The sequence below is a fragment of the Lissotriton helveticus genome, chromosome 9 (genome assembly GCF_964261635.1).
Source record: "Lissotriton helveticus chromosome 9, aLisHel1.1, whole genome shotgun sequence".
In the NCBI taxonomy this organism is placed as follows: domain Eukaryota; kingdom Metazoa; phylum Chordata; class Amphibia; order Caudata; family Salamandridae; genus Lissotriton; species Lissotriton helveticus.
In genome coordinates this window covers 1,021,564,977-1,021,709,155 of record NC_136070.1, presented here as the reverse complement: position 1 = coordinate 1,021,709,155, position 144,179 = coordinate 1,021,564,977, and positions in this window count along the sequence as shown.

The following is a 144,179-nucleotide window of genomic DNA, read 5'->3' as shown; positions in this document are numbered from 1 at the left end:
TAACAAAACAGTGATACACCAACCGAAGTGCCCGATCTTATCGCCTGCCCAACCTTTGATCTGATCATCCCCTCCTGCCCTCGTGTCCTGTAGGAATGTCCGGTTGAGAGATCACAATCTCTTGTTACATTCAGGAGGGGAGGATGACATCTGAGCGACTGGTATGGGAATAGGCCTGAAGCTGGGATTCCAAGCATGCCTTTTCCTACTTCAAAGCGTCTTTATTGCAATAAGGAATGTTTTGTGCATCATAAACATGTGTATAAAAGACGAAGCCTCAGAGAAACTTGTTAGAGCACCTCCTGAAGACACTATGCGGGTGTCCTTAATGACAGGCTCTCCTCATGAGAAATAAAACTCTATTCTTGTTTTCCTGCTTCCAGCGCCCGTCTCTTTATTTGGTAATTGTTCAAGATGGGAACTAAGAGGCATCCTGCGCCAGCAGCCTGGGCATCAGGTGTGATATGGGCTGACTTTTCCACATTTGTACCCTGATGAGAACGTAAGGGATTTTGCTCCACTAACACACACAGGATCCATGTGCCATCTACAATAGAGAGTCAATTTATATACAAAGCACAACATTTGCTTTAAAGCAGAATAGATCAGGAGGTGCCCCTGAACCCAACGGAATTCCCAGCTCATTGCTAAAAGCCAACTTGGATTCATCTGCAATCTTGTTAACGCCTTTGTATAGCAAATCTTTCAATTATCCTCTGTCATAGACTCTTGGTGAGGATCCATTCTCTATCCTCTCTTTGAAAAAGGCAACCGATCTGATTCAACTTGCTACTGTCTTATAGCACTATTGGATGCAGAAGCCAAGCAAGAATTTTAATAAAAGAATTAGAAGCATGGATCAAGCAAAAGCAAATATTTCCATCTCATCAAACAGAATTCATGTCGGAACGTTGCACAGTAGATTAGTATTGCGATAGTTTAATTCTTGGCACACCAATTACGCTGCAAATTCACCGCTTTTGCTTGCTTTTTTGACAACTCAGCAGCCTTTGATAAGGTTGACAGACATACTTTATGAAAAAAATGACAGTCATGGGGAAGTCCAACAGCCATATTGAGGGTTCTTTTATGGCTGTACTGCGACACTTGGGTATAAATTCAAATTCAAATTGGAAGAGGACATGGGGTCTCAAAGAGAAAACCCACAAACAGAGGTCTAATGCAGGGGAGTGTCCTGGCTCCAGGCACTTTCATCCTTTCACAGCCAATATCAGAGGCGTTAGGCAAATTAAGATCATTTTCACTGATAATCCAGAACCCTTGTTTTCAATTCCTGCAGTACTGTGGTGGCATCGTATTACAGGCCCAAACCTACATTGTGCTACAAAGAGCCCTAAATAGTTCCACAAGCGAAATTTCGCCAACAAGCTAACGCATAAATATATATATACGGTAATGATTGTTGAGAAACATGCAAAAAATACTGTTAAAAAAATGGCACTCCAGCAACTTTGTGCTACACTGCAGCTTACAACTACCTTGGTGTTTGGTTACCGGAAAAAGGGTCCGCAAGACTTCACCTAGCAAATATAAGACATAGAGGAGCCAGTCTTCCCTTCGGACTATGTTAACTTCACACAAACTACATATCCAATGTCCAAAGGTAACTGTAACAAGAGCGAAACTCTTCCTAGCATTGACCTACACCCACCAAGGTTTTCTGTGTTTTATTGAACCTACACTGAATCTGAGTCAATGCAACAACTACAGAAAATTGTTCCACCTGCCAAATAGTACATCTAGGGTACAGCAGCGATTTGTATTAGCCCTACTTAGACCGGGCACCATAACCAAAGCAGATTTTCTAAAATATTGACACCTAGACAACACCTAGACCCGCAGCTTGAAAGACACAATTCGCCTATTCTTTGAAGGAAGAAACAACATCAACATTTGGTACCGATATTTTATGGAGATGATACAAGCCCTTGAAATTGACGGTATATGGGAAAATAAACCATCTTACTTACTTACTTTATTATACAGTTAATAAAAACCGTAATATACAAACATAACAATGCATGATAAAATAAAACGTTAAAATGTATAACATCGTGATCAGATTCTTGGTGCTAAGCGTTATGCAGTGCGGTTAAAATAATGTTAACAAACTTCCCAGCTCTTGCTAGGGCCTGGGCTGAATTGTTACTAAAACACAAAGCCGATGCTTCCCTACAGTGTCTCAGTGACTGTTCCCGGAAGACAGGAATCAGTAAGCGGCGTCGGTCGGTAGCAAAGAATGGGCAGCAGCATAACAGGTGGAGCCAGGACTCGTGTTTGTAATTGCAAAGCGTGCAAGTGGGCTGCTCATTCCACCAGGCCCCCTGCGGGTTAAAATCAAAGATTGAATAAACCAACCAGACTGGCCCTCAAATCTGTACTCAAGTCCCAAACATTTTTGTTAAGTCAAGTGGAAGATACCTTGGAGCCCACAAAGAACAGATCATCATTTCTATTCACAGAATCCTACTATTCGTTGAATGCTCAGTACTATTAATGGAACACATACACAAATCAGCACAGCAGAAAACCCTGAGAATGAGATTCATGCGGTTCCAAATAAAATAATTCAGGTTATCATGGGCTTCTGAAACCTACAAAAATACAAGGTGAGGCTTAGTGATTATAAACACGAGTTGTTCATTCAGGGCCGGTCCTAGCCATGGGCGGTATGGGCAGCTGCCCAGGGCCTCAGGCTCAGGGGGGCCCCGCCGCCGGCCCCGCAGTTGCTGGAATAATAAATGATGATCATGGCCTGGGGAAAAGCGCTGCGCAGACTAGTAGTGAGCACAGCACAGTGCATTCTTCCGTCCAAATTAATATCGAGTGTGTGTCATGTGTGTGTTTATTTTGCAGTTACCAGCCAGGCCTCGTTCTCCACACTCTGTTGTGTTGCACGTACCTAACCGTACAATCGGCATTCGGCATTTCTGTGGTGTCTGCGCAAACCTACAAATGCAACTTCATGTTGGCTAGAGATTGAATCCTAATAGTGCTACACATAGAGTGTTACACATATGATGAGTTTGGAGGCCTTTGCAGCTCTTTGGGGCACTGCGTATAATGTCCCAACCAAGAGGTACGCGTTAGGATACAACAGCACAAATCCAGAATTAAAAACAATGTTGCCAACGCTCCCTTGGTTAACCATTGGAAAGAGAAGAATCACCAAGAAAGCGAAATGACTTGGACAGTTATTTCCAAAGTGGAAAATGACTTAAGAGGAGGCGACCTGGATGCTAAATTAATTAAAAGAGAGGCAATGCTTATTGTCAAATTCAACACCGTGTTTTCAGGATTGAATGAACTGACGGAAATCTTTAAACTGTAGGTTCACGAACATTCACTCCAACATATGAAGCCATTTTTTAACACCCACCATTAAAACCATTGCTTACGAACAATTATTCAAACACTTGAAGCTATTTTAATAGCTGCCTTCAAAACCAGTGCAACCGTGCAGCAATTGCAAATGTACCGTTCCAGGCAACAAACCTCGCTGAATAAAGTCATTTTACATCAGAAAGAGACTGAAAATACAATAAAGTTTGTTCATTCAACACATGATAAACTACTTAAAAGTTGAAGACTACATTTCCCATCATCCAATGCGAACTAGGAAGTGCTAACAACCAGTGCAGCGTTTGGATGGCCGCGGAGAAAGACGTCAAGTAAATACGATCCTCCAAGTAAGTTTATTTCCCCAGCTTCAACCCTCACGATCGCCGCATGAGCAACTGATACATTGAAGGCAACACGCTAAGACACCGTGTTTGTTTCTTCCCAACAGAAAATTAACCGGCAACACTAATTCCTCCAAAACAATACAATGTGCCTGACTTGCCTGCAGAGGTAAGCGGCGCATTTTTTATCTCGATGTTTAACCCAAGCAAACACATGGGGCTGCCAGTAATTGCAGACATGCATTTGTGCCCTTTTGTATTTAGATAGGCGAGCCGGGCAGAATCCAAACGCCACGGAACACCTACAAGTAAGTGAGGCACGCGAATGGTGTGGCATGGTTGTTTGTATGTTTGAAATGTTCAACCCCTGATTGCGATTTTCTTGATACATTCTTATAGACTGGGAGTTCAGCAACCTTTCCAGCTTGTGCAGCCGAGTGCGAGGTAGGTGAGGTGACTTGAGTTTTGGGGACAGGCAGTGTAGAGACGAATCCCCCCTCAAAAAATTCTCTGTTCTTCTATTACAGATTGGTCCTGATGAGAACTACGCAACAATGGTAGTTCGAAACGCGTAGACCTTCTAGTGGCCAAATATATTCAAAAATGAATAACTGACGCAGAAATATTTGTTTATATTCAATTTATTGTGAAGAAAACATTGGCTTTAGTTGCTGTTTATCTTATGTTGACAGCATTTATCGAATCATTCACGTTTTGTTGTGAGTTGTTGTGGTTTGTAGTGGGATGAGTGATGTATGAATGATGACTGAATGGTGAATAGGTTGTGTCATTTATATACAAACAATGAGTTTGTAAGCACTGTAAATAATAATTGTTGTGCACACCAGGTTTTTTAATATTTGTATAAGATTTGTGAAAATCACTATCTAAATAGAAGTGGAAAAATTGAAAATATAAAGAAATTAAAAATCAGTTGAATTTATTCAATAAACACATTGTTTCACTCGTATGTTTATACAACAAATGGTTAATTTTGAAATTTGCGGCATTTGCACTGTTTTTGTTCATTACATGCTTGTGTCAAGCTATGCCGGTGGGAGCCCATACCCAGTGGTTTTGTTTTCAGGAATTAGTAAGCGGCGTCGGTCGGTAGCAAAGAATGGGCAGCAGCATAACAGGTGGAGCCAGGACTCGTGTTTGTAATTGCAAAGCGTGCAAGTGGGCTGCTCATTCCACCAGGCCCACTGCGGGTTAAAATCAAAGATTGAATAAACCAACCAGACTGGCCCTCAAATCTGTACTCAAGTCCCAAACATTTTTGTTAAGTCAAGTGGAAGATACCTTGGAGCCCACAAAGAACAGATCATCATTTCTATTCACAGAATCCTACTATTCGTTGAATGCTCAGTACTATTAATGGAACACATACACAAATCAGCACAGCAGAAAACCCTGAGAATGAGATTCATGCGGTTCCAAATAAAATAATTCAGGTTATCATGGGCTTCTGAAACCTACAAAAATACAAGGTGAGGCTTAGTGATTATAAACACGAGTTGTTCATTCAGGGCCGGTCCTAGCCATGGGCGGTATGGGCAGCTGCCCAGGGCCTCAGGCTCAGGGGGGCCCCGCCGCCGGCCCCGCAGTTGCTGGAATAATAAATGATGATCATGGCCTGGGGAAAAGCGCTGCGCAGACTAGTAGTGAGCACAGCACAGTGCATTCTTCCGTCCAAATTAATATCGAGTGTGTGTCATGTGTGTGTTTATTTTGCAGTTACCAGCCAGGCCTCGTTCTCCACACTCTGTTGTGTTGCACGTACCTAACCGTACAATCGGCAATCGGCATTTCTGTGGTGTCTGCGCAAACCTACAAATGCAACTTCATGTTGGCTAGAGATTGAATCCTAATAGTGCTACACATAGAGTGTTACACATATGATGAGTTTGGAGGCCTTTGCAGCTCTTTGGGGCACTGCGTATAATGTCCCGTGCTGTCTGTAATGGCAGTCTGTTCTTTTCACTTCATTTACTTAATATTCCAGAAACGCTGAGAAGCAATTTCCGGTCATACAGATTTAGTTTCACAAAAGTTACGTACATTAATGAAGGGTAATCCATCTAAAATATTTCGATAGGCAACTTTCTGAAACCTTTATATTAATTTGAGTGCAGAGTGCAGTGCATACTGCATGGCGTTTAGGTAATGTACCAGTATCCTAGGGGAAGGGCTTTACAGATTCCAGAAATATCAAATTCTGGAATATTGTATAAACATACTCCACTTGGGTGCTCTGTACATACTTTCTTCTGGGCACAGGCCTATTTTCTGTGAATTCCAGGTTTTACTCTGATGGTGATTGCTCTTGCTGGCATCGCTCAGCAGAAGGCTTTGCAGGGTCATGAAAATAGAGAGCAGAGCTGAAGCATCTTCATTAAACATACTTTCTTGGTCTTGCTTGCCTTACTGTTTGGTTGTGAATACCTAATGTGGGCTTACAAGGAACGATCGTTGCGAGAAGCAGAAGTGTTTGGTTGGGGACGGGCGGATCTGCTTTAGGGCAGGGGAGGAGTGGCTTGTCCACTGCTAAGGGCGCTGACTGTTTGGTCGGCCTACCGGGGCCAACCAAACCGGTCATGAGCACTCTGGCCTTTCTACATGTAGACTGCAATGCACCCTACATGGAGAAAATGCCTCCCCATAGGCGCCTGGCTTATCGGCGTACCGACCAATCACAATACTGCCATTGCAGCCTTGTGATTGGCTTAGGGGAGGGAGGCTGCCTGCTTCCTGTTCCTGCAAGAGGCAGGAAAGCAGGAGAGCAGGTCAGGAGCAGAGACGACGTGAAGCCTGGGAAGGTAAGCTTATTTTTTTTAATTACCCGCCCGCGAACCCCCACGAGACCCCCCACCCGCGCATCATGCCGGCCGCGACTGGATGTTACATGCAAATTAGGGGGGCCTCACATCTCCCCTTTTGCCCGGGGCCCCAGAAGTTCTAGGACCGGCCCTGTGTTCATTCACCTTGTAAGCTGCTGTCAGACGGTGAACTCAGAGCGGAAAATTTGCTTAAAGCAGATCATGCTTACAAATAATCTGACAAGCTGTAATGAGGCAGAAAGACATTGCCCTGAACACAAAGAGCATATCTGAACGTTGTCGTTATGTGACATATTTACACATCGTTTTTAAAAGTCTTTCTTACCCTTTTTTATTGTTTGTTCGTTCTGCTTCTTGTTTTAACCTTTTAGTGGTTTTAACACTCATTTAAATAATAGGATGGTATAGAGCAATGTTTTGAATTGGTCCTAGTTTTTTGTAATGATCTGAATTAGTCAAATTTAATAAAATTTGACATATGTGTTTACCATAGTAGGTATGTAGATAGGAATGGTAAGAGAGTTATGGTAAGTTGATAGTTATGCTAGGTTAGGTTTGGTGTGCTTTCTGCGTGCAATGCATGCATGAAGTAAAGAATTAAGGGGCAGATTTATGAAGACCTTGCGCCGCCGGTGCGTCACTTTTTCCCATGTTAAAAATGACGCACCGGCGGCGCAAGGCCTTCATAAATCTGCCCCTAAATATGTGATGGCAGTGTGACTATTTCTGAAGTAAAATAGTCCCTCATGCATTGCAATGGAAGGTAGAAGGACAGAGCCAAATAGTTAATAGCATGAAGTGGGAGTGATTCTTTTCTGAGCACACAGACAGGATGAAAGAGAATACTTGCGAAAATACATTCTGCATGTAGAAATTGCACCAGATTTACAGTGTTTTTTAATTAAATATTTCAGGAGACAGAACAAGCCCCAGAAACCTTCAACGTACCATTTCTTGGAGCAGGCCCCCTAAAATAGATGTTCCTGGGTACGGGCCTGTGGTTGCAGATGAGATCAGGGTAAAATGTGTGTTATGCCAGCATAATTACCGTAATTTTAGTAATTGCGCTTTACTCTTGCTACACGAGCTCTCAAAATTATATCATCACACCACACCGCGTAATTATGCACTCTTCATCATAAAAATGCACTGCAAATGCACAGGAGCAAGCATGAACAACAGAGCATGAGCCGCTGTCGTTCGTGTGCCCTTGTCTTTTTGCACTTTTTCAGCTTAAAATATACCCTTGCCGCCAAAATAAATGCTAGTACGCATATTTGCAGTAAAACACACTGCCAAACAGCAGTTTTGCATTTGGTGTAAATTTGTGCATTTTTTCCAATATTTCAAATAATATGGCAAGAGGAAATTACTCAAATCTTACCCACTCTTAATGTCCGATTATGATATCTGGTGGTTAGACTGACGCGCGCTGTTGCGGCAGTCAAAAGACCGCCCAACAAGCAGTTGGCAGTCCGACTGCCCAATTACAATATGACCGCTGTGATGGCGGTCGGGAAGTGCTCATTTACACTGCGGCTTGCACTGCTGCCCTTGAAAAGCGCTGCAGCACAAGCCACAGTGTAAATGCGCACTTCGTGCACATCCATGCATGGGTGCCAAGCACCATGTGGTGCATGGCACACGGTGCATGGATGTGCATTGGGGCACTACATATGCCCCCTGTGCCACTTTGCAGTAGCACTCGAGAGACGGGGCCCTGTTTGGGGCTCCCAAAGTCCCTTCCTGACAGCCTTTTCATGATGGTGGGACTGCCATGAAAGACTGTTGGAAAGGCACAACGTAATTCTGATGGTGGTGCCTGCCTCTGCACAACCTCTTGCCGTGACTACGATTCCGATTGCTGCACCATCAGGATCAGATGATCCTGTCGGCGGAAGCAGTCTTTCACTCAACTTGTGTGGTCCCACCGCCTGCATTATAATGTAAATGTAAATGTAAAGGTACTTATATAGCGCACGACTCCCCGGAGGCCGAGAGGCGCTTGTACGAATACCGCTTAGGAACCCTTCCTGGCCTTTCCCTGTGAAATGCCCACTCCTGGGCACCCCCAAGGTGAAGCCAGGCATCCTAGTGTTGTTGGGGCCGTTGTGGAGATTACGCAAGCTGTTGCCCAGAGTTGCAGAGTGGGACTTTTGATTAGAATAGGTACCGAGGTGAGAATTATCAGGTCAGAGGAAATTGAGCCCAAGAGCCGCTGAGGCGGGAATTGAACCCTGGTCCCGGGTCAGACTCTGCATCAGGGTCTGCTGCGCTAACCATTGAGCCACACTTCTCCACTGCAGCTGGACCGCTACTGAAGGCCTGTTGGTGGAGTACTGCCCAACAACGTAATCAGGCCCTTAGTGAATAATTACTGCTTTGTGGAATTCACAAATATCTAATAGAATTAGCATGTAAAGCAGTGGCCGGTGCCGGTTATAATGAAGATTCCATGGAAATCTCGGGATTTTAAACTGTTGTTTCACTTCTCCCTTTTGGGTGTTCTCCAAGTCTCAGAACTCAGAACAAGGAGAGTGGATTCCCTTGTGCAAATGTACTTCTTTTTCTTCTCACTGGGAAAATATTTTTCCTCATGGTGAAAGCTCCTTTCCTACACCCTGACCAAATATCTGTGTGATCTGTTCAACTTACCATCATGGTTGGAGAGTTATGCCAGCCCTGTACTAAATTAATTCCCATAATCTGTCGGCAGCACCCCACTGTACACTTAGGTTTCCACTTAATATGCATTGAAGAGTTGTATCCTTGAAGTTAAGTGTTCACTTTGCATGCACCCTAAAACCATGTGCACCTGAGTCATATTGCTGCTCCTCTCCTATGTGAAAATATTTGCAAGCCACGTGGCACGCTTCATAGACATTCCTATTAAAATAATATAGCCTTATAACCCGCCGTAGCAGGCTGGACCTGCCATTAAAGGCCTGCTCCATCGTTAAAGGCCTGAGCCAAAGGTGAGGGTCTTTAACAAGGGAGCAGGATTTTAATGGCCGGTATAGAGTGCAGAATGTTCTAACTAATAAAACAAAGACCTCTCGGAGCCAGAGGGGGGTTAAATCCCCTCAGGCTGCGAGAGGCCTTTGTTCACAGCAACATCATTGTTATTTATTTTCTCGTGGCAAATGAAGTATCGCGATTAGAGGACCAGAATACAAATGTGAAGCTTGCTTAAGTTGTAGACACTTGAAAGTTATCTTATTCATTCAAAATTTGGAAATCATGTGCCTTTGTTAGCAAAAGAATGAGAGGAAAATATCCATGTACTGTATTCCAGGAAGACATAATTTGGAAAAAGTTACAGCTGGAGACATTTTCTATTATGTTGTATGCAATATTCCGATTTTATGTGAATTACAGAAAAGTATCTCTTTGTTAAATTCTGAAAATTGTATAGTTTTTAGAACCAGATAATTTTCTAGGGACCCTTATTGTCCTGACTTTATCAAAGAGAGAAAGGCACAGACAAACCCTCGTTAAGAAAGACATTGACCACCGGGTATAAGAATTCAAGACATAGTTGTGAACAACTTTTATAGTTATTCTACTCACCCTGTTTATTAGAATTCACAAGATACCCAATTTAGAAATATAAATCTCTCATCAAAAGCAGCTATAAAACAGGTGCTTACAACCCTTTATTGAAAACAAAAAACACACATTTTGCCAATTATTGCAGTTTTTTGAGAACTAGTCACGAGATTGACGCTGATCAGAGGTACCTATTGAATCTGGAAATTATTCTGAAAAAAAGGCTTGGAAATGTGTCTGTGTACTGAACACAAATATGGTTTACTGATGCCTGGGTGAGTATATTAAAAAAACAAGTAAAACACCAATGTAGGTTACATCATTTTGAGGATTGTATTATGGAATATTGAGGCTCAGAATATCGACATACACTATTATAGTGGACCCAATAGTTAGGGACTAAGGGGCTTATTTACAAGGCCCTTGCGCCACTTTTGCGGCATTTTTAACATGGGAAAAGTGACGCAAAAGTGGTGCAAGTGGCTTGTAAATCTGCCCCAAAATATTGAAAGGTAAGTGCATATAGGGCAGGTATAGATTTACTATTATTAACCAGCATCTATGAATCTTAAAGACATTCATATCATCAAGGCACATCATGGTGGAGATAGGTATAGAAAATGTATACTTATCCTTTTGAACATGTTGCCCTTCAATAGTGTGTCCACGATATTTGCTGCCTTGGAGATCCCTACCATGATGTTCCAGGGGCAGACCTATTTTGAGAGAAGTTACTCCCCAGGGGATTAAATGTTGTCTCTTATATGAACACACATAGAACTACTTATGCCCAGCTCATAAAAATAAACATTCCGATCCCATTTCTGTGTTTTTTTCAGCTAGACTAAAACCTTGTAATTGGAGACATATCTTGAAGCCTTCCTTTAGCTAACACCCAATGTTCCCTTCTTTTTATGACTAATACTATTTTTGTTCTAAAGAAGTGATTTCAAAAGATGGTTGGTTAAGGAGTTCCGCCAAATGTTTACCTTTCCCTACCCTGTTAATCCTGAGCTTCAGCAAAAGTGCACATCACTCTTTTTATCCTTGGAAGGTAGGAGTGAGCATTAAGCTATTTCATATTTGTCCTGCAGGGTTAAATACAAACATATTGCCCCTTTACCTCATATCATTTTGGAACAATCGTGCTCTCTCTCTCAGAAATGATCCCTTCCGGATTCTTCCATTGTTCGGCACACAGGACCCGATTCACAGAACTAACTTAAGACAAAATCCTAAACTTACTACCATTTTGGTTTTCACAGAAGGTACTTACTCATTTTGGTATTCACAGAAGGCACTTACTCATTTCGGTATTTACAGAAGTTAGGAGTCCTAGCTTTAGGACTCCTAAATGCCTTCTGTGAATACCGAAAGTCTTAAAATTAGGATTTTTCTCAGTTTAGGAGTAGTAAAGTTAGAACTCCTAACTTTACGACTCCTAAATGCCTAAATTACTTATTTATTTAATTTCCTCTGTCAAAAACACTTCAACCTGCTAGTGTCCTTAAATATTTTAAGATCAGTTCATAAAATTGTATCCCATTTTACCCCACATTCAGAAGTCATCCATGAGCAATCCATTTCCTAAGACATATTGGTAATTTTTCACAGAAGGAGCTACAACAGCGTCAAGAGAGTAAAAAGGCTCTTGATAATGTCTCTCCTTACCTTGCAACTTGATGCATAATTTGCAAACACACCTCAGGTAAAACATGTATTCCTCAATGCTCAGCATTTTTATTCCCTTGAAATAATGGATTACAAGTAGAACTGGCAGCATATTGTCCATACAGGAACCAAATAGGGATAAGTAACATTTTGATACACAATGCATTAAATTGTATATTAATATGTACCATCTTACATGTTCTAACTGATTGATCGTTAAACTGTTCATCAGTTTTACAAATCACGTAAAATATGTATTGAATTTGCGTCCTCTAATACAGGAACACTGATGACAGAACACTCGTTTACCGACAGAATACCGGAATCACAAATATAATGCGTACATAACATCATGTCAATAATATCGAGGACCAAAATTATCAGCAAAGTGCAAAAAAGGTAAGTATAGATTTACTGTTCTTAACTCCACATCATCAAGGGACATATATGTGGAGTTATATATAGTAAAACTTTACTTACCTATTGAAACTTAAATATATTTTTTGGGTTCCAATATTCTGTGTAAACACATAGAATCCTTACTTTCACTCCTGATGAGGGCATGGAGCCAAACTTCCATTGGCGGACATCATTGATGGCAACATAACATAGCAAGGGATATATAGAGGGATGCTGGCCTAGACTGCATGAATAATTAGCTTGGATCAAAATATGTGGAAAAGCACTATGTGTAATAAACATATTCTGCTGTGGCTATTTTGTGACAACTCCTCTTTTTCACCATCATACTTCACCGAACATGGTCCATTTGTTTCATTTGGTAGTGCTGGGAAATGACATTTTTTGCGTGGTGTTCCCCCAGATTTATACCTACACTGTTTTTGTTGGCTTTAAGACTCTTTATTCATGCTAAACAGTAGTAAAGTGCTGTGCTCGCTATCTAAAATGCGCTAAAATTCGAATTCACCGGATTGGGACATTTAATCTACTTAGAAGTCCCTAGTCTATGGTACTACATGTACCCAGGGCCTGTAAATTAAATACTTCTAGTGGGCTCCAACACTTATTGTGCCACCCACTACAGTAGCAGGTTAAACTGCCAGTTTAACCTTTCACCCTTTTGACATGCCTAAATCTTCATTTTAAATATTTATAAGTCATCAACAAGGTAGGCCATATTGCCTAATAAGGCAGAGTGCACGTATCCTAACAGCGAAAAGGCCCCGGAAGCCCTAGTCACCGAGACAAGGTTAGTTACCCCATAAGAAAACACTGGATTACATTAAAACATCTTATAATGATAATTTGGGTTGAAAGCAGCTAAACATTTAATTCAAGGTCTCATTTGAATATTTATTCAAAATCCCATTTAATGGTAAAATCGAACTTTAACTTTGTTGGAAAAGGTACTTTTAGATAAATGACCTCATCCTGCCTAAATCTATGGGGGCGTTGCTGCCAGTATTCAACTATTACAAGACTGCTGATAGCTCCACTGTAGTGAGATGTGTGTTGCTCCAAGACATATAACAAAGGGCTTGGGTGTAGGGGGATGATGGCCTTCCCTTGAAAGGATTGTCTGGGGATTGTGCCAAGGGACCAGTTACACTTCAAGGGGGCCTCTCCTATCACAAGCAGATAAACCAGACAGCAGGTCTATGCCGTTTCACCTTGCCCTCATAGCCAGCCCGGTTCCAAACTAGTGGGAGGGGGAGCTACCTCAGAACTGGTTTGAAGTGACCACAACGGATGATTTGCTCATTATCATAGCCACACCTTAGGGAGTACCCAAGGAGCTCTGACTAAAGGAAGAAAGATATTGCTCATCTTGAATTTAGGTAGAGAGGGGCACTGTGGGATAGTTTACAATACAACACCCTGCAATAGTGTGAAGAATCACCTCAAGGAACTTTTACCTCATTGGCTAGGGCGTGGTCAATGTTTGCACCCACCCACAGATTGGATATTGGACATACATTTGGCATCCCCAGTACCCTCCTGGGGACACTCCTGGATCTGAGAATAATAGGAAGAAGAACTGCCCTGCTGTCTGAAGAACTTCAAGGAAAACTGTACGTGCTTGCTCTGAACCCAGGACCCCAGAAGTGACTCCTCGGTTCAGTTGGCTGACCTCCTGTTTTAGCTAGGGTGGCACAAGATGGTTTCAAAGGCCTTTTCCTGCTTTGCAGCTGACCAGTCCCAATTGAACTTGATCTGGTCCTCTATGCTGACTTCTGTCGGAGTAAGTCCTGACACCAAGTGCTGTTTCCATGGCGCAGGACCCTTGACTGTTGGCAGAGTGTACTCCTCCCTGCCTAACTGAAAGCTTCACCAGACTCAACATCGAGCATTGATGCCAACAATTTTTGTTTATGGCTTCACTGGACTTGACACCAAGCAACTACTGATTGACAGCTTCATTGCCTCAGCACTAAACAATTTCCCAACAATGCTGAGAACCCTCTTCGACAGCTTCTTCTGATTCGGCACTGAGCAGCACCGGATTGATGGCTTTCCCGGACTCAGAGCCGAGCAGCACCTGATTGACGGATTTGAGAGTGAGCAGCGCCCGATTGACTGCTTTACCAGACTTGCCACTGAGCGAAATCCAAGCATTGCAAACAACCTTCATCAATGACTCCATGGAAGCCGGCACGGAGCAGCCTCTAACACATTAAAACTCCTGTTCTGCAATAGGATTTTTTTTTTTTTTTGCATATTTTATTGTCAAATTGCACAAGCGTTGCAGGGCTCTGAACCCCAGAGACAACTGCAGTATCAAACTTTACATTAGCAAGGAAGGATGCTCGGCTCACTGGTTGCGTGCTTCCCTGGGCTGCTCTCTCCATCACCGCTAACAAGCAGCGGCTCTCTTTCCCGCCTGTAACCCAATGAGGAGCCCGAATTCCAGGCTTGAGTGGAGGTCTGCCAGGAACACCTATTGAAGCGGAGTGCTGGGTCGGTCGCACAGCTCGCTGCCAGTTTTTGCCCGAGCATAAGGCGGCCACTGAGACCAGTGGAGATTACTTTGCTGGGTCATTCAAAATGGTGGACAACATAGCGCCATCCAGGCCACTTCACATTCCAAATATAGGGGTTGCGATCTTGAGTCATCCCCTCCGGTATCCTCGGAGGAAAGGAGAGTGTGGCAGTGTTCCACGGAGCCGGAATCAAGATGGACCTTACCTGATGGAATTTTGATGGAACTTCTGATGGACCTTTGATGACGACCCCATGGCAGATACCAAAACTGTTAGTACTCATCTCGATGAACGAGTTACCTTGGCCGATGCCCGGTGGAGCTGTCATATGCAGCTAATGAGGAGTCTGGCCCTGGTTTCACCCCTTCGGCCATCACCTACCCAGCCGGACACCTGACATTGTTTTCCTCATTTTCCCTGTTGTGTTTTACTTTCTTTCCCCCTCCTCCTCCCCCTGTGACTCTTGGGTTTAATTGATGTAACTTTGTAACTTGTAACTCGCTGTAACTCATGTAAAGCACTCAGATACCTCCCTGTCTAGCCAGCGCTATATAAAACTTTTCCAAAAAGGAAGCAATCAACTTTTTAGAGTAACACCTAAAATACATGGCGAAAGTATACAACTAATACTAAACCCCCCCAATCCCTCCCTCCCTCTCCCCCCCAGAGTTGCACAACATCCATAGAATCCAGTCCACGATTGTTATACAGAACAGAAGAGCCTTAGCATAATTACACAAACCCCCCAGACCCTCCCCTAACCTGCACCAGCACGAGCCCACGTGTCCCAGCAATTACCCCAATGGAAGATCTACCACAACAATTGGAGGCTCCAGCCACAGACCCCGATAGTCCACCCATCATTCCATATTTTGTAATGCTTACGTGGGCATCCCCTGGCTAAAACAATTGGCTGTTCGAGCCCCAGCCGAAAGTCCAGGCCATTTTTTCATGCTGTCACCGAGGGGGCACGTGGATCCTTCCACGCCTTGGCTATATCACATTTCGCCAATGTGTGGCCCAGTTGCATAAGGTGGCGTTTATAAACATTACCCCTTATTCCTTCCATGACGCGGAGCAGGGCGAACTGTGGTGTACGTGGGAGTTCCCACCCCAAGACCTACGACAGGCAGGAAAACATCCCCCTCCAAAATCGGTCCAGCGATAGACACTGCCAGACAGTATGCATAAAAATGCCCTTCTCCTGGCCACATCGCAGATACTCCGGGGAGGCAATCGATCCCGCCCGCCACAGTCGAACCCGGGTAAAGTAGGTCCTGTGTAGGTATTTAAATTGGATGAGGTGGAGACGCATCGCTATGGCTGCCCCCAGTGGGGCAGCCAGGGCCTCCCTCCAATCCTCCTCCTCCAGCGTGCCCACATCCTCCTCCCAATCCCCCCCAAGCCTCTGAAGTGTAGGGGAGCAATGAGTAACCAGGGAATGATCAATCAAGGAGATCTTCTTTGTCACCAGATCCCATATGAAAACCTTTGATTCCGACGGGCTAAATTCAGGGAGAGATTCCAGGCTCTCTAGACTAGGGGACAGTGCATGGCGGAAGTGAAGGTAACGATAGAACTGGGACCGGGGCATACAGAATTCCTCCTGCAAATCGTGAAAGGACTTGAGTGTTGTGTCCCTCGTAACATCACCCAGTGTTGAGATACCTATATCATCCCAGCCCCTTATGCCTTGCAGGGCCGCCAGGTTGGGCAGGTGCCTATTATGCCATAGGGGGTTTCACGGGTCAAGGTATTCCACAATCTCATGCACCGCAATGCCTGCCTCCAAATTTGGAACACTACCCGCGTTGGTGATGGCAACGTGCCTCGCAACGGCGCCGAGTAAAGAATAGTATGTAGCGTGTGGGGCCCCATAAGTCGACGTTCCAACGCATATGCCGGGTCTCCCCTGTCACCATACCACCACTGATTAAGGACCAATAAATGCGAGGCCTGGTAATACGAGAGAATGCCTGAGGTCGCGAGTCCTCAACAATAGATGGATAGAAAGCATATGCGCAGTGCTACACGCACTGTTCCCCCCTCCTACAGGAACTGCCCAAGCACAGAATTCACCAGCCGGAACCATCTGGGTGAGATCAGGTACAGGTGATTCTGTAGCTGGTATAGCAACCGAGGAAGCGCTACCATCTTCAATATTGCTGATCTACCATACAGTGTCAAAGGCATGCGCGATCAGGTTTTAATATCTGCACAGACTCGCTCCCATATTGGTGCCAGGTTCCGCTCCCAGAAGATGGCCAGCACATCTGAGAGGAACACTCCCAGGTATTTTAGGCCCCCCACTGCCACCTGAATTATGGACACCCACGCGTGCCCACTCTCGCCAGATTCCCCAGAACCCACAGTGTGGATTTGCGGGGGGTCATGTAAAATACTGACATTTCCCCAAAGATCCATGGCCCCGTTCTGTCCAAAGCTGTGAGGAAAAAGAGGAAATCGTCGGCATAGAGTGTGATCCTGTCAGACAGATCCGGAGCCCACTCAAAGTCCCTGATCTGTGTGTCAATGCGCACCCACGCCGCCAGCGGCTCCATAGCCAGGGCGAATAAATACGGTGACAGAGGGCATCCCTGCCGGGTGCCCAGTCTGATAGAGAAGCTGGAAGAGACTGCTCCTGCCACCCGCACCAACGCGTCTGATCTGTATATAGGAGCATTAAGTACGAAATGAAACGTGGGCCAAAGTTAAGTCTGTGCAGTAGTGCGAACAAATACACCCAACTTAGGGAATCAAACGCCCTGTCCATGTCAGCCAAAAGGAGTGCCGCTGGCTCCCCCGTCTGTCGGATAGCTGCCATCGCCACATGCGCCCGCCTAATGTTATGCCTGGTTGCCCCCTGGGGCATAAACCCGGCCTGATCCGGGTGTATAAGTGCCGAGATGTGAGGTAGGAGGCGGTTAGCCAATACTTTGGCCAGGATTTTAGCTTCCACGTTCAATAGAGAAATAGGGCAATAGGAGGCGTGCTGCTCTGGGGGCCGGCCGGGCTTATGGAACACTACCAGCTCTGCATGCCTCCAGTACGGGGGGAGCCGTCCCTCCTCCCAGGCCTCTTCCAAGGCCGCCCAATAATAAGGGGCCAGCTGTAAATTGTATTGTTTGAAAAACTCGCTTGGGAACCCATTGGGTCCAGGAGCCTTCCCAGAGTTTAGCTCACCCAGGGCCATGCCTAGTTCCTCATCCATCAGAGGTAGCTCCAGCCGATCACGTACCTCATCCGACACCGCTTTGGGTGGCAGGTCTGCTATGAATTTGTCTACAGTAGGCTCCAGCAAACACTCCTGGGGGGCATAGAGATCCGCATAGTATGTAGCGAAACTCTCTGCTATGGTGATCGGGTCCGTAATCTATGCCCCCGCCTCGTCCAGTACACCCAGGAGGGCCTGGGAGTGAACGGTCGCAGTTGCGCTGTGCGCATGACGGAGCGGTTCCGTCACGGCCCCGCCCGCTCAATGGAACGCTCAGCACAGGCGCGGAATCCGCGCCACGCAGGAGTGCCGAGCGGGCCGTGACGGAACTGCTCCGTCATCAGTACAGCGCGACCGCAGCTGATGACGGAGTGGTTCCGTCACCAGAAGGGGAGGGGTTAAGGCTGGTTGCTCTATACCATAAGGGTTTGAGCCCGGGTTTACTTAGTTACTTTTGTGGTTCACCCTGCCAAGGATTGTGGTTTTTTTATTTGAGGAGGGTTCTCATCCCCTCAGCTAATACTTCAATGTTACACATGCCGCACGCCCAGTCACACAGAGGCCCTAAAACTACTGATATACTTTTATGAACTGCGGCATTCCTTGTGTCACATATTAAAACCTGACTAACATTAATGAAGATTTGTCGTTAATATTTGTCAGACTCTTTTCCTAACCTGTTGGTTGTTGCCAGCACCTAGCAGTTTCTAAGGTGAAACATCATATTTCCCTGCTGGCTCTGAATTCTGGAGACTAAGCCTTCACTGTTAAACAGACTCCTTTGTTCACTTGCCTTTCCAGTGGTAGCTGAGTTGATAAGAAAAGCCTAACTCACAGGAGTTATGAGTACAAAATGGTGTAAGAGATCATTACCCAGGCTAGTGTTAGGGCACATGGCACAATGCTAGGCCACTGTTGCAATGCTCTACAAAACTATTAGAATCAAAGCTATTAGCTACTAGAAGGTATTCCTATGAAAACCTGCATTCTTTAAATCGTACAGTCTAAAGTTTTATTCCAGAACAAGCTTTACACAAAGGTGGGAGCTGCCACCCCCTACTGAAAACAATAGGGCATGGTTAACCTTTTGGGGGGTTTTATGAACTTTTTCAGAGACACGTCAACAGCATTTGTAAAGCGTTAATAAGCAATGATCGAGTGTTACTTGCAGGGATGTGAGGGATGCTACAAAAATGCTTACATTTAGTACAAAGTGCAACATAGTTCCTTTTAGTAAAGTCCTGAGTGAAACAAAGCACACTTGGCTTTAAAAAAAATAAGGTGAAACTGTTGCGTTGTATATTTTAGTGGATTTCTTTCATTGCAAGTGAGTGTTTCTGATGCAACCATGCTCCCTGACCCAGACTTGCTTGTGGATATGATTAAAATTATAGTACAACTGCAGTGGGCCAGTATCTGCGACTCTATCAGTCATGAGCAAGATGTTCCAGTTTTCCTGGCCAGATTATAAAGTTTGCCACTACCTGGCCATGTTAGGGTGCACAAGGCAACTAAAATCACCAGCCCATCAGGGTGTACCAAGCACATTAGGCTCTTTTTCAGTTTATCCAATTCTAAGCTTCACTACCTCGTGATTAATGTTTGAGACCCTTAGGAAGATGTACCAGTAGTCTGTCTTGGTCTCTCCTGCTGCTGCAACCTCCCAACTAATCATGGGCTGCACCAAAGCCGGTAACTTCTAAAGTACTCTTACTGATGACAACTTCTCTCAGGCTAAAAGAGAGATAGGCATGGGGTGGACTTCAAACATGGGTAGGTATTTAATTCTGTCATATAGAAGAGGGGTAGAGTATTCTTGGGCACCAGTGTAAGGCCTGCCTAGGTTAAACTGACCGGTCGAACAAGGGAATATTGGCATGTGGAGGTATGCTTTCAGCGGAAAGCTCTTAAGGAGTGTCTGTTACAAGTTGACTTTCAAGGGTTGCTCAAGTGGGTGTGTCTGCCTATCTTCGTCACCACTCACACATCTAACCTGGTTTTGCAGTTTTTTAGCCAGGACATGGCGATCTGTCTACAGCCTAGACCTGTAGAGTCCTGTAGACTGCCTTTCACCTTGAAGTTGCTAGTTCCTTTTACTGGAGGAGTGCTTTGAAGGAACCAGGAGGCAGGTAGTTGTGGTGGAAACTTTGGGCCTCATTTATGAGGTTTTGACGTAGGGCAGCATCGCAAGGAATCTTGCGGCACGGCCCTATGTGAAAGCCAAATGGCAGGAGTGTGCCGTATTTATGAGATACGGTGCATGCCTGTCCTTCTCCCCTGCGCTGGCGCACAGGCTGCCATGCGCCAACCTAGGCATCCCTGCACCATGGTGCAAGGGAGCCTGTGTTGGGGGGCTGATTGAGTTAGGGTCACCTTCCTGCACAAAATCAATCAATTGAGGTGATTTCCTCTGCAGCACACATAGAAAAAGGAAAAAAAAGAGGAGAAATTAAAACATTTCTCCTCGTAAATCTGGGAATGCTTCAGATTCCATGGGTGTTGCGTGGGAACACTCACAGCAACACCCATGGAACTCCCCTTTCATGCAGTGTTCTGCGTGAAAGGGGCACATATTTACAAGGCCATGAAAAGCCACGTATAGTTGCTTTACGTTGCTTAGTAAATATACTGGGGCACATTGCACCACTGGAACGTCAAAAAAGTGATGATCCAGGGGCGCACAAATTGTTGTCCGTCGTGATCCTAGCTAGAAGGGGAATGGGTTTAAGCTGTCTCCTATGAAAGAATAGAGGAATTCCACAGAAGAGCTCAGGATGTTTCAAAGGACTTGCATGAGGGGTGGAGCATTAATCTACAGTTTCTGGCCTAGAAGGAGCGCTGTTTTAAATCACAGTTCATTGGCTAGTCAGAGTGGAATGTATTTTCTGTGTCTCTTACCAGGGAAAACTTGCTGCAGTTGGTTTGAAGATCTGTGTGTCCCAGCCTTTTCTCATACAAAGAGAAAAATTACTCTGTCGAAGGACATGCATATCCTTACTGGGTTGTTGCTCAAAGGCAAATAGGCCATACATGACTGCCCCCTCATTGATCAGCACTAATACTAGAGGCATGCAGCCCTTGAACAGCGATCTCAGACATTGACCACATCAATGTTTATCTGACACTTATTAGGAAAGAGAGGCTCTGGTGTGGGAGAATTTGCGAAATTAACAGATGGGGCTGTGAGCAGTATGCCTCTCCTCCAAACTGCAGTAAAAAGGGTGCACCCCTAGGGTTGATACACTGCAGGCAGCCAGGTAGTCACTCCAAACCCAGGTTAGGATGTTCACTTACTTAAGGAGAAACCCGTGGAGCGCTCAGGTGACTTCTACTACTGGGAGCGATAAAAATTACACTCGGCTAGTAATAAGTGGTACAAATCAAAGGATAAAAATTTGAAAAAGTGATTTTGCAGAGAAAAGGCGACAAAAAGTATGATTGGATAGTTTCTGCTTTCATTATTTTTCTCTTACTCTTGAAGCCATCTTATCCTTGGACAAACGAGATATGTATTATCATCTGTCTACTTTACTCAGTTTACTGTTCTTGCACATGAAACAAATAAAGATCTCCACTTTCCCTATGTGGCAATACTCTGTCTCTATTGCTGAAATCATTCATGTTGATTAGTGTGTGATTACACTTTCTGCTTCCTTTATGGTTTAGCAGAATTTGCATCCTTCCAAGGCACCCTTTATTTAATGAGAAAGAAAACGTGGAGCTGATGTAAAACAGAACAGCAATAACGAAATATACTTGGAAGTCTATATTTTTTAAGGTATGTGTAGTACGTGTATGTGTAGCCGCAAACACTTCACTCCCGCCGAGAGCACCACATCTTTGGGGTACTTGGAGTCCCAGCAGCCCCCGATCCTCCACACTCCACCAGACGCCACGAGTCCCTGGGCAGCGTCCCCACAAACACTTCACTCCTGCCTGGAGCACTGCATCTTCGGGGGACTTGGAGTCCCAGCATCCCCCGCGCCTCTAGACTCCAACAGACGCCGCACATAAAGGGCCCCACGAGTCCCACAGCACGGGGCGCGTGTGGGGATGCACCCAGGCAAATCCTGGACCAAGGGCGAGCCAGTCCACGCCTGTCATCGCCCGGAAGAGGCTGGGCTGGGCCACCCCTGTTTCCTCTGGTGTTTGGGGTGAGATCAAGTACGGGTCATGAGCAAGAGAAAAACAAGGTCTGCAGCAACGTCAGGAGAGACCATAAATAACTTGTACTCCTTCCTGATTAGAGCGGCAGACGCCCTGTCCAAGGAAATCGAAGTCACAGAGTGACGCCTCTCGTAGGAAGCGGTAAGACTCCCTCTAAATACAATTATAGAAGATATAAGAGAAAGGGACCGTCATGTTGTGTCGGGGGCCCTAGGCCCACATGCTGTTAATGATTGCGACACGGACACAGAGCTTATGGTGGGTTAATGAGCCATGAGCATGTGCGCTCGGCTCTATTTATTGACTGTGTCACGTGACTCGTGACACAGTGGTGGGTGGGTGTTTAGTGTAGGTCATATCCGGCAAACAACTAGAATGTGTCCAGCAGGACACAACATTCCTCCCAAAATTTGATAAAAATTAAGGAAAGACAAAAGTCCGAACCTGTGGGAGGAAAGACATGAATATACAATAATTACAAATTTACATTGAGTCTCTTCAGGTGCTTGCTTGATGACGATGATGCAAATTGCTGCTGAAATATTTATTCTTCTTGGCTCGACGTCCTGGTTCTTGGTGGGCGTGCTCTTCTGGACTTGCGCCTTGGAGGTGTGTTGGTCAGTCCACTGAGATCTTGCTTTTGAGGGTGACGCCAAAGAGGATGACCAGATGTTAGAATTGAAGGATGTTGTCTTCTACTGGTCCGTCGGTTTCTTCACTGTAGGCAGCTTGGCTTTACATTACAAAGGATGGAGTGTTTGAAGGACATTCTTCTCACTAGGACGCCCCTCTCTCAGGTGTTCTCCTGCCACGAGATGTCCCGAAGGCCCTTTTCATCAGGTTTCCACTGGGCCGGGTATTCTTCCACAGCGTTGCTCCAACTCCACAGTCTGCGTGTGAATGGAGGAGACGATGAGGGTACTACCTCACAAAGTCCGTAGCTCCACCTGAAGGGTAGTTGTTGACTCCTGCCTTTGCGCACAAGTTCCTCTTCTTCCTGGGACGTGCAGGTTAGACGGCGATGGATCCATCTCTCGTGTCGGGACCCTCTGCCACCAGTGTCCCTGAGGCCTTTGCCCCTTGGATCTCAACGGGCTGGTGTGGATTGATCAGTTCTCCTTGTTCAGGCCATCTGAGCTCCCTCCGCATCCAGGTTTCCGCTCGATCCCAAAGGTGGGTGTTGCCAATTGTCCTGCCTGTGCTCTCCTACCGTCCACGGGTCGTCGGGGTCTTGTGCATAGGTGCCTGTTCTGTTCTTGGTGCTATCAGTGTTCTCCTTGACGTGTGGGTCACTGTACACGATGTTGTGGTGTGTGTCACCTCTTCTTCTTGTAGGTGTGTGAACGTGTCACACCTCTCTTCACCTTTTCCAGATGTTGTTCTTGGCGTCGTGCCACATGACTTCTTTCTTCATTTTCCTTTTCACGACACGGTGCTGTCACCTTTCTGTATTTGTCTTCCTGACCAGGCTTCTTCAAGCACCGTGCACTCTGCCTGTTTCCCTCTGGTCTTGTCCTGACTTTAGGACACTGTCTTCTCTCCACTCTTCTGTGACTGGACCAGTCGTTACAATCTTTTCTCTTGCCTCCTGTTGCTTCCAATTCTTGTAGGTGTTGCGTCCGTCTCTCCGGGTCTTCTTCCGGACATTCTCCTGATCTCTCAGTGCACGGACGTCTTACGGCAGGACATCTTCATCCTGACTTCTTGGCAGAATACCTTCGCTGCGCCTTTATGGCGGGTCAGCATTCCGGCGACCTGTTGACAGGTCGGTTTTCTCTTATACTTTTTGGGCAACCATCTGACTGGTCGGCTTTTTCTGTGTGTGCGCATCTGGCTGGTCGGATCATCCTTTTATTCTTAGGCGATCTTTCCTGCTACCAGATGGGGTGGACAGCTTCCTCTTCATGAGTCTTCTCGCTATCCGCGATCGTTGGGATCGCTATTTGCTTCTGCTGCAGTGCTTTTGCGTTGGCGCAGTTTCATCTGCGCTCTTCGTGTGCTCTGCTGTTTCCGGAGGGTTACTTCACCGCTCCATGGACCTTCTCCGGTGGGTGCACTTCTCGTGCGCGCTGCCGGTGAGGCTCTTTAGCTTCTTGGCGTGGTGATCTTCCGTCACTCTTTCAATGCACGTCATTGTGCATGGCAGTTGCAAGTTTGTGCTTCACTTCGTACCGTTGTGGTACATCTTCAGTGTCGCTTTGTTCCTTGCTCTTCTTTAGCTTTTGTGGCGTCTTCGCTCTTTTCCACGTGCATGCTGCACTTCTGCTTCTTCACACTTGGGTACTTGCCGTGCACATCTTCTCGTGCTTCGGGTGTGGCTTCCTTACTGTCAGGCGCTGTCCTGTACTGTCCGCGTCCGGGGTACACTTGTGCTCTTCAATCGGATGCCTTTGAATCTTGCTGCTTGTGGTGGACGGTCTTGACTCTCCCTCGCTGTCCAGCGTGGTGATGTTGTCTCTCCTGCAGTTGCGGTGAGCACTTGTGGCCACAGGCGTCACTTCAGCAGTGATGATGGATCTCCGTCTTCGTCCTCGTCGCTGCAGGCTTGCTTTACCTCTGTAGGCTTTCCCTTGTGCTGTCTTGTGCTTGTTTGCTTCTTTGTGCTTCTTTTGGTGCAACACCACCTAGTGACCACTAGATGGCAATGTAGGTTGGATTCCCTTCAGCAGCAGCTTCCTCCTCTTGGTGACTTTTCTTTCCTGTTGTTTCTCTTTTCTCTATGCTTAGAGTCCCGGGCTTGCAGGACCTGCTGTTGTCCAGGAGTGTTCAGGACAGGAGGGGGGCTAGAGTCACTGCTGGCCACAGGTAAGTCACCATTCCTTTCCTCTTTTGTTCTAGGAGGCAGTGGGGCTGCAGTGCATGCGGGCTTTCCTTGCTGCGGGTTGCACAAGGGGGGGGGGGGGAATGCTGGTAATTCTCTCCTCAGCCTGTAGATTGTTTAGGGTTTCTGTGGGGGTGAGATTAGGGCGTGTTTCACTCTGCTGCCCCTCACCATGTACTTCGGAGGCTCTGGTCGGCTGGAGTAGCTCCTCTTCTGCTGCGGGCCTCCCTGGGATGTCTCTTCACTTTCACAGCCTTTCTGCTGCTCGCGTTTGGGGGCACACGTAGTCAGGCACCGCTCCGCCTTGGAACCGGCGAGCCCCTTCCACAAATGCTGCCATGCTCGCGGTCTTCTTTTCCTTCTCTCTGCCTCTCCTCCGCCCGGCCTCGGTTCCTCACACAGCACGGGACGGAGGAGAAGGTAGCCGGCCGCGCGCTACCTCTTGTCTCCCTACCGCAGCCTCACTTGCGGTGCAGCGGGGGAGTCGACGCTGTCCTCGTGAGCCTGGTGCTTCACTTGCACCGGTGGGTCAGGCTCCGCTTCAGAGGGGGTATCGGGGTCCGAGGGCAGCGTCTCCTCCTTCACTTTAGGCAGCGCCTCCAGCGGGTGAGCTCCGCTTTCTCTTTAGAGTTTATTCCCCCGCCGCTGCAGCCTCACTTCCCCACGCTGCGCGGCGGGGACGGGGGACACTGCAGGCAGGCTGCGGGTGGGCTCCGCTGGCGCTGCCTTAATTCAATGTCTATAGTGTTCACTTTGAGCGGGTGGGCTCCGCTTGTGTGCAGTCGATAGGGGGGTCGCTCCTGGCATGCGCGACCCCCGGGGCCACTCTCAGCACCCGGGCTCACCTCCGGCCCACGGGCCTCTTCAGCCACGCGGGTGGGCTCTGCGTTGGCTCTTCACTATGGAGGCCACGTGCTTGCGGCCGGCGCAGGTGGGTTCTGCCCGGTCCGCTTTCTCCTTCGTGGTGCTCCCACGGCAGGCAGCACTCTGCAGGGCCCCAGAGGTGCGGGGTGGGCTCCCGGTCACCCTCTCCTTGACGTCTGGGCCCGGGGCAGGGCACACGCCCCGCGGGACATCTCGGCGGCCGGCGCTGCCTCCTCTGGGGGTGTCCTTCCCTCGGGCAGGATTCTCTCCCCCTTTTTCTTGTTGTTTCTGCTCTTGGGGTCACAGCACCCTTGTCGCCAAATGTTATGTCGGGGGCCCTAGGCCCACATGCTGTTAATGATTGCGACACGGACATAGAGCTTATGGTGGGTTAATGAGCCACGAGCACGTGCGCTCGGCTCTATTTATTGACTGTGTCACGTGACTCGTGACACAGTGGTGGGTGGGTGTTTAGTGTAGGTCATATCTGGCAAACAACTAGAATGTGTCCAGCAGGACACAACACGTCGGTCTACCAGCAAAAGGGTCTTCAGTGAGGGAACCGCCTAAGGCCACTAATGTGTCTTGGACAGATTCCAGCCCCCCAAACGAACCACCTGGTAAACGGAAGAGAGGAAGGGCCAAGCTAGGTCCCAGTAACTCTAACAACAATGCGGGAAAGACCCCCAAATCACGCAAAAATATTGCAATGGGGGCAACTTAAGAGAGAAGGGATGATACAACTACCTTTACTTTTACAGAAATTGGATCTTACTCCACACACTTTGCTACAGCTGATCACAGATAGACTAAAAAGGATAGAAGATGGCCTCTGGTCACTCTTGAGAGATACTGAAAGGCTCCCCCTGCAGATAACAGAACACAGGCCTGTCCTGGGAAATGCGAGTAGTGCTGCTCAAGGTAATATTGTAAATATAGACACTCCTCCTAGACAGCTACAGCCCTGTAGAAAGCTAAAAGGACCTCAATTGGATGACCCACCTCTGAACCTCTATCAACATGGTGTTCCCATAAGTGGTAATACTCATTTGAATGCATTATCAGGACTAGGGAGACAGCAACAGGATAGGTTGGGCTTTGTCCATGAGGATCAAAGGGAAACCTGTAAAGACACAAGGGGCGTCATGCAGGGGAACGGATTCAGAGCAATGGAGGGAGCACAGCCTACATCACGCAATAAACAATTGGACATGCCTCCAGATGCATACCTGTATGTTATTATCTTAGCCAATACACCTGAACTTCAAAAACATCAGCATGAGACAACATCAAAGCTGATGGACAAAGCATTAGATTGGCTCTCTAAATTCAGTAAGGGGGACTTCAGGCTGTATAACCACATCATAATGGTAAGGAGGGTTAAATGGGTAGGCACAGGCAAAAAATCTATTTGGGGGTATTGTGTTGTCCTAAACTTCAATACTTTTTGGCTTGTAGAGCACTTACTGAATGTATTACCAAATGCGCCCAGCCATGAAACACAGATTATTGCATTACCTCTCGGCTACTTTTATAAACCCTCTGAGCTCCCAAGGTATACTAACAATCACTGTGGATGGTCCTTACCCATACCCCCCAGAAACAGCCTCTGAAAACCTGGTCATCAGTCCCATTGAAAAATAGATATGAGACCTAAGGTGAGGTAAAAGGCGTGTGACTGACTTATAAGCCAAACTGAAACACCATCCACAACTCTTTCTCCCCATGTAAAGCCATTTCGACCCTGGTACCTGATGAGTACAACCTGTCTCTTATCTCGTGGAATATAGCGGGCTTTAGGACGAACTCACAGGATCGTGACTGGTCACGAATAGTTTCTAAATTTGACATAGTGTGTCTCCAAGAAACTTGGGAGGAGAAAATGATCAATATAGACGGGTATAGAACCTATCAGACTTTGGCAGTAGCATCACATACAGGTCATGAAAAAAAGGGGCTGGTTCGTCTGGTAGCCTGTAATAGTGGGATCACGGTAAAAAGGTTTATAAATACGATGATATACTATCACATTCTTTTATGTGAGGGGAGGCAAGGAGGGGATTGGATCCTAATTATTATGTACAATAATAACTTTTCTGGTGATATGGCGGGGGTAATAGAAGAAATGGATAAAGACATAGACAAACTACAAGAAAACAATCCTAGCCCAGTAGATATTCTTTGGATGGGGGACTTTAATATTCACCCGTGTGATAGGTCACACCTCCCCATTTGTGGTATCACAGATGTTCATGGGGACCCGATCTGCCACTTCATTCATAATGGTTAAAGCACTTTCCTAAATAGACTACTACTGATCCATAATTTGGAGATAATAAATAAGTAGATAGCAACTCATGCCTATTAGAACATACTTTTTTTGCCCGTTCCTGTAAATCTACAATAGATTTTATCTTGCCCTCTGAAAATGTAAGATTTCATGTGTCCTCTATTAAGACGACAGTCTATCCTTTTAGTGATCACGCTGCAATTTGTTGACAAACACCACGGGGTAGGAAGACCCCTAATTCAGGTGAACAAGTCCCCAAACCTCTTATTGCAAGAAAAAATACTAAAGTGGGAGAAAGTGGATATACCAAATTTTACTCACGGTATAGTTACTACCATGGCTCAGGAAATCACAACTTGTCTAGATCCACTCCCATGTTCAGAGTAATTAGCAAAAGCCTTTGAGTGAATTTTAACAAAAATCAATGGCACCCTATTCTGTCCCCTTAGTAGCACAAACAGGGGTTCAGTGCGCTTTTTTAATAACCACTGCACTAAAGCTCTCAAAAACCTTCATGCACCTCTGCGTGCAAATCCAAGGGATATTCTGTTGGTAAAATCCCTACGTCTTACTTATAAAATAGAAAGGGAGAATAGATTAAGGGAGCTAAAAGAAGAGGCATGGGACAAATTACTTAAAGCATCCATTTTAAAAAATAGCAGGGATTTCTGGCATGTAATTAATGCCCCCTTTTTAGGAGAAGACTCTGATCCATCTACAGACCAACATGTAATGGAGAAAGATTGGGTAAGACACTTCTTGGGAGTCTTTGGTGGCGAACATGAAGACTCCTTAGAGGACTTTCAGTGTCAGCTCCATTGGAGGGCTATTACTTATTTTTAAATTTAGATGAAATAAAAGTGGTACTGAACCAATGTAGTACACTGAGGGCAGCAGTCCCGACAGGGTTCCCATTGACTTCTTTTTAAACAACCAGGAGCTTTGGGCACCCCTGCTCACCAATGTGTATAATGCAGTTTTTAAAACTCACCCACTTGATTCATGGAAAAGGTCCACCATTGTACCCATTTTTCAGAAGGGGGACAAAGCGCTAGCAAAAAACTACCGCCCTATCTCGATGTTAGACAGCACTGCAAAATTAGTGGGACGACTCCTGCTGAACAGGTTAGAGTTATGGGCAGAGTAGAATAGCATATTAATCCAATCACAAAATGGGTTCAGAAAGCAGAAAGGGACAGTGTATCAATGCCTCAATTTAAATTTGTTGATAGGTAAATATATGCAGGCCTAAACAGGTCAACTGTACATGGCCTTCATGGACCTGTCAGCCGTTTTTGACTGAGTGTCCCATTCGAAGCTCTGGTGCATAATGGGCAAAATGGGGAGAGGCAAAACAATAATAATCTTTATCCGCAAATTGTATTCCTCAGCAGAGGCTAGCGTTCATATGGGGAGAGATGGGGAGAGCTCCCACTGCATCACTTTAGCTCGCGGTGTAAGGCAGGGATGGGTATTTGCGCCCTTCCTATGATGCAGTTCTGTTGGCTCAAACAGGGAAGGCACTGCAGAGGCTAATAGACACTTATGTTAACTGTTGGGATAGCTTAGATCTGAAAGTCAACAAAATGAAGTCTTTTGTTCTCATAGCTGGACCCAGACCAAAAATGTTAATGACGTGGTATGCTGAAGGTAGAAAATTGGAAGTAGTCGAATCATTCACTTATTTGGGAGTAATGTTCGACACCAAAAACATATGGAGCAATATGTTAGAAAACCAAGCTCTTATGATGGAGAGAAGCATACAGGGCATCTTTAGCTTCATTAAGAAATTAGGGCCTAAGCCCATAGAAACTATAAAAAAGATATATAAAGCGAAAACAATTGCAGTTGCAATCTATGGTGCAGCAGTGTGGGGAGTTACTCTGACATGCAGACTTCAACTAAAAGCTAACACATTTCTGAAACGTATATTAGGTTTCCTCCTCTCTTGTCCTGTTATTAACTGCCACCCAGAACAGGATATCCTCTTGTTTTCTGATCAGATCATCGCCGCTCCCACTCTCCTTTGGCATTTGATATGGAGGAGGGACACGCTAAATTCAACACAAGATATCCCATTAGACTGTTTAAAATTAGAGGGGTACAGCAGAATAAAATGGCTGCAATTCATCAAGAACGCCTTATACAGTATTGGGCTTCCAAATCTATTTGATGATCCATCGCCTTGTTCTTCCATTTCAAGGGCAAAGTTGAAAAAACTCATTATTGAAAAGCAGGTGGAGGAGAGATGGGAAATAAATCAACTGAATCCAAGGGTGAGACAATATCATTCTGAACCCAAAATAAACCCTTTGGGTTTTAATGATTTAACGTTTGTGACTAATCAGCACCACAGATTTTTGTTGATAAGATTTTGCTTGAATTACATCCCATTGATGCTTGGATACCCCGCCAACACTCATTCATTGAATAATTTAATTCATTGCCCTTGTGACTCCTCATCCACTCAATATGATCTCCATTTTTGCCCATTATAGCGAGAGGAGAGGAAAAGATTTCTCTGTCCCATCTCACGTAAGTCAGGGCTGAGACAATGTTAACAAGCACTTTGTCTCCTAAAACAAATTCCTGACCCGTATATATCTGTTATTGTGTAGCCAGGTTTTTACAAAGTGCCTTAAAGACCTGCAAAAGTCAATCATGAAGACAATTTGATACAATGTATAACAGTTTATATAATTTTAACCATTTTACAGACTTGATTGTAATTGTTAAGAATTTTTAAATGTATTTCTGATTTTATGTGCTAATGGAACACTTTTTATGCTGTTTTCTATAACTAGGGAAATAAAGTATTCTTGACTGACTGATGTGCAGTACGTGTAAAACTAGTTATCTGAAATAAGTTATTAATATAGTATCACAACCCAAACGATAGCAGACATTGCCATAAGGTGAGTTTGCCTCAACTGCTTTTCTTGGTACACATTTTGTTTTCCGCTTCTGTGCATGCAGTCATAGGAAGTCAATATATGTGCTTCTAATGCATAAATGTGTCCACCTGTATGGGACTGTATGTTCGATGGGCCACACGTTTGCAAGCAATTGCCCAGTGTGTTGTCCAAATGCACACAAATTCCCTACATTTAAATGTGTTGGTTGTTTGTGATTATCTAAACATGCTGGTTTCTGATACAGATTAATCCTGCAGTCTACACTTTTGACTTGTCAATTTAGGTTTTTCTGCTAAAGCAGGGGTGAAGGACAGAAGGAATAATAAAGTTATAGTGGACATTTGAGGTGAACGTGCGCTTACATTATGTTATGTTATATAATTTTCCAGCGGGACAATTGAGGAATAACATATGGTAACAACATTGCACTTTTTTTAACATGTTTACCCTGTGCAATTCTTAATCATGGTAACATGATAAAGAATTATCATACACAGGTGGAATATAGTTTCAGAACCAATCACTGCAAGGATTCTGCCCTCAAGCCACGTGGGATGACATCTGCAAGACTCCGGACAGAGGAGACATGGTGGCCCTCATCTTCCTGACCTCTCTGCAGTGTTTGAGATGGTCTCCCACCCTATACTCATCCAGCGCCTACACGACATTGGAATCCAAGGACACGGACTCCGATGGATCTTCTCCTTCCTGACTGGAAGGACTCAGACAGCCTGGTTTCGTGCATCTGAGGAGTTCCGCAAGGATCCTCTGTGAGCCCGACTTTCTTCAACGCATACATGATCCCTCTAGCTTGCATCATCCGTGCTCAGAACATCAACGTCCTCTCCTGCACCAGTGTCATGCAACTCTCTCTCAAGGATAACACACCCAGTACCCAGATTAAGTTCAATGTCTTAACGACTGAATCACCCTTTGGGTAAATACCAATTGTCGGTAGCTGAAAACTGAACACTGACAAGTTCAAAATCGTGACCTTCGGGAAGAGCCCTTCACCATGGGACTCCACCTGGTTGCCAAAAGAGCTATGACTGACACCCACCATCTATGTCAAGAACAGCAAACGCAACATGACTACCCAAGTCAATGTTGTCACCACCTTATGCTTCAATACCCTGAAGATGCTGAAGAAGATTTTCAAATAGCTCCCAATCAGCCTCTGGAAAACTGCCCTCCACGCCCTCATTGCAAGCAAGCTGGACTTCGGGAACACCTTCTATGCCAGAATCAACAAAAAACTCACCAAAATGCTGCAGACCATTCAGAATTTGGCAGCCAGAATCACTTTCACCTCCCATGCCACACTCACATCACACCACTCCCGAAGAAGCTCCACTGGCTCCCTATACACAATCAGGCACATTTCAGCCTGCTCACCAACATTCTCAAGGCGCTAGAGAACACTGGCCCAGCATACCTCAACAATTGAGTCTGCTTGCATAAACCTTCCAGACACCTCCACTTATCTGAACTCGTACTTGCACACAACCCACGAATAGGGAAAACTGGATCCTGCCATCGAGCATTCTCCGATATCACTCCTAAAACACCTCTAGTTTATATGAATGCTAACAAGAACAGTTGTCAATACTTAGGTTATCACATATTTTTCCTGTCCAATTAGATTTCTGTGCTAACCTAAATAACCTGAAAATGCAGCACCCCCTACTATTGTCCATCCTCTCAAATGCAGAAGTCTGTTCACTGTACTTCCTGTGTAACCCACGTATCAGCTGCAGGAACTGTGAGTGATAAGATAAAGACCAGAAATGTCTTTTCCTTATTTAAATACAGTTCCTTTGTAAACCTGGATGTAAATAACTCAGTGGATGTAAAGATGGATAAATTATACAGCAACACAGGATGTACCCTGATTGTTGCATTAATCCAAGACATGTACAATAAGCACTGTGTGGCAAACAGAATTACAGGTATCCTTCCATCACACTACGCACCTGGGTTCTTCACTAAATTAACTATTATTGTGTGTTCCTCACATATCCGTAGTCATAATTCGATGTTTCTAGCATGTGCCTTCCCTTTCATAGTCATCAGATTATATGAGGTGGCCTGAGACATACCAACATAGCAGTGCTTTCATACAGAGGCATGTATTAAACTTTCAATTCGAGTTTTTAAAATACATTTGTAATGCATCACCATAAATATCATAGTGTGTGTATATTTGGAAACGTGAACAAATGACATGTACAAAACAAGAGTACTTTGTGAACATTTAATTAGAAAGTATCCAATGTGGCAAATCTACATTTTGATTTTACTACAAAGGAATAGCAAATAACTGGTGCATATTGTTAAAATACCATTTGCTTCTGAAACTATAAACTCCTCTCTCAATATATGTACATAATTCAATGGGGCACATTTATAAGCCCCTTCCATCCCCAGTGCGTCACTTTTAACTAGGGGTGGGTGGAATTTGCCTAGTTGTGCTACGCAAAGCGTAGCGAAACGCAAAAAAATCTCTGCAAGCACGCAAAAGTTCAGCGAACACTCGGAATTGCTTGTTAAGCCCGTTCGCAATGCTTTTTTCCTCTTCGCAAACGCGGTTTCAGTGCTCGGGGAGAAATATCTCACAAACACGCATTTGGAACGCACGAACAAGCAAAAAATTCCACCAACCCGTCGATCGCGGAATTTTTGGCAATTCCGTGTTGTCCGCGGAATGCAAAATTACGCAAATTCCACGAGCGGAACGGAATTTACCACCAGGCCTACTTTTAACATGGGTAAAAGTGACGTAGGGGCGGCGCAAGGGGCTTGTATATAGGCCCCATAGTCCTTAAATCAACAATTCACTGACTTCACACTTCCTGCCTAGCTTGGCAAGTAGGTGTCCTTCCTCAGAAGAAAAAAACATTAATCACTTCAGTGCCTTTCGGGTTTCAACTGATTTATGTGAATAGTAAAACCTTTCCTTTTAGGGATGCACTTGGATCTTTAATGCATCAAGATATCCCGCTCCAGTTGTGCTAAGTCCCTGGACTTTGACAACACATGATTTTTTTCTGGGTCAGTATATTCATTGCACATTCAAACACAGACATGCCGCGAAAAATACACCACAAGTGCATTGAATGAATTCATGATAAACAACAACAAAAAACTTTCTTCAGTTGTATTTTTTCTCTATGAAGGAATTTCAAGCCTTCACCATCAGCTTTTGAACTTTGCTGCTGTCTTTGATTTGGGCTATAAATCCTAGCAGCTTCCCCACTAAAAGTAATGTGAGCTACTTTTGATCTCTCTGGAACATGAAAACTTCAGTGGAAAGGCATAACTCTCAAGTGTCATGGAGAAAAGCTTTGTTTGAACACACAGCTCTGCTTCCAACAAAAGCTTATTTCTACCAATCAGCTCTCTTCCCCGAACTAGAAGTCTTTTTAACACAGTTGCCCAGCCCTGCCACCTCACCTTTTTCAAAACATAAATAGTGTTTGTCAGGCTGTGCAAAGTCAGCCTGACAGACACTCTTTATGTTTCAGTCAGGCAGTCAGGCACTGTACTTGCATTAAATACGCAGGTGTCTGGTTGCCTGAGCTGAACTTAGACAGTCTGAAGATGCCACAGCCCTGTTTTTTGTGACCTCTTCAGCCCAGCAAAGCACTAGGTGGTCCTCTCTCTCATGATGAGGTTGAATGTCACTGATAGCCTCGAACCTGAGCACTTCAGTTTTAAGCCCTGATGTTCCCAGGGTTCACTGTATATCTTTGGCACTTGTAACAAAGTGTGGTGGGGTCAGCAGTCTTGCTGACACCATCCCGCTCTTTGGCCTGTGGGGACTGCCACCTCTTCTCATTGACTGACTCGTAACAAGGTACTCAAGGTCAGTCATTGAGAGGAGGCAGTTGTCCCAGTCATCAGAAACTCTTACCCCACCCGATGTCACTGCCATGGGCCCGGTAAGTTTGTTTTTCATGTTTCGTGCATGTGTATGTATGAATGTATGTGCATTTGTGAGTGCATGTTGTGAATATATGTGTGTGTGTGGCCCACCTGCACCGCATAGCCAAATTTCCAGCGCCACTGCAGGGCGGAACAGTAAAATTCATGTGATTTGTAATGTTGAAGTTTTAAGAAAGAGAAAACAGAAAGTGATGGGTAGAAGGCTTGAAATAATTTCCACTACCGGTAAACATTCAGGGATGCATTTAATCTTTGGGGGCTTATTTACAAGACCCTGGCACCATCAGTAGGTCACTTTTTCTCATATTAAAAGTGGCGTACCGGTTGTGTAAGGGGCTTGTAAGTAAGCCCCTTTGTTTTTAGCTCACATGTGCAATCATAGACATGGACAACTATATGCCAATCAGTCTCCGGCCATCCCAAAATTGACAGCCAAGACTAAACTGGTAGGCCATATCCCCTCTGAATGTTTTCACAACTTCAGGCCCCTCAGATCTGTTTTGACATAGTTGGTCCTCATACTTGAGAAGACTTGCAGAGATCCCACAGAAAGCGAATTATTGCCAGACTGTAGTAATCACTCTGGGCCACATACTAACCACATCATTTTACCTCATATATACACTTACAGATAAAGGCCACCACATGTAATTTTTACAATTCCATCAGGCATACCCAATATTTGCACAAATCTAGCCCCATTTACGTATGTGGACAATATACCTATTTGTTTACAATGCAAACCATACATAATAAATTGCATTTTGCCTTGTAACGTGGCTGGATACATGGATGTTACACTCACATCTTCCTGTGCACCTAAGATCCGGCTTGTACACAGTTAAGACTTTGTAACTCAAAGGCGCAAGTATTGTTGACATATATAATTTAATATAGCACTATTCTTATTATTATAAACTTATGGTTCCATCTTATCTCTGGTTCAGACACACACAACAAAAAGAAAAATACTTAAACACATAAATAATCACAGTATTTGGCCAATCTAATATTCTGAACTGCCATACATGGACAAAACGTTGTGGGCCTCAATTAAAAGGAGGCTTGAGAATTCTGGAAATTGGAATGTACTGGAAAAAAGAGTCTCACTAACTGTATTGGAAAATGTATCACTTGGACATCATGTTTAACATTTACTTTTACTGATTCATACTTTGGAGAAAGATGGCCCCTTTCAGTGTTGCACCCTTTCCCTCCACTCAGGTGTCAGATGGAGAGAATAAATAATTGACTTTAACCTATATCCTGAAAAGCAGTGGAATACCGGGCCAAATTCAAATGAGCAAACAAATGTCCGATTGTTTGTATTTCTGTAAGTGCACATGTCTAAGAGTGTACTCGTGTTTATCCGCAAACACGCCAGGGACCCAAAAACTCAACTGAACAGAAAAAAATGACTGATATAACTGTCTTCACCTCACTTTGTGGTTGCCAGATTCCAGATATGAATCCCCAAATTAAAAACACCAGGCCAGGGGAGGGGAGCGCTGAGTATTCCTTCCTTGCCCCCAACCCCTATATGTTTTTTTTAACCTTTTTTCAGGACAGGGGATTGAGTCCCCAAGTCCTAAAATGGCTGCTGTCTCATTCTTGTTGATGGGATTGCAGCCAATCAGATCATATCTGCAGATCACGCATATTTTGAACTTTCATTTCTCAAAAACATCTGAATGGATTTACACCTAATCACAAAAAGCACACTTTGTCGACCAAGCCTTAGCTTTCTGCTAAATTGGTGTAAATCTGTTCAGACATTGGGGTGTTAGTTGTTTATAATTTCCTACGAGAAAATGAATGGAGAAAATGCGTTTTGGACCCATGCTTTTTTCTCTGCACCCGCTTGACAGATCCCTCCAAAACTTTCAAAGAGGTGGAAGTACATTTGATTTTGGAATGTTTTTTGAAGATGCACATGCAAACCAAAAAAATGTGTTTCCTATGGAAATACAATCCTAACAATAACTACCCAGTGGCAACAGTAATACATGCACATAACTATATGCATATATAATATATGTGTGTGTGTGTTTTTGTGTATATGTATAGGTATTTTTTTCTTGTCAGGTGTGCACACATTGATCACATCCAAACTTCCTGTAAGAAAAAGAACATTGGAGCACCTATGTGCTATTAAGAACCACCATTTCTCTTACCCAACCACTGGCAAGTCATTTTGCAGAACAATACAAGAGTAAAGCTGAATGTCTTAAATTTTATGGAATTGTTGGGCTCTCCGAAGGACTCAGGTGGATTTGTGGAGATTGGAATCCCACAAGATCTTACAGCTGGACTGGATACATCCCTAAGGTTTCAATAGGGATGAGGAACTATCAGTGCATACAGGGTAGTCCGGCTACTATGTCTTTGGACCTTTTGTCAGGGGCTTGATTGCAGCGGATGCGTACGAAACCCTTGATGTCATGAAGTGGGTGTAATATATGATTACATTACATTAGACTTCATAGCAATCTATGATGTTCACTCTTTATGATGATTCAGTTTTGCTCATGTTACTTTCCATGTGCTTTTTTCCCTTTTCTTTTCCATCTACGAGTAGGAAAAATGGATGGTAGTGTTTTCTGTTATGGTTACACATGGTTAGTTGTGTGGCATAATGCCAGTAACAATATGTGTTGAACACATCTGCTGTCCAGGGGGGCAAGTGTGGTACTGGAGCTGGTAATAATTAGATCTGGGGCACAGGTCCGTTGAATATGGGCAGTATTTTTATAACTATTATTTGCTCATTTTACTCATCACTATGCCCTCATATTATGTGTTCTATATGATTGATGCTTCATTGGGCACAGGAAGCAATCAATCTTTAGATTGTACCATAGTCATTTCTGATGATAGGCCCTTCAAGGGTTTTCACACTATGTTCTTTGTGTATATATCAGCAATTCATATAGTGGCTTATATTCTTTAGCATACCTTCAGTAAACTTTTCCGGAAGTACATTTTATATATTCACAACTTCTCTTTTGATAAATGTGAATTAAGGGATTTGTATTTCCCTTTATGTACATACAGGGCCAGACACAATAGTTTCTATAGGTATGGTCTGAGAGGGCGGTAGGCATTCGACATAATATAATTTCAATTAGAGTGCATACTTTATGCTTTTCTGCCTATGGTATATAGTTAATTTAGGATTAGGAATAATGAACTATGGGGCAGGTTTACGAGCTTTACTTTACAAAGTACCACTTTTGCGTCACTTTTCCCATGTTATAAATGACGCAAAAGTGGCACATGGGCCTTGTAAATAAGCCCCTATATGTATCTTCATCGTTGTCACTTAAAGATATTTCCAAGATCCTGTACCCTAAAGTAACTATAACTTGCACACTCCCATATTATATCCCTCATACCAATGTTCAATGTCATCATTGATAACATGACTGCAACATCTGAAATGACATCATTGATGATAACACTGTGCATGGTGGGGGCGTGAGTTATAGTTACTTTAGGGCACATATGTTGCTGCACCAGTAGCCCTCATTTTCTTTCTTGCAATGATGTTGCCACTCATATTTTTCCATTATGCTTTTCTTCGAGGTTGGGTCCATCACCCTTTCTTGCTTTGGGTGAAAGTGAAGATTTATCATTGGATATATGGGATGCTTACACTTTTCTTGGGTTGCTGGTTGTACCGACCAGGGTTTGTTAGTTGGGGTTTGGATTAAACCCCCCTGTGTCAGTCAAGGGTGAGTGAACTGGGAAAGCCTAAAGTCATTGTATGTGGAACTGTTCCTTGAGACCTGGCTGAGTGATAGGTCTAAGTCAGTCATCATTGAGAAATTATGAGTGAAGGTCCCTATTTACAATCTTTTCCACATGGGTTGATGATCCAACAGTGATCAGCCATCTTCTGTCCACATACGGTTCCCAAGAGTCTGGTGGTTCCCAGTCGCAGTAACTCCTCTCCACCTCCAGACTTGCTTTCAGCTGCCGAATTGGTTAGATATTTAAAGGTCACGGGGGAAGCAAGATGATGGTAGCTTAGGTAATTTACTTCAACTTAATCATGTGCTGTCATTCTAACCATATTCTGCACTGGCTTATGCAGTGAGTGCTTCTCTCTACTCTGCATATAATGACTTCCGTTGTCATTGTGTCTTAAATTTTAATATGGTGTTCTCTGTAATCATTTTTCAATTGTTCAATTCAGCCTGGACTCCTCTATAATGCATGTTCCATGTTCTGGAATGCAGGGTGGTTGAATTGGAACTCTGGGCAGTTGAGGCCATGCTCTGGCTAGGGTTGGAATACATCTACTTTTCTTTCCATCTAACTTGCGTTGAGAGGATTTTTGAATGCAGACGCGGGCTGGCAGATATGTTATAACCCCAACACCTGCAGTTTCAAAATAGTTGTTTACTCACCTGTCCAGATGCTTTCCTGCAAAGGCCGGTGCACTGTAGTTTCCTGCAAAACTGCTGCTCTCCCAGAGTGGGGTGGGGTACACTATTGGGTTTTGGTAACCACCTAGGAGTCCAATTGAGAAAGTTACTGTTGGATAGCAAGACTGATCCCATGAAATGTGTCTGTGTCCCCCTAATGTGATTTGTGGTAAATTCTAGGTTGCAAAGTTGAAGAAGGTTCCCTTGACGTGGAGTGAGTGGTCAAACAGCCTGGCCTAATCGCTCTGTAAAGTCATTTCTGTGGATTAAGGCCTATTTCTTGGTTAAATAGACATCAAGCCATCATGTCTGTGTGGGGACCATTTTGTTTCTTTGCGCTGTTCTCAGTTGTTGGGGTGGAAAACTCCCTCACATGGTGACAGACATGCATCCCAGCCTTGAGTGCCCAGATGCAATGATATCTGGATCCCTGGTGCTGATTTTGTAAGCCATATACAAACAAAGATCATGCATACGCACCATGACAGAGGCCTGTCTCACGAATTGTGGTTTTGTTGGACTGGAAGGGGCACCCAATGTGCTACCCTCATGGTGGTGAAAGGCAACTGCATTTACCAGGAGTTAGGTCGCATGAGCACAGCAGTGGCAGCATACCATGTAGTGATCAGTAGAAGTGAACTGACCTGAGGCCTATAGCCCCACTCATATAAAGTTGCACTTTTGTGTGCATAACTCACCCTTGACCTCCATCAGGTTTTCATGCAGCGCTGTGTAGCGTACGCATGGTTGCTTGCATATGCTGGTTGAATGTGCGCCTGTGAATGGTACAATCCATGGGAGGCCCTGGGTTCAATTTTGATAGACCAAGGGCTGACCAGAGGAACATGGAGGAGGTAGAGGATTCCCCACAGTCAGATATGTTGATTGCTGCATTCCTGAGAGCTGGGTGGGACACACAATATAAGAAGGAAGAGCCAGGTTCTTCTGTACACTTCAAAGTGTGCTCTTTGATTCTGAGAAAGGTTACTGGAAATAGGCCTAGGCACATCTTGTGAAGGAGATGGAGCTGATAAGAGAATCATAAAGAGTAGGATTGGGGACTTTTGATACACATATCAAGCCGGAGTGCAGAGAGGAAACCTCCTTTAATATTTCACTTGCTAGGGGCTGAAGGGTATGGTGTTTTGAAAACCCTGCATGAATTGAGCCAGGTAGAGGGGCAAGGTTTGAATGAGTTTGAAAAGGAAGGTCCTTTTAGGGACTTTGCTATAGATGTGGCCAGGTGGGGCATATGTCCAGCTTCAAGAAGTGCCAAGCAATTAGTGCAACAAGTGTGATCTGAAGGTGCATTTCCAGAAAAGTTGCAAGGACGTAGGTAAAACATCTAAGGAGGAACTGTGAGGAAGTACTGAACGAATTGTCTCTGATGTGGGTTTGGTGAATGACAATTATGTGCAAATACTTTTGAATTCTATTCTAGGTTGAGTATAATCTCAGAAGAGGTCTTTAAAACTTGTCTCTAGAAGAAGGTGAAGCCTCAGGACATGTTTTTCTGACCTGGGGGCAGATGTACTAACAGTTTGTACTAGGTTAGTATCACAAAAGTGACACTAACCGGCACAAAATGTTTTTTGTCTAATTTACTTTCCAGTGCGGACCTTGTTTTGCACTGGAAAGTACCCAGAAAGTAACGCAAAGCAGCATAAAGCACTGCTTTGCGCTACTTGGAGAAGTGGAGAAGTGTGGCTCACTGGTTAGAGGAGGCAGACCTGGAAGCAGAGGTCAGCCCGGGACCAGGGTTCAATTCCCGGCTCGGCGGGGTCTTGAGTCCTAAAATGTCCATGGACTTGACAATTCTCGCTCCGGTGCCTACTCGATTCACGGGTTCACACTCTGCGACTCTGGGCAATAGCTTGCTTAATCTCCACAACGGCCCCTCGCGGCGGGATGCCTGGCTTTCACCTTGTGGATACCCTGCCGGGCTTATCTCACAGGGGAATACCAGGACGGGTTCCCTAAGCAAGCGCTTAGAAACCGCTCGGTGATTTGCGCTATATAAATTCCTGTACATTTACATTTACATTACTTAGCGCCAAGAGGGCCTTACATGGGCATTCTTGTGCTACCACCCATGCATTTTGATTTAAAGCCCTATTTACAAACAAAAGTAGAAAGGGTTTAGTGCCAAAAGTTAATGTCATTTCAAAGGAGGCATTAAGAGGAGATGTGTTTTTATTTCTACTTTCTTTTCTGACTTTGCATGGATGCTGCACTGTGCAGCACACATGCAAAGTAGGAAAGGTTTTGAAGTGCCTCTTCATATAGTATTTTGTACCACAAGTGTACCCTTCCAGTACAAATCATATAGCAGACTCAGGCACGCCCACTAGCACTATGGCGCTAAGGTATGTGCCTGGCTCACAGAAGCTAAAATCATCGCTGGTGCTACGGAGCGGGGAGAAGAGAGCTATATCTCTGTAGATATGGTGTTCTCCTGCCCCTGCCCTGTCACACAAAACAGCACAGCATTTTTTACTGCTGCTCTGCGTTCCATGATTTTTTTGTAAATCTGGCTCCTGGTGTCTGTGGTGGGCTGGAGATAGAGATGAGTGGTTATGTTGTGGAAATAATTGAATACTGCAAAAATATAATACCAGGAAAGATTTATATAACAGTTCACACGAACTGCCTGCGGAGTTGGCCCCATCAAAGACAATTCTGGATGTTCCTGGATCCCAATGAAAGGCAGCAGTTGTGTGTGTGCCAGATGTCTTACAGATGTGAGAACTTTACAAGCATATTTCCAAAAGTGCTTGTGGGAAATATAGGTAATGTGAATAAGTATATTCATGATATCAGACTCAGAATGTGTGTGTGCCCCATGGTGTCTAGGATTCAAAGAATTCCTTTGGGGGTACTGGATGATGTGCCTAAAAAGTTGAAGAGGTTGGAGGCAATGGAAGTGAATAAACTGATGCAGGTCGCAGAATAGTTGGCCCATGTATGGGACAGCAGAAGACAACAGCAAGATTCCCAATGGTTACACATTCATAGCCTGCTGACTCCAAACAAGTAGGCAGAATTTTGGTCATACAGAAATAGGCTCTCATGGCAAGGCCATGATAGGGGCAATGTGGTTACCAGCGACTTATGGATTGCCCATGTGGCTACATAGTATTCTTGCATGCCAAGTCAAGCTCAACTGCATCAGCAATATCTTCCTTTTACCGATGACTCACAAAATACCCTCCCTCCACCCATCGAAGACACAGCCGTACCTCTGGTAATAGGGAAGCTCCCGTCTACCGAGGAAACATCAGAACACCAGGTTGAAGTGAACCGTATGACACTAATCCTAAAAAACATCAGAAAGGATGGGCACTAGGTCCCAATGGCTTAACAGGACACCTCTTCAAAGAAGATTGCGATTTCTGGGGCACCCTACTTATGCCACTTTATCAGTACTGCCTGGCTAACTCAATAGGCTCGGAGACTTGGAAAGTTTCCATGCTGCAACCCATTCATAAAAAGGGAGACACCGGGGACCCATCGAATTATATGTTGATTGCTCTCCTGGATATCGAGGCAAAAGGATATGCAAGCTTTCTTCTGCAGGATCTGCAGGAATGGGCTATCGACAATGAAATCCTACCAGCCTATCAATCCGGTTTTAGGCCTGGAGCATCAACAATGGATAATACCTTAGCCCTAGCTTACTTAGTAGAATAGTCAACTCAGAAAAAGCAGCTTCCACTCTTTGCATGTTTTGTGGACTACTCCGCGGCATTTGACGGTGTAGCAGAAACTGCAGAACTGGGGGATACCACCGATGCTGCTAAAAGCAATAATCAGTCTTTACACCGGAACCTGGGTTTGGGTGAAACTCACGACAAATGCAGCTACTAAAAAGATCTTAAGAGACCGAGGGCTGAAATAAGGCTGCGTACTGGTGCCCCACCTTTTTAATTTATACACAGCGAACCTTGGAAAAACATTATCCAAGGCCAACCTTCTATCTCCTAAAATTGGCTTGACTAGATTATTTTTAATGCAGTACGCGGACGACATGGTGCTATTGGACCACACCAAAAAAGGCATGCAAACATTACTGGCGCACTTAACAGATACAACAATATTAATGAAATAAGGGCAAACACAGGAAAGACAAAGCTAGTAATATTTGGGAGGTACGCCAATAAACTCAGACAACAATGGAGACTGGGCATCTTGAAAATAACAACAATGACTAAATATACCTACCTGGGGGTTTGGCTCACTAGCAGTGGAAAGCCCAAATCGCTTCCATTGAAACAAAAGCTACGGCATTGACGTACTCCCTATGCAAACTGAACTCCAAGCTAAGCGGCCCATCTTCTAAATCCATTAGAAAGGTCATATGTGCCAAGCTGCTACCCTCACTCACATACAGCCAACTAGCATTCCCAGTGGCTTTTAGTAACACCTTGGTACAAGCCAATTGTCGAGCGTTTAAGCACATTTTTCAGATACCAACTTATGCCCGGAATGCACTGGTATGATTGGAATTCGGGCTAAATAAACAGACTCGCGAGCATTGGACCTTGTTTGTGCGGATTTACCGAGGGGTATGTGCCGCCCCACTGCACACAGTGAAAGCAACCTTAACAAGCATTTACAATGCAACGGTTTCGCCTTTGCAAAAGTTAGAGCTATTGGCATTGTAAATGACAACATTTTTATTTATGTGTTGGTTTTGAAAACAGATAAATAAATGACATTGTCATTTACAATGGCAATAGCTTAATCATGGTCCCAGAACGTGAACATCTGTAATATAATAATAAAAAGCACTGAACAGTTCTCATAATAGTGCAGTGAAAAGTCACATACAGATTTGAAGATTGACTGCTACATTAAACAAGCATTTGCAATGCAATAGGTCTCGCATTAGGAAAGTTTCCAAAGGCGAAACCATTGCATTGTAAATGCTTGTTTCTCCTGTGGTTGAACTCAATTTTCTTCAGATCCGGCTTTAAGTGCCTTTTTAAAAGTGGACGCATTTTCATATTGGTTACCTGAATTTCACCTCGCCTGTTTGACTGCCTCCAATAGGTCACTGCCAAAGAATTATTGATGGTGAAACTCCATTGAAATTTGTCTCCGTGCAAATGGCCTTTAGATCTCCCAGCTAGTTCAATAACTAGTTATAATGTAGAAGGGGAAAAATGAAGCCCAGAGGCGAACTAATTTGATGGTTCATTTTTATGCTGGAAAAATTGTTGTTTTTTCATTCTTTCTCTCGCTCTCTTTTTCTCTCTCTGTCTCCCTCTTTTAAAAAATACCTGGTTCGCTGCAGAAACCCCTTCAGCACTAGCAGATCCAATCTATATTACACTTTGTTTCATATATTTCCTGTCAATTGAGCCACAGTTCGTGAACTCTTGAAGAATTAATTTTCAGTGACCCGCAAACTCTAACTTTAATATTGGTTGGAAACAATATAACTTATCATTTGTTTGTAGCACTTTAAATCGCTAAAAACACTCTGGAATACTAGTATGCTCTCGAATTTAGCATTAGCCATACATATGTTTTTTCCACACTCAAATAGTATATGCTCGTTGTAATTATTTTGGTATTTCAGTTAAGTTAAACCGGGTGTATGCAGTGTTTTCTAAACATCACTGTTTGCGCATAATTGAGAACAGTACTTTGAATGTCCGATTCACATCTTACATAAGTTATATCTTTACTGTGAAACGTACTGATGAGCAGTTTATGCTTTAAGTCTATTAAGAAAGAGTTGTGCCGCTCTTAGTTATAATGCACGTATGGGGGGATGCTATCTTTGCGTGTGAGTTTACATTTATGCATGCGTGCATGTGTAGACGCAATTATCACACTCGTGGCATACATACTGTGTGTTTGTGTGTGTGTGTGTGAGAGAGAGAGAGAAAGAGAGAGAGAGAGAGAGAGAGAGAGAGGGCTAGGCGGTATTTTGATTAGCGAATTGAACACTAGGTAAATATGCGGCTAAAACATTTCTGTTATTGCCAATATTGTTAAGGACGGCAACAATCATGCTCCATATTTGCGAAATATTTTCGAACTGTCTTGTTTATCAAAGCAAAACACATCCAACCTGAATCAGTACATTTTGATAGTCAAGGGATATCCGGGAAAGCAAGGCCAGTTGTCCATTCCCCTGTTCTAACCTCGTCAGAACCGCCCTGGCCCTTAGGAAACACTTCAGTAGTGCGGATTTTTGACAGAAATTGGCATTTGGTCTGTTAAGAGAATAACTTTTTCTACCAAGTCTATGGAAAACATCACGGATGCTTGTAGGGTGCAATATAGACAGAGCCCGGTAAGCTGACTTTAAATGAGAAGCCTCTTTCTGGTCCACCATCGCGATGACTGCGCTGACCAGCCAGTGAACTCCACGCCAGAGCCAGCATCACCCTGACAGCCGACCAGGGACCGAGAAATCCGTTGATCAGTGCCTACCCAGTGTTGGTGCTGGCGCATGTAGAGACCCGTGCGTGCGCTGTTGCCGACACCTACTAGATCAGGAGCAGACTCTACCTTCCTATTTAGGTGCCTCCGGCTTTACAGCTCGAAAGCAGGCAAACACAATTGCAAATATCTGCAGGGCTGTTTAGAAGTTACCAATGGCAGAGTCATTTTCCTGCTCTAGGAAGATTAGACGGCATGCGCATTCTAGGCCGTGTCCGCTATTGACGTACCGGAAAATTAAAAATCAATTGGGAGCTCGCTTTCTCTGGGGAGAGGTAAAGTAAAAAAAAACAATGTATTTTTAAACAAGGCAGCGCTGACAAGGCTATGGTATTGTGTTCTCCCAGCAGTCTTATCATTTCCGCGTTCAATGGGTTAAACTGCAGCGCCTTTGGCGTGGTGTGGTAATGATACCTCGGCAGTATATATGTTTATACTGATAAGTGGTGAAATCGATAGCTGAATGTTACTGAAACGGCGCATGAATCAATTTCTCTGATCGTCTTTAAAGCCTCTTTTGATCTTGCAAGTGGCCAAGCAATATTGTGTCTGTTTATAAGCAAAGCCGTCTCTACTCTGAAGGGCTCAGATTCCCATAAACAGGGTTTCATCAAGCTGGCAGATCAAGAGGAGAGATGACTTCCATGAGCTGTGAAACCCAGCGGCCTCGTTTTTCCGCTTAACTGGAGGCGGAGAAGCATGTTGTCCCCATTCATACAATAGGGCTAACGTCGTCTCCCTTTCACCATTTTTAAGTTTTCCACGTTTGATTGCATGTAGTGATTTCCAAACCAGGTTTCCAGCTCTCAAGCAGTGCTTGTTCAGAGCTGGCGTTCGTGAGAAAGAGGTGATTATAATTTTAAATGTATTGGTATTGCTTTTCATAAAAGCGGATCTTTTAATAGAGTTTTTAGATAGCTTTGTAATTCATTTGTTGTGCAAGTCAGGTCCCGGGCCGGCAGCCAATCACACCGCGGCCCGGGAATGACGTCAGGGGGGTGTCCCGGGCCGGCCAGCCAATCACAGCGCGGCCCGGGAATGACGTCACGGGGGTGTCCCGGGCCGGCAGCCAATCGCAGCGCGGCCCGGGACAAAGGGGCGGGGCTTAAAAAAAGCACCAGAAACGCCCCGAATCGCGTTTTCAGGAGAAAGCGCGATTGACAGCCTCTGTCTCCCAATGGCTAGCCTCCATTTATGGAGCTAGCCAATGAGAGGCAGAGGCGGTGCCGACATCCCTACTCTAGACAATAGTTTTCGATCTGGGAGTGGCACTGCGTGCCCCTCGCCAGGTCGAAACCTAAAAACTTTTTTGGTTAAAGGAAACAACTAGTGGTTCAAAGGCTTGCACACTGCCTGCTCTTAATTGCACGTCAACATGACCAACTGCCAGGATTTTATTCATCAGCCCGGTACCTTAAAATCGATTTAAAAAAACAAGTTACTTTACTCTCTAAGGAAGATGACATGAAGGAACTGGAGCTCTCCAGCAGCAACATCAGGATACTTGCCAGCTCCTATGAAGACCACATAAGGCAGCCATAACTTGATGCCGCTTTACACAGTCAATTTTAAAGCAAATCTTAGCAGTGAGACTCATGGTGCTGCCGATAAAAGACATTAACATGCGCTGGAAATCTTTAGAGGCAGTCAGTAGTTGCAGACTCTGCCAACAGTACGAGGAATCCATGGCTCACCTGGCTTGCATATGCCGCTGCTTGTCACAGGCACGTCACACTCTTCTAAAAACCATTGTTTTTAAAATACGGTACACGCACATGCCAAGATGCAATGAAACTTCTTTTCAACCTGGACATTCCAACGTAACTGTCAAGATTTGCGAAATTTGCACACAAGGCTTAAGAACTTTTAGGCAGCACCATGCACATCGCACTTTACTGAAATCTTTGTGGCTAAAGTACCGAACACGTATCTGCACAGTCACCACAAAACCTTTCTTGGACCCGAAGAGATGAGTGAAAATCTGCACTTTAGTGAAAAACTATAAATCAACTCCTTAATCAGGGATTAGAAATAATTGAAGGCTTTGACAGTTGACCTTTTGCACAGCTTTTATTCATTTTTATCCTCAAACGAAGTATTTTAGATCTATTTTATTTATGTATTAGAATGGCACACTTTATGGGTTAAATACGCACCTATTATAACTAAAGTAATTAAGTGTTGGAATATCTCTGCTTGATCTCCATTGTAACAATTTTAATTAATTGAGACAATAAAATGTATTAATTCATTAGTTGGCCCCAGTGTTGGTGCAAAGAAGACCAGTGGTGTGATACATCTCTGCATTGACATTTGAATTCTGAGCAGAAAACTCATTGTGGACAAATACCAACAGCATTGAAATTATGCTCAGCTTGACGGGCGCAAAGTACTTCACCATGTTGGATCTTGTGTCCACTCATCATCCAATCTGACTGCATTCAGATTCACAAGAACTCATGTCCATTGTTACACCTATGGATGCATTGAAATTTTGCAGGATACCCTTTGGCCTGACATAGGCCACTTCGGTGTTTCTGAGGGTAATGGTTGCTGTACTGGATGAAAAGAATAGGGTAAGAAGTTTCTAGGAGAATGTTTTTGTGTTTTTTTCTGCCTGGGAGGAGCACAATGATAGGGTGAAGAGACTGACTCTAAATGTCCCCAAAACATAGAGTTAAACCTAATTGGAGCTGATGGGTACCACTCAATAACAGTGTAAGTTGCCTCATTTCTTGAGCTGGTGAAGTTTTACATAGGTTTTTCTCTAATTTGGCTGACAAGACCAAGGACATGAAATATGTGTAGGAATGGGTGGAGTTCAAGAGGAGTTGGGTGTGTGCGGCAGAAATTGAGAGTGAAACCTGATCTGAGCAGAGCAACTGATTTGCAGGCATATGTGTTGGGAACACAAGAATCATTATTGATGCAAGTTGCAAGGGCTTAGGGATGGTTCTTGTGCAGGTACATGATGGGAAGGAAAAAATTATTGTGTGTTCCTCAAGGGATCTCAGGGGAGTGGAAATAGAGAATTCTGTAATTGGAAAAGAACCTGTGGCTGACTGTTGGAGACAGTGAAGCGTTTCCATTACTTTCTCTGTGGAAGTACATTTTCTGTTTGGACTGCCGATAGCCTCAGAGGGAGATTTTCATCAGGAAAGATTTGGATGTGGTCTCATCATAATAAGAAGGTGGTTAGTGGAGTCACAGGAGTACAGATTTGCAATGGAATGAATTCCAGGCATCAGCAACACAGCTGCTGAATGTCTTGTTAGGTTAGTAAAGGTTCAAGACGAAGGTGAGGGGTTGTAGTAGATGAGATATGGATGGGGAACACTGTGTGTGAACTAAGAGGAGGTGCTATATCTGAGGATGTTTGGAGGCAGGAGGATGGTCAAGAAAAGGTTTTGGGTTCATGTGGTGTGTTCATCAAGGTGGGAGGGGTGCGCAAGAAATGTTTGGAGGAGGAGTGTTGTGCATTATGGGTGATTAAGGAAGAGCATTTGGTTCATTATGGATTGATCTTCAAAGGGATAAACTGGTTACTCCTTGCAGTGTGCATGAGAGAGTCATATTTTTGGCTTATATGGGCCATCGAGGTATAGCCAAATCCGAGGCTAGAAATTGTTCAGATTTTTGATAACCAGGACTAGGTCTGCTGAAGAATAGGGCGATCAGAGAGTGATGTGAAAAGATACACTAGGTCAGAAGTTCTCCCATGGTGTGACGTTGTCTGACAGATGGGCCCTGGCAAGAGACAGCAATGGATATTGTAGGGCTGTTGAGAGGTGAAAGCTCCACACTTTACCTGTTAGTGGGCCTTTTTTCTAGATGGCCAGAGGTTGCATGCATGGATGATACTTTATCAGGTTTTGTGACTTGTTGTCTAGAAGGTTCGGACATGAAGGGCTTCTCAATGATGTGTGAAGGGACAATGGAGAGTAGTTCTGTTCCTGTGAAATGGAGAAAATTCTGAGTTTGTTTTGGGTAATGCATAAAAATCCGCTTTTTTCCTTGCGAAAACCACTGGGATAGTGGAGAGATGGAACAAAACCATGAAAGAGGGTTCCCAGTTGATAAAGGATTGTGGTCTTGACTGGAGGAGAGAAGTTCATAATTGCCTGGTGGCTCCCTTTGAAATGTTCTTTGGAAAAAAAAAATCTCCATTTGGGTTCTAGCTTGTATGCAGCGGCACAAAGGCTGGGTAAAACTGTTGGTGAATGATGAGTGGAGAAAGTGTGAATGTGAGAAGATTCAGGAACGGAAAAGATATTTTGATGGCAGCCGTGCAGAAAAGTATTTGAAACTTTCGGTGGATGACTGGGTTTGCATTCGAGTTTCAGTTGGTCAAGGACCATGCCTGAAGTATTCTGAGCTCCGTCAAGTATTGAAGCTGTTTAAGAATGCCATACAAACAACTGATGGAAGGATTTGGGACTTGAGTAAAGTGATCATGGAAAAATTACTGTGAAGGTAGGAAATAAGAGAGACAGTCTGAGACAGTGGCAAGGGAATGTGGTGGGTCTTAAGGGGTAGAGATGGAAGGACACAGCAGACCTAAAAGAGCCTGCAGAAGACAAAGCATCTCCAAGATTTTGTGATGTTTTTCTGTCTGTGTGAGTGTCTGGAGTCTTCACTGTGTTTATTTCCTACAATACCCTTCATTAGTATTGTGGTTATTTTCTATTGCTTGTTCTATGGAGGACATTTTCTATTGCTTGTTCTATGGAGGAAATACATGATTGTTTTTTGTCTTGTAAAAAGGGAACATGTATAGTGTTCTCTCTAACCATCATTCTGTCCTGCCTGGACTACGAGTTGTTGATCTCATATGTTCTATGTCCTGGAATGCGGGCGGGTGGACGGGAACTTCATGCAATTTAGAGCTGGCTCTGAAAGAAGTTCGAAGTAAGATACTTGTCCTCCCACCTTACCCTCATTAGAGGATTTTTCAGTCTGCTTGTCATATCCTGAAAATACTGACATTTCAAAGAAAAATACAAATGTTTAATTTTGCCTATTTTACTCAATTCTTTAACAAACAAACTGTGCTATTGTCCTTAAATTCGGGTGTTTCATTTGTAGTCAATGTATGTTCAGTGAGAGCCTAAACAACAGCTTGTTGTTATCACCAAGTAGTCATGTGTACTGTTGTCGCAATGAGATAGATTATGCCTTTCATGCATATTTATCACCAACATCAAATGCCATGAATGCCATCTAATTGCATTTTTCCCCACCATTATATCAGGGATAGCCAGAATTGAATCAAGAATTATCCCAATAAGGTGAAGACGGACAGGTGTGGGCCAGAGATTTAAAAAAGTGTGAGATTTACTTGAGGAAAGACTAGGAGAGGTAGAGGGGAGTTTGGAAACGTAGAGATGGGGATAAGAGAAGTCAAGCGTACTAGTACGGATGGTATGCTGGTAGATGACGCCCTTGAACCAGCAACCACGTATCCATACAAAGCTCGCCACTCTTCCTTCGAGCATCATCTCAGCCACAACCATTTCTCTCATCTCCCGACAACTATCACCTCTCCTTTAGCTCCCATCGACTTTTCATTAGCACTCAATCACCTTGAGGCTCCAGGCTGTGGACATCCTGCTCCCCCCAAGAAATCAACGCCCTTCATGACCTTTATTCCACGATTGCCTCTCAAGTCCCTATCAGTTCTCACTGCTCACGCCTCTTCTAACCCACCTCTCATCATTGTATATCACATTCGCCGCATTTACTGCAATTGCTGCTCCTGATCTCTTTGATTTAGCTCTTAGCTCCCCAAAGTGATGTGCGTGCTTCCCTTTTAATTCTCACATTTTCCCTCTGCTTTCGCTCCCACCAGCTCTCACGGAGAAGTCACTAAACTGAAACCCACTTGCTTCCACACAGAGCAGCCCTTTCTTATCTGGATTGTAAAGCAATTGTTCAGTCGCCAAAACTCTTGTGACTGTCACTGTGCCAGGTAACAAGGATAATGAAAGCAAAATACAAGTTCTGTGTTGGCTAGAATTTTTTTTCTCTCTCAGAATACTTTGAAAATAGCTTATTGCCATATACTGTCCTGGAAAAAAAAGAAATGTATCAAATTGTTCTAGCCCAACAATTCTTCTAGTTTAGTTTTTTTTTCCCTAAAGAACAAAAGCATTATATCTTACTCTGACTAATTATAAAATATTACGTCAGACATTTTCATTCACAGTTAGGTGTTGGCAAGCCAATGAAGGCTAATGCCAGACTTGAATCAAATTAATGGGTCCATCTCACAGCCCCCTCTCTTCACTCCAGTGCCTCTTTTACCAGAGGAGATATTGACTTGCACTGCACAGTGCTCCTTTACAATTTTATATTACACCTGGGGGCTGTGGGCCTCCAATGGGTTGACACCGAAGACCCGGGGAGGGGGGGAGGGGGGGTTTAAAAGAATGATCTGAAAAATTATTAGCATTACGGGTCAGATGTGCAAAATACTGGTAGGAATTAGTGACCAGTATTTTTGCAACCAGTCAATAATTTTCTGAAACTACCTATGTACAAATAGGTCGGTTCAGAAAATTCAGAGTGGGTCTCAGTCTGACCTACTTCATTAATATTCATGAGGTAGAAGTCAAATTGTGACTCACTCTGAACTGAGGCCTTCACAGGGATGGTGGCCTACTGCGGACAGCAGACTACCATTTCTGTGATTGTCTTTCAATAAAGTAAACTTTTTATTTAAAGGACAGGGACTTCTTTTTAAGAACAAACGTTTCCTTATTTTAAAGTTTGGAACATTGCCTCCTGCTCCAAACCCTTTTTTTTTTAAACATGCACAAAGGAGAGGGAGTATTAAGGGGACCCCCTTGCCTTTTGCTAATTGGCTACTACTGCATCTTGGGAATCGGTAACTTTTCAGGGGTTTACAACCTAAGGGATTGATACATATGGATAGATATTGCTATTTTAAAGGAACGCCTACAACATGTCCCTTCCAAATGAAGATTTCTGATCCACTTTTATCCCCATTTTAGGAGTCGAAAATATGTTATAGACTTCCATAATCGGTTTAGTACATTCCATTAAGTATTCTGTGGTCGCAAAATCCGAATCAGAGCATTTGCAACCACAAAAATGTGTTTTGCTTCTGGTCACAAGACCCTCTCCCGGCAAATCCACCGGACTGCATAGCATCTCACCTGATCAGCTCACCTGAAAATCCAATCCCAGGTGAAGCACGACATTTTCCTTGTGTATCAGGGAATACCTGCACCCCCGTGGGATCACCGCCATCTCTTTGTTCTGGTAAAAAAAAGAAGAATTAGGTTCAATGAGGTGTTGAGGCTCTGCCGCTGACCGCGCGACCCGCAGGGGAGCATGGGCGGGACAGCGCCTTAGTCCCACACGACGGGCGAGCAAAGCTCATATCGCGCCCCTCCCTGAGCCCACCTCCTTATCACTAGCCAATGGGGAGGGCTCACCTGGGAGGAGGGGCGGCCCCTCCGGTATTTAGCACTGCAGCGCCAGTGTTCGGCCTCTCTCTCTCGCCAGGATTCTCCCTCGGCTCTGCGCTGTGCGGGGCGAACGCATGGCGCTGTGGGCACTATGCTGATATTCGTCCTTTTGTTAAGTTAGGGAAGCTGGTGATATCAACATAAAAACAGAGTGACCTTACAGAAAGACGTCTTGTAGCTTGATTTAACATGAAGTACTTGTATTTATTTTAAAACGTGTATTGATTTCACTCCTCAAATAAGTAATGCAGCACTGTCCCTTTGAATTAAATATGAGGCAGGGAATGAGATACCCATCCTGTGAATTAAATTAGCTAAACCAGGAACTCCAGGATCAGTCTCTGGGTCCCTCCTTGAGTACATTTTGTGATTCTAGGTAATTACTTTACTTAATTGCGTATAGTTTTTCTTGATCATCACATTTGAGTTGATTTGAAGTAATTCAGTTCACTATGTGTCCTATAAAAAAATCTCTCCTGTATAAGATTGAATAGATTATCATATTGCTCTGTCTGTAGTAACATTATAGGGAATGCATAAGAAACTCAATACACCTAGCTTTCTTCTTGGATTAATAACACCATATATTCATGGCACAGGGAGAGTAGTTAATAAATGTTTCTAAGTTCATGTTTAGAAACTATCACTGCTAATAAATGGCACTCAGTGCAGTCATTGTACAATCAAAGTTATGCATTTCTTTTTTATTCTGAAGAGTCTCTGATATTTTGCATGATGTTTGTTACATGATTTGCATGCAAATATTTGACTTCAGTTCTGGCTCTTACGTCCAAGCCAGACCCTTGGTTCAGCACTCGATTGGCTCACCACATTACTTTTCCAGCTTTCCCATCTTAACTTACAACTGGTGGAAAGCTCTCATGACCATCATATGTTGCTGTCAACATTGGTCACAACTCCTTGGCGCAGACTCACTGTGCTGTGGGCTGTCTCATGCAGTCCAGGCAGGTTCAGAAGTAAGCAGATAAAGATTGGGATGCAGACACTGCCTACATAATATGACTGGAAAATTGTCACTGAGTGGGAGAGGAAGTCCTCCTCTGATCCTGGACTCCCCATCTGCTGTTCAGGCTTCAGGCCGCCAGACCAGAATAAACTCAAAAAGATGTGGTGTTGACATGGGTGGCGTCTCACTTGGACACCTACCTCCATCGTAAGATTTGCAGCTATGCTAATCATTGGATGAGCAAGTGTCACCCCCATTTTGTGGCATGCTTCATCATCTTCTTCCTCACCCCACCCTGGTAAGATGGTACCACCAGGGAGAAAGGAGGTATCCAGATAGATAATAAAAATACTTTGAAGGAAACCTAAAGGAATTAATTTTATTAGTAGGTACCTCAGAGATGGTAAAATGAGTGTTGGATGATTAAGGGAACAATGGCCAATTCATCTACAATAAGTCAGCATGTTTCTGCCCTAATAGTGCCAACAGTTGTGGCAAAAAGTTTGATTCCAAAGTCTAGCTCATGCGGCCAGATGAACTAAAACTTTTTACAATCGCATAATCAGAGGGTTTGCAACTGCAAAATAAAATGTCAGTATTTGCTAAACCCCTCATGAAATAGGAAAAGGTGAACTGAATCCCAAAAATATTTTTTTAACTGATTCAAAATTGCAGTTAGGAAGGGGTATCAAAGGGACGTCTCTCCTAATTGTGAATTATCAGGTACGTGCTTCAATGGGTTGGATGCATAATTGCATCACAAAATATTGAAATGTAACTGACTGCTCAAACGAGACGATAACAGATTTGCAAATCGAAATCTATCTCCATTGTGGTGATTGGCCTCAGGAAGGCGGAAGGCAAGTAGTGGTCCAGGAAACCCATGTCTGCTTTCCACCCCCCCTCCCCCCTCCACCCTCCTCCAAACCCCCGATACATTCCTAAATAGGCAAACAATGTGTTTTAAAGCAGCACCGGTTCCTGTAAGAAACATAGGCTGATTCTGTAAAAAGAAGACGTTTCACTTCTGGGATTGTAAACACAAGGATGAAGGTCTGCTGGTCCTTAAAAGCCACCATCTCTGTATTTTGTAGCTAATCACAAGAAAATCACAAATAGGTACTCATCTAATTAATATTCATTAAGCAGGTCATTCAGCTATCCTGGACTGGACAAGAGATGTTGTGACATGACCTATAGCACAGAGGGCCTTTGAAAATTCATAGATGTGCCACAAATCGTCAGTGTGCACAATGGGAGCAATATATATAACCTGTCTGTATGTACATCTGGTCCATGGTCTCTGGTCAACCAGTCTTATCTCTGGCTCTGTGCTATCTTAGCAGGGCAGACAATTGCCTGGGTAGCTGCCTGCAGAATGCAGCACCAAATCCAGGTAGCAGCACTGTCCATCCAGGCAATAACTTTCTGAGCACTGGACAGGCATGCATGGTTATGACACCAAGCACTGGATGCAGGGTACGGCAGAAAGTGGACCGAACTGGACTGCTGCAGGCACCAAATTCCAGACCCAGCCCTGCGAACTGAAAATTGCAATCCTGCAGATCGACGTGCCCTCGCTGATTTGTAAACCAACCGTAGCTGTGTTTGCTGATGATGATTAAGAGGCACAGAACACACACAGTCACGAGGCAAGAACTGGAAAATAGCATATTTTTTAAACCGCTTTAAATGTCTCACATGACAAACGGGAAGCGATCGGTCGGACTGACATATTGGGAAATTATGAATGCCCAATGGCTTTACTGATAGGTCTGTATCTGGGTCGTTTTTTTTGGGATGTTTGTGGGTCTGTTTTATAGTCTGCTGGGCCAATTTTTCTTCTGAAATTTATGATATTAAAAAATTGATTCTTGTACCAAGCTGAAATGCAGTAGGAGAGAGAAGATAAAAAAAGAACAAGTACTGGCATAGCCAATAAGTCTAGTCTTGTGACCTAATGGCTTTGCTAATGCTTTTTGTCAGTGCTGTGCAGCATCATTGAAAAGAAATAAGCACTGGCAAAGCCAATAGGTATCGTCTATGCAAGAGCTATTGGCTTTGCCAATGTTTTTTAGCCATGTTATACAATAGCGTGGCTGCTGTTCAGCATGGCTAAAAGTTTGTGGCGTAGAGGAGAGCAGCATGGAGTGTCGTAGAGTGGAAAGGTGAAGAGGTGAGTGGCAGAGTGTCCTGTGTTGGAGTGGTATAGAGTGGAGCCACGTAGCCTGGCGTGCAGTGGAGTGGCATAGAGTAGAGTGTACTGGTGTAGAGTGCATTGTTTAGAGTGTTACAGAGTTAAGTAGTGTAAAGTGCAGTTTTGTACAATACCGATGCGTACAGTGCAGAGGCATAGCATTCAGCTGTGTACAATGCAGCATCATAGAATGCCGTGGCGTATATTAGAGTGTTCCATAGTATAGTGCAGTGTCTCAGAGTGCAGTGATGCAAAGTGCAGTGGTGCAGACTAGAGTGCAGTTGCGTAAAGTGGCACAGAGTAGAGTGGAGTTGAGTAGTGCAGAGTAGAGTATAGTGGTGCAGAGTACAGTGGCGTAGCATCAGTGTTGCAGAGTGAAGTGGTGTAGAGTGAAGTGATGCAGAGTAGAGTGCAGTGGTGTAGATTGCATTGGCAAAGAATGCAACAGTGCAGAGTTGTGAGGCACAGAATTCAGTGGCGTAAAGTGCTGTGTTGCAAAGAAGAGTGTCATGGAGGGCAGTGGTGTTAGAGTGGCATAGAGTGCAGTGGCGTAAAGTTCAGTGGTGTAGAGTAGAGTGGCAAAGAGAAGAGTGGAATAGAGTAGAGTGGTGCAGAGTAGATGGACTGGCGTAGAATAGAGTGTCATAGAGTAGAGTGGCGTACAGTAGAGTGTCATAGAGTAGAGTGGTGCAGAGTAGAGTGCAGTGGCATAGAGTGGGTTACTTTGGAGTGGAGTGGCATAGAGTTGAGTAGAGTGGACTGGTGCAGAGTCAGTTGGCGTAGAGTGTAGCAGAGTATAGTGGCTTATAGTGCAGCGGCATAGCTTAGAGTGGTGCATAGTAGATTGCAGTGACAAAGGGTGCAGTGGTGCAGATTGGAGTGGTGCAGAGCAGAGTGGCTTAGAGTGGAGTGGCATAGAGTGCAGTGGCGTAGAGTGGTATAGAGTGCAGTGGCATGGAGTGATCCAGAGTAGAGTTACCTAGAGTGGTGCAGAGTAGAGTATAGTGGAGTGCTCTAAAGGGCAGTGGCATAGAGTGAAGTTCTGAAGAGTGCAGTGGCATAGAGTGCAGTAGTGAAAAGTAGAGTGGCAGAGAGTTCAGTGACGGAGAGTGCAGTGTTGAAGAGTAGCGTGTCATAGAGTGCAGTGGGGTAGAGTGGCATAGAGTGCAGTGGCATAAAGTAGAGGGGCGTAGAGAGCAGTGGCGTAGTCTACAATAGTGCAGAGTAGAGTGTAGTGACGTAGAGTCTAGTGATGTAGAATGCTGTGGCAGAGAATACATAGAGACGAGTGGTGTAGAGTGCAGTGGCATAGAGTAATGGCGTAAAGTGGTGTAGAGTGCAGTTGTGCAGAATAGATGAGTGGCATTCAATGGATTAGCATAGAGTGCAGGGGTATAGAGTGAAGTGGTACAGAGTAGAATGCATTGGCTTGGAGTGTATTGGCATAGAGTGCAGTGACGAAGAGTAAAGTGTTGCAGAGTGGCATAAAGTGGAGTGACTCAGAGTGGAGTGGCCTAGACTGGAGTAGTGTAGAGTGCAGTGCTGAAGAGTCCATTGGTGTAGAGTAGAGTGGTGTCGAGTGCATTGTCTTCGAGTAGAGTGGTGCAGAGTAGAGTAGAGAAGCGTATAGTGAAGTGGTGTACAGTGCAGTGGCGTAAAATGGAGTAGTGCAGAATGCAGTAAAGTGCAGTGGCGTGGTGTAAAGTGGAGAGGTGCAGAGTAGTTAAAGTTAACACCAAGCTCCCTGGAAGAGACAGCCTGACATGTTACCTCTGTCTTTGAATGCAGAGCAAATGTGACAAGATAAGAACAATATTTAAAAGCATGTTTACAGAAATCAAGCACTGGTTGACGAATACAGTAAATAGGGTTTGGGCAAGGTAAGGGACGAACTCGAGCTGGACTGCCTAAAACAAATAGAGACATCAAATAGAAAGCAAGCAAAATGTGAGTTACAGGCCAATGGCAAACAATGGGCGGAATGCATTACTAGGGAAGCTTTCCAAATGTCCCCAAGATGTCATTAGCACAGCAGACAGCTGTGCAGTCTGGTAGGCTTCGATCTAAAAATAAATGCAATGGCAATGCCGCTGACACTGCTGGCGGTCCATTGTTATTCTAGCGACTCTTAATGATGCTTGTGGATGGCTACGAAATCACATGAGCGCCATTTTGTGGATGCCATGTGCACCGGTAAATAAAATATATATTTATAGTAGCTCAAAAGCGTTATTGATACTACGGAGCGGCCCAAAAGCAAACAGTACCTGCCGGGTCCTTTAAAGCATTTAAATTAGTTTAAAAAAATGTATGGACTGTGAGGGGTTCTGGAAGCAATGGGAGAGAGGTTTGGAGGCAGAAATCTATGGTGGACAGGGGGCAAGAGAGCAGTGGGGGTGCTTAAGGCTGAGCTAGATGGATGTCAAAAATAAAATAAACGAGGGGTGAGGAAAGAAATTGAAAAGATTGGGGAGACAAACAAAAAAAAAAGATGAAGACAAGCCATTGAATAAGAAGCAACCAAATAGAAGAGACATTAAAGCCAACAAAATGTAACCACCTAAGCGCATTGTAGGTTTTTGGGATGGTCCATAAGAGGGTTTTGCTTAGAAACAGCTCTGGTATGCGAGACCTAAAAATCAATAGGTAGGCCTTTTCAAGAGCTTGCACAGGCACATTCCTCTATCTGTATGGCCTGCTAGAGATCGTTTTCTCTCTCTTTCGCTTCCTCTTTATTCTCTGAGAGATGAAGTGATTGTTAAACAACGTCAATGTTGGTTTTGTACAGGTTAATTGTCTTGTCTTTGTTTATTGGTCCAGGATGGTCTGCAGGAGTATGTTTTTCATTTCTCTCTTGACATAATGTTCGTGTTGCTGTCTCAGTGCCAGCCTTGGCATCTATCAAGAGTCAGGGGCTTTTGGTCTCGAAAAGCCTTTTTTTATTAAAACAAAGCATAGAGATCATGTTGTCTGTCACCAAACTAAGACTACGTAATGGTATGTAGTAGAGGAGCAGATTGCTTCTATATTTGGCCCAGGGCCTGTTGTGCTCTGAGACTCATGCAGAGCATCATGTGGATGATTCCTTCAGTGGGTATCCGGTGCAAGAACACAGCGCCGGTGTTATGTGATTTGGTCGTTTCAACCGTACAGATAATCTTACTCCTATTCCGACTGTCAAGAACCATTGTCACTTGCACCACGCCCACCTTCTGCTGGAAGGCGGTGTTTGTTATGGCTTTCCAAAGCATGTAAAGTGTTTTGCCATGCTCTCTGATGCTGCATTCACTTTTGTGGTGAAAGAAAGGGTTGTGTCAAAGATAAATTCCAAGTTCTTGCCATTAACTGGAGTGTGGTTCATTGGCCTCTGGAATGAAAGATGGCTCACATTCACCTTAATAGCAAGTAACAATGTATTTCTTGATTCAATAAGGCAAGTGTAGATTACTGTCTTCCACTCTTGAACACAGGTAAAGCAGGCAGAGATAAAGGTCTAGATTATTGGTCTCCAACCAATATCTTGGGAGTTACTGTAGCTCTCCAGCTACCTCTGAGTAGCTCACTTGTGTGCAGCCCAGTTTATTAAATTGGAAAGCTTTTGCTTGGTTGAATTAATATACATATAAAAACTTTAGAGTATACAACACTAATAATAATATTAGCTCTCAGTACAGAAAAGTTTGGAGACCCCTGGTCTAGATGGTCTATCAAATAAGCCCTGATCGGAGCATTTCATGAGTGTTTAGGCTGACCACCACACCCGCTTTCCAGTACTGGCCATTTGTTTGACCGCCTAATGCATTCTGGGTATTGTATAAATCATTTGAGTTCATTGAGCTAATTAGACTAACAGACCTGGGGAGATGGCAAAAACTGCAAGCTGCATCTGTAATGACATTGAGTGACTTGGTCATCCTGTGGGTAACATCAGTAAATGCCTGAAGAGCATATGTATAGGTCAAGTGGAACATGTACCTATTAAAAAATTAAGTGAGGAAGGCTATAGTGGATTTACTGGATCAAAAAATTAAAAAGGGTCTACAGTCTCTTAGGGACATGGTAATCCTTGCATAGCTTGGCCAGCAATTCGAATGTTGTCTTGGAGGTGATGAAATGAAGAAGTTTGAAGTGGTGTTGGATTGCTTATGTTCTAGTTTGGAGAGGACTTGGCTTGGCAGTTCGAGCTGGACTCTTCTTAACCCCTTCGCTGCGGGGTGTTTTCCCCCTGCTGGGCGGGGGTGGGGCCGCGCGCAGCGCCCCCATGCTGGTGACGAACGGAGCTCGTCATGAAGCACAGCGGAGCTGCCCTCATGACGAGCTGAGCTAGTCACGGCCGCACTCGTTTTTAGAACGATCAGCACAGCGGGGTAATTACCCCCGCGTGCGAACGTTCCAATGGCTGTGACGAGCTCAGCTCGTCATGAGTACAGCTCAACTGTACTCCATGACGAGCTGAGCTCGTCACCAGCATGGATGAGGTTAATGGAGCAGGACCAAGGCTGATTTGCATGTAGCTGGGTCTAAACTGAGTTGGCATTGTAGGCAAAAGAGCGATGGGTTGGAATGCTACACCGAGTGTTTGCCAGTGGTTAGACAAATTGCAAGCATCCCTCCCATTACCCTTTGTGTGATTAATGAAACACCCTAAGTGGCCAAGGGTATGCCTGCCTTCATCTGCTTTGCTTTTAGTTTAATTCTCTTTTATTGTGTGGCTTGCTGATGCCTGCCCATGAGTTCTTTGTGTTTCTGCAGCTCCATTAGATGGCTTGAAGCTGACAAAGACTGGAGCGTGGGAGATGTGCTATTATGCTGGGAACCTGTACATGATCAACGCTTCTGCATCTCTGTCACACAAAATGATTTTCCAAACTCATTGCACTCAAGCATTGTAGCACCCTCGCATTCACCTGAATCATGTGGGCCAGACAGTTTAAATTAACTAAAAACAATCATAATAACAATCCTGTCCAAGATCCAAGAATGGGGAAAGATGTGTTCTGAAACAGAAATGGCACTCAAAAAACAATGTGGTTTTAACCTCTGTCATGACACTGAAAAAGGTCTACAAAGAGAAAAGGGAATTCTGAGTGTGCAGTATAGGCATCTTGCTGGAAATATCAAGCCGTCCTATGACTGGGATGTGTTTGTTTTACCTTAAAGACAATGGGGCATATTATTAAGAACGGCGTTAAAAATGATTGCCGGTTTAGCGGCAGAAAACCGCCGCCAAAGCGGCGATAATGGGCTTGATAATATGCCCTTGAGAATTCCAATAGAAGTCCATGTTCTGGTGTGAACATGGGCTTCTATTGGAATTCTCCAGGGCATATTATCAAGCCCATTATCGCTGCTTTAGCAGCAGTTTTCTGCCGCTAAACCGGCGATAATTTTAACGCCGTCCTTGATAGTATGCCTCAATGAGAGTCTCATCAACAAAATGTGGGAAGCATTTTTAACCTTGAGTGACAGAGTATGCTATCTTTAATCTGGCCTGCACTTCTCCATACTAGCATTGTGGATTCAGTGTTTTCTCTGGTATATGAGTACTCTTTTATGGTACTTCTCCTTCTGTAGACTTGATCAGTTATATTTGGTACTCTATGCCATTAGGTATTCTTCATGGACAATGCTTTATATACAGCTAAACGTTAGTAAATAACGTATTATTCATTAGGTAATTGAAAGATAAATAAAGGCTTGCAGCAGGTTGGGGAAAAAGGTAGGAAAATGTATCAAGCAAGAGGGCGCAGACACATGGACCAGACCGGTATTATTTGCACGAGGTCGCTTTAATGCAACAAGTAAGTGACACTAAAAACTTACCAAATCCCCTGCAACTGCATTACAGGCTAAACATGTTGCTCACTAGGAATTATTGCATTGCTAACACCTATAAACTCTTGTCGCTAAAGGCCTCTGATAGCTCCTTTGTAAAGTCTCACCATCTCTGTTGACTCTTAACCTCTTGTCTTCCTCCATCCCTCAACCACTACAGTTTTTAACCAGACTTATTTAAACTGACCAGAGCCGTTTTCTAACTTCCCTAGTCCTCTGCACCCTCCTTCCCCACAAGTTCTACTGCCTGACTAATAACAAGGCCAACCATGAATGCATCCTATATCTAAAAATTCTTCAACCTACTGCCCAGAAAAAAAACCTTTCGGGGAGTTTTTCTTCCAAACTCCCCCTACCTAGCTCCCCCAAATTCCTTACATTCAACACTTCACCCCTAATAACAATTCCAATGTGTCTCACAAAAACAATACGATAAAATTCAGTACCCATAAAAGACAACTGCTAAGTCAGATATCCGGGAGTAATGCCTATCCTTTAAATACTTGGTGTTCCTAATATCGCTGCTTCCCGACCTTACTCAGCATCTCAATCTGAAGCGAGTGGTGTCCATGAAAAGTGATATCCAGAGGAGGTTGCAGTTTCATCTGGATGTGTTGGGCTGTGTTTAAAATGATGATTCTCCCTTGATTCTTGTGCCTATTCCAGCATATACCACATCCGATCTCCTGGAGCTTGTTTTGCGTGCTCAAGTCTACCCTCCGTCCTTTCTTTCGTTGGGCGGTCTTTCCCAACTGGGGTTTGCTAAAGGGTGGTAATCTCCATATGATGGTGGGTTGGGGACGGTGGATATTTGGGGTCCCAGTTGCTTGTGTGTAATGACTGACTTAGTGGTGGATAGAATGATCCAATGCACCATGGGGAACTTTCCTTTCAGGGTTCTGACCGCATACTGGATATGCTATGTGGTGTCCGATACACAATAACCATGCCGTATGTCACAGATGTAATTTTTCTTTGTTTGTGCTCTGCATTGCTCTTTATGGGTTGAAGTGGTAGACCGATGGGGATAACTCCTCAGTGGAGGGGGCACCTGTCATCACACTGCTGACCTGGAGGGCTTTCTCAAATGGGACATGATTGATATTAATGTCTTCGGGTATGTTCGGTGGGGAGGTGTATCCTGCCCTTCTGTGATCTGCAGGATGGCTACAGGCACAACTGCACACAATTCCATAAATACTTAAACTATCATCATGCCCTAAAGGTTAACATTCCCCTGGACACTTAGATATCTGAATTTAGCCCCCTGGAGGCTAGGTTGCTGATGGGTTGCATCAGTGGAGGCGCTATTTCCCAGGTTCACTGATCGCTCATTGCAGATGCCCCACATGGTTTTGACAAGCTTCGACTCCGCTGGGAAGGCTGGGTGGGGGAGCTGTTTGAGATGGACAAGTGGGAGGCCTGGACAGCCCGCGCATGTTGGTTATTTTATTGCACCTGCGGCTGATTCAATTGAATTACTTGCACATGACTTATCTGACACCGATCAGCTGGCACCAGGCTGGTAGGATCCCTCATCGGGCTTGCTTTCGCTGTTCCGAGACCCCAGCTGACTTATACCATCTTTTTTTGGCATGGCCGGTTATCTCTGTGTATTGGCAATGGCTGAACAGTGAACTCTCGTGGTTTTGGGGCGAGATCTTGATCTGACTCTTAAAGGGGCCATGATTAATGAAATGGGTGGTTCCCATAGTGTCTCCGCACTGGTGGCTAAATTAGATATTGCCCAGAGATGGAACTCCCCCAACGCACCGACCCTTGCGTAATGAAGGGTGGGGGTGGACTGGTGTGCTCAACTTGAAAAATCTCTCTACATTGGCTAAGGCAATTCATGTATTCATTGCGGAGTATCATTTCATTTCTTTATATATATATGTAGAAATCAGATTATTTTAGGGTGCCCGAGTAAAAAGACTTCCAGAGCAGCTTTCCCTTGGATACCGTACCAACTGCCCGGCTTCCAGGTTTATTCTTTTTTCGAATAATCGCCCGAGAAAAACCGCAATAAACTCTAAAAAAAAACACCAACCAACTGAAAAGGAACCCGCCATATACTGGTTCAAAGCCAAGACTCATGACGGTATCTACCGAGCACTAGATTGATAGCCCTCTCAGGCACTCTAATATGAGCTGATTTCTACATGCCTTCACTTCATCGGAATTCTACCACACGGCTTGTCTGGCCGTGCATTAAACTTTAGGTGCTTCTCCTGATGATGATCTCAATTACATGAGATCGACATGCCGTCGACCATAGAACAACCTAACTCCCTATTTTATTATATAACAAATTGCCTAAAGGGGTTTAGCTTCCTGTTTTTTTTTATTTAATGCATGTTTTTAGGGTTTTCAGCAGAACATGCTTGTTTCACTTATCTGTGAGCACTGGATAATGATATTTATATTTATATAAAACATAAAAAAATTAAATGATACGCTGCAATAAATGAATGAATTGAATAGCAAAGCTAAAAGGTATCCTGCTCTGTAATTGCCTTTGATATACTGTGTAAGGTTGGGTCCTAACAATATTTAAGACTTACTTACTGTGTTTTCTCTAAAACACTACAGAGACCTATTGACCTGAGTGAACCATTGTTTTCTGAAAATACCTTATCCCCCAGGTTCTCGTAAATTGAGGGGTGCTCTTGTTTTGTAATGCATGTCCTCAAATGAATCTCAGCTTGGCGCACACTGCCTACACCTTGCTCTCTACAAAACTGCAACATTTCTCTGTTTACTTTACAAATTGCCCTTCAACTGCTACCTACTTTACGGTCTCCCTCCACAGTTGACTGGGTATCACTTTCTTTCATAGCACTATTGTGCCTGCCAAAACTACACCAAAGTATTACCCCTTAAGTGTGCAACCAACACACTGTGACAACTTCCGTAGGACAACTTTTCCAGGGTCTGCAACAATTACCCCACCTTTTTCCCACCATTGAATGTGCATCCTTTTGTTATCAAAACTGATTGCCTGCTGTAGGGCCTCTTCTCAGCGTGCTAAACTGTCCATTTAACAAAGAAGTGCCGAAACTGGGGGCATATTATCAAGGGCCATTATCGCCGCATTAGCGGGACTTTTTCCCGCTAATGCGGCGATAATTTTATCGCCCTATTACCAAGCTGTCGCTAACACTAGTTAGCAACAGCTTGTAGGCGATAGCGGGCATTTAGGGGCCCACTTTGCATGTCAGCGATAATTATCGCTAATGACATGCAAAGTGGGCGTGCCAAGATGTTAGCGACTGAAAACAGTCACTAACATCGCTATCTCCTATGATCAACAAAGCCTTACTTTTGGAAATATTCGCGCTAAGCGCGAATATCTCCAAAAGCTAACGCCTGCCCAGAGCAGTTCTTAGCCATGTTATCCAATGGAAGGTGGATAACATGGCTAAGAGCATTGTCACGATAATGCATGAATATCGCTGATTTTTCAGCGATATTCATGCATTTTGCAGGATTTTTACCGCTTTTGAGATAAACCTTGATAATATCAAGGTATCTCAGCGGTAAAAATCGTCGGAGCCCGGTGATACAATTTTCGCCGCTAACCATGCATAGCGATAATTTTCGCTATTGCTTGGTAATATGCCCCCTGATTGCCTGCTGTAGGGCCTCTTCTCAGCGTGCTAAGCTGTCCATTTGACAAGGAAGTGCTGGCAGATCTATATTGACACAAACAGTGATGTTGAGCCAGCAACACACCCTAACAAAACAGGACAATCCAATCAGGCTGCCTCTTCTTCTTTAAGCAATCCATGCACTGCATCCCAATATTTCTGATTACTTCATTTGGAAATCACCTCTGACTCGCCTCTGTAGCAGATCCAGCTGGAAGGTATGCATCTCAAAATCCAATAGTGGCAAACATCCTCGCTTAAACCAACCTCAAAACCTTCAGTAATTGAGAAATTGTTAACTGAGACCCATTAAAATGCACAAAAACATTTTCCCTGCCACCCAGCCCTTTCTCCACAAACCTTACCACCTCCTCACAGGGCACTACTCTCTCTTAATCCCTTGGCATGCCTACATCTCTGCCAACACCTCTCTGATATGTCTTACCTTTCATTAACCACACACTTACATTATGTCTCATTGCCGGAACATCCTGTGTCCTCAACCTCTGACCCGTCCCCCCTCTACCGGCTCTGAAACATAAAAAGCTTCAAAAAATAGCCATGACATTGCCCTGAAAAAGGTCTCTCTCACTTTCTTCTACACAAACTTCTGGCACTTTCTCCACTAGCGTGGCCAACATAGCTACTATGATATGAAACCTCACTTGCTTCTTAAATCCTTCCTCTCTAGCCCAACCATCTAATATACACCTACTTCCCATCTTCCCTATTGTAGGGCCATAACCACACCATAACTTACCATAAAACACCACAGTTTCCATCTTCCCTGCAATGGTTACCGCAATCTTTACCTATTGGATCGATGAAACAATTCACACCCTCCTCCCACTGCTCAGCTTGTGCACCCTCTCAATTTTTTGGCCATCTTGCCCCGGGCACAAAAAGTCCATACTAGCTAGGCTATAAGTCTTCGTGTAGAAACCATGAGTGGTTGATCAATCAATTCCAGCATCTTTAGCAATCTATCTGATACAGTTAAATCAGCATCGCTCTTCCCTTCCATTCTGCCTTGGGAGCCAGCCCATGGACTCTCAGCCACTGAAATGAGACAATGCATCCTCATTGTCATTATTGACTCACAGTACATGATGCGCCTGAAAGACAATATTGTACTGAAAGCATTCGGAAACAAAAGTACTGAAGAGTTTCAACACTTCCGCATTGTGCAGCGACTGTTTGTTTAAAGTATGCACCACTGACAAGTTGTCAACATTGAAAGCTACTTTCTTATTCCAGAAATAACTTCCCCACAGCACTAGTGCCCCCACCAATGGGAAAAAACTTCAAGGATGCAACGCTTCATGTTTCCTATAACAATTCCTCAGGCTAGCAATATGCACACTACTTCCCATGCCAGTGCAATCTAAAGCCACACCCACCTCCTGCATCAGAAAAAATCTGCATACTCCACTCTAATGTATAACTCAAGCTCTGTATTCCATTCAATTAAAATGTTTCAAAAACCTTTACATCTGCTTTAATACCCGCTGTCAACCATACTCGGTGATTAGAAAACTGGGTCCCAATAATGCTAGACCTAATCTTCCTGTCCACTTGCACCACCATGGCGATACAAAAGGGGATGATGGACGGAGCGTTTGAGCAAATCAAACACTCACCCCCAGTCAACTGATCTGGGTTTAATCCATCACCATTCTTTAGCTCACTCAGCCACCCCAGTGCAGACATGACCATATGCAAATCAGTCTGACCCTGTGCCTCATGGGAACAGTCCAGCCCGAACTGCCAAGCCATGTCTTCCCTGGACTGGAAACAAGCATCCTGGGACCGGTTTCGGATTCATAATCCTCATCAGCCAGGCTATCTTGAATCCAGTGGGCAAGTGAGCAAGGGACTCACGTCTGAACATACCGTGCCAATTTAGGGCGAACAAAGCAATACAAAAGGGGATGATGGACAAAGCGTTTGAGCAAATCAAACACTCACCCCCAGTCAACTGATCTGGGTTTAATCCATCACCATTCTTTAGCTCACTCAGCCACCCCAGTTCAGACATGGCCATATGCAAATCAGTCTGACCCTGTGCCTCTTGGGAACAGTCCAGCCCGAACTGCCAAGCCATGTCTTCCCTGGACCGGAAACAAGCATCCTGGGACCGGTTTCGGATTCATAATCCTCATCTGCCAGGCTATCTTGAATCCAGTGGCCAAGTGAGCAAGGGACTCACGTCTGAGCATACCCTGCCAACTTAGGGCGAACAAAGCGATACAAAAGGGGATGATGGACGGAGCATTTGAGCAAATCAAACACTCACCCCCAGTCAACTGATCTGGGTTTAATCCATCACCATTCTTTAGCTCACTCAGCCCCCCCAGTTCAGACATGGCCATATGCAAATCAGTCTGACCCTGTGCCTCATGGGAACAGTTCAGCTTGCACCACCAGCCAAACAATATTCAAATGGCCCAACCTAGCCTCCATCATCCTCTCTTCAATCTTCCTCTTTTTTACCACTTCCTCTAGCAATACCACCATTGTAACCAATTTCCCCCTCTGCAATATTGCTTCCATGCACAATAAATCAACTTCTATAAGCAAAAAGCTAATCCCTGTCCACCACCACTACCACTATTATGATGCCTTTATCCATGACAAACTACTGACCTTCTCTTTTATTTTTTTTACAGATGTATATAGCACAAACTCGACCCGAAGCTATTGGAGCACTTTATTTGAGCACCAGTTGGGTTACAGAAGGACACATAAATTTTTTTGGGGTAAGTGATTTTCCGAGAATAACAGAGTGCTGAGCTGCCATCGAGGCTTGAACCCGGTTCCCCAGCTCCAAAATCGGCCGTTCTGGCCGTAAGGCCACATCCTCTTGCTTCTAACTCACCTTCCAAACTGACATCTTCACCCCCCCAATCAATGCCAATTAATCTCCACTGAGGGAACTCTTGCATCTATGTAGCAGGCCTACCTCTTTGCAATATCAAGGCCCACTCCAAATCCATCCTTCCTTGAAGCCCCTCTTATCCGGAACCTAAAACACACCAACGGTGCCGTCAGTATTATCTCCCATAGGCAGCCTCAAACCCAACACAGATTCCGACCACCAATGCCTTTCTTCTTGTGCCATCCTCTTAGTTTTCATCCCAAAAGCTACACAATTTCACCTTCTTTCCCCTCTTCTTCATCTCCATCATAATCAAGATGTGTCTCCTCATGAATAGGCATAATTTACTACACCCCCTGTTTCACTCGTACCCGATATTACCCCATCCCCAAATCCCCCATCCTAACATCTGTATCCATGCTCTCGCCCCTGCTGTAAACTTCTCTTGCCACCTCCCAATGAAACCAGATGCCCATTTGCCATCTTATCGCCACCAGCCTTTCCACTACCAACGCTGCCATCCCCTACAAGGCCCCACTCTGCCTCTGTCGCCTGTGGGTGTTTCAGAAATAACATATTTTTACCCCTGCACTCCCTGTCCTGAACCTTTCAAGCTCTCATACATCCCGCTGGACGTCTGTCCCACTACCCACCTCACTACTCTCACCAAAACGTATTTCCCCAGCATCCGTCAGGTCCATTACTAACATAGTGGCCAAGCCTTCCCTGTCTTTCCAGCCGACAGGCCAGCTCTACCTGTCTGTGCTGAAGTTTCAGCCCCACCACAGTTTTACAATTATTGTTTTCTGCTTACCCGCTTCCTTTGCTAGTATTCGTGACAAACTCTTACTTTACATGCCACGGGCTCCTGTTCTCAGGACCAGCTCCTCCCATCCTTCTTCTTTCCCAACCCTCTGCAATTTTTATTTGGGGAGCTTGCCCAAACCGTGGCTGCCAACCTCTCTATCAACCACCCAACCAAGCGAGCCCTCTTTGGACCCATTCATGATCGACAGGGCCGGACTGGGAATCCAAAGCAGCCCTGGCATATTTGGTCAGTGCGGTGCCTGACAACAAAAATGAGGGTTTAAGGGTGTTCTCCTCCCAAGAAAATTTGGGCAAAAATGGAGCATTCTATACCATATTTCTCCATTATATATTCAACTGTATTACCTTTTAATGCATCATAAATGATGACCTTAGAGTGCACCAGGATTCAACAATTTGTGTTGGGGCTTTTCAATGAGCCCCTCACTATCACCCTCCAACAGTGCCCCTCATCTCTCCAACGCCCCTTTCTTACATGCATTTCATTTGTTTTATAGCACCTCTCATACCTGTGTAGGGTGTAGGAGCACTTTACATCACACACAAATACAGAGACAATAAATAATACATGTGTCAATCAGTGTATAGAAAATGTTACATAAGGCAAAGGGTACTACAAGGTGTAGGATTTACATGACTTCCATACTGGGGGCATTTTTTAATACGAGTGCCTGGTCTGGAGAAGCACAAACCCAGGATTCAGAACGTAACACAGCGGTTATGGTTGGCTTTACCAATACGAAGGTATTTCTCCCAAAAGAAAAACTTTTTAGCAACATTAGGATAATACAAAACTCAGAAAAAAACAACTTTCTAACGACCATGCAGTTTGCATGCAGCACTTTGATGGCACTTCATATTTCACTGTGCTAGATTATGATTAATCACCAGAGTTATCTTGGCACTTTTATTGTTGCCTGAAAACTACTGGCTATATAAGGAATTCTGCAGTGGGTGCTTTAAAAACTGCTGCACTGCTGAACTGCTACACAAACAGCCCTGTCATGTGTCACAGTTAAGCCTAGAAGGAAACGTTGCCATTTCTGACAAATACAGGTCTTTCCTAAAGTTGCCTTAACATTTTCACATTGACCTTTGACACACATTTGCATTTGTGACACTTTGGATTAGTTTCCTAGAAACAACAACCTTTTCTTCTCAAGAATACTATTGTATGGCCTTGACATCATGTACAAGGTCAACCCATATGTTGTGCAAATGTGCTTGTTATTTTTATCCATATGGCAGCACAGCTATCTGTAGCACACAGACAATGGCATCCTGATCACAATCTCAGACCAGGGCAAGGATACCTTGTTTCTAGGTGTTGGCAGAGGAGGAACTTCTACTGACATCAAGAGGTCTCAACAGGCTGACTTCTATGCCCAGAAGCTGACTGTCTCCATAAAGGCTGTCCAGATTGTGACCAGGACAGATTCTTACATTCATATCCACCAGGTAATGGGGTTAGGTCATCCAGTAAGGGGATTCTTGGCAGAACATACACATACACCCTAGACATGCAGGTTAGGGTCTGCATAGTAGGCCAGAATATTATATTATTTCATATGCTTGCATATATATGCTATTTTAGCACGATTTGTATTGTTCACTGTCTTGATACTTCTTATAACTTTCATCTGCTTCTGTCTATTGATCATTGCAGCACATATATACTAGACAAGAATCACGTTAGTTTAATAAACATTGAATGACCGCCCACAAAACAAAACAACACTAGCCTAGAATAGGCCGGGCCGTTTCAAAAGTAGTTTTCTTGTAGACATCCTTCTCTCTCTCTTCTCTTTCCTTTCCTTCTCTTTCAGCTGTCCTTAATCTTCTAGCAAGACACCAGAATGATGTACAGGGTAGCATGCATATCACTTAAATGAAACCAAAACAACTATGACCAAGAATGACTTGTACCATATAGAAGAAATGACAATGTACCTGTATAAAAACTCAATAAAGTACTTTGAAATAAAAAAATTAAAAAAATGTCCCTTTGTGTATTCTTTGTATTATTCTCTGAGCGAAAGAGAGAACGAGCAGATGAGCGAAGGGTTCTAGGTCTGTCACCACGGTTCCTGAGAGACTAGGGTTGTCATGTCCAGTAGTTGCCAGAACTGTTCTCTCCCTGTCTAGGTTAGGAGGGCTATGTTGGCACTGTGAGCTAGCTGGTTTATGGGACAACACATCCTATGGGGGTTTAGGGGATTAGTCTGGCATTATCCCAAAGTTATGTCCTCCTCAAATGCGCCATTCCTACTGATTAGTGGAAACTACATGATGTACCCTATCTTTGTAGTTCCATAGGACATATTTTGGCTCCTCTGAGAGCACCGCCAGTTTGTTTGACAAGTGGGATTACCCCGGGACGACTTGCTGCTGCTAATAATTTCAACTGCCTATACATTTTCCTTGAAGATCGTTGGATTATACTTTTATTAATTTCTTTAATGACTCATGTATTATCGTACTAGCCTTGAGAAAGCCCTGGTTAAATTGATCACGAAGGGCGAAACACGTGCCAGCTGCTGCGCTCTCAGAGGAGCAAAAATATGTTCTATGGAACTACAAAGAACTACAATGAAGTAACTTCATTTAAAAAACAACACATGACAATCGCTCTTCTTTATATAAAGGAATTATCCTATTGACTGAATTAGTCTACCTCTTGGAAGGAGGAACAGATGCTCAACCCCCCACCATACACCATTCTACTGTTTTACCTCCTACCTCTGACCAAACCACTACTCACAGAAATAACGCTACCTGCCGTCTGAAATACGCCCACACTCCCACTAAAAAGGACTGGGAACCCTTGAAGCTGGAAGCTATCCTAAGAAACTACCTAACACCTTTCTCACCTACCTGTCTCCCAATACCTAAACTCCCTGGCCTCCACCAATCACCCAAAAAGCCCGGGGCAACCTCTCCTTGTCGTTTTGCCCCAAGTTTCCATTGCACATCTTTGGAACTTCTGTTTCATACTTCCTGATAAAGTTTAACAATCTGAACCTATCATCACTCCAAAGTGAGTGCGCCAGAAATACTAACGCGATTTCACAGAAATGAAGACACGTGTTTCTTTCCCATATGCGCTATTGATAGAATTAGCAAAACACGATGAACCATATTTATCAAAGCATTGCAACACTTAAGTGCAATTTATCAAGCCACGCAAGATCACCTTGCATGGCCGAGTGACTTGATAAATCCAGGAAAACACAGCACAAATTGCTGTGTTGCAGCACTCTTCCAGGGAGTCGTTCCATGGGTGGTGCATGGGTGTTCTGATGCAAAACGCATGGATTTTGATACATTCTCAGATTTGCCAAAAGTGGTAGACCAGGAAATTTGCAAAAACTGCTACACCTCCCCAGGTGAGGCGTAACAAGAACTTTATTTCTTCTAGTTTTTTTCTCTTTCTATGTGTGCTGCATTCTGATGCTCAAAAACAATCCTACTTACAAAGCAGGCATCCTTGCACCATGGGGCAAGGGTGCCTGTGTTGGCACTATGCAGCACATTGTGTGCCAGTGCTGAAAACAGGCATGAATGCCCCATATTATGTTAAATACAGCGCATTCCTGCCCTTTCCCTGTCACACAGCGCAGCAAGGTGGCTTGCTGCACGGTGTCACTTAATGATAAATATGCTCCTACGTCCAAGTCTGTGAATGATTGGAACACCAGGAAACACTTTAATTTGATGAAAATTGAATACAAGCCCCACACCTCAACATTTTTAGTAACAGTGTAAAAGTGTGTTGGCTAAACTGGACATCCTTGAATAGGTTTTGTAAAACAAAGGATGGTGCACCAAAATCAGCAGTCCAAATAAACTGTCGTGTTTTTGAAGAGCCCTTTATTATTTTCAATATTTTAAAAAGGCATCAGCCAACGCGTTTCGTTCTCATATGAACTTCTTCAGGGCTAGAGAAAAACCTGGTGACACGTAAGACAACCAAGCTTAGTTTGTGAGTAGAAACTTCCACCTCGTCAATAGGTCAGAATCTTTAGAATAAATAGACGCGCCGTATTTAGGAGGAGTTACTTGCGCAAATGAGCGTCATCGGACAAAAGTCTACACGATCCAGAAGTGAAAACCACACCGTGATAGGGTTTCAGTATCAGTGAGAGACTGAACCACAATTCCTCGGCATGTAGGCTGTGAAACCATAAATTGATCTCAGAGCTAGTTGGAATCGATGAACACCTCCCAATAAATTGGATCTTGCCTAAAGGGTGCTGCGGATCAAATATGCATAAGGAATGGGGGTAGAAACTGTGCATAAATACATTGGCCGTGGGATAGGGCATATATAACCCTATACCACCAATACTGGTCTCCCCAAAACGTAGTACGTAATCTCCGTGAATCCCAAGTCGGCGTCTCAAAACTCGAAATATCAAATCCTTGAATGGGTTTGACACATATGGGGATACAAGATATCCACCCATGGTTTTTGGCACAAAACTCTGAGGCATATGTATGAGCTATTTGCACCATCAAAGCATCACTTTGTTGATGTACCGGCAGGGCAATCTACCAAATCATATTAATTAGGTCACACAATATCCTCATAGATATTGAGTAAGGCAAGTTTGCTCAAATCGCTGCGTTGCCTTACTCTGAGCTAGGGAGCATTCCATGGGCATTGAGGTGGTTGTTCCCACACAACACCTGTGAATTTTAATGCTTCCCCATACTTACAAGACCATGTAAACCTGTGGGTGCGCTAAAACCTTATGCCTGCCGAGGTGAGGCGTAATGAGGAGAAATAACTTTATTTCTCCTTGTTTCTTCCTCTTTCCATGTGTGCTGCATTCTGCAGCACACAGAGAAAGTGAAACACGCCTAAATGGATTGTTTCTGGGCAGAAAGGTGCATCTGTGTGCACTTAAAACAATCCTTGTGGTAATACAGGCACCCTTGTAAGATGGTGCAAGGGTACCTGTGTTGGCGCCCGGCTGCCGAAACGGCACCAGCGCATGAGGAAAGAACAGGAACGATCCATATTTGATAAATACAGGGCATTCCTGCCCTTTCTCTTTGACGTAGAGCAGCGCACCAAGGTGACTTGCTGTGCTGCCCTATGCTAAATCCCCATAAATATGCCCCCCATCTCTAATAATAGTAGAGAGGGTTTGCACCAAAACCCAACACCACTTGAAAGCAGCATTCAAATTGAGCAATGCTTTTCTTTCTCCTAACTTATCCAACTTTTCACGTGTAATGCACTGTACAGCATAACATCTGAAGTGAAAAAAGTTTTAAGGTCAGTCTATGTCTAGGTTTGTGGAATGGAAGGGTACCCTTACAGTACAAAACATATGCTAGACTCACACTGATGGTAAGTTGTGTGTGTGGTGCTTGACAGTCTGATTGTGCGCCAGTTCTAGGGAGAGCGATACAAAAGGGGATGATGGACGGAGCGTTTGAATAAATCAAACACTCACCCCCAGTCAACTGATCTGGGTTTAATCCATCACTATTCTTTAGCTCACTCACCACAATTCAGACATGGCCATATGCAAATCAGTCTGACCCTGTGCCTCATGGGAACAGGCCAGCCCGAACTGCCAAGCCATATCTTGAATCCAGTGGCCAAGTGAGCAAGGGACTGGGGTGGCTGAGTGAACTAAAGAATGGTGATGGATTAAACCCAGATCAGTTGACTGGGGGTGAGTGTTTGATTTAAACAAACGCTCCGTCCATCATCCCCTTTTGCATCGCTTTGTTCGCCCTAAGTTTGGCAGGGTATGCTCAGACGTGAGTCCCTTGTTCACTTGGCCACTGGATTCAAGATAGCCTGGCTGATGAGGATTATGAATCCGAATCCGGTCCCAGGATGCTTGTTTCCGGTTCAGGCAAGACATGGCTTGGCAGTTCGGGCTGGACTGTTCCCATAAGGCACAGGGTCAGACTGATTTGCATATAGCCATGTCTGAACTGGGGTGGCTGAGTGAACTAAAGAATGGTGATGGATTAAACCCAGATCAGTTGACTGGGGGTGAGTGTTTGATTTATACAAACGCTCCGTCCATCATCCCCTTTTGTATTGCTTTGTTCGCCCTAAGTTTGGCAGGGTATGCTCAGACGTGAGTCCCTTGTTCACTTGGCCACTGGATTCAAGATAGCCTGGCTGATGAGGATTATGAATCTGAAACCGGTCCCAGGATGCTTGTTTCCGGTCCAGGGAAGACATGGCTTGGCAGTTCGGGCTGGACTGTTCCCATAAGGCACAGGGTCAGACTGATTTGCATATAGCCATGTCTGAACTGGGGTGGCTGAGTGAACTAAAGAATGGTGATGGATTAAACCCGGATCAGTTGACTGGGGGTGAGTGTTTGATTTATACAAACGCTCCGTCCATCATCCCCTTTTGTATCGCTTTGTTCGCCCTAAGTTTGGCAGGGTATGCTCAGACGTGAGTCCCTTGTTCACTTGGCCACTGGATTCAAGATAGCCTGGCTGATGAGGATTATGAATCCGAAACCGGTCCCAGGATGCTTGTTTCCGGTCCAGGGAAGACATGGCTTGGCAGTTCGGGCTGGACTGTTCCCATAAGGCACAGGGTCAGACTGATTTGCATATAGCCATGTCTGAACTGGGGTGGCTGAGTGAACTAAAGAATGGTGATGGATTAAACCCGGATCAGTTGACTGGGGGTGAGTGTTTGATTTATACAAACGCTCCGTCCATCATCCCCTTTTGTATTGCTTTGTTCGCCCTAAGTTTGGCAGGGTATGCTCAGACGTGAGTCCCTTGTTCACTTGGCCACTGGATTCAAGATAGCCTGGCTGATGAGGATTATGAATCCGAAACCGGTCCCAGGATGCTTGTTTCCTGTCCAGGGAAGACATGGCTTGGCAGTTCGGGCTGGACTGTTCCCATAAGGCACAGGGTCAGACTGATTTGCATATAGCCATGTCAGAACTGGGGTGGCTGAGTGAACTAAAGAATGGTGATGGATTAAACCCAGATCAGTTGACTGGGGGTGAGTGTTTGATTTATACAAACGCTCCGTCCATCATCCCCTTTTGTATCGCTTTGTTCACCCTAAGTTTGGCAGGGTATGCTCAGACGTGAGTCCCTTGTTCACTTGGCCACTGGATTCAAGATAGCCTGGCTGATGAGGATTATGAATCCGAAACCGGTCCCAGGATGCTTGTTTCCGGTCCAGGGAAGACATGGCTTGGCAGTTCGGGCTGGACTGTTCCCATAAGGCACAGGGTCAGACTGATTTGCATATAGCCATGTCTGAACTGGGGTGGCTGAGTGAACTAAAGAATGGTGATGGATTAAACCCAGAACAGTTGACTGGGGGTGAGTGTTTGATTTATACAAACGCTCCGTCCATCATCCCCTTTTGTATCGCTTTGTTCGCCCTAAGTTTGGCAGGGTATGCTCAGACGTGAGTCCCTTGTTCACTGGGCAACTGGATTCAAGATAGCCTGGCTGATGAGGATTATGAATCCGAAACCGGTCCCAGGATGCTTGTTTCCGGTCCAGGGAAGACATGGCTTGGCAGTTCGGGCTGGACTGTTCCCATAAGGCACAGGGTCAGACTGATTTGCATATAGCCATGTCTGAACTGGGGTGGCTGAGTGAACTAAAGAATGGTGATGGATTAAACCCAGATCAGTTGACTGGGGGTGAGTGTTTGATTTATACAAACGCTCCGTCCATCATCCCCTTTTGTATCGCTTTGTTCGCCCTAAGTTTGGCAGGGTATGCTCAGACGTGAGTCCCTTGTTCACTTGGCCACTGGTTTCAAGATAGCCTGGCTGATGAGGATTATGAATCCGAAACCGGTCCCAGGATGCTGGTTTCCGGTCCAGGGAAGACATGGCTTGGCAGTTCGGGCTGGACTGTTCCCATAAGGCACAGGGTCAGACTGATTTGCATATAGCCATGTCTGAACTGGGGTGGCTGAGTGAACTAAAGAATGGTGATGGATTAAACCCAGATCAGTTGACTGGGGGGGAGTGTTTGATTTATACAAACGCTCCGTCCATCATCCCCTTTTGTATCGCTTTGTTCGCCCTAAGTTTGGCAGGGTATGCTCAGACGTGAGTCCCTTGTTCACTTGGCCACTGGATTCAAGATAGCCTGGCTGATGAGGATTATGTATCCGAAACCGGTCCCAGGATGCTTGTTTCCGGTCCAGGGAAGACATGGCTTGGCAGTTCGGGCTGGACTGTTCCCATAAGGCACAGGGTCAGACTGATTTGCATATAGCCATGTCTGAACTGGGGTGGCTGAGTGAACTAAAGAATGGTGATGGATTAAACCCAGATCAGTTGACTGGGGGTGAGTGTTTGATTTATACAAACGCTCCGTCCATCATCCCCTTTTGTATCGCTTTGTTCGCCCTAAATTTGGCAGGGTATGCTCAGACGTGAGTCCCTTGTTCACTTGGCCACTTGATTCAAGATAGCCTGGCTGATGAGGATTATGAATCCGAAACCGGTCCCAGGATACTTGTTTCAGGTCCAGGGAAGACATGGCTTGGCAGTTCGGGCTGGACTGTTCCCATAAGGCACAGGGTCAGACTGATTTGCATATAGCCATGTCTGAACTGGGGTGGCTGAGTGAACTAAAGAATGGTGATGGATTAAACCCAGATCAGTTGACTGGGGGTGAGTGTTTGATTTATACAAACGCTCCGTCCATCATCCCCTTTTGTATCGCTTTGTTCGCCCTAAGTTTGGCAGGGTATGCTCAGACGTGAGTCCCTTGTTCACTTGGCCACTGGATTCAAGATAGCCGGGCTGATGAGGATTATGAATCCGAAACCTGACACAGGATGCTTGTTTCCGGTCCAGGGAAGACATGGCTTGGCAGTTCGGGCTGGACTGTTCCCATAAGGCACAGGGTCAGACTGATTTGCATATAGCCATGTCTGAACTGGGGTGGCTGAGTGAACTAAAGAATGGTGATGGATTAAACCCAGATCAGTTGACTGGGGGTGAGTGTTTGATTTATACAAACGCTCCGTCCATCATCCCCTTTTGTATCGCTTTGTTCGCCCTAAGTTTGGCAGGGTATGCTCAGACGTGAGTCCCTTGTTCACTTAGCCACTGGATTCAAGATAGCCTGGCTGATGAGGATTTTGAATCCAAAACCGGTCCCAGGATGCTTGTTTCCGGTCCAGGGAAGACATGGCTTGGCAGTGGGGCTGGACTGTTCCCATAAGGCACAGGGTCAGACTGATTTGCATATAGCCATGTCTGAACTGGGGTGTCTGAGTGAACTAAAGAATGGTGATGGATTAAACCCAGATCAGTTGACTGGGGGTGAGTGTTTGATTTATACAAACGCTCCGTCCATCATCCCCTTTTGTATCGCTTTGTTCACCCTAAGTTTGGCAGGGTATGCTCAGACGTGAGTCCCTTGTTCACTTGATGCTCAGACGTGAGTCCCTTGTTCACTTGGCCACTGGATTCAAGATAGCCTGGCTGATGAGGATTATGAATCCGAAACCGGTCTCAGGATGCTTGTTTCGTGTTTCCGGTCCAGGGAAGACATGGCTTGGCAGTTCGGGCTGGACTGTTCCCATAAGGCACAGGGTCAGACTGATTTGCATATAGCCATGTCTGAACTGGGGTGGCTGAGTGAACTAAAGAATGGTGATGGATTAAACCCAGATCAGTTGACTGGGGGTGAGTGTTTGATTTATACAAACGCTCCGTCCATCATCCCCTTTTGTATTGCTTTGTTCGCCCTAAGTTTGGCAGGGTATGCTCAGACGTGAGTCCCTTGTTCACTTGGCCACTGGATTCAAGATAGCCTGGCTGATGAGGATTATGAATCCGAAACCGGTCCCAGGATGCTTGTTTCCGGACCAGGGAAGACATGGCTTGGCAGTTCGGGCTGGACTGTTCCCATAAGGCACAGGGTCAGACTGATTTGCATATAGCCATGTCTGAACTGGGGTGGCTGAGTGAAATAAAGAATGGTGATGGATTAAACCCAGATCAGTTGACTGGGGGTGAGTGTTTGATTTATACAAACGCTCCGTCCATCATCCCCTTTTGTATCGCTTTGTTCGCCCTAAGTTTGGCAGGGTATGCTCAGACGTGAGTCCCTTGTTCACTTGGCCACTGGATTCAAGATAGCCTGGCTGATGAGGATTATGAATCTGAAACCGGTCCCAGGATGCTTGTTTCCGGTCCAGGGAAGACATGGCTTGGCAGTTCGGGCTGGACTGTTCCCATAAGGCACAGGGTCAGACTGATTTGCATATAGCCATGTCTGAACTGGGGTGGCTGAGTGAACTGAAGAATGGTGATGGATTAAACCCAGATCAGTTGACTGGGGGTGAGTGTTTGATTTATACAAACGCTCCGTCCATCATCCCCTTTTGTATCGCTTTGTTCGCCCTAAGTTTTGCAGGGTATGCTCAGAAGTGAGTCCCTTGTTCACTTGGCCACTGGATTCAAGATAGCCTGGCTGATGAGGATTATGAATCCGAAACCGGTCCCAGGATGCTTGTTTCCGGTCCAGGGAAGACATGGCTTGGCAGTTCGGGCTGGATTGTTCCCATAAGGCACAGGGTCAGACTGATTTGCATATAGCCATGTCTGAACTGGGGTGGCTGAGTGAACTAAAGAATGGTGATGGATTAAACCCAGATCAGTTGACTGGGGGTGAGTGTTTGATTTATACAAACGCTCCGTCCATCATCCCCTTTTGTATCGCTTTGTTCGCCCTACGTTTGGCAGGGTATGCTCAGACGTGAGTCCCTTGTTCACTTGGCCACTGGATTCAAGATAGCCTGGCTGATGAGGATTATGAATCCGAAACCGGTCCCAGGATGCTTTTTCCGGTCCAGGGAAGACATGGCTTGGCAGTTCGGGCTGGACTGTTCCCATAAGGCACAGGGTCAGACTGATTTGCATATAGCCATGTCTGAACTGGGGTGGCTGAGTGAACTAAAGAATGGTGATGGATTAAACCCAGATCAGTTGACTGGGGGTGAGTGTTTGATTTATACAAACGCTCCGTCCGTCATCCCCTTTTGTATCGCTTAGTTCTAGGGAGAGAGCAGAACAGTGCTTTATCGTCCTAGATATGGCCCTGTCTCCCTCAAAAGCAAAACAGCGTGGTATCTTTGCTTGCTACGCTACGGTGTGTGACAGTTTAGTAAATCTGGGCATCGGTGCTCTCCAGACCCTTTTTCTCAATCAACACAACATTAGAACCTCTCCAACAGCGCTGGCTAGGATTCAGATCTATTCCCACAGAAATGAGGCCCACCAATCCAGATGAACGCATACCAGACCCATTAAAATTAATCCTGTATCCAAAATATGTCCTTACTAATTCCTATGGTCTGTAGACAGGACCCAGAACTAAGGTATGAAAATAATCTAAATGCACATAAGTAATGCTCTATGACCATAGACCAGCAAATTACGAAGCAAGGAGATAAAATGTAATAAAATTCATAGGAAAAGGCGCACCAGCCCGTTCATAAAAAGTTTAGGTTCTGTGGTTAATTATCTCCACCTTTGTACTTACAGCAGGACGTGCAAGTAAATGCAATTTAACGTTCGGTAGTCTACCATACTCATATTTTATCAACTATTCCACTAATTTGACATTCCATTCCAAGGGCATTTGTAAAAATTCGAAAGACCTGACATGGGCACCCAAGGGCAATGCATAGGGCTTATGATTAAGATGGTTATTCATGGATCTGTCTGGATATCCCTTATGCCTATGAGTTTGTCAAACTTGGAATGCAGATCTTGACCTTAAGGGATTTCTTTGGAATAAAACGCCGGTATAGATGTACTCAACCTGTCAAGAAGTTCTTCACCGCTTTCACAAGTTTATCCCAGTGGTGTTCAGGATAGATTGTAGTCCCAGACCTCATAATTAGGCAAAGGTTCTCTGGCACGTATTAAAAGATTGATTAATTACCCAATCCTCTGCGCTTATATTTTGATTGGTACAGCAGCTAATTAGCAAAAAAAAATCATTAATGTCAATGGGCACAATGAGATACGATAACTCACAGATAGTGATCATTTGTTTTGAAATCAAAATGTGAACATCAGTATCAAAATTGGACCGAACTATTTGTAAAGTCTTATCAAATTCATACCTTAGAGTGTCTTTAGATGGCCATGATTAAGGGGCAGTGAAAAAAACAAAGGACCATGGAGCCTCATGGCTTAGTTTTCAGGGCCTTTTTAATGTTTATTATGGGTGTTTAAATAGCAAATAAAAAGAGGACATCAGCAGCCTGGAGGGAACAAAGCAGCATTGTTCTATTCCATCCTATAGACATTGTTGTGGGAATCATTTTATGAGGGATCACAGAGAAAAGTGTGGTGTTTATACCTCCGAAGCCCGTAAAGATGTTATTTTCAAGGGGTTTACTTTGGGTAAAAGTTGAGAAACAGATAGTGTACTGAGGTGACACTGGCTTATATCTGGAAAGAACCTACTCTGTGCCTAGCTGACACACAAAGGCGGTTACCATAGCATTGATGAACTGCTGACCATCTAACTACTTACCCAGACATAGGCAGGCCTCAATTTTCCATCATATCTACATCCAGTGCCCCAGACATCTGGTGATGGTAGACTCTTGAGCCTGATGACCTCAATGTATTTGCTGTCATTGTACTGGATCTGGCCTAGTGCCAGCTGGTCCATCCTTTGAACACTGGTGTGTCTGGTTCATCATCCAAAGAATGGTCCATTATCCAAAGGACCTTTAAACTGTTTACTCTTCATTGCTTTCGGTTTGAGGAAAAAGTAATTGCAGCAATTAAGACATTGACTATTTCCCCAAGAGGTGGTATATGTATTAATGGCTGTCCAACAAGCAAATTCATCACTAGAGGGACTGGGCAGCGTTGTCTAAACTCTTAATTGACTTATACATCAAACACTTAGCCCACATTTAAGATTGGACCCTGAAGTTGTTCCTTTTGTGTGTGTGTATTATGCTAAGAAGGTAGCATTATTTACAGATAATCTACTGATTGCAATTTCAGATCCTGTGTGAGGTATACCCAATGTAAAAAGAGATAACAAGACAATTTGAGAAGGTGTCTCTTGTAAATGAAAAACCATCAGAAGTTAATGTATGGAACTATTATTTTTAATAATTTCAGAAATAGACACTATGCCGTACATATGTTAATTAGTTACAAAATAAATAGGCACTCTTGCAACTACTAATATTGAGAAAGCAAGTAAGAAAAGAGTGAATATGTTAAAGAGCGGATCAAACCTTCTGCTTACTATCCACAGCAAATGTTATCTATCCAAAATAAGTAACCCCACAAGTCAATGTCATATTTGATTCAATACCATTGCAATTTGATAACATGGTTATCACCAAAATCCAGGCAAACATCAATATCTTTATTTGGGCGTTGAAGGAGGTGCACATCTACTGCTAAAAGAAAAAAAGATCATTAGAAAAAGGCGAACTAGTGCCTCTAGATCTATAAATATATTGTAGGGTGAGATAGGTAATAAATATTAGGGCAACAATGGGGCTTTCAGAAGTCATTGAGATAGGTTAATTATCAAATATGAATTTATGATCATATGGGGCAAATTATTTGTATATAAATATTCAGTACTCAAGTTCTTTATAAAGAATGAGATTAAAGACTGTGGGAAAATCGTACAATAATATTAGATGAGCTATTGGAAATCTGTGTAGGCATATTTTGCATTTCAATTCAGAGGCAGGGTGTCTCACCTAGGATGATCTGCCGAAACATTATAGACAGAAAAATTTGGGATGGGCCTTTCAAAATGCAAATATGATTAGCTTGCAAGCTGGGCAGTCTCTCTTGGGGTGCAAGGCTATAAGGGCAACATCTCTCGTTGGAGGAAAATGTGGATCCACCTGCACACCTAAGGAAGTGGCTTTCTGTTACAATTTTTTATGGCAAATAGCAGAGGAAAACATGGAGCTGTCTCGGAAGCCTGCTTGCATGTAAATGATGCGTTTGCTGACTTGTTGTTGAGTAAAACTACTGCAGATATCCCAACCAAAGAGAAAGAGGTGAGTGAATTTTGGTTATTCTTGGAATGTTCGATCAATTGATGCCGATAATTAGAGGGAAAATGCTATTCTATATAATTTTTGCCTGCAAATTTGTAGACAATAGATAGAACAATTCCCACCAGCTTTTTGAGACTGCGTAAAAGCATGTATTCATTGGATGTACATTCTGGTAACAATCATCCCATTGGTTTTGGCAACCATAAGTTGAATATTTAAACCAATATAAGGGGCAGTAATGGCAACACAGATATTGTCCTATAGAGCTCTTTCTAAAGAATCTTGAAGGAATTAAACCCTAAATTAGTTTTTTTATAAAGTAATGGCTCAAACAATTTGTATGGGAAATAGGAAAGTGAGATCTACGGCATTTTAGATATAGTCAGAAAAAAAAGACACAAGGGGGCATATTCTCAAGCAGTTAAAGCCACGTTAGCGGCACTTTTCTGCCTCCAATGCGGTAATATTTTTATCGCCCTATTCTCAAGCTGTCGCTAACAGCCATTAGCGGCAGCTTTCTGGCGTTAGCGGGCGCTATTAACATCACCAACGATGTTAGAGACAACTAATGCCTATCATATGCAATGTAGGCGTTCCCATGTTAAAACGCATGCTAACCCCACTTTGCGATAATCTCAACGATCGCCCGGACCGGGGATGCTATCAAAAAACATCCCCTAAGGCCCGTTAGCTGCTGCAACTTAAGACCAGAAAATATCTGGTCTTAAAAATGGGGATAACACTTGGGGGCCACATCTCAGCAGGTATGGTGCTGGACAGCACTGCAAGCAATGTAGCAGCATTTCCTGCGACAAAACTACAGCAGGAATGCGCATCATCAAAAGGATAGTGCGCATTCCTGGGCCCCAGTCATGAAAAGTGTTGCAGTGCTGCGACAAGACAGTGTTTCAACACTTCTCACAACACCCTTCTTAAGACACCAAGGACGCATTGTATTCACTGGACAGCGCTCCATGACGCTAGTAATGACAGATACATCAGGAATCCTGACATATCTGTCTGCGCTAAAGTCACGCATTGCTGCTGTTGTGTCACAACATTGACGCAACTCCATCAATGCATGGGGCCAACCTATCCCTGTGTCACTGCCTCAACCTCACACCTGCCATCAGGCAGGCGGAAGTTACTGACACAGTGCCGTTCATGCAGGGGTGTCCAAATGTCGGTGTTGTTGGTGATCCATTGGTGGCGGTTGCGCGCTGCAGTGTCATCGCTTGGAAGCATTGGTGGAGTGTTGGTGTGGAGGGAGTTGACGAGACGTTCTTCGGTGGCCCTGATCCAGCTGCAAGGGGGTGTAATGATGGCCGTGGCGTTGGGTGGGCAAGGTGAAAACATGACATTACCAATGATGGTCGGTCCAGGAGAGTCCAGGTCGTGGCTGCAGTAGAATTTCCTGCTGGTGAAGGTGACGTGCTCGACAGTGTGTCCTGCTATGTGGCTTGTTGCGGTGATTTGCTGCTTGCGTCAGATGTAGGGGACCTTCCCCGGGGGGGGTGGTGTCCTAGTCACTGGAGTTGTCCAGATGGAACTTGAGTTCACTGAGTAGGATGTCGTCGGTAAATGGGAGACCCGTGGGTGCAATGAGGTTTACAATGGTATTTGAGAATGGGGGGCCTGCACATGAGGGTGCCGCAGAGGATGGGCTTAGGCTTGGTCCAGATCTGGAATTTGAGGTGGTCCATGGTCACCCTTGGGTCATTAGAGTGGGTGGTCAGTCGGAGTGTGCTTCTGTAGGTGATTGCAAGGCCTCCTCCTTGGCGGTCGGGGTGCTCCTTGCGGGTGAAATGGCAGCCGTCAGTTATAGCGATGGCGATGTCCGGTACGGAGCAGAAGTTTGTCCTGGCAGGCGAGGGGGCATCCAGTGTTGATGGTGAGGAGGGTGCTGGGGTCGTAGAGGTGGAGTGTCCAAGAAGAATGCTCCATGGTGCTGAGCGCGGTCCAGGGGCAGACGGACGCAAACGGCATAGCGTATGGGTTGCCTTTGGCACGGGAGACAACCATTACAACGCAGGCAGTACATCGTTAACAAAGTAACTCCGACGTCGCAGGTTTCCTTACATCGCATTTGATGACAACGCATTGTGAGGCCAGTAATGGGGTAACAAAGTGTTTGGGTGGGTATGGGTTCCGAATGTAAAAAATGAAAAATGGGGTGTGTTTTGGGGTACAAAATGAAAAATGGGATGTGTTTTGGGGTTAAATATGACAAATGGAGTGTGTTTTGGAATAAAAAATTATAAATGGGGTGTGTTTGGAGGTAAAATATGGAAATTTGGGTGTGCAGTTGGGTTAAATTAGATTTTTGGGTGTGTTCTGGGGGCTCAAAAAGGAATTCCAGGGTTCACAGTTGGGTTTGGGATGCAAAGGTTAGTTATGGGTTGCACTGACTGAAGTGGGAATAGTGATATTAATGTCTCTGCTATCCAATACCTACTCTACTGTTGCAATGTCCTAGTATCAGTATGCATTGGAATGGAATGCAATGTTATGGCATCCATCGCAACTACGTATGTGCCTTTGGCACACAAGTGGTACGCCTGCTGTGCATGGATGCACAGTGGCCGCTATTGAGAAGTGCTGGGTGGGGCTGGACAGCTGTGAGGTGGTAAACACTGGAAAAACACTGGATGGGCCGTGTACGCTGGGATGTGTGTGTGAGCGGGTGATGTAAATATATTAATTGGGGAAGTCTTACCTCGAAGCCGGGTCCCGTATCTTCGTTGCTTCTGCACTCCTGCGTCTGCTTCCAGGAACAGGAAGTAGGCAGCCAGGCTCCCCCTCCTGAGCCAATCACAATGCTGCTATGCGGCTGTTGGATTGGTAATTGGCAACGTGACAAGGCATGCAGCCAGGGGCTGGAGGGGTGGGCATGTTCTCCATGCAGGCTGTAATGCAACTTGCATTGCGTACAGGACAGTGCGCATGAATGCTTTGGGGTGGCCTAAGTGGGCCGACCAAACAGTCAATGCGCACTTGAGTGGGCATGCCAATCCGCCCATGCCATGCCCCGTGCTTGAAGCAGTCCTACCCGCAAAGGAAACAGCACAGTTACATCAGTAAGTCATCATCATGTGATGATTGTTCCTCTTCTGCACTGCTTGAAAGCGGTGGGGCGACGCTCTTCCACCATAGCAGATGAACCGCCACTGCGGGTGCGTCATCTACATGTGCTAGGCCTGGTCGACTCAACCTCAGCCGTCCTGCACTATGCGTCCCACCTTCTCCTTACCTGGGCATTAACACTGTGGCGCAATCCGCTACACTCTCTCAAAATCTGGGACTCAGCCAGCAGGAGCCTCAGCCAGGTGGCATTTCACAAGCCTGGGTACAGCAGTCGCCGCCAAGTCTGCTGGTGAACCTCCTGATGCAGTTGCTCCAGCAGGGCCCCCTTAGGCATGAAGTTGCAGCGCTCCCGCCACACAAGTTCGGCATAGCTCAGGGGCCTCACCCTCCACAGCGTACGCCAGCCCAGCATGTAGCGACGCAGCTCCAGCAAGGCTCGGGGGTGCCCTATCCCTAACATGCTGCGTCAATCTTTACTGTAGCATGGCGTGGCTTTGCGCCGCCGCTGCGTCACAAAAGTGATGCAACGGCGGTATAAAAGAGGAGCAAGGGGCTTGTAAATCTGCCCTTTAGATTTTATCGATGTATAAGCAGGTGGATCTGAAATCATATATCGACCATCAGATTTATTTCTGATTTTCTGTATTACTATAACTGAAATTCTTATATGCTTTATGCTGTTGCGTTTACATTTTGTTAGATAATGTGGATTGCCAGTAGGGATTCTGTATTTTTGAGAATTGTATACATTAGTATAGCTTTAAAATGATAAGAAACCTATAACTAATTCCAGTTACCGACTTTTGGTACTTACTGTGGCCAAATGGGCAACAATGTAAATTTAACTTTTGGATGATGTTAACTCTTGTTTATTCCCGAAGCACCTAAAAAAGGTTAATCGGAGGGAATATGGATATATGGCTCAGTGCTCTGTCAGAACAATAAATGTAAGTGTATTAATTTGGGATGAGTGAGATGAAGTAGTGACAGTTTGAAGGAAGTGGATGCCTCTCAAATGCTCATAGATAAACTGAATTGTTTTTCTAGTGGCTAAAGCGTTACATCTTATTCTAAGGGTTAGGAAAATAGGGCAGTCACAAGAACATATGCTCCAGCATTTCAAAAGAGCTGTCACTTTAGTTAAATGCCAGAAAACCAAAACATAAGTTACAATATCTAGAAAATGGAAGAAGAGCACTTTTTTCATTTACAGGCAATGTCCCTGAAGTGATGCTCCTTCAGGTTGACATGCCATGCCACGGTTAGTTTACACTTGCGTGTTGCATGCTATCTTGCTTCTCCACTTGAGTTTTGGGGAAAGTGATTTATGTGGACATGTCAGTTTTGCTTACAGTTTTGTTCCTTTGCTGTTTGAGTACACTGAAGTCCTTGGAAGTACAGTAGGAATGTTGACAACTTTCACTAGTATGATGTCAATAGTGTGCAAATAGTTTTTAAAAATTGTTGAAATAATTTGTAAATAAGTTTTTTTATTTAGGTTTCAGTTCCGTGCTTCATAAAAATGAATGGGTAATCTCAAAGTGACTCACACGAAATTATGGAACCACTGTTTGGAAAGCCATATCTCCACAATATTTTAATTTTACTCTGAACAGCTGGAATCTGGTTGTGTCTTAACCTAAGCCTGGAGATTGGAATCTGCCTACACATTCTATTCCTTAACAATTAGATACTTTTTTGCTTTAAAGTTTTCCATAAATGAGATTGTAATTGTTTACAAATATGTTATGCATTTGCACAAAGTTCAATTAAAAGATGGAAGACTGAAGGAAATATTTGTCAAACTTGCATCGAGAATAGTCAGATGTGCATAAAAGGCCTTGATTCCCACCCAGATTACCAAAAACAGCTTTCAAAAGTGTGACATGGATGAAATAAATGAAAGTTTCACCTTCAACTAGGAAATAATACAAACCTAAAATTCTTAGGTTGTAAGTAATTTAATATGACGTGGAGATGTGCAATCTAATCTCTGCCGCTATACGTCACAGAAGTTTAATATTTATGTGCCTTAGCATAATATAGTTTGTGGTTCTTAATCCTATTAATGTAAAATGAAACATAAAACCTACTTACTATTGGAGTGTATTCATGGTAGAAACTAGTAATTCATATCAGTGTGTGTTCTAATCAGTTGTGGCCCGTGCAGTTAAGCGTGGTGGGCCATGGGGAGGGGGGGGGGGGGCGAGGAGTGACAAACGACAGAATATTTCTTTATTTATTTGTGTATTTTATAAAGCGCACAGCTACCCCAACGGGGTGTCCCGGCGCTAATGGACAGACAGCAATTGGCACAAAACGTAATCCTGGCGGCGGAATAGCCAGGTCTTGAGGGATCTGCGGAGCTCAGGTTCCGACTGGGTCATGCGGAGGTGAAGCTAAAGTTTGTTCCAGCGAAGGGTGGCACACATTTCGACGGATTTACCTCCTGATCGGGTTTTTTTAATTCTGGGGGTGACAAGTAGAAGTTTGGTGTTAGAGCGCAGGGCTCTAGAGTGATTATAGGGACGAAGTCTCTTTCTAAGATAGGTTGGTCCTAGGCCTTTGGCTGCCCGAAAGGCCAAAGTCATGGCTTTGAACTCATTTCTTTTGGAGATGTGGAGCCAGTGCAGTTTCCGCAAGTAGGGGGAGATGTGTTGTCTTAGGGAGATGCCACCGACCAGATGAGCAGCAGCATTTTGAACCGTCTGGAGTCTGTGTTGTAGTCCTGCTGTCAGACCCAGGTAGAGTCTATTAGCGTAGCCTTTGTGCGATGTTATGAGTGCATGGGCTATAGTTTTGCGAGTGTTGCTAGGCAGGTAGTTGATAAACTTTTGTATTATTTTGATTTTACTAAAACAAGCGGCAGAGACTGTTTGTACTTGACTAGCGAAGGACAAACAGTTGTCCCACCTGACACCCAGGTTTCTGACCGAGTCTTTAGGAAGAGGGGCGATGCTCAAATCTTCCGGCCACCAGAGATTGGAAGCCAGGAGGGAAGGTCAGTTGAAAAACAAGACCTCGGTTTTATCCGCGTTGAGTTTAAGAAAATTGCGGTCCATCCATTCCGCAATATTCCTAAGACTTTTTTTCAGGGGGTCAAAGGTGGCAGTGAATACATCATTATATGTGAATAGGAGCTGGGTATCGTCAGCGTAAGATGTTATTTTAATAACTGATTCTGAGATCATTTCAGCCAAAGGGGTAAGATAAACATTAAAAAGAAGCGGGCTCAGTGAGGAGCCCTGTGGGACGCCCCATTTAAGGGGTCTCACAGTGGAAGTGTAGGGAGGAGTTTGAACCTGTTGTTTACGGTCTGAGAGAAAGGAGGATATCCAATTCAGTACCGTGCCCTGGACTCCAATGCATTTCAGATGTTTCAGGAGGATGGGGTGTGAGACGGTGTCAAATGCTGCTGACAAGTCCAGCAGCACTAACACCGCTTTAGAGCCTCCGTCAAGTGTCCACCGTATGGAGTCGGCCATTTCAATCAGGGCCGACTCTGTGCTATAGCCAGAGCGAAATCCAGATTGAGAGTCATGGAGGAGGCCCTTGGACTCAATGAAGCTGGCCAGTTGTTGGTGGGCCAGCTTTTCTAACATCTTGGCCGGTGCAGGAAGAAGGGAAATAGGCCTATAGTTTCCCGGGGTCTCTGGGTCAGCATTAGCTTTTTTTAGGATGGGAACTAGAAATGCGTGTTTCCAAGCCTCTGGATGACTACCCGATCTCAGGGAGGCATTCCAGATGGAATTTAGATGGGGATTGAGGAGTCCTGCCAGGGCTTTATATTGTTTCGCTGGCCAAGGGTCGCTAGGAGAACTGGACTCACATTTAAGTAATTCCCGAAGAGAGATTTCTTCTGAAATTTAAGAGAATTCAGTGAGTACTGATGAGGGGATTTGATCTGCTAAAGGTTCTTCACGGATGTCAGGGTTGTTATCCAATTTCGGAAAGGAAGTGTAGATGAGTGCAATTTTCTCTTCGAAGAATTCGGAGAGTTGGTTGCAAAGAGTCTGAGACACAGGATGGGAGCGAGTCAGGGCCTGAGAATAGTGAAAATAAATAAATAAATAAAACGAGTAACCTTGCACTCTCCCCATCGCCGAGTCGGTTTAAGCGGCAAGCGCAAGGTAAGTGGGTTTTATTTATTTATTTATTTTATTCGCACTATTCCGCCGTTTGTCACTTCCACCCCTCCGCACTAACGCACTTACCTGCACGGGCCGCCACTGGTTTTAATACCTTTATTATAATGTTACAATTTGTAGCTCTCATGCACATTTTCATCTGTGTATTTTGAGTTATATCGCATTTACTTAAAGTACACTTTCTGTGTAATAATGTATACATTAATATTCTACATTGTATTGCAACTGTATGCGCACACCTAGCCATGTATTTAAATTGCACATTGACTGCTTTATTAAGTTAGCCTAACCAAAGGCCGTAAGTATTTGGTTTTCAGTGATTAACATTCAACGAGAAATTATCTTTCCTTTGCATGTGCGTTCACATGATCTCATAGCCAGTGAAAGGCATGCTGTGTATTTGAGATAGAGAGGCTTGAGTGGAGAACTTTTAGCAAGGACGAGAGGCGCTAATTAACCTTAAGGGAAGACATCTATTCATGTCTTATATGGAGATGGTAGACATTCAAGGATGTACTAATGTTTGAACTGAGGGATCAGGAGGAAAGAGTGAGGATGCCAATTCTTACAGTCCGTAGGTGGAAAGTTATTCGAGTTGATTGTGTGGCAAACTTGAATGTTCTCTGGGTTTAACTGGTGTTCACACTTTAGTCATTAGACCAGATTCCATAGAGACTCTAAGGGGTCCAGACCCCTCTGCAATGCTCCTATTTTATAACTTCATGCTATGCAATTCTACTGATTTAGAGAACGTCTACTGAAGTCTCCTTAATACTGACACCTTCTTGATTTAACTAGGTCCCCAATTTGCCAAATTAAGATTAAGATTAGTGTAGGTAATTTTAGATTTTCTCATGCAAAGACTGGAGGATTGGAACCCATATACTGATTACCAGATTTGGCTTCTTATTCTCTGTATTGCTGCAACTGTAGTTCTTGTATTTCTTATGCTGTATCAACCAAATTTCATTAGATGCTTCAGATATCCTGTGGTGATTTTGTACCCTTACAGCATGCTTTTGAGATTCCTATACATCAGTCTGACTCATTTGAAATAAACCTCATCTAACCTTATTGGCTGATTTCTGGTCCTTAATATGTGGTAAATGGGCTACACTGTGAATTGAATTTGTTGAATTTTCGTTAACTCCTCTTTACCTCTCAAGCACCTAGCCAGATTCATTACAAGTTAAGTGGAAAGATTGGCCCAGTGCTACAGCAGAGACATTTAACATAAGGATTAGATTTTGATTATCTGTGTTCTACATTACCTGCCTCAGCCTTAGCCACAGTATTTGCCAAAAGGCTGGACACATACATTGGCTACCCACAACTTTCTCACCTTTTATTCAAGCCTCATGTTCCCTGAGGCTGAGAAAGCCCTGCTTTTGCTTTTGTAAGGTCAGTAAGGTCCTGAAAAGAGAATTGGGCTGTGTCAAATTGAAATGAAATGAGTAGACAAGTTGTTATAGCATATTGCTACTGCCTGCAATGGTAAAACCTCTCCCCTTTGTCTGGTGAATGAAGAATGCTCTGTGGACAAATGGAGCTTGTGTTTCTGTGAAGAAATCCCAGAGCCATTTGTAATTTAACATATCACTGTGGAAATGGGAGCCTTCCTGCAGCCTGAACCCATAGCTAGGTACCTGAATGTATAGAAACCCTTATATTCTCTAAAAGAAAGTTACAGAAAATTTGAAGCACATTGGGTGTCAATAAAATGTTTTTTAGGAACACTACGATTTCAGACATCTACAAAAAATAGTAACCTCAGTGGCTTTAGCAATTTCTCCTGCTTTGATCTTTCGACCACAAAGGACCAAGAGGGCAAGCTGGTGATGCTGTCTGCCTTATTATAATTGCATTATATATATTAATGCACTGGTAATACGACGAACAGGATATCTGTTACTTTTGTAGCAGAGTACCTGCCTTCCAAACTCTAAATCAGGCTCTAAGTCTTAAGGTAGTAATGTTGGCTATTCGAAGAAGTGAAAAGTATCCACCCAATGCAAGAACTTCGCCAGCTACAACATTTTCATTTTTCTTGCTCTGAGCTTTTCCTGCCAAAGCATCACATATCAGTGGTCCGGCTTTGAGAGGAGATTGGCAACTACAGTCTGCAATGTGGTCCAACCTGATCTCCATCACGGTCAGCCATGGCCAGTCTGTAATCCTGCCGCGGTCCCATCAACCATGGACAGTGACCACTGATTGGTGCTTTACTTTTTCTCTGTTCTATTTGCCTTAAATCTTTAAAATGTCCTTTCTCCGGTTCCCCTCATTAATTTTTTGTTGTTTTGATGTAATTTTACTCTTCAATTTTTTTATCAGTTTTTCTAAACTGGTTGTGGTATTTTATTCTGTTGTATTTCTACTTTTTGTTGCTGCCAAATGTTTCAAACATATTCTTAAGTTAAGCCTGTCTCCTCTGTGCATAGATACCAGGGGGCTGAGCCTAGTTTTAAATGATTGACACTGTGTTTTGCAGTCTTGTTCCTTACTGTGGGATCATATCACCCTAATAAATAAGCCACTTTCTTACATTAGCGTTCAGTGGTGGGATCCATAATGTGTTGTTAGCATTGCCACACATTTTAATGGTCAAAATGAAACATCCCTATGCTAAATTGACAGGAAAAACTGAGTTTCTATTTTTAATTGGCATAAGGCCTTTGATTGTGTCCTTTTTGATTTTTTTCAAAATAATTTCTGAATCCAATTTTTGCACTCTATTTTTTTGCAAACATGAAGAGCTGATGAGCATGTGCAAGCAGAGACAGCTGAATTTGAGCAGGAAATCCAAGAAGGAGGATTTCCACAAAGACCTCAAGGCCTCGTTAGAGGTTTGCCAGCAACAGACCACCTTAGAGGAAAATGAGGTGATTGAGGAAACCCTACGAATGGGAGACATGGGATAACCAGCCAGTAGAGAAAAAGAAGGTCGGATTGGGACTTCTGCTGTCCAATGATGATGGTGGCAGCAGAGGCAAAGTGTCTATAGGGGTGTCACATAACCTTTACTTGCGCAGGAATGTAGTGTCAAGCTCTGTGGAGTAAGGTTACATTGATAAATGGTTCACTTCCTATGAGAGGACATTGAAGATGTTCAGGGGAGATAAACAGCACTGGAGAGCATTGTTCGGGGGATTGGTGCCTACACTAGGTAAGGGTACACTCCTGGCTTTAGAAGAAAAGGTAGCTGATTCATACACTCACATGTAGAATGTGCACATGTAGAGTTGCTTAGATAGACAGATAGGTTTGCAAAGAGAGAGTGAAATAGAGTTACAAGGGTAGATCGACAGATACATAGATATATTGATAGGGTTTCATTGAGATAGATAGATAGATAGATAGATAGATAGATAGATAGATAGATAGATAGATAGATAGATAGATAGATAGATAGATAGATAGATAGATAGATAGATAGATAGATAGATAGGACACAAAAATGAAATCAATGGTACTGCTTCAATTAATGATATAATACTTAAATGCCTCTATAATCATGATCTACAAGAGCACTAAAAGCAAACTAGAAAGCCACACCAGCATGACATAAAAACTAATTGGTCTAAAAAAATAACTGTAGTCCTCAATTAAAATATATACCAATAATGATATATAAGAGTGCAGTTATGAATGCACTTCATTGCATGCACACGAGAAAGAGGATACATTAATAATGAACAGTTAGACATGGACACATTCAGGTATGCTGTGAAATATAAGCAGTCAGATAAAGGCCACTCCCCACAAATTACAACTGCATTAGCCAGAGACAGTAACTTATAAAGCTGTAATGTGCCTTAAGGCACCTGGTAGAAAGCATACTGGTATCCATCAGAATTGAAACACAAAAGCAACACTTAAGTATTAGTCAAGTAAAAACAAAAACACTGGCTCTGAAAGGAACTACCTTGAGTTCAACTATCTTGAACTACCTTGTGAAAGAGCAATATACAGACACTGAAAGGGAAGTTAGCTAGTGGACGAAGTTGATTGGCCCACTGCCCACATGTCTGCTGTAGTGGATGAACGCAGAATGTGAATGACAAAACAACAGACCAAAGGATGAAAAGAGCTGGTTGAAAGCCCCTTTAAGTAAATATATTATACATGTAAGTTTAGTAAAAATGTCATGCCACTCTTGTTGCGTGAAATTCCAGAAATTGTGGTATGATGCCACGTTACATAATTATGTATCGTTTGCGGTGAACATTTAGTAGAAGTGCATTGGAATAACACAAACGACAGAGGGCGAACATATGTTGTTCACAGAGCTTGTTATTTTTCAGACTAATATATATCATCGAATGCGGTATTGAATTTTGCATTACTCTGTGGAATTTTGTGTCAGTTTCCGGAAATCACACGTAATTGTTCGAAATTACGTGAGTTTCCAACACTCCTAGAATCAAGACAGTTTCAAGTTTTCTCCCACCAAAGATTCATAGTTCTCTGAAACCAATATTTGGCTGTATTTTTTTATCAGACGCATGCAAAGTGGTGCCGCATGAAAGCTCTTTGTATTCCTGGTGGAAGGCGGAGGAACGTGTTTGCTGTCCAAACTAACAGGTGCCAGTCCAGCACACACTTCTTCAGGGCTTCTGTGCCTTAGCTTAAAAACATACTGTCATTGACCACACGACGGATAATTGGAGAAGAGGCAGGATACTGACTATATCCACATCACCATACATAAGAATGACTTCATGCCACCTCCCACCAGGATCTCTGCAACTCCCAATGTCATGCAGAAGTTTCACAAGGTACAACAATTGTTGTGTTCTGCACAAAGACATGAATCAAATATACATACACCCTTAGATAATTCAATGTAAAGGATTTAGATGTGCTTACAGCACCTTTGTCTGTTTGTGTTTCATCCAATAATAGCTATGATGTTTGCATGTGTTGGCAGGTAGCATTTGCCTCGTTTGGGCAGTTGTGCACACTACCTGAATATGATTGTGCAGGTCTTCCTTAGAAAGGAACAAGAGGTTGCCAATATGGTTGTCATATTTCACAAACTGTGTGGATATTTCCATTACTTCTTTTTCAGACTTTATTTTGAAAAGAGGTACAGACCTAATGAAAATCATTTTGAAAACATTGTCAATACCAAGGGTTAACCTAGCCTTGGAACCTCAGATACTTTCATCAAAAGGCCAAAACTATCTTGCTTTCATCCCCTCGTCTACTCCTGTCCTTACATCTAAGTGGATAATGCAAATCAATCCAGAGTGATATACAGACAAATCAAAAAGGATTCATAAAAAATAAATTGACTATTGATTAAAAAATACAACTCTTTCAAGTACTGCCTAGTATATTCATACGTTTGTAAAGCCTGACAGTGATATTGCCTTTCCCTTTGAGGAGAGGTTCCACAGATCCTTTACTCAAACATCCACATTCAGTCTGAACTTTGATTTCGAAAGCTGGAGTATGTAATTTTCTGGACACCTGTAAACCCTTTACAGTTATGTCAAATCCCTGCACTTCTTCAACCATGCATTCCGAGAAAACTGGATCCTCAAAACAAAGCACCACCAAAGCTGCAGACATTTCAAATCAAATTCGATGATTGTTCCTGATCTGGCAAAGACAGCATTCCAATACAATGCTATTCTACACATAGTATCACAGCATATGCATTAAGGAATCAAACGTCTTTCCGTGTCATCAACACATATCCCACTCTCGCAAATCACAGCTTTTATTTATTTGATCAAAATTAAAAATAGTATTCCCTGAAAGAGTCTTCTGCTGTGCTAATCTCAAGCCCAGCCCACAATAATGCCCCAAAGGTAATCTGCAAGACCTTTTCCCATCACAAATCTGCTAAATTAGTCCCAGATCTGTCCACCAAGCTTTCAGGACCTGAGTATTATGAATCTTTCAGCTACTCATTAAAGTCTATTTTTAGTTAAGGAGGTTAAAAAGATCTAATACTTCCACAATGTATTCCTCAGAATGAAGTTTTGTTTCGCTGAAGCGAGTCAGTATATTGTTCCACACATGCCTGAAGAGTGTAAAGTCATAAATGAGTATGTCCTACATTAGAGGGCACTTTTGGACTGCCGTTGCGTCACTTTTTGTTATGCAGCGGCGGCTTAAACAATGCACCACGTTGTGCCCTATTTACAAGGTGACGCATCTACCTTGTAAAGCCCTGTGCCACATTATACCTGCATCAGGTATAATGTACGCAGGTTGTGCGTTCCCACATAAAAAAGGGTTGTAGAAGTGTCACAGTGAAATTTATGAGATTCCACTGCGACACTTCTAAGACGCCACCTCGTCAAAATCTTACGTCTTTGTCACGGCAGGCGTAAGTGTGATGCAGTGCCATAGGTACAGGCATACCCCATGCATTGCTGGAGTTGAGTCATGCTTGCGACACACCTCCAGCATTGCGTGACTTTTGCGCAAACAGATACATCAGGATTCCTGACGTAACTGTCATTCCTTGTGACATGGAGCGCTGTACATTAAATATAGCACATCTATCATGTCGCAAGGAGGGCGCAGTGAAAACTGTTGCAGTATTAGACTACAGGAGGTAGCCCATGAACTCTAACGAGACTAGGGTGAACATTTGTAATATACAACAATGTCTCGTAGGGTATTAATTAAAGGTCAGTTTCAGGCAGCAAAATTAATTGCTCAGAGCGGAAGGAGAGAAAAAGAAAACCAGGGAGACAACATTTTTGGTAACGTAGAATGTACTTTAGTAAATGCATATATTTGTCATATTTAGCTTCATATACTCAACAATATGGAAGGGTGACACTGCATTACATTGAATGGCAAGTAACCTATGGAATACAATACTGTGCGCAAGTGCTTGTGATAAATTATGACGGCGCAAGTGACACGTGAGGAAGTATGTACAGCGACAAGAAGGGGCACAACAAAGAACAAGTTAGAGTGAAATTTGCATAGTTGGTATACACAAACAATAAATGATAATATATACAAAAAGAGTCAGGTAGGGTATCCTTGAGAAAATAGCACAGAAATTTGTGCTGTAAAAGTCAAAGGCGTTTCGGCCTGTAGAAATGTTTAGGCCATCATCAGGACTAGGTTACTGTTATTTATTCGGCAGTGCTGGGGATAACAAGATATACATACATATTTATACATATGAACACTCCTTAGTGGACCAAAACATAAGGGATGAAAGTATATGAATGAGCCCAATGGGTAGGACAGAGTTTTTCTCTTTCTCTCCTTCCGCTCTCAGCAATTAATTGTGCTGCCTGAAACTGACCTTTAATGAATACCCTAAGAGACATTGTTGTGAAAACTGTTGCATTGCTGTTTTGTCACAGTGATGCAACAGTTCTGATAAATGAGGCCCTGAGTCTAATGAAGCTGCTAAACTAGGTTGTTCCTGTAAATAAATATGCTAGTTTATTCCGCGCTGTAAAATCAGCGCAAACAGCACCAAGTGGCGCAACAGAGGGCACTGCTTCTTTCTACTGCTCGAGTGGACTTTCTAATTGAGCGGCACCTTTCTCAATGCTAGCAGTAGCGACCTGCCACAATTGCCCTAATTGAGAAATCTCAACCGGAGGCGGTATAGTGCTCGATTTTCTCACTTGTGCATGCCAAGTTAACTTAAGTTAACGTTGGTGAACCACGTGCGAGAAAAAACTTGGGCAGTTGGTGGAGTTTTTCTAGAACTCCACGCTCCAAATGCTCCAAGCGCCGAGTGGGCAAAACTCTGAATCCTCCACTGGAGGAGCAGAGTTTATTGCCCACATCATGGGCGGTTAGAGTAGGTTGGTGGCAGCTCCTACTCGGTCCCGCTCAGACCTGCAGAGGCAATTTTCTTTGTGAGGCACTTTTCTCTCAAGTACTCTCTAATGTGAATGTTATCTTTTAAATTGCCCCTGACCGATCTTTTTGGGCGAAAGCAATTACGCTAAATTTTATGATTTTATAATTCACTCTGCATCACTTACCTGCAAACTTACCTCCAGGGTGCGAGGTGAGCCTTTCCTGCCACGTTGCACCGCGGCTTGCTGTGCCGATTGTGTGGAGGGCAGGCGGCCATCTTGGGTGTAGTCCCAGACCCCGGCTGGGCTAGTGGCAGTGCTCTAACTGGGGGAGGGAGGTCCAAGTATAAATTACTGGCCAAACGGGGTCGCTTGCGGTTAGAGTAGGTTGGTGGCAGCTCCTACTCGGTCCCGCTGAGACCTGCAGAGGCAATTTTCCTTGTGAGGCACCTTTCTCTCAAGTACGCTTTAATGTGATTGTTATCTTTTAAATTGCTCCTGACATCGATCTTTTTGGGCGAAAGCGATTATGCTAAATTTTATGATTTTATAATTCACTCTGTGCATCACTTACCTGCAAACTTTACTCCAGGGTGCGAGGTGAGCCTTCCCTGCCCCGTTCCACCGCGGCTTGCTGTGCCGATTGTGTGTAGGGCGGGCGGCCATCTTGGGTGTAGTCCCGGACCCCGGGTGGGCTAGTGGCAGCGCTCTAGCTGGGGGAGGGAGGTCCGCATATAAATTACGCATGCCTTCTCGAACGCGCAGCGGGCGCGCCGGTGGCGCGCCGAAGGTAAGCCAAAGGTTAGCCCGTCTGTGCCCATCCGCGCTTTGGGCGCACCTAGCGCCAGCCATGCTACCCTTCCTTCCTTCCCTTCTGTGGGTGGTCTAAAGAGGTATTCTCAGAGGGAACTTATGACTCTTAACCATACTGTTTGCAAAAGCACACACTCATGGGTGGTCTCTGATTGTGCCCACAAAATCTGTTCCCTCTGTAATTTTAACTTTACCCTACCTCCAACTTCTCCCGTACCAGCCCCTAGAATTAACATCAAAGACACGATATCGGCCTCATTAATTAACGCTCGCTCTATGGTGAAACACGCAGCGGATATATTTAAGCTGTTGTCTAACGGCAATCTTGACATTTTATTAATCACAGAAACGTGGTTTAATAGCTCTTGCACCCCTGTGGTTGAATTTGCTATCCCGCGGGGCTATAAAATTATGAGAGCTGACCGTGCTGCTGGGAGAGGCGGAGGGGTGGCAGTTGTCTTTAGAGACTCTTGGTCTTTCCTCAGTGAGCCCTCCAGTGAACTGGGAGATGGGGAGTTTCTTCATTCTCTCTTGTTCTTTCGCCCCATTTCACTCTGGGTGGCACACTGATCTATCGCCCTTCAGGCCCCTGTGTTTTTTTCCTTAAGTCGCTGGAGGAGGTGATTGTACCCCGGGCTCTGAGGTTCACCAAGTTTCTGCTTCTGGGCGACTTCAACAATCATGTTGATACGAAGGAGTCACCTGATTCGCTTAGCCTGCTAGAATCTCTTAATTTGGCCCAGCTGACCCAGAGGGTAAAACTACCTACACACTCAGGTGGCCATCTTCTGGACCTAATTTGTTCTAATTTTGCTTTGACTACTTCCGACCCCCAAATTCTTTTGTGGTCGGACCATAGGCTCATTAGGTTTTCCTGGCCTTTATTTAATTCTTCATCCTCGACCATTCCCATCTCTAACCATTTATTTATTTATAAGATTTCTATAGCGCACAAATACCTTCCGGTGTCTTGGCTCAGAAGATTAATGTGTCAGCCATGTCCAACGTTCTTCAGCAGAGTCGTCCAGTGCTTGACCCCGGGCTTATAGCTGCTGTGCAGCAATTTGACACCTGGATTAGCTCGGGGGTGCAGGCCTCTGTCAAACAGGGCTCTGGCTCGAACAAGCGCGCCACGCCTTCCAAGCCCTGGTTTTCACATGCTCTGAAAGCACTGAAGCTTGATTGTAAAAAGCTGGAGAGGTGTTGGAGACGCGCTTACTGCCCCTCTGCTAAGGGGGCTCTACGTGCCGCCCAGAGGGTCTACTACGATGCCATAAAAACAGCAAAGAGGGAATTCTACACAGGCAGGATTTCTAGGGCAAATAATAACAGCAAGGAGATCTTCTCAATTGTTAAAAGTTTTCTTTCTCCCCAAGCTGAACAACCTTTGGTTCCTTCTTCCGCCCAATGGTGTGAGGCTTTGTCCTCTTTTTTATTGATAAAATTGTGGGGATCCAGGACAGCCTGCGCATTATCTGCCAGGACCAGAGTAACCAGGATATGTGTCCTTTTGAACCCTACCCCCCTATCTCTCCTGTTTTTAATGTTTTTTCCTCCCCCCTGTGGCAACCACTTTTGCTGTCCTCAAATCTATGAAATCCGGCACCCCCACTGACCCTTGTCCAGCCCGCATTTTAGGGGGTGTGGCAGAGGTGGTCTGTCCCAAGGTCGCAGAGATTATTGACCTTTCATTCAGGACGGCTACTGTCCCCGACTGCTGGAAACTGGCCAAACTCCTGCCGCTCCTCAAAAAATCAGGACTAAACTCAGAGATTCTAGCCAACTACCGCCCTATCTCTTTGCTCCCAGCATTGGCCAAAGTCACTGAAAAAATAGCATTTCGCCAGTTAGATGCCTCTGTGGAAGACTCACACCTACTCCATCCTGCTCAGTCTGGGTTTCGTGCCACCTACAGGGATGTATGACGTTACAACGCAACTTTTACAACGCACTACCATTACAACGAAATTTTTACAACGCAAAAACTATTCCAACGCATACGTTTACAACGCATGTTTTTACAACGCAGATACCTTTACAACGCATACCATTACAACATAAGTATTGGTAAGTATATAATATTTTTTTTAATGTAAATTAATTCAAATTAATATAATATAATTTAATTTCATTTCATTTCATTAAATTAATTTAATGTAAATTTAATTTTACTTTATTTTTACACTGTACCCCTGTACCCCAAAAACCCAAAACTGACCCTGAACTCTAAAAAAAACCTTTACCCAAAAACTAAAAACTGACCCTGAACCCTAAAAATACCCCTTTACCCAAAAACTAAAAACTGACCCTGAACCCTAAAAATACCCCTTTACCCAAAAACCAAAAACTGACCCTGAACCCTAAAAATACCCCTTTACCCAAAAACTAAAAACTGACCCTGAACCCTAAAAATACCCCTTTACTCAAAAACTAAAAACTGACCCTGAACCCTAAAAATACCCCTTTACCCAAAAACCAAAAACTGACCCTGATCCCTAAAAATACCCCTTTACCCAAAAAACAAAAAACTGACCCTGAACCCTAAAAATACCCCTTTACCCAAAAACCAAAAACAGACCCTGAACCCTAAAAATACCCCTTTACCCAAAAACCAAAAACTGACCCTGAACCCTAAAAATACCCCTTTACCCAAAAACCCAAAACTGACCCTGAACCCTAAAAATACCCCTTTACCCAAAAACCCAAAACTGACCCTGAACCCTAAAAATACCCCTTTACCCAAAAACCCCAAATTATAACATTTTAAATATTATGATATACTTACCAATACTTGCGTTGTAATGGTATGCGTTGTAAAGGTATCTGCGTTGTAAAAACATGCGTTGTAAAAGTATGCGTTGCAATAGTTTTTACGTTGTAAAAGTTTCGTTGTAATGGTAGTGCGTTGTAAAAGTTCCGTTGTAAACGTTGTTTCCCCACCTACAGTATTGAGTCCGCTTTGGTGGAAATCTCTGAGGCGATAAGGGAGTGCCTGGATGGAGGCGGCAGAGCGGTTCTGATTATGTTAGACCTCTCTGCCACTTTTGACACGGTGCCCCATCAGCAGCTGATCTCGCGGTTGGCATCCATTGGCATTGCTGGTTCTGCATTAGCATGGTTGACTTCATTCTTGACCAATCGAACTCAGCCGGTGTGGATGCCCCCCTATGTTTCTTCGGCCAAACTGCTTTATACAGGGGTACCACAGGGGTCTACATTAAGCCCACTGTTGTTTAACATCTATTTGACTCCCCTGATCTTTTTGACCGAGAAACTTGGGGCAAAAATAATAGTTTATGCTGACAACACGCAGCTGTTGTTTACCTGGCCTGGAAGGGATCTGGATACATCTGCGGTCCAGTTATGCCTCTCCTCAGTTTTTTCCTGGCTCGCTCTGGCCCAAATAAAATGGAATGAAAATAAGTCCAAAATACTTCTCTATGGGCAGTTCCTCCCCAATTTTAGAGACTCCTTATGGCCACCTGATGTCCCTTTCCCGAGCGCAGCTGGCAATTCAGCTAAGAACCTAGGAGTTTGGTTCGGGGAAGACCTCAAATTTGAGGAGCACACTAAAAAGCTCACCTGTGGGTGCTTTTGCACTCTGAAAGCCCTCCGTAGGTTTTTCCCCTGCTGCCAAGGATGGCCAAAGAGACAGTTGCAAGGACCCTCATACTCTCTCGCTTCGACTATTCAAATGCCCTGTTCCCTGGTATTCCCGCCTACCTTACCAATCATCTCCAGATTATACAAAATATAGCGGCCAGACTCCCTTTCAATATCTCAAGGCAGTCTAGTGTTCGTCAACACCTGCGCAGTCTACACTGGCTCCCTGTCAAACAAAGGGTTGTGTTTAAATCTCTCACCCTGGCGCATAGAGCCATCCACGATCAAGGACCTGTGTACCTGAGGACTCGCTTTGCTTGGTATTTGCCGGGTCGCCCTTTACGGTCCACCTCACAACATCTGTTGGCTGTTCCCCGCTTCAATCGATCCCGCCTTGGTGGCCAGTCCATCACTGTTAAGGCAGCAACTGCCTGGAATATTCTCCCTCTGTCACTTCGCACTATCCAGGATTTTAATTAAAAAAGCACTTAAAACCACTACTTTTTAAATTACCACTGTAATTTCTCTAGCTATCTCTACCTCCTCTGCATTGCTTCGCGCCAGGATACTCGTGAGTAATTGAGCGCTCTATAAAACCTCCAATACAATACAATACATCATACCATATCACTTCTAGGCAAATAACAAGATCAACATGGAAATATTGAGTACTGGTGTAGAAAGTTGCAAATGTCACTAGTTGTTTTTCACTTGAAAGTAGCTGCCCAAAGTTCTTAGATAGCCACAGTTAGCCACAGATTAAAGGTAAAGGGTGTTGTGTCGCCTGATTTGAGCTCAATGTCTGCCTGCACTCTGATTCGGGACTTGACTCTGAAATTTGCCCAATCCAACCAATTCAACAAAAGCATTTTACGACTGCTTCCAGGCCTGATCTGGCTGTACAATAACTACCAGCAACCCTCAGTGCACCATCTCCACTTCCTACACTGACCTGACTGACCTTCCCAACACTTATTGATGTGTGTGCACATATTTACCCTAAATTCTTTAATTTCCTTCTGATGTTGTAGCCAAGATCAACCTTTAGAAGAAAATAGTGGATGGGTGAGAGGATTATACAGTGCTTTCTGTTTTTATCTGCGCCTCATGTAGCCATTGCAGAGTTGAGAAACTCTGCCTGCTACCTGTAGGCTGGAATTTCCAGTTTTGCCTGTCTGTGCATGGGTAATGTGCACACCCCTAAGAAGTTGTTAATGGAAAGAGAAACAGAGTTAACCTTATGCCCCCTTCAGAGATTGTCTTTCACTCAAATGTGCTATTATGTCATATTAAGTTATCAGAACTGGAGCAGCTTAATTTTTTCTCCACTCTTTTATGTCTTGACTGTGCCCCATATACGTACTTGGAGTACTTTATATTTGCGTGCCCTAATCTTATTTAGGTGAAGTGGTGCACTTCACTGAAATACTGATGGTGCATTTGCTGTATAATCAAAACATTTACGTGAGTGTTCATAGTAATCCTTCCATTATAATGCCATCAAATTGCAGTTCTCATACATATCTGCATTTGTGTGGTTTGAGTAATATTGTTGATCCTTGTATAATCATGTCTTCTTTTGAGTAGTATCATGCATTTATTTTATAACCATTCATGCATTTAAATATGTTGAAATGTTTTCTAAGATAACTTGTCCAAAGGCTCTAAGCGTTTTGACTCTAATGTTTAACTTTCAAAGTGAAAGTTGCTTGGGTTGCAATGTTTTTCTCTCTTCTGCACTGTTTTTATAGTCAAAGAAAGAGACATTGTGTGTAAGATATAGTAAAGCTCAGAAGAGGAGCCTTTGGCAAGGACCAGATGCACTGACAAGCAGAAGGGAGGAATCTATCAGTAGGATATCTGGAGACGGAAACAATCCAAGGAAGTTCTGAATGTTAAGTCCTAAGATGGTAGTTTCAAGTAACAGTGCCAAGTCTACTGTGGGAAGGTGGAAAAGTACTGGGACCCGTGATGTTGGATTCTCGGATGTTCTGTTGTGTTTTAACTGGTGGTCATACCTTGGTCTAGGCAGATTCCTTGTAGACTTCGAGGATTACAGACCTCTTAGCTATATCTTTCATTGTGTGGCTTTGTGCTATAAAATACTTCTGATCTTGGAGAACATATACAGAAATCTCAACAATGCTGACACCATTCTGCTCTATTGAACTTCTTTGGGTTTCACCTATCAATGCCATTTAGCTTAGACTTAGTTAGGGACTGAGGGCCTGATTACGACTTTGGCACAGTTGCGCCAGCTCTCCACCGTCACAGCTGCCCCCAAGCCGCGCAAAGACCGCCAACCGTATTGCGAGTTGAACTCGTGTACAGCAGATAGCCCTTTGCCTTTCCCATGGCCGTTCCTGGAAAACAGGCACAGCCATGTGAACAGTAACAAAGTTCCAGCCCAGCATGGACGGTGACGTCCATGCCATGCTGGAACTTTGGGGGAATACAGACAGGGAGGCACTTGTGTTGCCCTGAATATAGCCCCATGGCATGGGGGACATGGAGGCCCCCTTTGTTCCTCCACCGCCAGTCTTTTTCCTGGTGGGGCTCCCACCATGAAATGGCTGGCAGAGGCGGAACTCCTAATATGCTGTGCCAGTCCCGCTCAGCATATTATATTGTGGTGCAGCCCATCGCCGTCAGGGAACAACTGTTCCCTGGTGCAGGCGGTGGTTCTCCGCTGCAACAACTTTATGGTTTGAATCTTTTTATTGAATGTTTTCATGAACATACAGAAAAACAAGACCCTCGGCTCCCGGAGAACTATGCAAAGGAGACAAGGAAGTTGTGTTACTTAACATTACCAAGGGTAAGCAGCATGGAGCGGGCCGATACGAGAATCAAAAAAAGGAACAATATGAAAGACCCCCCACCCCACCAACTCCCCCTCCCTTCCCCACCCCCCACCCTCCCCTCGTCCACCATGAACTAACAGGGAAAAAGAAACCAAAAGGAAAAAGGGGGAGGAAAGGGAGAAAAAAGGGAAGAGGGGGGACGGGGAATGGCCCGGCAATCAGCGTTTCCGCTAATGGGTTTTTGTGGAGTCGCCGTCTGAAATCTGTGTGTCCGGAAGGCGGAGCAAAGGTAGGTACCGGGGACACGTCAACTCCCAGAATTCAGACACCAATAGCGTAAGGAAAGGTCGCCACAGTTCAGGAAACTCTGACCCCCTCCCTGCCAGTGTAAGAGTGAGCTTCTCCATGCCTAACACCAGCCAAACTCTCTGGAGCCAGCCAGTATGGGTAGGGAGCTGAGTGGTGCACCAGTGGATCAAGAAGTTCTGTGTGGCAGCCACTAGGGCAATCGCAATCAGCCGACCCCTCCTGGATGTAAGTGGATACGTCAATGGGTTGGGTAACCCCAGTAGGATGTAGGAAGGGAAGCGCGGGAGCTGTGTCTCGAGGTGTAGGTCTATTTCGTCAAGGACTTGGGATCAGTATGGTTGAAGACAGGGGCAGCTCCAGAGTATGTGTTCCAGGGTGCCCACCTCCCCGCACTCCCGCCAACAGAGATCGCTGCTCCGCGGGTCAAAACGATGCAATCGCTCTGGGGTATAGTACCAGTACGTGGCAACCTTGGTCAAGGTCTCCTTGAGTCCCATATGATAGGCTGAGTGTCTGGCCCTGAGGTATATGCCTTCCCATTCCTTGTGGCTCGACGACCTCCCTAGGTCCCTCTCCCACTGTGTACGGCCCGCATTATATGTATATGTGGTATTGGACAGGAGCATTTTATAGAGATCGGAAATTATTTTCTTGTTGGAAGTGCGTGTCACTAGTCATTTCTCATATGGGGTCAGTAAGCGCTGTGCGTGCGGCTTGATATGTGGGTGTAGGGCCCAGTGCCGGATCTGGAGATATGGTAGACGTTCCCTTTCCGAGAGACCATAATGTTCCCTGAGGTCTGGGAAAGCAATGATACCATCCAGGTGAAAGAGATGGCCCAGGGACCGACAGGGTGATGCGCGCCAGGCCTGAAAGGATCGGGTGTCAATGCTGGGCTAAAAATCTGGATTATCGAATATCGGTGTAAGGGGCGACGGGAAAGTGGTCAGTTGGGCGGCAAGATTGGTACGGTCCCAAGAGTCCATAACAGTGCTTGTTATGAATGAGGTGTATAGATTGGACGGGCGGTGGTGTTTGCGCAGAAAGGGAACGCCCTGTAGTGGTCTGCCTGCCACCGCCTGATCCTGGAAGAGCCAATGTTTCTCTGATTCCAGCTGCTGCCACTCCACAAGGTATCTAAGCTGGGCAGCGTGGAAGTATAATTGGAGGTCTGGCACCCCAATTCTTTCCTTTTCAGGTGGAAGAATTGCTACCTGGTGTTGGAAAAGGGGCTTGCGACCATGCCAGATGAAGCACAATAAGTCACTTTGAGTCTGTTGAATCCAGCCCAACGGAGGCTTAAGGGGAAGAGTGTGAAAGGGATAGAGAATCTGGGGGAGGATGGTCATCTTGGAAGCTGCAATTCTACCCAACCAAGACAGCGTGCCGTGTTTCCACCTATTCAATTCTAAGCGAACGTGAGTGCGGAGGGAGGCATAATTGGCATCAAAGGTAGCCTGAATAGTGGAGGCTAGCTGAATACCTAGGTAGGGAATTGCGGAGGCGGTCCATTAAACCGGGTGTTCCTCTTGAAGGGAAGCAAGGGTGTGTGGGGAGAGGGAGACGTTAAGAGCCATGGATTTACCCATATTGATTTTGAAGCCCGAGCCCCGCGCAATGCTGTCTAGTTCTATAAAGAGGGACCTCATAAATGTGACCGGATCCGATAGAGAGAGGAGAATATTGTTGCCGTAGAGGCTGATAGTGGGCGTGTCCCCCCAAACTTAATCTCGGTTATGAGAGGCTGCCGTTGTGCCCTGAGCGCCAAGGGCTCCATATGAAGTGCAAAGAGAAGGGGTGATAGGGGGCATCCTTGCCGGGTACCCCTTCAGATAGAAAAGCGGGAAGAGGTGTGGTCATTGACCCGAACAGTAGCCATGGGAGAGCGATAACAATTTAGAATCCGGTTACGGAATTTCTCACCGAGACCAGTAGACATCAAGACCATCTCAAGATAGGGCCAGTGCACCCGATCGAAGGCCTTCTCTGCATCGAGGGCCAGAAGCATGTACTCGCCCTGGGTGCGGTACGCCTTCTCTATGAGGTGCAAGATGCGTTTGGTGTTGTCACTGGTCTGCCTCTGCGGGATGAAACTGGCCAGATCAGTCTCCACAAGTTGAGTCAAGTATGGCGCCAAACGGGCCGCCAAAATGCTAGTGCACAACTTAATGTCCATGTTTAGGAGTGATATGGGCCTATAAGTGCTACACTCAGTCCTATCTTTACTCGGCTTTGGGATAACAACTATCGCCGCCTCAAGCATTTCCCCTGGGATAGTACCAGACTGCTCAAATGTATTGAATAGGGCTGTCAGGATGGGAGCTAATTGAGAGCAAAATGATTTTTAAAAGACAGCGGTGTAGCCATCAGGGCCAGGTGATTTGCCTAGCTTAAGGCGGGAGATCGCTGAGATCACTTCTACCGTCTGGATCGCTCTGTTTAAGTATTTGGCTTGCGTCTGGGACAGGGAAGGCATGCGCGCTGCAGCGATATAGCTCGCGCTGTGGTGGTTATTCAGTGTAGCCCCAGTATAGAGATCGGCATAGAAGTTGCGGAACGTTTCCGATATCTTCGCATCCTCAGAAAAGGATTCACCCTCGGGAGACCGGATACTCTGGACCCCCTGGTGCAGTAGGGCCTCCCTCAGCTTGTTCGTAAGGAGGCAGCCACACCTGTACCCTCCGGTGTAATAAGAGTGCCGAATCTGAGGTGCCGCATACTCTGCCCTCTCCTGGTCCAGGGCCGCCAGCTGCTTTCGTTCCACGCAGAGCTGCCAGCAGGCCCTGGAGGCGCCCGTTTGTTGGTGCAGCTGTTCAAGCTCCGGCACTCTCTGAGTGATCTCCGCACGCTTGCAGCTCGGCTCCCTGTTTTGAGCGGAGTATATAGCTATAAACTCACCACAAAGGACTGTCTTCAATGCTGTCCTTTGCATCGCTAAGGAAGTGTCGGTGTTAGCATTCTGGGCAGCGAAATTAGTAATGGCCTTCCGAATTTGGTCGACCACCGATGGGTTGTGCAGCAGAGTGTTGCGCAGGCGCCAATGTCTGAGAGGGCGCAGGGAGCGGGGCAGCTGAAAGGTGGCTAGGGCAGGGGAATGATCAGAGAGAGAAGCCGTAAGAATCTCCGTGTCCGCCGCGTGCCCCTGCAGTGCTGTGGAGCAGAGGAAAAAGTCCAGGCGTGCGTACGTCTTATGGGCACCTCAGTAGAAAGTGTAACTGCGTGAGTGTGGGAGGAAGTGGCGCCACAAATCCGAGAGCCCCAGATAGCGGCGGTGAACCCCCCCCCGCGGGTGTCAGCACAATTACATGTGTCGTTTTTTGGCAGGAGGGGTCCACTACATTGTCAAAGACAATATTAAGGTCCCCCCCTCAACAATATGTGCCTGTCCGGTGTTGCGGCAGCTTCACTGAGGGCCTTGAGGAGAAACTTTTTTTCCCTTCGTTAGGAGCATATATGGAACCCACCACAAAGTTTAAGCTCCCAAGCGAAAATCGGTAGGTGAGTAGCCGTCCCTTAATCTCTGCCTCTTTCTGCAAGACCCTACCGGGGAAGGTTCGAGAGACCAATATGGCCACCCCTGCTGACTTCTTGGCGTTAGAAGAGAATAGCTGCGTGGGGAACGCCCTGGACCTCAATTGGTGGTGGTCCTTCGCGAAAAGGTGAGTCTCCTGTAGGAGACAGATGTCTGCCTTGGAATGCTCCAGAAAGTGGAGAACGACCCTACGCTTAATTGGATTGTTTAGGCCCCTTACATTGAGCCTGAGAACCTTGATGGGGTCACATTGCATCAAAGGGTTGAGATCGGAATGTAGCAGAAGATGCGCAATTAGCTGACGTGTGCAACAAGAGGGAAGGGCCCAGGCTTTTAGGTCGCTGAAGTAGATGTCTCCAGGTGGAAACTAGGGAAGGTGGACGAGGGAACCCAAACACAAAACACCCCTAGAACATTTGAACAATAAGTAGTCTATGAAGAAAGTCCGTCATCCCAGGACAACTGCTAGCACTCTCAATCGGGGGTCCGTGGTACATTCAACTAGGACATTCTCACCCCGCGACCCCCCAGTGGACAGCAAGAATGCTTAAAGAGGAAGAGAAAACAGACTTGCGTAGGGTAGGGGCGTGTTGCTGTCTCCGTGGCGGGCTCCTATTTCACCACCGGCCGGGGATCTGCACGGCCCAGCCCAGTAGCATGCGGACCGGGCCACAGCAGCTCTCAACCCACGCCTGACGGCAGCAGCAGCGTCGGGAAGGAGTCTGTAGCAGCCTCACAAGTGCAGAGGGGCCCTCTGCAGCCTCCCACCGGCCGCCGTCTCGGGGATCACTCAGGGGACGCACCCAACTCCGGCCGCGGTCCCGGTCCGAGGACCTACCCCTCAGGCAACCGCCAGTGCCAGAAAGCTGTCGGGTAAGCCGGTCACCTTTGGGGAGCCGGGAGACAAGGTGCAGGCCTCTGTGGTCCGCACCGCAAACCACCACGATATCGGGGCCTCCGGCTTCGGAGACACCCGGGCCATCTCCCGTCCTGTCCTCCGTCTGGTGCAGGTAGGCCCTCTCCGTCGATCAGCCGCCAGGTCCAAACCAAGTCCAGGTCATTCAGTGGAGGATTCTGACCCCTCCTCGAGTAGGTAGGCGCCCGAAAGGTCCGTGCTGTGCTGTTCTGGGAGGCGGCAGACAGGAGCTGTGTAAAACATGTCCTATCCCGCCGCCATCTTGGCCACGCCCCTGCAACAACTTTAGAAGTCATAATGCAGGGTGCTCATAGCCATAATTAATGTTAATTCTGCTGCAAGGCCTGTCTTATTGTTTTGAGAGCAGGAGGGTGAAAACAATGACACCCTGCACGTGAATACTGCCTCCTCACACCATGAACTGCTTTGGAGAGGAAAGGATATTATTTGTGACTATGTAATGATAAGTTTGTCTCTGCACAATTTTACTGTTAATGTATTATATCATTAAAGAAAATCAATAAAAAATGTTTACAAAAGAAGTCATAATGCAGGGGACAGACCACCGTGAGTCTGGCAGTCTTACAACCGCCAGACTCTTAACTAGGCACTTAGATTTTATCCATGTGTAAGCAGGTGAACCGGAAACAATATATTGACCTGATTAGCTGTATTGTATAACTGAAACTCTTGTATGCTTTATGCTGCTGTGGTTACATTTTGTTAGATAATTTGAATTGCCAGTAGTGATTCTGTGTTTTTACAATATACTTTTGAAATTTGTATACATCAGTCTAGCTTTGAATTTTTAATAAACCTACATTTTTAATAAACCTTTAGGTTTATTCGGTATAGTCGGTAATGCCAGTTACCGACTGTGTGGCCAACTGAGCAACACTGTAAATTGAACTTTTGGATGATGTTAACTCCTCTTTATTCCCCAGGCACCTAAAAAAGGTTCATCTGAGGGAAGATGGATATGCGGCTCAGTGCTCTGTCAGAACAATAAACGTAAGTGTGTTAATTTGGGATGAGTGAGATGAGGTAGTGACAGTTTGAAGGAAGTGGATGCCTCTCAAATTCTAGGTAACTTGAATTGTTTTTCTAGTGGCTAATGCGTTGCATCTTATTCTAAGGGTTCAGAAAATAGGGCAGTCACAAGTACATAAGCTTCTGCATTTCAAAAGAGCTGTCACTTCAATTAAATGCCAGAAACCCAAAACACAAGTTACAACATCTAGAAAATGGAAGAAGAGCACTTTTTCATTAACAGGCAATGTCCCTGAAGTGGATGCTCCTTCAGGTTGACATGACCTGCCACGGTGAGCTCACACTTGCATGTTGTGTGCTATCTTGCTTCTTCACAGGAGTTTGGGGGAAAGTTGATTTCAGATCAGTTTTGCTTACAGTTTGGTTCCTTTGCTGTTTGAGTACACTCAAGTCATTGGAAGTACAGTAGGAATTTTGAAAACGTTCACTAGCACGATGTCAATAGTGTGCAAATAGTTTTAAACAATTGTTGAAATAAATTACAATTCACTTTTTTATTTAGGTATCAGTACCTTGCTTCACGAAAATCACTGGATAATCGCAAAGTAGCTAACTTGACACTATGGAACCACTGTTTGGAAGCCATCTTTTTGCCTGGTGTCCACAATATTTTGATTTTACTCTGAACAGCTGGTATCTGGTCGTGCCTTAACCGAAGCCTGGTGATTGGGATCTGGCTATTCGTTCTATTCCTTAACAAGTAGATACATTTTTGCTTTAAAGTTGCCAAATATGAGATTGCGATCGTGTACAAATGTTTTATGTATTTGCACAAAGTTCAATTATAAGATGGAAGACTGAAGGAAATATTTGAATAAAAGGCCTTATTTCCATCCAGATTACAAAAAACTGCTTTCAGAAGTGTGACATGGATAAAAAATACCAAAGTCTCCCCTCCTACTAGGAAATACGACAAACCTGAAACTCTTAGGTTTTAAGTAATGTAATATGACGTGGAGATGCACACTCTAAGCTCCACCCGTGTGCTTCAGAGAAGTTCAATATTTATGTGCATTAGCATAAAATAATTTGTGTGTCTTAATCCTATTCATGTAAAATCAAGCATTAAACCTACTACTGGAGTGTTTTCATGGTAAAAACTATTCATTCATCTAAGTGTGTGTTCTAATCAGTTGCAGCCCATGCAGGAAAGCATGGTGTGGAGGGGTTAAACAACTAAATAGTGAAAATAAATAAATAAATAAATAAAACCACTTACCTTGTGCTCTCCCCATCGCTGAGTCAGCGATGCGGCGAGCGCAAGGAAAGTGGTTTTATTTATTTTATTTTCACTATTCTGTCGTTTGTCGCTTCCTCCCCTCCACCCACGCCCTACCATGCTTCCCTGCATGGACCATCACTAGTTCTAATACCTTCATTATAATGTTATAATTTGTAGTTCTCTTTTTAAAAAAAATATTTTTATTAAAAGGTTTTTTCAACTTTTCCATATAGTACAACACAGCACAAAGAATGTAATAACAAATAGATAATATCACAGGAACAAAATGATATCACTTATGGGCAGATCATTAACACATAAAAAAAAAAAATATCTCGTCACAAGCTATATATTATTGCATATATTCAGCCCTCTGACAAACCCTCCTTCTATCTCTGAATTGGATCCCAGATTCTCTTCCCGAGCACCCTCCCCCTCCTGCCCTTCCTAGCGTAGATTCCCTTCTATAAATTATAAGCAGCCAAGAGGCTTGCAAGCCATTGTTGCATTGCAGGAGGTGTTTTATCCAGCCAGGCTCTGGCTATGGAGAGTCTAAGAACCGCTATAGCAACGAATAAAAACTCCCCATTGGAAACATCAATATCTAGCATAACCCCAAGTAATATCAAAAGTGGGGTAAGAGCGATTTTAATCCCTAAAGATCTGTCAAGGAATAACTTGGTATACCTAATAAGTGTATAAAGTTGCGGACAGGTGGCGAATACGTGAATTATACCCGCCTCTGTAAATTGCAACGTGGACAGGTGGTCCCTGAGGTACCTCCCCACTGAGCTATTCTTGCCGGAGTAAAATACAGGGAGTATAGTGTCTTATAGTGCTGGGCCTGGAGTGCGGCTGAGCATAGTAATGAATAACCTAAATCTAATGATTCCTGGAACCAGCTTGTCTCAATGCCCAATTTCCCAGCCCATTTAGTTCCATGCTTTTCCAGGTCATCTGGCTTGGCTGCTGCGAGGATTGCGTAAAAGCTGCGGATTGTACAATCACCACCCCTTTCTATCTTGTCCAGAATTTTGTTAGTATTGAACCCTGCAGCCCCTTCATCTCTATTACTCCAAAAACTCCAAACCTGTAAATATTTAAAGAAGCTCTTCCTATCAATGCGAAATTTAGTCTCTAAATCCGTGAACTGTAAGATCCCAACAATATCCCCAATGTTCACAATCCCTTTACCTGTCCAATCTGCCATAACCGAGTCTGCAAAAATCGCCTCTGGGAGGGATCTATTTTTAAACAAGGGAGTATACCTATTGAACCTTCCCATCCCAAATTTTTTCAGGAAGGCAGCCCAAATTTTGTAAGCAGCACCAACTGTCTTAAATCTTGTTCTTTTATAATAGGAAGAGTCAGTGCAGTTAAGAAAATAGTTCGCCGTCTCTGCCCCCAGAGCCGTTGCGTAAACATCAGTAGAGAGGTATCAATAATTTTTGGGTCTAACCCACCACCCCCAATCAGTCCCTGCATGTACTGCAATGCTGCGGCCCGATAATACATCCTGAAGTCCGGGGCCCCCCCAGCCTCCTCTAGCCATTGGGAGGGTGATAAACCTGTATGCCCTCCTTGTTTTGCCATGGGCCCAAATAAATCTGTTCAGTACTAACTCTAATGCATGAAACCATTTAGCTTAAAAAAATAACGGTATTGCCCTGAAAAAGTAAAGAAATTTAGTTAGAATTATCATTTTGATAACATTGGTACGGCCGACTAGTGATAGATGGAGATTGTGCATTCTCTCTAAATCGGATCTTACTTTAGTCACTAAGGGTGCCATATTCTGCTCCATGACCCCGTCTAGATCTGCAGAGATCTCGACCCCTAAGTACACTGCGGAGCTGACTATGCGACTATCATTGCAAACTGTATGGGGGTTTTTAACTATCTGGGTCTTAGCCCTGTTAAGCCTATAGCCTGAGACCTGGCCAAATTGCTGGGCTTCAAGATCAACCTGATAGCAAGGGCGGGATTTGGTGTGACAATTGCCACAATGTCCGCGTAAGCCAGCATCTTAAACTCCTTGCCGTTTATGCTTAGAGAGGGGATACTTGGGTTAGCCTCTAGCCTGCGCAGTAAAGGGTCCATATATAGCGCAAACAGAATTGGAGAGGAAGGGCAGCCCTGCCTAGTCTCCCTGCTAATCTGCACAGAGGCAGTATACCCTCTGTTAATCCTGATCCAGCTGTGGGCTCTCTATACAATGTCTGAATGGCCCTAATATAGCCCTCCCCAATACCATTCCATCTCATTACCGTCCACAGGTAGTCCCAAGAGACCCTATTGAACGCCTTTTCCGCGTCTAAAAATAGAGCTGCCATAGGTTCCCCCGTGACTCCCGTGGCATCAAACAAGGTAACTACTTGTCTAAATGCTGTGTGGTGCCTTTCCCTGGTATGAAGCCATGCTGTGAAGGGCTAACCAAGCCCTCAATCACTCTAGCTAGTCTTTTAACAAGTATTTTGGAGAATATTTTAGCGTCAGAATTCATTAAGGTAATGGGCCTATAAGACCCTGGCGCTATAGGAGATTTACCTTTCTTTAAAATTACGTCAGCCCTGCCCCAAGAATTTGGAATAGACTCCCCTTGCTGTGCCTGGAGAACGGTATTTAAAATGTCGGAGATGAGTGCTCTTTGAAAACTTTATAGAATTCAACAGGGATCTGATCTGACCAGCCGCCTTTCCCGAGGGAAGGTTCTCAAGTGCTGAAGCAACCGTCTCTAATTTTATTGGAGAATCTAAAGCGACCTTCTCCTCCTCGGGAGGGTCGGGGCTGAGATATATCTAAGATATCCCTGTTTATCTGCCTCCCTTTCGTCAGCATCTAGCCCATAAAGATCTGCATAAAATTGCCTAAACACTTCCCTTACACCCTCAGATTCGGACACTATATTGCCTTGGCCATCTGAGATCTCCTTTATTTCTCCTGCTGAGAGTTTCTGCCTGGTGCGAATTGCTAATATGTGACCAAACCTTTCACTCAACTCATAGGAAGTTTCTTTCTTGGCTAGGTAGTTAATTGCAGCTTTGCTAGCAATGCCCTCTACTACTTCAGCTTTAACCGAGAGGATTTTAAGTAATTCCTCAAGTCAAGTCAAGTCAAGCAAGCTTTATTCGATGATTGTCATAAATGCATATTCCATATATATAAAAGTACATGTATAAAATTCAGTAGTTAAAACCAGATTAAAATCCAGATTATAAAAACTCATAAAATACATAAATAAAATCATTCCATTAATAATACAAAATATGGGAGATATTTTTACACAATTATTAGCAAGGATACTTGGCCTACGAGGTTTAGCTAATATATTATGCTTTCAGGAGTCGGGCTCTAATCGTCCATGCCCAACCTAGAAATTTCACCACCGCTATATACACAAACATGTTAGGAATGGTGCAAATGATTCTGACTGCAATCATTCCTCTCCTCGTTCCCAGTAACCTACACATCGGTCGTAACCACTTTTGTCTCGGCGCCGCATACATTGGGCACTCAAACAGAAGATGGCCAATGGTTTCAGAAACATCTGAGCAAGCCGGACAAGCCACCTTGCCCCCACTAGTCCATCTATTAGAGAATGCCCTTACCGGTAGGCTTCCCACTCTTAGCTGGAAGTAGAGCTTCCAGTCAAGGGGCTTTGTGATGACATCCCAGAATTCCTCAAGTTTGGGACAGTCTTTAATTTCTAAAAATAGACCAACAAGAGAGTGTGAAGGGGTGGTACTAAAGACCTTTGTAGCCACCAAGTTCCAGTACAAGTTCTTGAGTACCTTCTTTGGTGGGAACCTGGCATGCAATGGATCTTCCCACAATTCCCCTAGGCCTAAATCAATCAAGAGATTCCGGATATGTCCCAACCATTTGACTTTCCGGGAACCGTCACTATTAACTACGTCCAGCAGCCCCCTGGTGTATGTATCCAGTTCAGGTGTAGTCCAAATCCGCCGCCAATATAGGATTGGGCGCAAGGATGCAATTAGAGCTATTGGTCTTATGCCCAGATCATAAAATAGGGGATTCAGTGGGGTGCTCTGGGGTAACCATATTAGTTTTCTAAGAAATGTATTTTTGGAAACAGTCATCCCCTTTAGTTTTTCGTTTCCCCACATTTCCACACCATACAAAGTAGAACTAACTACCTTGCCATTATAAACCGATAACACCGGAGTTATTGGTCTAGTCAAAGACCTGGAATGCTCTAGGCTCAATGCTCCTGAGAGCTGACGATGCTTCAGGGTGGCCAAATCAATCTGCTGTCTCCAGGATAAGTCCTGTTGGATGCAGACACCCAGATAGCTAAATGCCTGTACCCTCTCAAGTGGCCCGCTACTCATATATACAGTACCCCTATTAACATTGGGCACATTAAAAGACATGTACTTAGATTTAAGAACATTAACTTCCAGACCACGAGCGACACAGAAGTCCTCGAAAATAGTCAAAGCCTTCTGTAGCCCGCTCGGGGTTTTTGATACTATGAGACAATCGTCTGCAAACATTAATATAGGGATTTTACCTCCGGCAAGAATAGGTGCATCAACATTAGAACCAATTAGAATTTTAGTAACATCATTTATATATAAAGAAAATAACCTTGGAGCCAGGACACAACCTTGGCGCACACCTGTTTCAACTGGGAACTGAGATGTGACATTGCCAGGACTACCCCACCTAATCTGGGCAAAATTCTCCTGGTGGAGCTTTCTAATTAAAGACAAGAGTTCTCCTGGCATACCCATATCATTAAGCACTTTCCACAACATTTGGCGCGGGACCAAGTCAAAAGCTGCCCGTAAAGTCTATAAAAGCAGCATAAAGGCTGCCATTATCAATTAGCACTGTCTTCCAGTATAACATAACAAAATGCATAACCTGATCGACCGTGCTAATGGAATTTCTAAAGCCAGTCTGCAAATGAGACAAAATGCTGTGATCCCTTTCCCAAACCTGAACCTTATTTAGAATAAGCCTACCAATGATCTTCTGGGTAGTGTCGATCAAACTAATTGGTCGATAATTTCCAGGCTGGGACTTGTCCCCCTTCTTGTAAACTGGGATTATTTCGGCCCCTTTCCATGAGTGGTGAATCGGTGCTCCCCTAGCAACCGCATTCGCCAATAATAATATATATGGGCCCCAAGAATCTTTATCTTGTAAGAATAGATCAGCTGGGATACCATCAATTCCTGGCGCTCTACCAGGAACAACGTTATCCAAAGCCAGCTGAACATCCCCCAAGGTGAATGGATCCTCCAAAAAGGGGGTAAAAGGCACCATGGAAGAATCTTGGCCTACTCCCATCGCAAACTGGGGTTTGAAATGGGATACCCATTTATCCTGCGGGACCCAGTTCTGTGGTTAATCAGAATTGCTATCCACACCCCACTTGTAGACACTCCAAAACTTTCTGGGATCTTTATGGCATCCTGCTTCTTGCAGGTCTGTCCACCTCTGCTCATCCCACAACGCTTGGATTTAAAGACAGCAGATTTATACGCTGCCCTAGCTATACGTACATTCTCACTCGAGCCATTTTTAATTGCTCTACCTAGTTCCAAGCGAGCCTGCCTACATTCTGCTGAGTACCAGAGTGGAGGGCGGAAGTTACATGGATCACTTTGTTGAGAAGACTTGACAAACAGCGTTCGCAGGTCCTTAAAAAAAGCCTCATGAATCCTGGTTCCACTTTCAATACTAATAGTTGAGCACTCCTCATTCACTGCACCCTTCAAATCACTTATTGCCTGAGTAAGCTTGCCGGCTATAAAATCAACGTTCTCCTGAATGACTACGACTTTGGACCAGCGGACATGACGCATATCATTAGTAATGGCGACGTCCACTGGAGAAATGGGATCAATCGCCCTTTCCAAAGCAACTGGTGGTTCCCAATGTAATATTTTTGCCGATAGGGGATTATGGTCGCTCTCTACTCTATCTATAATTTGCATGTCCTGGAGATACCTCCACAGGGATGTATGACGTTACAACGCATACTTTTACAACGCCTACCTTTACATCGTAAGTTTTACAATGCATACCATTACAACGCATAATGCTTTTGGGCGCTGGATAGTGAATAGTTTAATTTACTATTCCAACTCCAGTCCCCATGGATAGTAGGGAAGGTGTTGGATAGTACATTAAACCGATTCCCTATCCTAGAGCGCCCCCCAGCGCTATGCGTTGTAATGGTTTGCATTGTAAAAGTTGCGTTGTAATGGTAGTTCGCCCCACTTTTATCACCTGGTGTTCTACCATTGGCGGATCTAACTCCTTTATTTAGACAGAGAGAGTTAAGCTGTATTGCAATTTGCGTCCATCTTTTAATGGGGACTAAATCCAATTTAGGAACCCCCCATACCCTATCTTCTTCGTCTGAAAGGTTCCAGTTATCATTCAGGAGAGGCTCAAAAGTTACATTAAAATCTCCTCCTATAATAATATTAGAATGGAGAAGGTTGCTCTCTAAATGTTCTTCCAGAAGTGTTAAAATTTCAGAGTTCTTTCGCCGGTACTTCTGGCATATACATTGTATATATAAATAGGGTCTACCTTCACAAACTCCAACATAAGGGCCTGAAGATCCCTATGATTAGTGGATATTATCTTGACCATTACAGCAAGATCTTGTTTGATCCAGATCGTCAGGCCGCCTGACGGTCGACCCTTCCCTTTCTTTTCCGCTAGGATTCCATAGTTTAGATACCCCGGGAAATACAACTTCTCCAAAGCCCAGGTTTCCTGGAATAAGCATATATCATGCCGGCTGATAAAAGAAGCCCACTCCGGGGAATCCATTTTCGTTCCCAGACCAGCAATGTGTTATGCTCCTCTTGCTCCTCAGGATCGATGTGATGCTATAAGGGTTCCGCTTCCAGATCGTTCCGAACTCAATCTGGAGTACACTGAGTTCAGGTTGGATCAGGCAGGGGTCAAAGGAAGGGAAGGGACAGCAGGGACAAAGGATCTGTAAAACACAAGCAGACAGATTAGTACACACTTCAGATCCCCCCAATTAACTACTCTCATTTTCGATCTCACTAAATGAGTGGTACCTTAATATGCAGATCCTCTGCCAATCAAATCCACAACAAAACCAAGACCACTACCAGTGGTTAAAACAATACCCTGCACAGTTTATATTCTGATTACTTCATCAGAGTTTGCATAGTTTTATCCCTTCCTGTTTTCTCTTCTTGTAAAGACATGTTCACAGTAAATGATTATCCGAAGTCACTGAACAGTGTACTTAAGTATCCCCGGTGTAACAACCGCTTAGTTTTGATTCTAATGTTTGCGCTCCTCCTCTAAGGGAATCAACATGCTTTCCCGGAATCCTCAGTAAGTCAGTTGCACCTAATCCAAAAGCGCGCCTCCTCTCTGGAGGATCAACACGCTTAAACTAAGCAGAATGTTTGCGTGCACTTCTGGACTTCAGTACACAGTCCAGACCCTTTGTTGACCTCACAAAGCAGTCTGTTCTCTCCCTTCTTTAGAGCGCCGCACAGGCTAGTCACGAGAGAAAGAACAGCCGTTCTTCTCTCCCTACCTGCGGCCGCTCCTTCCACCACCACGCTGGACTCTGAATCAGAGCGGATCCTCGCTCTCTCGAACTCCGTTGAAACCAAACGGCCGGCTTCACAAAGTCAGCGTCTTCCTCGCCGACAGCCGATAACGCTGAATTAACAAAATTACGCGCGCATTCGTGCGCGTGCCTCGCCTAAATAATCTCCTCCTTGCCCCTAAGCCTTATGGGACTTGTAGTCCCTATTTCTTCCGCCATGTTTTTATATGTTAGGCAGGCGCCTCGGCTAGATCCCGACAGTAGGCCCCCCTTTCCAGCGCCTTTCATGTCCCGGCTTCCCTGGACATCTACCGTAAAAGAAACAAACCACCCTAGGGGCATGAACATCAAAGAAGGGTTCCCATGAATCTTCTTCCTCCGTGAATCCCTTCCAAGATATCGGAAACCACAGTTTGCCTCTTCGATACTGAGAGTCCTTAATCTTGTGTACTTCGTATTCCAACCCCCTCGATGTGGCAATCGGGGGTTAAGATCTTCGTCTCGCAGGACCTGCTGGTTTCAGCAACCCACAGTGGAAGATCGGGTGAATCCTCAGACTACCCGGCAGGCGAAGCTTGTAAGTCACTGGGTTCACTTTCCTCACCACCTCATACGGACCGATGTATCTAGGATGAAAGACACTCCTGAGTTTGAACTTTATGTTCTTGGTTGACAGCCACACTCGGTCGCCCACTTTGTATTCTGGTCCATCCACCCTCCGCCGATCCGCCCACTTCTTGTACACTCCCTTCACGTCCCACAGATTCCTCGCCACTTTCTTATGCCTCAGCAACAGAGCCTTCATGCGTTCTTGCACCGTGGGCTGATTACCCATACCCTCTGGCAACGTGACCGGAAGGGTCTTAGCAGCGTATCCGTAATTGGCCATGAAGGGTGAAACCCCTAAGGAACTGTGCACCGCATTATTATATGAGAGCTCCGCCAGCCACAGCATTGAGACCCAGGACTCTCGAGCCTCCTCTGAGTAACACCGTAAGTATTTCTTCAGAGACTGATTGAGCCTCTCTGTTTGCCCATCTGTTTGGGGATGGAACGACGTGGAGGTAGCCGCCTCGATCTTCAATGCCTTGCACCAGGTCTTCCAGAAGCTGGCCGCGAACTGCGGACCCCGGTCGGAGACTATCACCTCCGGCAGCCCGTGGAGACGAACGATCTCTGTCAACAACAGCTGTGCCGTCTGTCCGGCTGTGGGCAGGTTTTTACAAGGCACAAAGTGACCCATCTTAGTCAGGCTGTTCACCACCACTAATACTGCCGAGCTTCCCTTTTCAACCGGTAAACCTGTGATAAAGTCAATACTGATGGTGTGCCATGGTTACGGTGGGGTGGGCAGTGGAACGAGCTTTCCTTTAGCTCTGGTGTGGTCAGATTTGCCTCGTGCGCATGCTTTGCATTCCAATACCCATTTCTTGGCAGCGACAGTCATGGATTTCCACCAGAAATGCCTTTGCAACAGTTCTGTGGTCTTCTTGATCCCTGGATGACCCGCTAAGGGAGAGCGATGACACCATTCAAACGCCTTCTTCTGTAACCCCAGAGTGGGTAGGTACAACTTGTCCTTGAAGAACGGTAAACCTTCTCGAATTTTCCTTTCTTCACCTGCCATTGCCCATCTCTCCCACTGCGCCTGTGAACGGCTCCTTTTTATGTCTGCGAGGAAGTCTTCGACTCTCACCACACAGATCACTCTGTCCTTAGGTATTATGGACATGGGTGCATGTTTGTTCGGGTCTTCGGTGCTTTCCTGACGAGACAGGGCATCCGCTTTGCGGTTTTCCACTCCAGGACGGAACATGATGAAAAAGTCATACTCTGCAAAGAACAGAGTCCACCGCATCTGTCTCTGTGTGAGATGTCTAACCGACTGCATGTACTGTAGATTCCGGTGGTCGGTGAACACCATTACCTGATGACGTGCCCCCAACAGATACGGCCTCCATTCCTGAAAGGCCTTTTTGATTGAAAGGAGCTCCTTCTCCGCTGTAGTGTAGTTGCACTCCACCGAGTCAAGTTTCTTTGACAGATATGCCACCGGATGTAGCCGACCCGTCACCTTATCCCTTTGTGAAAGCACCGCGCCTATTGCCACGTCTGACGCGTCTGCTTCCACTACGAATGGTGCTTCTAAGTCCGGATGTCTAAGGATCGGGGCCGAAGTGAACGCCGTCTTCAAGACGCCGAATGCTCTGTCTGCCTCTGAGTCCCACGTGAATTCCACTCCTTTCCGCAGCAGTCGCGTGATGGGTACCGCCTTTGAAGAAAACCCACTAATGAATCTTCGATAAAAGTTCGCGAACCCCAGGAAGCTCTGTACATCACGGATATTCTTGGGCTCAGGCCATTCTAACACTGCTTTTACCTTGCGTTCAGACATGCAAAGCCCAGATGGACTAAGATTGACCCCTAGGAATTCTACTTCATCAACCCCGAATTCACACTTGCTCAACTTGCAAAAAAGGGCCTGTTGTTGAAGCCTCTCAAGCACCTCACACACATGTTTATAGTGATCTTGTGTTCTTCGGGAATAGATAAGTATATCATCAAGATACACGATAACAGACACATCCACCAGCTCGGCTAACACCTCATTCAGAAAGTACTGGAATGCCGCTGGGGCGTTACACAGCCCGAACGGCATGACCAGATATTCATACAGCCCATACCTGGTTTTGAAGGCTGTTTTCCACTCGTCCCCCTGCCTTATCCACACCAAGTGGTAAGCTCCTCGCAGGTCTAGCCTGGTGTATATCACTGCTTCCCGGACTTGATCTAACAACACATTGATGAGAGGCAGAGGGTACCTATTCCTGACCGTGTTTTAGTTTAACACATCTCGCAGCATGCCCTGAGATCTCCATTTGCTTTTGAAATAAAAAACAAAGGGGAGGCTACCGGGGACCTGGAGGGACGCATAAACCCTAGTTTGACATATTCGTCCAAATAGGCTCGGAGGTGTTGTGTTTCAGGCTCAGACAGTGCGTAAACTCTGCACGCAGGAAGCACGCTGTCGTCTATCAGATCTATCCGACAGTCGTATCTCCTATGTGGGGGGAAGAGCCTCTGCCTTTTTCTTGTTAAAGACGTCTGCAAAGGTCTTGTATTCCTCCAGAAGAGCCACCTCCTGTTCTTCTACTGTAGCTACACACCAAGAGGAAGCCAGTGCAGTCGCTATTGATTCCCCCTCTCGCAAACACTGAGCTCTGCAGAGCTCGGATGTGAAACGCACTGCTCTGTCAGACCAAATAACTTCCGGGTTATGCTTACAGAACCAGGGCATCCCCAGTCTAAGCTCATATTGTGGTGCGTCTATGATGTTCAACACAATCTCCTCAACATGTGGTTTCTTCCCCCTGTCAATGTCAGTTCCAAAACTTCCGTTTGTGTAGTGATTAGACCAGATTTAAGAGGCTTGCCATCTACAGCCACCACCTCCTCAGGGACCTGCCTGTCTACAACCCCTAACGACAACATCCTGACCAAGCCACTATCAATAAAATTGCCTGTAGCCCCGGAATCCAGCATAGCCAGTACTTCATGGACTTGAGACCCTACCACCAGGCTTCCATGCAAAACTATGTGTGCCTCTGTGGCTGACGGAAGGTCAGACGCGAGGGAGGGTATCTTTATGCCTGCCCTCTCAGTAAGACGTGCATTCACTGGACTCTCTTCTTCAGCTCCCAGACTGGAAACTGCGGCTCTTTTCGGTCTCACCGATGGGTTCTGTGTCTTGGGTTTGGAAGGACAGTCACGCACATAGTGTCCTCTTTTTCCACAATACATGCACAGACCCTGTGCCCGCCTACTCTCCCTTTCGTTGCGCGACAACGGCGCTCTTACCGCTCCTAACTCCATAGGTTTGTTTCCCGCCTCGCTAGGGGGTGTCTCTTTTTTAGTTCCTCTATCTGTGCCTCTGTCATGAATACGCCCATCTAAACGCAATGAGAGACTTACCAAGTCAGCACATGTGCGTGGTTGTGGGTCGATTCTGGCTATCACATCCTTAAGCTCTCCACATAGCCCCTGATAGAAGAGCGACATACGCTTCTCTTCAGGCCACGCAGACTCTGCTACTAGTCTACTGAAGTGTGTATGGTACGTGACCAAATCCCCCCTCCCTTGTCTTAAAGACAATAGCTCTTCGTCTGCACTAAACAATGTGGTTCTTCTATAGAACACCCCTTCGAATGCGCTTCTAAACTCATCCCAATCTGAGAGGACTGTGTCGTTATTGCGCACCAGTGGCACCGCCCAGTTGGCGGCGTCTCCGCTGAGATATGAAATCGCGAAAGCCACCCTTGAGTGGTTAGTCGGGAAAGAGGAAGGACGACATGAAAAGTGCATCAATAGTTGGGTTAGAAACACTTGTACCTTGTGCGGATCACCCGTGTATCTTTCCGGGGTAGCCAAAGGTATAGGGGGTTCTACCGAGACTTGTATCGGGGGCAGCGCAGCTGAACTAACGTCAAAGGGGTTACGGGCTGTTCTATCCACCCTTTCGCGCAATGCCACTGTTTCTAACCTAGAGGTTGCTAACTCCTGTTGTAAGACCTCTAAGGCCTGCATGATGTCTTCTACCGTCATCATTATAGCCACCACACGACCAGGAGGAGCATCCTATTTGTAGGCACGTAATTCTGTTATGCTCCTCTTGCTCCTCAGGATCGATGTGATGCTATAAGGGTTCCACTTCCAGATCGTTCCGAACTCAATCTGAAGTACACTGAGTTCAGGTCGGATCAGGCAGGGGACAAAGGAAGGGAAGGGACAGCAGGGACAAAGGATCTGTAAAACACAAGCAGACAGATTAGCACACACTTCAGATCCCCCCAATTAACTACTCTCATTTTCGATCTCACTAAATGAGTGGTACCTTAATATGCAGATCCTCTGCCAATCAAATCCACAACAAAACCAGGACCACTACCAGTGGTTAAAACAATACCCTGCACAGTTTATATTCTGATTACTTCCTCAGAGTTTGCATAGTTTTATCCCTTCCTGTTTTCTCTTCTTGTAAAGACAAGTTTACAGTAAATGATTATCCGTAGTCACTAAACAGTGTACTTAAGTATCCCCGGTGTAACAACCGCTTAGTTTTGATTCTAATGTTTGCGCTCCTCCTCTAAGGGAATCAACACGCTTTCCCGGAATCCTCAGTAAGTCAGTTGCTGCAGATCACCCGTGTATCTTTCCGGGGTAGCCAAAGGTATAGGGGGTGCTACCGAGACTTGTATCGGGGGCAGCGCAGCTGAACTAACGTCAAAGGGGTTACGGGCTGTTCTATCCACCCTTCTTCAGAGCGCCGCACAGGCTAGTCACGAGAGAAAGAACAGCCGTTCTTCTCTCCCTACCTGCTGCCGCTCCTTCCACCACCACGCTGGACTCTGAATCAGAGCGGATCCTCGCTCTCTCGAACTCCGTTGAAACCAAACGGCCGACTTCACAAAGTCGGCGTCTTCCTCGCCGACAGCCGATAACGCTGAATTCACAAAATTACGCGCGCGCATTCGTGCGCGTGCCTCGCCTAAATAATCTCCTCCTTGCCCCTAAGCCTTATGGGACTTGTAGTCCCTATTTCTTCCGGCATGTTTTTATATGTTAGGCAGGCACCTCGGCTAGATCCAGACACAATGTTCCAAGAAAGAACTGATCTGGTGGATACAGGAGGATTTATGGATTTGGGAATCTCCTGGGTGATATCTAATGCTTTATTCTGTACAGATGACAACCCTGGGAGCGGGGGTTCTATAAAAGAGGAAGTGGGGTCCATTGAGATAATTAATGCGTGATCTGGGACCTCATCACTACTTGTCTCCCTGGGTGTTATTTTTCCATTCTGGGTCTGACGTCAATCGTTGCTGTCCAATCCAGAACAGGCCATACTCATACTCCTCTCAGTGATTTCTCTAGCTAGTATCCTTCTCTGGTAGGGTTGTGATCTCATTTGTATCCGGGAGTTATCTGGGGAACAGGTTCTATATTCCAAGGCCAACAAATCCTCCACTATCTTCGGGTTTTTTAGAACTACCTCAATGCAATCATCGGTATCGCCTAGTGATGTAATTCTTGTGGTTTTTACAATGTCCTCCCTGATAACAGACCTACACCCCCTAATATGCCTAATCCAATGGATTGTCTTATTCGTTAGGGAGTACGGGGTCTCATAGTCTCGTCCCATAGATATTTTTGGAACATTCACCATATACACAGCCTGTGTGCGATTTTGATGATCAGTACGGTGATGATTGAACGGTTTAAGGGAATATGATCTTGATTCTTGCCGGCAGCTTTCTTTTATATTCTCGTCCTTACTGACTCTAGCTACTGGTATAACATTTGGCTTTAAGGACATTCTTTTTGGCGGATTTGCCAAATTTTTCCCCTTTACATTCGAGTTACCCATGGGTTGCGTGATCCCCCTTTCTTTCCTTACCAACGGACTGCGTGTAGGTGGAGTGTCAGTCGAAGGGGCAGATGGAACATATACTTTCCCTCCAACCGCACTTTTTTTCATTGGGCCTGGCGGGCAAGCTTTTGCATGATTAAGTAAACCTTGCCCAGAGTGATTTTTTTGGGTATTAACTGTGGCAGTCAAAAGATCAACTTTTACTTGCAATGACTCAACCAAACCGCACAGTTGTTTAATAATTACCCACAGTGGGGTTGGCTGTTAACTCAGGGGACATATGCACATCGATAGTTCCAGACAAAGATATGGAATTTTCAATAGGGGGGGGCAATCAACGAGGTTCCTACTGCATTCTCACTCTCCATCTGAGACAAAACAGAGAACCTGTTATTGCTAAATAAAAGTTCTAAGTCCTCAACACTAACATCAAGTTCTACAGATGGATTCAGTTGATCTACGCATAACTCCTTCTCATCAATTGTTACAATATTTGTCCCTACCCCCACAGCAGGTTTACTTAAAAACATATCAGGAATTATCACCACCCCCTTGTCCTGCCTTTTGCCCGTGCTGGACCCCAATTTCACAGTATCCTCACCAATTTGCTCAACAATTTTAGGAGCTTGGGTCAGTATGTCCTCACAGTCTTGTATCAGATCATCTATTCGATCCATGACACAATTGGCTCCTGCATGAGTCATCCGCTTGCCCGATGGCTTAGTTTTGCATTTTCTGGCTTTTTTCCCACCTTTAGGCACTTCCCCTACTGCTTCGCCAGAGTCTTCTATCAGTTTCCGTTTCCCCATGCTTCCGGATAGCTTAACCGTGCTGATAAATAAATAAAAAGACGCAGAGTACCTTGATTGTGGATGCAAGGGAATTGGTCCAGGCCTGCCACCTCCTGCCCCGGACTGTCACAGACTGTCCGCCCTTAGTCCGGGCTTCGTCCGGCATTGGTCCCGCGCTGCGTCCGTGGCTGCGTGACCCGGAAGCTGATTAAATTCTATCAGTGGTTAGGGGGCGGTCCTCCGCTCAGGTGGGCAGGTGGGCTACCGCGCGGACTCCTAGCTCCTGGAGTCCTGCGCTGGTGGTGTCTCTATGCCCCTGCAATGAGAAACAGCCTCGGCCACTGCCGACAGACAAACAAAGCTCCTCGTTTCTCCCCCGCCTGGGGAGACAGCAGCTCTTGACACGGTGAGCAGGAGCTCTGATGTGGGGCCGGTAATTAGGGGGCGGTCCTCCCATCAGATGGGAAGGTGGGCTACCGCGCGGACTCCTGGCTCCTGGAGTCCTGCGCTGGTGGTTTCTCTATGCCCCTGCGATGAGAAACAGCCTCGGCCACTGCCAACAGACAAACAAAGCTCCTCATTTCTCCCCCGCCTGGGGAGGCAGCAGCTCTTGACACGGTGAGCATTTGCTGCTGAATTGCTAAGTTCAGTTCCTCCTCTGCCTTAGCCAGTTTTTCTTACTATTTCTTCCACTCTAGCCTTCTCGCGCTTCTTTTTATGGAGCGTATAACTCAAGGTCTCCCCCCTAACTCCTGCATTGAATGCATCCCAAACTGTACCCGAAGCTGCACTCCCTCTATTAACCTCCCAAAATAGCTTTATCTAATAATTCATATATTTTATATATACATCATCCTTAAGTAAAGCTCTCTCAAAGGTCCAGGTGTTATCCCTGCTGCCTGCCTTGTCTAATTTAATAGTTATTATCAGCGAATTATGATCCAATACTATCCGAGGGTGATTTTCTATTTGGGATCTGCCAAGTAGGGAGTTAGATATCCAGAAGTAATCCAGTCTTACCAAGATTTTATGGGGTGCTGAGAAAAATGTACTACCATCCTTGTGGGGATGCAGTTTTGCCCAGAGATCTATTAGTGAATTATGTTGTGCCAGAGCAGTCATTGCTCGATATGTTTTTTTCTTTCGGCCAGTATAACCCAACCCTGCTTGTATATCAGAACCTGAAGGTCCATTAATATTAAAGTCCCCGCAGCATATAATGGGTTCATGCCACTGGGCTAATTCCGCATCTAAGAATTCGAAGATGTCAGGGTCGTCTTCGGTGGAGCCATATACAGAGACCACTGTGAACTTCTCCCCCCTCCACCAAAACCCATCTACCCCACTGGTCCTATTTCTTCTTATTTACAACAATGTCCTTACCGTTACCCAATATAGCCACGCCTCTGGTCTTAGAATCTTGCTTTGTATGAGCTAGCAGTGAGAACCCCTCCTGCTCCAACAGGAAACCCTTTACCCCCTCTATGTGTGTTTCTTGCAGGCAAACAAGATCCAGACGCATTGTTTTTAGTAACAAAGCTACCAGCAGCCTTTTGTTAACATCGTTCAGCCCACAGACGTTAATTGAGGCAATTCGACAAGCCATTAAAACACATCAAAAGGTTGCCTTGCCATCTCTATCAGCTTTTTAAGTGAAACAAAAATCATTGTGCTGTGTTGTATGTGCTATATGTCCTGTGTGTGCGCCCCCTTCCCCTCCCCCTCCCTCTCCCTCCCCTGTGTCCTTCCCCCCCTATGCCCCCTTCCCTGTACAGGCAAATAGGTCAAGCATGAACTATGTGTGGCCACTTGGAATGTAGCTGTCGCCTCCTCCTCCCTCCCCAAGATTATAGAAGCTAATTTCTCCCCCTTATTGTGCAGAGTCACCCGACCCTAATCTATCTGTTCTTTCATGCTACTTACTTTGCCCTTTGAACATTGTTATCGCCCGCCACCCTTGTGACCCAACACTTCCTCCATATATTCTTTTGCCTTAATTTCTAAAAAAAACATTTTAACCTGATCTTTAGTAATTACTTTCAGTTTAGCGGGATATAGAAGATATGCCTCCGAACCCAGGGCCTGAATGGGAGCAATTAACTGCCTCAGCCTCCACCTACGCTCCACCATGACATGACAAAAGTCGGGCCTGGCAGAAAATGTAACAATATTGAATGAACGTTTGGCCTCCGGTTTTGCTTTCTGTAGGATTTATTGTCTTAGCAAGTAGTTGCCTACATACACAAGGATTGCCCTAGGCCTGACATCTTTTTTTGCACTCTGCCCTTTCCTAATTGTCAGGGGGAAGCGGTGTGCCCTTTGTATTTCATTTTCCCACTGCCAAGAAGATGACTCAGGAAAGGACCCCTTTAGTAAATTCGCGACAAACAGTCTCGCGTCCTGCCCTTCGAGCCCCTCTGCCACACCCAGCAGTCTAATGTTATTGCGGCGCTGTTGATTTTCATAGTCCTCAAGCTTCCACTGTATATCCTCCGCCATCTTCTGTTGCTCCTGCTTAAAGGTTTGAAAGCTACTAAAATCATCCTCTAGTTTCCCAATCCTTTCTTCGACTTGCGAGACCCGCTCTGCAATCTCCTCGTAAAGTTTGTTCATCTTCCTTAGCGAGTTTTGAATCTTCTTTGTCCCCTGCCTAGCCCTACGACTCTCCACCCTTGCCTCGCTTTGCATTGATTTCCCGGTGCTAAATAGTCTAATGAGACAGGCTGGGGCTGGGGATGCGGGGAAGACTGTTCCCCGGTTTGCAGCGGTGTACTGCCATTGTCCTGATAGGTCTGAGGTATAGCAGAGTTAAGTCTTGTGCCTACATATGACACAAATATTTTGGAGACAGAAGTAGCATTTTATAAATTTATGAGGATACTCCGCCTCAAACACTTTTTCAATAACGTAGTTCCAGCATAACCAGAGAAAGAACAACCTGAATATTTGGAATTTAAACCAAAGTCTAAGTTCCAAGCCCCAACTTCTCACAAAGTGTTAGATGCTTTTGAAAACGTGGTCCTGCGAGACCTTCAAGGAATAAACCTACAGAAGTCTTCAAAGGAAAATTTGTCATTTCATGACAGACGGATACTCTTAACTCTTCAAAATGATGACCAACTAATGATACAAAAAGCTGACAAAGGAGGGGCTATAGTTGTAATGGAAGCTTCCTTTTATACTAACAAAGTAAATGAGCATGTTTTTGACGAAACCACCTACTTACGATTAGATGCTGATCCTACTATGGATCTAAAGAAAACATTACAAGAGATTTTGGACAAAGCATTTGAAGCAGGTTGTATCACCACTTCCACTCGCCAGTTTTTCACTATTGATTTTCCTAGCCAACCGAAGTTGTATATGCTTCCTAAGATACATAAGGACCTACACAATCCCCCAATGAGGCCCATTGTTACAGGATGTGGAACAATTTTCGAACCCGTCGGTCAATATATTGACACCTTTCTACAGCCATTTGTGCAGAGGTGGACATCATATGTTAAAGATACTACAGACTTTCTTAATAAAATCAGAGAAATCACGTTTACGGAGAATATGTTGTTGTGTACAGTGGACGTCAAGTCACTGTACACGTCGATACCACATCAGGCAGGCATTGAAGCGGTAGAGTGGGCGCTACTGCAACAATTAGACATTAAGGCTGAAAAGGTATTTATCTTAGAGATCTTACACTTTTGTCTTTATCATAGTTATTTTTTCTGGGACAATCAATTTTTCCTTCAACAGAAGGGTACATCTATGGGCTTTGCTGGGGCACAGGCATACGCCAATACTTTCATGGCCAAATTTGAGTCAGACCACATCTTTAACGACCAAGAATGGAGCACTTCGATGAAATTATTCTGTAGGTTCATCAATTATATTTTTATCATATGGACAGGAAACAGACAAAATCTTGAAAAAAAGTTGTTGCAACTCAATGGGTATGATGAGAACATTCAATTCACTCACAACATAAGTGAGTCCCAAATTGCATTTTTGGATGTACAAATAAACTTAGATGAGCAGCAGATTGTTACAACGGTTCATCGAAACGAGACTGATGTAAATAACGCGTTACAATTTCAAAGTTTCCACCCACCCAGTCTGAAGAAGAATCTCCCTTTCTCGCAATTCATGAGACTCAAAAGGATTTGTTCAAGAGCACAGGATTTGGATGTACAATTGAAGATTCAAGCTAGGAAGTATCAGGAACGTGGATACCCTCAAGAGACAATTGAAAAGGCCAACACACGGATCCGTGCTATGGATCAAAAGAATTTATTAAGACAAAAACCAATAGAGGGGAAGGAGAGACACGTGTTCGTGTCGAAATACAGCACTAGCACACACAAGATTAAAAACATTATTAACCGGCATTGGGTTGTCCTAGAGAATGAACCAGACTTTCAAGGATTGTTCAACATGAGACCGTTATTTGCATTCACCTGGTCCAAAAACATTAAAGAAATTTTGAAATCTTCGCTAAAACAGAAGCAGCAGACATCATACAGAGGTATGAGGAAATGTACCAATTGCGTACATTGCAACAGCGTCATAGTTGGAGGAAGTTTACATCATCCCACGTCGGGCAAAGAGATTAAATTATTTCACAATTCTGATTGTAATTCTTTGAATCTAATTTACTACATTAAATGTCCCTGCGGGAAATTATATGTAGGCAAAACCGAAAGAAAACTTAAAGTGCGAATTTCTGAACATAAAAGCACGATAAGGAATAAAAACATGAAGAGTAGCCTAGCCTCGCATTGGACACAGGAAAGACACAGTATATCGCAATTGCAATTTTCAGTGTTGGAACAAGTTTCATACTCTGAAGGCACGGATCGGACCCGATCCCTCCTCCAGAGAGAAACATTCTGGATAAAAAAACTGGGTACCCAGGAACCAAAAGGGTTAAATGAAAGAATAGATTTTGCATGTTTTTTGTAATGTAGAGCTATATGTTACTGTTGAATTGTTGCCTCAGTTAAACCACATTTGAGGAGTATTAATGTCAAACACAGTGTGTCACTAAACACAAGCATTTATGAGGGAAGTTCGCATTTATTTTCTGTCTTACACACACACTTCGTTTCTGTTTGGTTCACCATTTTCCACATATCTTGGTTTTATTTTATTTTAATTTTTATTTTTATTCACAGTCGATGTAGAGCATTGTAGAAGTTAGGACGTAGGTCCCACAGTGTTATTACCTATCCAAAATGGCGCTCGCAAAGGGGTGGTTCCCCAACTTTTTTATGAGGTGTTACAGTGAGAAGGTTCTCTCCAGTGTAGAAGACGAGGTGAAATTATTATTCCGCGGTGTTAGTTTTGTCGAGCACGACGGTTTTGAAGGATTTTTGAGATATTATAGACCCCGACCACCACTCAATGATGGTGGCCGTTTTTAGTCCGCCGTTGGTTTTTATAGCAAACTAGAGACGCGAAATCACACCGAAGCAGGAGGTCGGATTAGATAGTGGAATGTTGTTCCAAGTGGCGAGAGGGAGTTGAGTGAAGACTTCATATGAAAGAAGGTAATTAGAAGGATGGTGAAGTGTTGAGGATTGGTGAGAGCAGGTTCGATCTGTAAACTGACCCAGGTCATTGTTTTTCGGTAGATTTTGAGAGAGTCGTTTTGAGTCCTGTTAGATACTGGCAGTTGTGGGGATCGACGAACCGGGTCAATGTGGCGTGGAGCATTGGTAAGAGCATCCTTTGATTATTGGCATGATTAGAGCGGCAGAATTCGAACATAGTAGGTTACAGTGGTTGTTTTTTCCACAGATGGCAAAGATCCACTAGAGGCAGGATTCATGTAAGCATAAGCATGAACGTTCAGTTGTCGTTTTTGTTTTCTTCAGCACACGGGTGCGGTGGAAGTTTTTTACACACAGTGTTGGTATTCCTTCATGGTATTCAGAGCATGGCATCATGCTTTGATGTTCATAATAATCATAAAACATGTCTGGAATTCTCCAGCCAGGAGAGGTTACTGATCGTTGTATTGCATTGTTTTCTAGAAATCATTAGCTCCCGATTAAGGGTCGAGCATGACCCGAAATGCATTGAGCACCTGGAATGGAAACACAGAAGAACTTTTGGAAATCAAAATTTTGTGTAGTTCAAATGTATGAGAAATGAAATGTAATTCTTCGTTTTTTGTGATGAGGATGAGTCTAACTTCATAAGAATACATTTTGGTGTTGAAATAAAATGTACAGAATGTTATGAATTACCAATGATTATTTGTATATATTGTGTGAACATTTTAAAAAAAGGTATATCCTTAGGCTACAGTGCGTAGAGGTTGGGACCTATGGTCTCAAGATAGGGAGGTGTAGCAGAGTAGTCCCATGTCAGCTTTTTAGTAGGGTCTGACGGACTTCCTGATAGATTAGATTTTCTCCTGGACCTTCGTTTTTTCTGGGTGCTCTTTTGGGCAATAGAGCTGCTCCCAGAGTCAGTATCCACCTCAGAGCTATCATTGCTTGAGATAAGAGACTCTGAGTCCTCGTTAACTGAAAAGAAGCGATCTGGTGAGCCAAGCTCCCCAGAGACCCCACTCTCCAGGGGCCTTGATTGGTTACCGTTGCTAATATTGTTCTGATATGCCAGAACCCGGATCACTTGCCCAAGTGCTCACAACTTTGCCTCCAGTGGATGGGCCCCCTCCCAGCAGGTGATCCCCTGACTCAACCTGGCCCCCATCTGTCTGGGCTTCCTCGATGCCCCTGTCTGGGGCACCGTCCGTGCCTTCACTCTCTGGGATTCGCCGTTCTGCATCTTCCTACTCCAGCGGAGCGCCGGCAGCGTCTGACTGCTCCAGCGGGTGCCTGGTTACCAGCGCCGCGGCCTCCTCGAGGACATTGAGCGCGCTGTAGTTTCCTTCTCCTTCGCTCGCTCTGGCAGCTGCTGCAATCAAAGGCACTGGAGGTTTGATTGCGAAGGCTTCTGAGACAGTAGGTTGCCGTAGGAGAGTCTCTTTAGTTTTCCCTTTATTCTGGAGGGATCTCAGCTCTGAGGGATCACGTACATCTCCAGGGGTGGGGGCCGAGACATTATTTCTCCGCAGCTCCCCCGCTTTCTTTACCTGGATCCTTTTCGCAGCGCTGGCGCTGGTAGATCGCTGCATTGTAGCGGGGGCAACCGGAGCCTTGGACTTGTTCTTTTCCTTGGGTGCCGAATCCTTCTGCTCCTTCTGTTCTTTGCCTGGCTTGATTGAACTAGGTGCCATGCTGGAGACCCCTTTGAAAAACAGCGCTGCCAAGTCTGTTAGCCCTTTTTGTGCTCGCACCAGGAATACTCTTAGCAAGCTACCAGTGAGGAACCATCTCGTGTAGCTACTTGGGTCAGTAAACGCGTAGTTTCCTCATCCAGGGGGGCTCAATCTCATTGCAATGGAGAGAGCAGTCAGTCCATCATTTAGTATGGAAAGGGAGAAGGAGTGAGATGCGACTTCTCACTACATACTGCCCGCGGTCATCTTGCCTCTAATATAATTTGTAGTTCTCATGCACATTTTTATCTTTGTATTTTGAATTATATTGTATTAACCTAAAGTACACTTTCTGTGTAATAATGTATTCATTAATGTTTTACATTTTATTGTAACTGTATGTGCACACCCAGACATGTATTTAAAGTGCACATTGACTGCTTTAAGTAACTGCTTTAAGTTAGCCTAACCAAAGGACATAAGTGTTTTGTTTTCAGTGATTAACCTTCCAAGTGAAATTTGTTTAGATTGCAATGACCTTTCTTTTGCATGTGCATTCACATGAGCTCATAGCCAGTGAAAGGCATACTGTGTATTAGAGATAGAGAGGCTCGGGTGTAGAACTGTTAGCAAAGATGAGAGGTGCTAATAAACCGTAAGGGAAGACATCTATTCATGTCTTATCTGGAGATGTGAGACATTCAAGGATGTACTGATATTTGAGCTGTGGGATCAGGAGGAAAGAGTGAGGATGAAAATTCCTACTCTCTGTAGGTGGAAAGTTATTTGAGTTGATCACATGGAACTCTTGAATGTTCTGTGGGGTTATCTGGCGCTCACACTTTAGTCATTAGATCAGTTCGCTAGAGATTCTAAGGGGTCCAGGCCCCTTTGCAATGCTCTTATTCTATGACTTCATGCTATGCAATTTTACTGACTTAGAGAAATTCTACTGAAACCTCCTCAAAACTGACATCCTCCTGATTTAACAAGATCCCCAACTTGCTAACTTAAGTTTAAGATTAGATTAGGTAATTTTAGATTTACTCATGCATAGACTGGAGGATTGAAACCCATGTACTGATCACCAGATTTTGGGCCATATACTCTTTATTGCTGCAACTGAAGATCTTGTATGTCTTATGCTGTATCAACTACATTTTAATAGACTCTTTGGATATCCTGTGGTGATTTCGTACCTTAAAAATATGCTTTTGAGATTCCTATACATCAGTGTGACTCATTTGAAATAAACCTCATATAACCTTATTGGCTGATTCCTGTTTAATTTTCATTAACTCCTCTTTACTTCTCAGGCAAATAGCAAGTTTCATAACAGAGTAAATGGTAAGATTGGCCCAGTGCTAAAACAGGGATATTTAACATGAGGATTAGATTTTGATTATCCATGTTCTACATTGCCTGCCTAATCCTTAGCCACAATATTTGCCAAAAGGTTGGTCACATACATTGGTTACCCACAACTTGCTCACCTTTTATTTACGCCTCATGTTCCCTGAGGCTGAGAAAGCCCTGCTTTTCCTTTTGTAGAGTCTGTAAGGTCCTGAATAGTGAAATTGACTGTGTTAAATTGAAAGGAAATTGGTAGACACGTTTGTAGGAAGCTGGCTCTGTATATACTGTACCAAAGTGAGATATAGTGTGCACAGAGTCCAGTGGAACCACAAAGGTAGGCAGAGGTAAAGTTAGATAGCACCTCACTCTCTATTAATGGTAGTGTGGTTGTGCAGTACGGCAGTATCAGAGAACTGTGTTAAGCATTTGTTGTACAAACTCAGTCAGCAAGTGAATTCACACACTCACAGACTGAACTTCAGATCAATCCGTTTTGCATGAAAATATTCTTTTAGTTATTTTATTTTCTAGAACCAAGCAAGCCTGGCACAGGTAAAACTAAATAAATACTTTACAGTAGTAATGCAGTTGGAATTGAAATTGTATATGCACTTTGTTTTGACTTCAGAGAAATGCAATACTTTGTAAATACAGTACATAGACCTGAATGGGCTTTTCAGTAAAATTACAGGTAAGATATTTTTTAGATTACTTTTGGGTTCTGGGGGTATACTCAGGGGTTCCCCAGGGTCAAGGATGCACTCTAGTTACACCCTCAGTGGAACTAGGGCGGCCGGGTGCAGAGTGCTGAGGCCCAATGTTATCCAATGGTGATAGGAAGCCTCCGGTTGGTGGCTGCTGGCAAGCAGGCCACTTGATTTTGGGAGCAAAGCTCCTGGACGTTAGCTCAGGGCAAATAGGAAAACAAAGTAGCACCAAAGGTGCACTCTCAGCGGCACTAGGGTGGCCGGGTGCAGGGTGCTGTTTCGACGTCGGGTGTCCTGTTGGGTTCAATGGGGAACCTCTGGTTTGCAAAGGCACTGCAGTCTTGGGGACAAATGTCTTCTAGGTACGACCAGTACTTCGAGAGGTAAGTTGGGAAATTAGGGATTGGTTAGGCATCGTCGGTTTGGGCACCCAAGGCCGTGGGGCATCGGGTGCAGGGGTGCTTTTTGGGGTCAGATCTTCATACCAGCTCCTGGTCACGGTTGGGGAGACCTTCTGGATTTAGGCTGCAGGCGTCGGCTGGAGGCTTGAGGCAGGTCAGAATTCACCAAATCTTGGGTCAGGATCGCTGGGGTGACCTCCTCGTGGTGTTTGCCCACTTGAGCCCGGGCCGTGGACAGCGGGTGCAGAGTGGGGCAGATTTGCGTTGTCCGGCCGGAGCCAGCGGTTGCAGATGAACAAATCCAGAGTTAACGGGAGACAAAGTCTTTGGGGTTGAAGGCAGGCAGGTCCTCCGGGTTTTTTTGAGGTTGCTGGCTGCAGGACACACCGTGATTTCGCAGGAGCAGGTTTGAGGTGGAGACAGGATGGTGGGCTGGGGCCAGGTCAGTGGGGTCTTCCTCCTGTTAGCTGCTGCCCAGCTGATTAATCCTTCTTCTCCTTGTAGTTTCTTCTTTTCTGAGGAAGCAAGGTTCAGGGGTGCTCCTAAATACTAGATTTAGGGGTGTTACAGGTAGGTTAAAGGTAGGGACCAATGGGTCCCTTCCATCCGCGGTCGGTAGTGGGAGTACCTGCTGGGCGGTGACGTGGGGAGGTGGAGGGGCAGGGTGGAGGGTAGTAAACTATGGATTATGGAGGTTTACAGGTAAGTAAACTTATAAATAAATAAAACAAATTTTGTTGCATTCACTGCATCCCCAAATGGGATGCAGTGTGCACAAAGAATTTTTTATTTATATGTTTACTTGCCTGTAAACCTCCTTAATCCATAGTTTACTACCCCCCACCCTGCCCCTCCCTCTCCCCACATCACCGCACGGCAGGTACTCTCACTACCGACCACAGCTGGTCCCATCCCTGGGGTGGGTACCCCCCCTATTATGCCACCCTCCAGTGATAGGGAGGCATGAGCCTGTCCCTGGTTGGTTGAGTCCCCCATCTTCAAGATGGCGTGGACTGAGAATTGTGCTTCACCTCGCCTCCCCCGCCTGAGGGGTGGAGTTGGCAGAGGTGGGCACACCTCTCTTCCTCATTTGTATTTCCCACCAGTTCTCCCGCCCAAGGTGGGGGTCAGAACCAGTGGGGACCAGTTGCTGAGATTAGCAAGTGGTCCGAGGAAGCTCACAAAGGTGGCATGGCTTTGAAGCTTCCCCGTCGTGAACCCTGCCCATCCTGGGGGAGGAGGCTCGGCACCTCGTCCCAGGATGTGCATTGTTTCAGGCCCCAGAGAGCAGCAGGCTCTCGACCCAGGGGTCCAGAAACATGTCTGGTGGTGGCAGCTGAATGCAGCCACTCAGCCTGGACACTAGTGGTAGGTTCGTTTTCAGGGGGCATCTCTAAGATGCCCTCTGTGTGCATTTTTCATCAAATCCCACCCTGGCATCAGTGTGGGTTTAATGTGCTGAGAAGTTTGATACCAAACTTCTCAGTTTTCAGTGTAGCCATTATGGTGCTGTGGAGTTCGTAATGACACACTCCCAGCACCATAGACTCTTAATGGTAGCACAGCACTTACAATGTCTATGAATGGACTTAGACACTGTAGGGGTACAGAGCTCATGCACCTGTACCCTCACCACTTGTATAGTGCACCCAGCTATAGGGGTGACTGATCTATGCTAGGGCAGTGGGTTGTAGGCATGGCACACAGAGATGTGGGCCATGTCAACTCTTCACTTTGTTCTGCACCAAAATACGCAACCTACAGAGGCAGTGTGTGAGTGTAAGAGTACAGGACCTCTAAGGGTGGTACAATAAGTGCTGCAGGCCTTAGTGGCCTTCTGTGGTAACAGTGCCCTGGGTACCTGTGATACCATTTACCAGGGGCTGACCTGTGGCCAGAGATGCTAATTGGGTTTAGGAGGCTTCAATGCAGTTTTAGGGAAAGAACATAGGCCCTGGGTACCTGATTAGTAGGAGCCCAGGGCACACTCATTCAAAGCACATCAGCAATTCAACAAAAAGTGGGGGCAACCATGCATAAAGAGGGCATGTTCTCACCAAGTTGTAATAGAATATTTCTACTGCCTGCAATGATAAAACCACTCCCCTTTGTCTAGAGAATGAAGACAGTCTTGTTGACAAATGGAGCTGGTGTTTCTGTGAAAAAATCCCAGAACCCATTTGTAATTGAAGATATTACTGTACAACTGGGAGCCTTCTTGCAGCCTGAACCCATAGCCAGGTGCCTGAAGAACATTTGGAAATGTATAGAAACTCTTATATCCTCTAAAAGAAAGTTACAGAACATTTGCAGTGCATTGGTTGTTAGAAAATTTGTTTTTTAGGAACACCACAATGTTTCAGACATCTTCAAAAAATAGTAACCTTAGCGGCTTTATCAATTTGTCTTGCTTAGATCTTTCGACCATAAAGGACCAAGAAGGTCTGCCTTATTACAATCGCATTATATCCTAATGTACTTGTAATAAGGCGGACAGGATATCTGTCACTTTTGAAATGGAGTACCTGCCCTCCAAACTCTAAATTAGGCTCTCGCCATGAGGTAGTAATGTTTAAGTAGTGAAAAGTATCTGCCAATGCAGGAACTTCGCCTGTCACAAAATTTGAATTTCGCTTGCTCTTAGCTTTTCCTGCCAAGACATCGCCCATCAGTGGTCTGACTTTGAAAGGACTTTGGCAGTTACAGTCTGCAATTGTAAAATTTTTCACTGGGATGAACCTACTTGGTGTGTCCAACCTGACCTCCATCACGGTCAGCCATGGCCAGTCTGAAATCATGCCTAGGTCCCGTCAACCATGAACAGTGACCACTGATTGGAGACTTACTTTTCCTCTGTGCTTTTTGTCTTAAATCTTTAACAAATTCCTTTCTCTGGCTCCCCTTATTGATGTTTTGTTGTTTTGATGTCATTTTTCTCTTCAATTGTTTCTCTGCTTTTCTAAACTGTTTGTGGGATTTTATTCTGTTGTGTATCTACTTTTTGTTGCTGCTAAATGTTTCAAACATTTTCTTAAGTTAAGCCTGTCTGCTCTGTGCATAGCTACCAGAGGGCTGAGCCTAGTTTTAAAAGATTTAAACTGTGTTTTACTCAAAAACGTTTGTGGTCCTATTCTTATTGTTGGCTTTTATCACCCTAATAAATAACTAACCCTGAGCGGAGACCTCCGCTCCACCCGCGGAGTGTGCAGAGATTTGCCTTCTCCGCGTTCTGCGGAGAAGGTAAATCTCTGCACACTCCGCAGCAGAGCGGGGTTGGCCAGCCACGCCTCCCCCCCATTAAGAAGTAAGTTATCAGTAACTAAAAATAAACTTAAACCACTTACCTCTTTACCGCGGCATCCCCAGGCTGCCCCCTCCTCTTCCTCGCAATACCGGTAATGATTAAGAAAGCTGCGCATGCGTACGTCCCCGCGCATGCCCATTTCTCGCAAGAAATGAGCGGGAACTCGCTTGCACAGTTTTCTCAAGCATTACCGGTTCGGCTAGGAATAGGAGGAGGGCAGCCCGGGGACGCCATGGTAAAAAGGTACGTGGTTTTAAGTTTATTGTTAATTACTGTTCGCTTACTTCTTAATAGGGGGGTGGAGGCGAGCGGCGTAGCGGAGCTCCACGGAGTTCCACGGAGTTTGTTTGCAACTCCTTGGACCTCCGCGTAGCCCTGCTACACACACTATGCTCAGGGTTATAAATAACCCACTATCTTACATTAGCGTTCAACGGTGGGATCCATAACGTGTTGTTAGCAGTGTCACAAACTTTAATGGTCAAAACGAAAAATCCCTATGGTAAATTGACAGCAAAAACAGAGTTTTCATTTTTAATTGCCATAATAAGACCGTTGATTGGGTCAGTTTTGATTTTTTTTCAAATTCATTTCTGAATCCAATTTTTGCACCCTAACGTTTTAGGAACATGGAGGTGGATCTGTCAACCATGAACAGCCTTAGCAATGCAGAGCTGATGAGCATGTGCAAGCAGAGACATCTGAAGTTGAGCAGGGTATCCAAGAAGGAGGATTTCCACAAAGACCTCACAGCCTGGCAAGAGGTTTGCCAGCAACAGACCAGCTTAGAGGAAAATTAGGTGATTGAGGAAATCCAAGAATGGGAGACATGGGATAACCAGTCTCAAAATGTACTCTGTAGAGCACCTTACAGGGCTGGGGGTGAAGTGGGCTCCAACTCTTAATCACCTTTAAGCTGCCCACTTGCCAGATAAAGTAGAGCAATATGCAGTCAGAGAGAGAGGTTGAGGCCAAACTGGCAGCAATAGTCCTGGAGTAGAAGAAGCTTGCCCTAGAGGAAAAGAGGCCAGCCTTTGAGCAAAAGGAGGTCAGATTGGGACTTGTGCTGTCCAATGATGATGGTGGCAGCAGAAGCAAAGTGTCTACAGGGGTGTCACACAGTCTTTACTTGCGCATAAATGTGGTGCCTACGTTTGTGGAGTATGGTTACATTGATAAATGGTTCACTTCCCATGAGAGGGCATTGAAGATGTGCAGGGTAGACAAACAGCACTGGAGAGCATTGTTCTGGGGATTGGTGCCTACCCTGGGTAAGGGTACACGCCTAGCTCTGGAAGAAGAGGTAGCTAATTCATACACTCACACATAGGATGTGCTAGCAGAGAAGTTTGGCATCATATTGGAAGAATACCACAATATGTTTAGAGAAACACACAAGTAGTAACAACAAACCTGAGTTGAATTTGGAGATATCTCATTTAAAGTACTGTAAAGTTGGATAAACAGCAATACAGGGAACACTTATGATGGACTATACAATTTGGTTATGCAGAAGCACATCCTGAGTAATTGTTTGTAAGAGTTGCACCAGCATCTAGTGGACTTCAAGTAGACTGACCTCAGAAAGCTTAGAAGACCAACTGACGTGTAGATACGAATAGAGTGTTCAAAAGATCTATGTTGGGGATCCCAAGAAGAGGGGGCTGGTCTGCACCAGGAAAAGGAGAGGAGCAACAAGTCTCAAAAGTAAAACTCCTTAGGGCCTCACACTTCTGTCAAGGGTAAAGAGTTCCAAACCATTTCTGAACAGCAGTAAAACGTGAACTCGGGGGGGGGGAACCCCTTTCAGAAGGGTAGGTGATTTGACTGTCTGCTGCCAGAGCACAGAAAAGGGAATTTCCTGTGCTCCAGAAGGAAGCTAAGAGTAGTGAGAACTCCAAAGGTGGCGTGTACTTTTTAGGGCGTATTGACCAGAGGGGGGTACTAGTATCCTTTAGCTGGGAGGTGGACTCTGAAGACAAACTGTTGGTCCATGAGTGTGGTAGGAATCACTTTCAGAGGATTCCAGAACATGATGATGGAAGAGCTGGTTTCCCCAGAACTAAAACTTCAAGGGCAGATTTGCAGTGTGAGTAATGGTTATGGGCAGGAATGTGTCAATCCTGTTGACATGGTATCATTAGAATGGATGGGAGTAATTTCCAGAAGAAATGTCTGTCCCAGCATGCCCATATACTGTATATTTGGCAGGGACCATGCACAGGCAAGTAAAGAGGTGGGTGGGAGTAGCTGCCCAGGGCACCCAATGAAGCCACAATTCTGGTGGTACAGAGGCCCAGGTAGGTTAGGAGCTGGATGCCATCCACAGTTAGAGGACCAGAGGGCCTGAGTTTACCTGTTCTGACAAGAGAAGACCCCAAGACTTTCATTGGTGAGGCCAATTCTGGCCAGGAGTTGCTGTCTGCGCTGTCAAAGGAGACAGAGGACCTGGGACAAACAGGCTCTTATAAGATATCAAGGGTGTCACCAGTAAGAAGGACTGAGTGTCCACCCTACAAGTTCTGGACTTTCAGGCACATGTTCAGCCTCAGGTTACATACCCTGAGATTGAAAACAAACATGAGTGGAATGAGGGTGTTGCCAAACTGAAGTTATAGATCCCACTCTGAGAAACTAAGAAGGCAAAGGTCCTGAGCAAGTGGGTGACTCCTTACCAGTCCAATGGATGGAAGTGAGGCCTACTCAAGACAGCGGATTGGAGCATTCAACTGTCATTGGATGACTTGGTGCCTGGTTTCTGATACTAACATCTGTCAATGAACTCTGTTAGTTGCTTGCTTTTTGGGCGGAGCTGATCCTAATGTAGGGACAGAAGCCTTGCCTAGGAGGTAGGACCTTGTTGGCCATAGTTATAATATTCATCTGCTGGGATGCCTCTGGCAGTGGGGTTAGCTTTATCTGAGATGAGGCTGCAGAAGGGAAGGCTTCCCCAAAGAGCAGGTTATTGGCTAGGGCTAAGCTTGGCAGAGTGGCAGTGCTGTTAAACGCAGAACTTCAGGGTGGCCCCCCTCAAACGCCAGTCCCAATCCAATCCTTCTCATACATATCATCCATGTGTGCTCATACATACAGCTCAACATTTCTTAACTCCCCCAGAAATGTTTATTGACCCAACATGGAGAATATACACTTTTTCTTCCAAATTAGTTGTGTCATAGCCAGGAGAGCTTCACAAATGGTCAACGTGTGTTTCAGTGGAGTTATTCCTTTACAACCATCTTCTTCAGGACCTAAAACAGATTCTTGCCTTCTTTTCTTTTTTATACTAACATATGTGGTTTGATCTATAGGAGCCCACTATGGTTGCTTTATCTGTCAGAAAGAAGCTCACTATCAAATATGGATGGAAACATTTTGAGTTAGCAGTAAAAGT